General features: G+C 39.8%; 2 protein-coding genes across 3 annotated transcripts; both read left to right on the top strand.

Annotated features, from left to right (window-relative positions):
- The first annotated feature begins 3455 nt into the window (after window positions 1-3455).
- On the top strand, window positions 3456-62988 carry actc2 (actin, alpha, cardiac muscle 2). The gene is made up of 8 exons (XM_067417236.1): window positions 3456-3487; window positions 4121-4265; window positions 4405-4644; window positions 4793-4877; window positions 4964-5125; window positions 5213-5404; window positions 62372-62553; window positions 62639-62988. Exons 2-8 carry the CDS (start codon window positions 4137-4139, stop codon window positions 62780-62782), a joined length of 1134 nt encoding a protein of 377 aa, XP_067273337.1. The 5' UTR covers window positions 3456-3487; window positions 4121-4136; the 3' UTR covers window positions 62783-62988.
- Window positions 62989-64377: 1389 nt separating this feature from the next.
- On the top strand, window positions 64378-68247 carry gjd2b (gap junction protein delta 2b). 2 transcript variants are annotated; one of them, XM_067418542.1, is made up of 2 exons: window positions 64378-64933; window positions 65987-68247. In XM_067418542.1, the coding sequence occupies exons 1-2, from the start codon at window positions 64863-64865 to the stop codon at window positions 66828-66830; spliced, it is 915 nt and encodes a 304-aa protein (XP_067274643.1). In that variant the 5' UTR covers window positions 64378-64862; the 3' UTR covers window positions 66831-68247. The 2 variants fall into 2 exon arrangements, with proteins under 2 accessions (XP_067274643.1, XP_067274644.1); XM_067418543.1 differs by lacking the exon at window positions 64378-64933 and adding an exon at window positions 64953-65307.
- The last annotated feature ends 67878 nt before the right edge of the window (window positions 68248-136125 follow it).

The raw sequence follows: 136125 nt of genomic DNA on the forward strand, positions 1-136125 counted from the left end.
AAAACACATTGTTCAAAACATAGTTCTCAGGCAGAAGTACATTTTAATCTCAAAACAAATTTCATATTTTTCTGTCATTGTCTTGTGATCATAGTAGCTCAAAATTGGTCAGAAATTATTACTACTCTGGTTTGCAATTTTTTGTTCTTACTCTTGCTTGTAGCCCTATTTTTACCAACTCATTCTCATGAAATGCATATACATCACAAATTGTATTTATTGTGCGATTTATACGGCACAATTATTTTTTATGTGCATATGATTTGCATTGTCATCCCATTGGGTAGGTTGAGTTGTTTGGAGTATGTGCACATAACACAATATAAAGTACATATCATATGCACACGAAAACTGCATGCGTAACATATGCACATAAAAACTCATTTTGGCATATAAATCGGACGATAAATACAATTTGTGCTATAGATATGCATTTTCATTAGATTAGGCTGATTTTTACAGTACTGTACTCTGCATCTCACAAACTTGTCCTTTGTTCTTTGTTGATATGAACCTGCAACCAGTCAAAATCTATTAAGCAGTCAGTAGCCTACTGTAAACAACTGGAAAGCAACATGTTCAGGGCAATTTGATTTGTTAATTGTACAGTATACAGCCTACAATGCACTGTACTTATATTGGTTGTGTCTCATTATTTGAAACAGATTAAATCAGTTTTGAGTGGTTGTGTTCAATCAATGACATTGTGTTCTCCATTTGTATGTGATTGTTGCCACTTGTGTTGACCCGTATGGATGACGTGCATTAGAGTGCAGAATGTGTCTTGACAATGAGAATGTGTTTAGATTTTAGCTGAAAAGTCTAAGTGAGATCTGCAAATTGTGTTTTACCATGTGAAATGGTTTAAGGTATTGACAACAGACTGCACAATTAGCTAAATGAGTTCAGACAACTGAGAAATTTGTTCAGCCAATGGGTTTTAGTGTTTTAGCAATTGAGAAAAACTGTAACTGTCTGTTGATTGATCCACTTCTGTGTTCATGTTTCATGTAAAGTAAATGGTTTAGGTAATTGCTGCGTTTTATCTTCCAATTCTGACTTTTTTCTCGCAATTGTTTCTTTTCTGAGAGATATAAATTTGCAGTTGTGAGGAAAATAAGTTAAAAGACGGTTTTCTCAGAATTGTGACTTTAATAATAATAATAATAATAATAATAATAATAATAATAATAATAATAATAATAATAATAATAAAGGTTATTGCTAATTTTTTTTTATTGCTAAAATTATTGCTAATCTCACAGTACTGACTCTACAACATGCAATTGTGTTTAAATATATTGCAATTCTGAGATAAAAATTCTGAATTGTGAGAGAAAAAGTCACAATTACCTGTTTGTTTATATATATATATATATATATATATATATATATATATATATATATATATATATATATATATATATATATATATATATATATATATATATATATATATATATATATATATATATATATATATATAGTGGCGGAAACAAACATCCATAAAACACAATGCAATACGAGCAGGGGGATGAAAACTTTTGAACTGTACATTTTTCTTATTTTGTTTAAAGTTCTTTTTTTTCCATTTAGAATTGCCTTTCAGAAGCTAATAACTACATGTTTCCCAGAAGACAAAATTAATACAATTTAATCTGTTCAAAAGGTTTACACCTCAGATCTTAATCTTACATTATTTTGCCTTCTTGAGCATCTGTATTTTTTTTTTTTTTTTTTTTTCAATGTAAGATTGCCCAAGATTGCTTGAAGAAGTATAGTGAAAAACGTCTTGTTTATATGTAACCCTTGTTGCCCGGGGCATTATGTCAGAACGAACTGACGAATGGGGGTCTTGCCTGAGAGTAATGTTGAGCATGACTGACTGAAAGGGAACTCATGTTGATGTTGTTTAAAAAACATAGGAAAATCAAGTCCTATGCTTGTTAGTCCCTTTGTGTTACATACAGTACCAAAGTATTCTAAAGTATTGTAGAACTTGTGATCTTTTGAATTACATTACAAATTACTTTTTAAAGCATGCATTTTGTTATCTGTGATTTTTTATATGTTTTTATTAACCTTCCCATCCCTGATCATTGCCTTTAAAAGGGAGATGACTATCAAGCCAAATAAAATCTCATTAATTTTCTTTGATTTAACCATGCCAGTTCCATCCACGTAATAAAGCGGGCAGATAACAATACATGAGTTTTGCACTCTGCCTTTTATCTTGCTAAATCTCAAACACTTCAGCTATGATATAAATGGAGACAAATGGCAGGGGAAATGTCAGATGAAAGGGTTGGCCTGAATGGGGGATGGATGACAAAACAGCACAAATGCATTTTGGCATCCTGTCTTGTATTGTGATTTCAGGATTTTACCTAAATTGAATTTGAACAAATGATCATTCTCTCTAAATACATTTCAATTGTCATTCCCCTTTGTATAGATTTACTATTATTCCTCAAATTCCATTCAAAGACTAACATCTGATTCAATTTCAAAGTCAAATCATTCAAGTTATCCTACTGTAGTGATATTAAACTGTGTAATTAGATAGATAGATAGATAGATAGATAGATAGATAGATAGATAGATAGATAGATAGATAGATAGATAGATAGATAGATAGATAGATAGATAGATAGATAGATAGATAGATAGATAGATAGATAGATAGATAGATAGATAGATAGATAGACAGACAACATGAGTATGTATTCACCTTTTTACTATTAGTATAATTTACTATAATTTACATTTATTCTGATATGTAATGATAATTTTACAAGTCAAATACATTATAAAAGTATTTACGCACACGCGCAGACACAAAATGTCATTGCATATAGGCACAGAAAGAAACATTATATATATATATATATATATATATATATATATATATATATATATATATATATATATATAATATTTTGTTATCTATCTAATGTGTTCTTTTTCGTTTATTTCCTTTTGTCCTCTTTTCAAAACTATCGTTTTTCCTCAGAAACTCAGACTCATATGTATAGTATCTGATCGTATCTCCTAAATCATCATTAAGTGCAAACGAGGGATTCTCTGTTGTTTAAAGAGAACAACAGCAGCAGCAACAACAAAATCTTAATGTGTTATCTTTGTTATTTAGCGTGTAACATGCGGATTCTAGGGATGGCATTTTAACAATGTCCACAGTGATTTATACCGACGTGCTAAAAATCGTGGAATACCATCACTCGCCCTCCCGCGACGCCTCCCCGCGTCTCTTCCCATACATGGGCTTAGGACCGAATGCCTCACGGGGGTCTCTCCTCTCCGCGCCCTTCCATTCATGGCCACTCCACTCTCAATGGCGCTCGTGCTACCAAATAAGGAGAGGGAAGTCCAGCGGGCGCCGGGCCATTCGTGGAGTATAAATTGGCTGCGGCTCAAGGCGGTGTCTACCATTCACTCTCCAAGGGAACCAGCTCCTGGTGCTGATCTGGTAAGTAAAGCCGAAGCTTTCAGAAATGTCAGACTTCATTTAATGGGATGATCTTCTGAACGCTAGGATTTAAGCAGTGCCAGTTCTGCTGCAATGTCTCTGGAATTATAATGAAAATAATTGACTCTTGAGCTAAACAAACATTTCAGAGGCTTAAGAGTTGACAGAATACTTTGCTGACATTTGTGTTTCAAAGACGTTATTAATGGTCTTATTTTTAAAACTTTTTCATGAGGATAAGTCATTCAAACAGTTACTGAACTACACCCTTTAAATAAATAGGTTTTCACAGCGATACCATAGAAAAAACATTTGGGGTTCAAAAAAGAACAGTTCAGGGAACATTTGTTTTTCTTTGATTCTGTATTTTAATTAAAATCTAATTTTAATCATCTCAACTTTTTTTTCCCCACTCTTAAGAACTCTGTGTAATCAAAGATTCAATGGATGTTAACGGTTCTTCATGGAACCATCGATGCCAATAAAGAACCTTCATTTATAAGAGTGTATGGAGGAGAATTTTAGATGGGTTGGCGGTCTATTCTGAAGAGAACGCGCGAGCCTGGCAGGAATGCAAACGAAATTACTTGGATGTTAGCAGCTTGTTCAGATATTTATCTGATCCTCATATAGATCCCCAGCTGACACCATGTGTGACGACGATGAGACCACCGCTCTTGTGTGCGACAATGGCTCTGGCCTGGTGAAGGCTGGATTTGCTGGAGATGATGCGCCTCGCGCTGTCTTCCCTTCCATCGTGGGTCGTCCTCGCCATCAGGTACAATCATGATATTTACCTACAAAAAGTAGAGCATGTCACTAGCAATGGCAAGGTCACAGGAATAAAAGCATCTGCCAAATGCATAAATGTAAATATTATACCGTATGTACTGAGCTATTGATATCTTCTCTAACAGGGTGTCATGGTAGGTATGGGACAGAAAGACTCCTACGTGGGTGATGAGGCCCAGAGCAAGAGAGGTATCCTGACGTTAAAGTACCCAATTGAGCATGGTATTATCACCAACTGGGATGATATGGAGAAGATCTGGCACCACACCTTCTACAATGAGCTGCGTGTGGCGCCCGAGGAACATCCCACCCTGCTCACTGAGGCTCCTCTTAATCCCAAGGCCAACAGAGAGAAGATGACACAGGTAAGCTTGCTTGACCATTCCCAAATGGTGCACTTTCGATGACTCCACAAACTTGCAGAAGGACCTATGTTCACCTATAAAAATGACCTCATTTACTTGCCCTGTTTGTTGCAAATATTACAAATGTCTGGCTTCCATTCATTTGCAGATCATGTTTGAGACCTTCAACGTTCCTGCCATGTATGTGGCCATCCAGGCTGTGCTGTCACTGTACGCTTCTGGCCGTACCACTGGTGAGTGTTGTTTGTGAAAACATGCATTGGAATACTTCGCTCAATTAAGGTTTCTCTAGAACCTTAAGCATTTCTGTTGTTTGTAGGTATTGTGCTGGACTCTGGAGATGGTGTCACTCACAATGTCCCCATCTACGAGGGTTACGCTCTGCCCCACGCCATTATGCGTCTAGACCTGGCCGGTCGCGACTTGACCGACTACCTGATGAAGATCCTGACTGAGCGTGGCTACTCTTTTGTGACCACTGGTAGGAATAAACTATGCCGTCACATTAAATGAGCGATCAAAGCATATGTCATAATGTATTGTTAACACTGGAATTTCATTTTCACAGCTGAGCGTGAGATTGTGCGTGACATCAAGGAGAAGTTGTGCTACGTCGCTCTGGACTTTGAGAATGAAATGGCCACCGCTGCTTCCTCCTCTTCTCTGGAGAAGTCCTACGAGTTGCCTGATGGCCAGGTCATCACTATCGGAAATGAACGTTTCCGTTGCCCTGAGACCCTCTTCCAGCCTTCCTTTATTGGTGAGTGATATCACATAAATTTTCCCCCAGTGTCTAAGGGGCCATTTATAACTAAAAATATAAAACGTATGCATTTTGTCCGTTTATTTGCACAACAACAGCGTTTTGGGGGTTTCAAAATGGGTTTCAAAGTACACTTTTTTGGAAATGATACCATCATCTTGAGGTCATGAAAATGTGTATTACATAGGGCTGGGTAAAAAAATATAGATTTGTCTGTAACACTTTACAATACGGATGCACTAATATGCATTAATTCATGCTCAACTAATGCACAAATTAATGTATAACTCATGAAGAACTAAACCATTTATAAATGATTACTGCATCAGCAACTATTGAAGATTCTATATAGATTACATAATATATGAATTCTTATTAATTAAATAGGACATCATGTATGAATTCCCTAATAACATTTTATATTAACCAATAATGTAAATTAATGTATTAATTACCACAATTGGTCGAAATCATGCATTTCATTTTCCATTTGTATGCTTTAATTAAAATTGTTGAGGCGCAACACTATTTATTATTTGATAAGTAATATGTCATTGTGGTTATGGCTTTTGAATTCATTTCGAATTAGTTAATAGTCATCAGTGCCTCAATAAGTAGTCATAACATAATGACCTTTACAAATCATAAGCTAATGATTAATTAAAGCAGACAACTGGAAGTTGAAATGCATGGCTTTGACCAATTGTGGTAATTAGGGGCCAAGCACCGAAGGTGCGGAGGCACCTATTGAAATCGTTAGTGTTCCTATTATTAGGGGCCAAGCACCGAAGGTGCGGAGGCACCTATTGAAACCGTTGTCGCACTTTCTTCTTCCGCCATGGAGGTCTATGGCAGCCCATAGAACCGTTTGCGGGAAAGTTGTAACGATTTGACATTCTGATAGAGGGCAGTCCCAACATTAAATACACCAATTTTGGTGTCTCCAACTCAATCCCTCTAGCGCCACCACCTGTCCAAAGTTGCACTCATGTTTATGCTAATAACTTTTGAACCTTATGGGCTAGAAACAAAATTCTTGTTTCCTCAGATTTCTGAGCTCCTGCCAATCCGAAAGCACCCTATGACGTCATTTCCGACATTATATGTTTCCCGCCATTTTGAATTTCCCCAAAATCCTACTTTTGCGAACTCGTCCTAGACTGTTCGTCTGATTTGCACGAAAATTGAACCAGATCATCTGCAGCCAGTGTCGACAAAAAGTTATGGAATTCAAGTTGATTCGTCAAATCTTTTCCGTTAAACGCGCAAACAAATTTTACGTAGCGCTTGCAAAAACAGACGTATGGCTGTATCTCCGCAACGCTTTATCGTATTCAGACCAAACTTGGTACATGTTGGCACAAGCATGTCTTGAGGCAACCTGCTGCGTTTCGGCGCAGCGCCACCTACTGGCCCGGAGATAGGAAAAATGGCTATTTTTGCTTTTTTTTGCTGAACCGTTTGCCCAAAAATCACAAAAGTGGTCTCGTCAGATTCGAGACGTCATGCCGAGTCAACTGATGTCCAATTTTACCATGTCGGCCATTTTGGCTGTCGGCCATCTTGAATTATGTGCCAAAATGCTGTATTTTATGAACGCATGAACGGATTGTTACGGAACTCGGCATGGGTCATCACCACGATGCCCTGAAGTAGCCTGAGAAGTTTCGAAACAGCGCCACCTAGTTGAGATTTTTTTTAAAAAGTGCTTATAACTTTGGGTGTGGTTGACTTATTTTCACGCGACTCATCTCCTTAGACTCCTGAATCGTTGCAGAGTCCAACCATACCACACTTGCCAGGTTTCGGCGTATGGTTTGTGCACCGTTGTAATTTAGCGCTTTAAGAAAATTAGCCGATATCTTCGAAACCACTGGTCCGATCGAGACGAAACCAGCGTCAGAAGTTCGGAAACATAGGTCGCTAGGCACAGTCGTGAGGCCAAATCTCAAAATTTTGATAGTAAGGGGTAGTAAAATCCAATCAAAGTCAAGCGTCAGGCTGAAACCCTATTGGAACTGTTCATTTCCCCATGATGCATCATTTTCCAGCTAAAACTGCTCGGGCAGACCAAACCGTAAGTCGTAGAGACTTGAAACTTTCAGGGCTGGTAGTACTCACAACCACTGCAGACGTCACCGAAGCCCGCCCCGATCGGCCTGACGGGGGCGCTACAGCGATCAAAAGTGCGAAACGGCGACCAAAAGTACGAAACGGCTCATAACTCCTCAACCGTAAGGCTTAGCCTCGAGTGTCTTATATTGCTGGAATCCTTGGCTCGAGACGGACAAAATGCATGCCCCGGATTGGCTCGGAATAGTGGGAAAAAATTCGGGTATTTCGGGTTTTTTGCAAAACCTACTTTTGCCAACTAGTCCTAGGTTTTTGGCCCAACCGGAACCAAACCAGCGCAGCGAGATTCTCTGGAGTCTAATTGTCAAAAGTCATTTAAAAAAAATGGAAATTTGGATTCCTGGACCCTAAAGGCAGCCAAAACGTTGGAAGGGGGAGTAGCCCCTTTTACTAAATTGGCTAAAACTCGTGAACGGAATGAGGTATTTTCACCAAACTCAGCACGCCTATGTAAGAGCTCATTCTGTGGCCAAGTGAAAAAGGACGTGGGGACCGGCCACTTGGTGGCGCTATAATGGTTAAAAAGGGGTCAAAATGATGTATTTCTATGGAAAATCCCATTAAAGGCCTGAAAGCGGCCCTCTTCCTGCCTGATTGGCATACAGCTTTACGAAATCACGCGTGCGCATGCGTCACGTGACCCTAAAGAGGCTTGCAGACTTTTATGGCCGCCGGGGCGCTTTAACTGTTAAATTGGTGAAAACAAATGCCCTATTATTATCCTATGCAAATTGACATTTAAATGACTAAAAATTGCCTGCTCTGCGCAGAACTTCACCAAATCGGCTGGGCATGTGCACCGCATTATTGTAAAGACGCGTGCAAACTTTGGCGGAGATCGGGCCCTCCAACTGTTAAACTGGTGAAAAACAAATGCCCTATATTATCCTATGCAAAATGACATTTAAATGACTAAAAATTGCCTGCTTTGCGCAGAACTTCACCAAATCGGCTGAGCATGTGCGCCGCATTATTGTAAAGACGCGTGCAAACTTTGGCGGAGATCGGGCCATCAGTAGAGGCATACCAGTTTAAAAGGTAAAAAAATAAATAAATAAAAACACCCCATTTTCATGATAAATGAGCTGAAAATGCAAAAATTGACCTTTGACCTCTGCGATGCACATGTCACCAGGCTTGATAAAGTTTTAGCAACCAGCAGCTCAAAACTCAAGTGCTCAAACCCTATGGTCTATTTTTTATATGCCTTTTTATACCCTTTTTATTGCCTTTTTATTAGGGGCCAAGCACCGAAGGTGCGGAGGCACCTATTGAAACCGTTGTCGCACTTTCTTCTTCCGCCATGGAGGTCTATGGCAGCCCATAGAACCGTTTGCGGGAAAGTTGTAACGATTTGACATTCTGATAGAGGGCAGTCCCAACATTAAATACACCAATTTTGGTGTCTCCAACTCAATCCCTCTAGCGCCACCACCTGTCCAAAGTTGCACTCATGTTTATGCTAATAACTTTTGAACCTTATGGGCTAGAAACAAAATTCTTGTTTCCTCAGATTTCTGAGCTCCTGCCAATCCGAAAGCACCCTATGACGTCATTTCCGACATTATATGTTTCCCGCCATTTTGAATTTCCCCAAAATCCTACTTTTGCGAACTCGTCCTAGACTGTTCGTCTGATTTGCACGAAAATTGAACCAGATCATCTGCAGCCAGTGTCGACAAAAAGTTATGGAATTCAAGTTGATTCGTCAAATCTTTTCCGTTAAACGCGCAAACAAATTTTACGTAGCGCTTGCAAAAACAGACGTATGGCTGTATCTCCGCAACGCTTTATCGTATTCAGACCAAACTTGGTACATGTTGGCACAAGCATGTCTTGAGGCAACCTGCTGCGTTTCGGCGCAGCGCCACCTACTGGCCCGGAGATAGGAAAAATGGCTATTTTTGCTTTTTTTTGCTGAACCGTTTGCCCAAAAATCACAAAAGTGGTCTCGTCAGATTCGAGACGTCATGCCGAGTCAACTGATGTCCAATTTTACCATGTCGGCCATTTTGGCTGTCGGCCATCTTGAATTATGTGCCAAAATGCTGTATTTTATGAACGCATGAACGGATTGTTACGGAACTCGGCATGGGTCATCACCACGATGCCCTGAAGTAGCCTGAGAAGTTTCGAAACAGCGCCACCTAGTTGAGATTTTTTTTAAAAAGTGCTTATAACTTTGGGTGTGGTTGACTTATTTTCACGCGACTCATCTCCTTAGACTCCTGAATCGTTGCAGAGTCCAACCATACCACACTTGCCAGGTTTCGGCGTATGGTTTGTGCACCGTTGTAATTTAGCGCTTTAAGAAAATTAGCCGATATCTTCGAAACCACTGGTCCGATCGAGACGAAACCAGCGTCAGAAGTTCGGAAACATAGGTCGCTAGGCACAATCGTGAGGCCAAATCTCAAAATTTTGATAGTAAGGGGTAGTAAAATCCAATCAAAGTCAAGCGTCAGGCTGAAACCCTATTGGAACTGTTCATTTCCCCATGATGCATCATTTTCCAGCTAAAACTGCTCGGGCAGACCAAACCGTAAGTCGTAGAGACTTGAAACTTTCAGGGCTGGTAGTACTCACAACCACTGCAGACGTCACCGAAGCCCGCCCCGATCGGCCTGACGGGGGCGCTACAGCGATCAAAAGTGCGAAACGGCGACCAAAAGTACGAAACGGCTCATAACTCCTCAACCGTAAGGCTTAGCCTCGAGTGTCTTATATTGCTGGAATCCTTGGCTCGAGACGGACAAAATGCATGCCCCGGATTGGCTCGGAATAGTGGGAAAAAATTCGGGTATTTCGGGTTTTTTGCAAAACCTACTTTTGCCAACTAGTCCTAGGTTTTTGGCCCAACCGGAACCAAACCAGCGCAGCGAGATTCTCTGGAGTCTAATTGTCAAAAGTCATTTAAAAAAAATGGAAATTTGGATTCCTGGACCCTAAAGGCAGCCAAAACGTTGGAAGGGGGAGTAGCCCCTTTTACTAAATTGGCTAAAACTCGTGAACGGAATGAGGTATTTTCACCAAACTCAGCACGCCTATGTAAGAGCTCATTCTGTGGCCAAGTGAAAAAGGACGTGGGGACCGGCCACTTGGTGGCGCTATAATGGTTAAAAAGGGGTCAAAATGATGTATTTCTATGGAAAATCCCATTAAAGGCCTGAAAGCGGCCCTCTTCCTGCCTGATTGGCATACAGCTTTACGAAATCACGCGTGCGCATGCGTCACGTGACCCTAAAGAGGCTTGCAGACTTTTATGGCCGCCGGGGCGCTTTAACTGTTAAATTGGTGAAAACAAATGCCCTATTATTATCCTATGCAAATTGACATTTAAATGACTAAAAATTGCCTGCTCTGCGCAGAACTTCACCAAATCGGCTGGGCATGTGCACCGCATTATTGTAAAGACGCGTGCAAACTTTGGCGGAGATCGGGCCCTCCAACTGTTAAACTGGTGAAAAACAAATGCCCTATATTATCCTATGCAAAATGACATTTAAATGACTAAAAATTGCCTGCTTTGCGCAGAACTTCACCAAATCGGCTGAGCATGTGCGCCGCATTATTGTAAAGACGCGTGCAAACTTTGGCGGAGATCGGGCCATCAGTAGAGGCATACCAGTTTAAAAGGTAAAAAAATAAATAAATAAAAACACCCCATTTTCATGATAAATGAGCTGAAAATGCAAAAATTGACCTTTGACCTCTGCGATGCACATGTCACCAGGCTTGATAAAGTTTTAGCAACCAGCAGCTCAAAACTCAAGTGCTCAAACCCTATGGTCTATTTTTTATATGCCTTTTTATACCCTTTTTATTGCCTTTTTATTAGGGGCCAAGCACCGAAGGTGCGGAGGCACCTATTGAAACCGTTGTCGCACTTTCTTCTTCCGCCATGGAGGTCTATGGCAGCCCATAGAACCGTTTGCGGGAAAGTTGTAACGATTTGACATTCTGATAGAGGGCAGTCCCAACATTAAATACACCAATTTTGGTGTCTCCAACTCAATCCCTCTAGCGCCACCACCTGTCCAAAGTTGCACTCATGTTTATGCTAATAACTTTTGAACCTTATGGGCTAGAAACAAAATTCTTGTTTCCTCAGATTTCTGAGCTCCTGCCAATCCGAAAGCACCCTATGACGTCATTTCCGACATTATATGTTTCCCGCCATTTTGAATTTCCCCAAAATCCTACTTTTGCGAACTCGTCCTAGACTGTTCGTCTGATTTGCACGAAAATTGAACCAGATCATCTGCAGCCAGTGTCGACAAAAAGTTATGGAATTCAAGTTGATTCGTCAAATCTTTTCCGTTAAACGCGCAAACAAATTTTACGTAGCGCTTGCAAAAACAGACGTATGGCTGTATCTCCGCAACGCTTTATCGTATTCAGACCAAACTTGGTACATGTTGGCACAAGCATGTCTTGAGGCAACCTGCTGCGTTTCGGCGCAGCGCCACCTACTGGCCCGGAGATAGGAAAAATGGCTATTTTTGCTTTTTTTTGCTGAACCGTTTGCCCAAAAATCACAAAAGTGGTCTCGTCAGATTCGAGACGTCATGCCGAGTCAACTGATGTCCAATTTTACCATGTCGGCCATTTTGGCTGTCGGCCATCTTGAATTATGTGCCAAAATGCTGTATTTTATGAACGCATGAACGGATTGTTACGGAACTCGGCATGGGTCATCACCACGATGCCCTGAAGTAGCCTGAGAAGTTTCGAAACAGCGCCACCTAGTTGAGATTTTTTTTAAAAAGTGCTTATAACTTTGGGTGTGGTTGACTTATTTTCACGCGACTCATCTCCTTAGACTCCTGAATCGTTGCAGAGTCCAACCATACCACACTTGCCAGGTTTCGGCGTATGGTTTGTGCACCGTTGTAATTTAGCGCTTTAAGAAAATTAGCCGATATCTTCGAAACCACTGGTCCGATCGAGACGAAACCAGCGTCAGAAGTTCGGAAACATAGGTCGCTAGGCACAATCGTGAGGCCAAATCTCAAAATTTTGATAGTAAGGGGTAGTAAAATCCAATCAAAGTCAAGCGTCAGGCTGAAACCCTATTGGAACTGTTCATTTCCCCATGATGCATCATTTTCCAGCTAAAACTGCTCGGGCAGACCAAACCGTAAGTCGTAGAGACTTGAAACTTTCAGGGCTGGTAGTACTCACAACCACTGCAGACGTCACCGAAGCCCGCCCCGATCGGCCTGACGGGGGCGCTACAGCGATCAAAAGTGCGAAACGGCGACCAAAAGTACGAAACGGCTCATAACTCCTCAACCGTAAGGCTTAGCCTCGAGTGTCTTATATTGCTGGAATCCTTGGCTCGAGACGGACAAAATGCATGTCTCGGATTTGCTCGCCCTTCAGGCGCCAATTTCGAGATATTTTAGGTTTTTTGTAAAACCTACTTTTGCAAATTACTCCCAGCTTATTTGACTGATCGGAACCAAACCACTGCAGAAATGTTCTCTGGAGAGAGACTATCAATAATTATCAAAAAAAAAAAACATTTTGATTTATGGTTGCTAAGGGGAGCCAAAATGTTTGATGTGACCGGGACCTTATTTAATAAAATGGCTATAACTTGTGAACAGAACGAGATATTTCCACCAAATTAAGGTCACGTGTGAGTGAGGTCAGTCTGAGATCACATGAAAAAAATCACAACGATTGATCACTTGGTGGCGCTATAACAGGGGAAAAACTCATGAAACTGGCAATATACGCACCCAAACATTAGTCAGATGAAAATGGGCATTCATTGTCTTTATCCTTGGTGCCATGATAGTCTATGAGGACAATGGCGTATCACAAACAAAGCATACTTCATTGGTGCAATGCCCTGAAGGAGCCTGAGAATTTTCAAGCCAGTGTTTTTCACAGTATTCACCTCATTAGACTCCTGAATCCTTGCCGAGTCCAATAATACCAAACATTCCTGGTTTCACCTTATGGTTTGTAAAAAGGTGTACTTTAGCACCTAAAAAACCTTTGCGAATGTAGGAAACAGTTAGTCCAATTAAAACAAAACCACAATAGGAAATTCTGAATACTTACATAGGTCAATAGCTAAACAATAATGACCAAAACAAAGCCAAAATTTTGGAAGAAAAAAAAATCCAATCAATGCAGCCCATGCTCTCAAATATATTTTGCTATAACTTTAAAAGAAAATTAGATATTTACAACAAATTTGACATATATTTATGGACCCCTTTGAGGACACCTAAAAAAGCTATGATATTATATTTTTCCTTAGTTAATTTACCCATGAATGCTCTATCCCATCTATGATCTAAGTTTATTTGTTTATTTGGATCCCCATTAGCCAATACCTAGGCAGTGACTACTCTTCCTGAGGTCCCAAAAAGTAAAAAATACAAAACTACATTGAAGCTGCAAGAGGAATAAAAGGGTCCTCGCAACTGTGCCACCACTACCTTGTGGTTGTAGGAACACAGAGCACGGTGGGCAATATGCATTTAAGTATATAAAAATAGGAGGACTATATCAATCATTTGTATTTGCCACACTTCCTGCTACTGGGCTGTACTCTGATCAGAGGGTGGACCTGTGCCAGGACATGACCAATGCATCCCTGAAATGTCTGAAGAGAGTGTGTCAATTAAACTCTGCCCTGTAAATGCAGACTCGAAAAGACATCCTTATAAACCTGTCTCCGGCACGACAACTCCAATCTATCAAATGATCTTACGAATATCTATTTATCTAATATGACTTCTGAACTGTAATGTTGCCAGTTTAAAAGGTAAAAAATAATCATACACTGTTGTACGCAAAATAATAATCATACACTGTTTGTTCGTCGGCCAGAGGAGAACTGGCACCCCGACTTAGCCTGGTTTCTCCCAAGATTTTTTTATCTCCATCCTGGCCCTGAAGGAATTTTGGTTCCTTGCCACCGTTGCCTTTGGCTTGGCTTGCTCAGTTGGGGACACCTAAATTTCAACTATATTACTGATCTGCCCGCATTGACACTACATGATAATTGAAATTAGCTGGATGACATCACCATTTTCAACAGAGCAGTTGTACAAAATCTGTTGCATTATTTTCCTGTTAAAACTGTGAAGCTGCTTTGAAACTGGACTTGTTAAAAGTGCTATATAAATAAAGGTGACTTGACCAGCTAGTGGCACTATGAATAACTAAAATTTTGCCGAAACATCAGACTTTGTCAGGATACCACGGACATGTTCAACAAAACTCAAGATCTTTGAAATTTAACATCATTAAGTCTATTAACTATTAGACTGACCAAATATGATGTTGTTTTGGTTCAATCTTAATTAGTAGTTAATAACAATTTACTCTTGCCCACAGGTGACAATATAACTGACTAAATATTGACATGTAGACCACCATCAGTGCTCGGGCCCTAATTAAATCCACAACAATAAAATGAAACATACAAATCCCATTAAATGTCCCTTCCTTTTAAAACTCATTTTACTTCTTAAAATATGTAACATCTAATAGTAGTTCATTGTATATTTTCATTCCGATCGAGACGAAACCAGCGCCGGAAGTTCGGAAACATAGGTCGATAGCTATACACTAATTCCCAAATGTCAAAATATTGATAGTAAGGGGTAGTAAAATCCAATCAAAGTCAGGTGTCAGTCATTTTTTACGTGTTTTTTTCATACAACTGTTTATAACTCCAAAACAAAATGAGATATTTTCACCAAACTCGACACACGTATGTATGGGCTCACTCTGAGGACATATAAAAAATGGTGGGATTCTGCCTCTTGGTGGCGCTATAATAGAACAAAACATGAAATTCCCATTGACTTCAATGCAGTATTAGGGTATAAAATGCATATGCTATACTTTACGAATGCATTAGTGTATAATTACAAAACTCAGTATGTGTCTTCCGCTCTATGTCCTGAAGGTACTCAAAAAGTTTTCGGGCAACGCCACCTTGTGTAAAAGTTGTAATAAAGTGTACAAAAATGCTAATAACTTTTGATTAAATTAGCCTATTGCAATGAGACTGGTTATAAATCATTCTATGGCTCATGCCGAGAATATAGATACCAATTTTTCCCATATTTGGCAAACCTCTCTCCCCTCTATCTTGTTATTGGTTAAAAACCTACTTTTTCAAACTCGTCCTAGACCGTTTGTCCAATTTTCACCAAAATTAAATCGTATTGTCTTCAGACCATGTGAACAAATAATTATGGATTTTGTGTTGATAGACAAAACAGTTGTCATATACCACAGCAACGCAGTTGAGCTCTGATGCAAAAATGACTCTTGAGGCTGTATCTCTGCAATGCTTTGACATATTGACACCAAACTTTGCATGTGTCATTGTCTCCTCAATCTGACTACACCACATCAGTTTAGTAACAGTGCCACCTATTGGTCGAAAATGATAAACCATTAAATCATTATTATTGACTGTATTTAAAATTGTACTGCTTTTTTGCCTAAAATCAACTTAATAATTCTTTAATGGCTCATTGTTGCAGTTGGTTTGACACTTCCAGTCATGCTGGCATGTCTTGTCTTCTTCTTTGCGCTTGGCCCCGACAATTGCTGCTTGCAGCTATATTTAGGGGCCAAGCACCGAAGGTGCGGAGGCACCTATTGAAATCGTTAGTGTTCCTATTATTATTCTGCTTCTTCTTCTTCTTCTTTTTCCGCCATAGGAGTCTCTGGCAGCCCATAGAACCGTATGGTAAAAAGTTGTGAAATTTGGCACACTCATAGAGGCCAGTCTGAGCTGTCACTATAGCAAATTTGGTGCCTCTAACTCAATCCCTCTAGCGCCACCACCTGTCCAAAGTTTCACTCATATTTATGCTTATAACTTTTGACCCCTAAGGGCTAGAAACAAAATTCTTTTTTCATCGGATTCCTTGGCTCAAGCCGATTCGATTTCACCCTATGATGTCATTTTCCGGTATGCAAATTTTCCCGCCATTTTGAATTTTCTGAAAAACCTACTTTTTCGAACTCCTCCTAGGCCGTTGCTCCGATTTTCACGAAAATTGAAACAGATCATCTTCAGAGCATGTTGACAAAAAGTTATGGAATTCAAGTTGATTCGTCCAATCGTTTTCAATAAACGCACAAACAAATTTTACGTGGAGGTTGCAAAAACACACTAAAGGCTATATCTCCGCAACGCTTTATCGTATTCAAACCAACCTTGGTACATGTCATCACAAGCATGACTTGAAGCAACATGCAGCGTTTCGGCGCAGCGCCACCTACCTGTCCGGAGATACGAAAAATGCCTATTTTGGCTTATAACTTCTGAACCGTTTATCCAAAAATCATAAAATTGGTCTCATTAGATTCAGGGCGTCATGCCGAGTCGACTGATATCCAATTTTACCATGTCGGCCATTTTGGATGTCGGCCATTTTGAATTATGTGCAAAAATGCTGTATTTTATGAACGCATGAACAGATTGTTATGAAACTTGGTATGGGTCATCACCACGATGCCCTGAAGTAGCCTGAGAAGTTTCGAAACAGCGCCACCTAGTGGAGAATTTTTTTTTTCAAACGCTTATAACTTTGGGTGTGGTTGACATATTTTGATGGGAGTGTGTTTTTTGGTCTCCTGAATCCTTGCCGACTCCAACGATACCAGACTTGCCAGGTTTCGGCATATGGTTTGCGCAGAGTTGTAATTTAGTGCTTAAAAAACATTTGCTGATATCTTCGAAACCGCTAGTCCGATCGAGACGAAACCAGCCTCAGAAGTTCGGAAACATAGGTCGATAGCTATACGCTAATGCCCAAATCTCAAAATATTGATAGTAAGGGGTAGTAAAATCCAATCAAAGTCAGGTGTCAGTCATTTTTTACGTGTTTTTTCATATAAATGTCTATAACTCCAAAACAAAATGAAATATTTTCACCAAACTTGACACACATATGTATGGGCTCACTACGAGGACACATAAAAAAATTGGTGGGATTGTGCCTCTTGGTGGCGCTATAATAAAACAAAACATGAAATTCCCATTGACTTCAATGCAGTATTATGGTTTAAAATGCTAATGCTATAATTTACGAATGCATTAGCGTATCGTTACAAAACTCGGTATGTGTCTTCCGCTCCATGTCCTGAAGATACTCAAAAAGTTTCGGGGTAGCGCCACCTTGTGGTCAAAAGTTGTAATAAAATGTACAGAAATGCGAATAACTTTTGATTAAATTAACCCATTGTAATGAAACTGGTCATAATGCAGTCAATGGCTCATGCCGAGAACATGGATACCAATTGTGCCATATTTTGCAAACCTATCTGTCCTCCGTCTTGTTATTTGTTAAAAACCTACTTTTTCAAACTCATCCTAGACCGTTTGTCCGATTTTCACCAAAATTGAACCGTATCGTCTTCAGACCATGCCGACAAATAGTTATGGATTTCATGTTGATAGACAAAACAGTTTTCATATACCACTGCAACAGAGTTGAGCCATGATGCAAAAATGACTCTTGAGGCTGTATCTCTGCAATGCTTTGACATATTGACACCAAACTTTGCATGTGTCATTGTCATCTCAATCTGACTAAACCACATCAGTTTCGTAACAGTGACACCTATTGGTCGAAAGTGATAAACCATTAAACCATTATTATTGACTGTATTTAAAATTTGACTGCTATTTTGCCTAAAATCAACTTAATAGGTCCTTAATGGCTCATTGTTGCAGTTGGCTTGAGACTTCCAGCCATGCTGGCATGTCTTGTCTTCTTCTTTGCGCTTGGCCCCGATAATGGCTGCTTGTTATTATTCTGCTTCTTCTTCTTCTTCTTCTTCTTTTTCTTCCGCCATAGGAGTCTCTGGCAGCCCATAGAACCGTATGGTAAAAAGTTGTGAAATTTGGCACACTCATAGAGGCCAGTCTGAGCTGTCACTATAGCAAATTTGGTGCCTCTAACTCAATCCCTCTAGCGCCACCACCTGTCCAAAGTTTCACTCATATTTATGCTTATAACTTTTGACCCCTAAGGGCTAGAAACAAAATTCTTTTTTCATCGGATTCCTTGGCTCAAGCCGATTCGATTTCACCCTATGATGTCATTTTCCGGTATGCAAATTTTCCCGCCATTTTGAATTTTCTGAAAAACCTACTTTTTCGAACTCCTCCTAGGCCGTTGCTCCGATTTTCACGAAAATTGAAACAGATCATCTTCAGAGCATGTTGACAAAAAGTTATGGAATTCAAGTTGATTCGTCCAATCGTTTTCAATAAACGCACAAACAAATTTTACGTGGAGGTTGCAAAAACACACTAAAGGCTATATCTCCGCAACGCTTTATCGTATTCAAACCAACCTTGGTACATGTCATCACAAGCATGACTTGAAGCAACATGCAGCGTTTCGGCGCAGCGCCACCTACCTGTCCGGAGATACGAAAAATGCCTATTTTGGCTTATAACTTCTGAACCGTTTATCCAAAAATCATAAAATTGGTCTCATTAGATTCAGGGCGTCATGCCGAGTCGACTGATATCCAATTTTGCCATGTCGGCCATTTTGGATGTCGGCCATTTTGAATTATGTGCAAAAATGCTGTATTTTATGAACGCATGAACAGATTGTTATGAAACTTGGTATGGGTCATCACCACGATGCCCTGAAGTAGCCTGAGAAGTTTCGAAACAGCGCCACCTAGTGGAGAATTTTTTTTTTCAAACGCTTATAACTTTGGGTGTGGTTGACATATTTTGATGGGAGTGTGTTTTTTGGTCTCCTGAATCCTTGCCGACTCCAACGATACCAGACTTGCCAGGTTTCGGCATATGGTTTGCGCAGAGTTGTAATTTAGTGCTTAAAAAACATTTGCTGATATCTTCGAAACCGCTAGTCCGATCGAGACGAAACCAGCCTCAGAAGTTCGGAAACATAGGTCGATAGCTATACGCTAATGCCCAAATCTCAAAATATTGATAGTAAGGGGTAGTAAAATCCAATCAAAGTCAGGTGTCAGTCATTTTTTACGTGTTTTTTCATATAAATGTCTATAACTCCAAAACAAAATGAAATATTTTCACCAAACTTGACACACATATGTATGGGCTCACTACGAGGACACATAAAAAAATTGGTGGGATTGTGCCTCTTGGTGGCGCTATAATAAAACAAAACATGAAATTCCCATTGACTTCAATGCAGTATTACGGTTTAAAATGCTAATGCTATAATTTAAGAATGCACTAGTGTATCATTACAAAACTCGGTATGTGTCTTCCGCTCTATGTCCCGAAGATATTCAAAAAGTTTCGGGGCAGCGCCACCTTGTGGTCAAAAGTTGTAATAAAATGTACAAAAATGCTAATAACTTTTGATTAAATTAGCCTATTGTAATGAGACTGGTCATAATACATTCATTGGCTCATGCCGAGAAGATAGATACCAATTTTGCCATATTTTGCAAACATATCTGTGCTCCATCTTGTTATTTGTTAAAAATCTACTTTTTCAAACTCATCCTAGACCGTTTGTCCGATTTTCACCAAAATGGATCCGTATCGTCTTCAGACCATGCTGACAAATACTTATGGATTTCGGATTGATAGACAAAACAGTTTTCATATACCACTGCAACAGAGTTGAGCCATGATGCAAAAATTACTCTTGAGGCTGTATCTCTGCAATGCTTTGACATATTGACACCAAACTTTGCATGTGTCATTGTCATCTCAATCTGACTAAACCACATCAGTTTCGTAACAGTGACACCTATTGGTCGAAAGTGATAAACCATTAAACCATTATTATTGACTGTATTTAAAATTTGACTGCTATTTTGCCTAAAATCAACTTAATAGGTCCTTAATGGCTCATTGTTGCAGTTGGCTTGAGACTTCCAGCCATGCTGGCATGTCTTGTCTTCTTCTTTGCGCTTGGCCCCGATAATGGCTGCTTGCAGCTATATTTAGGGGCCAAGCACCGAAGGTGCGGAGGCACCTATTGAAATCGTTAGTGTTCCTATTATTATTAGGGGCCAAGCACCGAAGGTGCGGAGGCACCTATTGAAATCGTTAGTGTTCCTATTATTAGGGGCCAAGCACCGAAGGTGCGGAGGCACCTATTGAAATCGTTAGTGTTCCTATTATTAGGGGCCAAGCACCGAAGGTGCGGAGGCACCTATTGAAACCGTTAGCGTTCTTATTATTATTATTATTCTTCTTCCGCTCACAAGTCAATGGCAGCCCATAGAACCGCTCGCGGGAACATGATGAAATCTGGCACACATATAAAGGACAGTCACAACTGTAAATTTATCAAATTTTGGGTCTCTAACTCAATCCCTCTAGCGCCACCAACTGTCCAAAGTTGCGCTCATGTTTATGCTAATAACTCTTGAACTAAAAGGGCTAGAAACAAAATCCAAATTATCTCTGACTCCTTGGCTCAAGCCGATTCGATTGCACCCTATGACGTCGTTTTGCGTCATAAAAATTACCCGCCATTTTTAATTTTCAAAAAAAACTACTTTTTCGAACTCGTCCCAGACGGTTCGTCTGATTTGCACGAAAATTGAACCAGATCATCTTCAGACCATGGTGACAAAAAGTTATGGAATTCAAGTTGATTCTTCAAACCGTTTACGATACATGTGCGAACAAATTTTATGTAGAGGTTGCAAAAGCACACTAAAGGCTATATCTCTGCAACGCTTTATCGTATTCAAACCAAACTTGGTACATGTCATCACAAGCCTGACCTGAGGCAACATGCAGCGTTTCGGCGCAGTGCACCCTACTGGTCCGGAGATACAAAAAAGGGCTATTTTGGCTTATAACTTCTAAACCATTTATCCAAAAATCATAAAATGTATCTCCATAGATACGGGGAGTCATGTCGAGTCAACTGATATCCAAGTTTACTAGGTCTGCCTTTTTGGCTGTCGGCCATTTTGATTTATGTGCTAAAATGCTGTATTTTATGAACGCATGAACGGATTGTTACGAAACTTGGTATGGGTCATCAGCACCATGCCCTGAAGTAGCCTGAAAAGTTTTGAAACAGCGCCACCTAGTGGAGAATTTTTTTCCCCAAATGCTTATAACTTTGGCTGTGGTTGACATATTTGGATGGGAGTAACTTTTTTTGTCTCCTGAATCCTTGCCGAGTCCAATGATACCAGACTTGCCAGGTTTCGGCGAATGGTTTGCGCAGCGTTGTAATTTAGTGCTTATAAAACATTAGCAGATATCTTCAAAACCGCTAGTCCGATCGAGACGAAACTAGCCTCAGAAGTTCGGAAACATAGGTCGATAACTAAACGCTAATGCCCAAATCTCAAAATATTGATAGTAAGGGGTAGTAAAATCCAGTCAAAGTCAGGTGTCAGTCATTTTTTATGTGTTTTTTCATGTAAATGTTTATAACTCCAAAACAAAATTAGGTATTTTCACCAAACTCGACACGTATATGTATGGGCTCATTCTGAGGACAAATTAAAAAAATGGTGCCATTGTGCCTCTTGGTGGGGCTATAATAGAACAAAACATGAAATTCCCATTGACTTCAATGCAGTATTAGGGAATACAATGCAAATGTTACACTTAACGAATGCATTTGTGTATCATTACAAATCTCAGTATGTGTCTTCTGCTCCATGCCCTGAAGGTACTCAAAAAGTTTTCGGGCACCGCCACCTTGTGGTCAAAAGTTGTAATAAGGTGTGCAAAATGCCAATAACTTTTGATTTAATTAGCCTATTGTAATGAGACTGGTCACATTCATTCATTGGCTCCTGCCGAGAACATAGACGCCAATTTTGTCCATATTTGACAAACCTCTCTACCCTTTATCTTGTTATTGGTTAAAAACCTACTTTTTCAAACTCATCCTATACTGTTGTCCAATTTTCACCAAAATTGAATCGTATCGTCTTCAGACCATGAGAACAAATAGTTATGGATTTCGTGTTGATAGACAAACCATTTGTCATACACCACAGCAACGCAGTTGAGCTATGATGCAAAAAATGACTCTTGAGGCTGTATCTCTGCAATGCTTTGACATATTGACACCAAACTTTGCATGTGTCATTGCCACCTCAGTCTGACTACACCACATCAGTTTCATAACAGTGCCACCTATTGGTCGAAAATGATTAACCATTAAATCATTATTATTTACTGTATTAAAAATTGTACTGCTTTTTTGCCTAAAATCAACTTAATAGGTCTTCAATGGTTCATTGTTGCATTTGGTCTTATACTCCTAGCTAGCTATGCTGGCATGTCTTAGGGTCTTCATTTCGCTTGGCCCCGACAATTGCTGCTTGCAGCTATATTTAGGGGCCAAGCACCGAAGGTGCGGAGGCACCTATTGAAATTGTTAGTGTTCCTATTATTATTATTCTGCTTCTTCTTCTTCTTCTTTTTCTTTTTCTTCCGCCATAGGAGTCTCTGGCAGCCCATAGAACCGTATGGTAAAAAGTTGTGAAATTTGGCACACTCATAGAGGCCAGTCTGAGCTGTCACTATAGCAAATTTGGTGCCTCTAACTCAATCCCTCTAGCGCCACCACCTGTCCAAAGTTTCACTCATATTTATGCTTATAACTTTTGACCCCTAAGGGCTAGAAACAAAATTCTTTTTTCATCGGATTCCTTGGCTCAAGCCGATTCGATTTCACCCTATGATGTCATTTTCCGGTATGCAAATTTTCCCGCCATTTTGAATTTTCTGAAAAACCTACTTTTTCGAACTCCTCCTAGGCCGTTGCTCCGATTTTCACGAAAATTGAAACAGATCATCTTCAGAGCATGTTGACAAAAAGTTATGGAATTCAAGTTGATTCGTCCAATCGTTTTCAATAAACGCACAAACAAATTTTACGTGGAGGTTGCAAAAACACACTAAAGGCTATATCTCCGCAACGCTTTATCGTATTCAAACCAAACTTGGTACATGTCATCACAAGCATGACTTGAAGCAACATGCAGCGTTTCGGCGCAGCGCCACCTACCTGTCCGGAGATATGAAAAATGCCTATTTTGGCTTATAACTTCTGAACCGTTTATCCAAAAATCATAAAATTGGTCTCATTAGATTCAGGGCGTCATGCCGAGTCGACTGATATCCAATTTTACCATGTCGGCCATTTTGGATGTCGGCCATTTTGAATTATGTGCAAAAATGCTGTATTTTATGAACGCATGAACAGATTGTTATGAAACTTGGTATGGGTCATCACCACGATGCCCTGAAGTAGCCTGAGAAGTTTCGAAACAGCGCCACCTAGTGGAGAATTTTTTTTTTCAAACGCTTATAACTTTGGGTGTGGTTGACATATTTTGATGGGAGTGTGTTTTTTGGTCTCCTGAATCCTTGCCGACTCCAACGATACCAGACTTGCCAGGTTTCGGCATATGGTTTGCGCAGAGTTGTAATTTAGTGCTTAACCCTTTAACTGTCACCGTCCCACAGGTGGGACGCTTGGCGCTCTTTTTTTGATTGCCTTTTTTTCGTATCATATATTTTAGTAATTATCATAAATTAGGTATCATTCGAAAGCTTACGAACTCAAAATTCATCCTGTGAAAACCGTTTTGAAATCAGACGTTGCGTTACCATGGAAACGGTACTCTAATTTCTTCTAGCGGGTTCCTCCCCTAGTGGGCAGTGTCATGTTTCATATTACGAAATGTATTTTAACTACTTTATAATCAAAATCTTTTCTAATCTTGACAAAACACATATCATTGGAAAGGTCTGAGTCTCAAGGTTCCATATGTGGTGACTGTTTTGTGATGGAAGTGATATTTGGACAGAAATTTACAGGAAAATGCATCAAAAAAACAATCAATGGAAATTGAATGACACCCGGTGGCTATTTTTGGTATAGCGCCTAAACAAAATCTCATGGGGACTTCAATTTTTGTGATATCAACTTCAAATTTGGAACACAACTTGGTTAGACATATGCCTTTGATTTTATAGTAATTTTAGAGTAAAACATTTTTTGTAAAATATATATTTTATATAAAATAAAAAAATATTTAGTACTGTATTTTTCATTTTCAGTAAATTTAAACTTCCATAACTTTTTCATTCTTTCATATTTTGAAATGCTTTCACTTCAGCAATAATCTGCTGATTGTCTTCTTTAAATCAAGACCAAACTTAAGTCTATATTCCAAACCATTCTGGAATTACAGCCTTTTAAGTTTGGATAGTGCATTTTCATGACTATTCTCAAAAACGGGGGTGACAGTTAAAGGGTTAAAAAACATTTGCTGATATCTTCGAAACCGCTAGTCCGATCGAGACGAAACCAGCCTCAGAAGTTCGGAAACATAGGTCGATAGCTATACGCTAATGCCCAAATCTCAAAATATTGATAGTAAGGGGTAGTAAAATCCAATCAAAGTCAGGTGTCAGTCATTTTTTACGTGTTTTTTCATATAAATGTCTATAACTCCAAAACAAAATGAAATATTTTCACCAAACTTGACACACATATGTATGGGCTCACTACGAGGACACATAAAAAAATTGGTGGGATTGTGCCTCTTGGTGGCGCTATAATAAAACAAAACATGAAATTCCCATTGACTTCAATGCAGTATTACGGTTTAAAATGCTAATGCTATAATTTAAGAATGCACTAGTGTATCATTACAAAACTCGGTATGTGTCTTCCGCTCTATGTCCCGAAGATATTCAAAAAGTTTCGGGGCAGCGCCACCTTGTGGTCAAAAGTTGTAATAAAATGTACAAAAATGCTAATAACTTTTGATTAAATTAGCCTATTGTAATGAGACTGGTCATAATACATTCATTGGCTCATGCCGAGAAGATAGATACCAATTTTGCCATATTTTGCAAACATATCTGTGCTCCATCTTGTTATTTGTTAAAAATCTACTTTTTCAAACTCATCCTAGACCGTTTGTCCGATTTTCACCAAAATTGATCCGTATCGTCTTCAGACCATGCTGACAAATAGTTATGGATTTCGGATTGATAGACAAAACAGTTTTCATATACCACTGCAACAGAGTTGAGCCATGATGCAAAAATTACTCTTGAGGCTGTATCTCTGCAATGCTTTGACATATTGACACCAAACTTTGCATGTGTCATTGTCATCTCAATCTGACTAAACCACATCAGTTTCGTAACAGTGACACCTATTGGTCGAAAGTGATAAACCATTAAACCATTATTATTGACTGTATTTAAAATTTGACTGCTATTTTGCCTAAAATCAACTTAATAGGTCCTTAATGGCTCATTGTTGCAGTTGGCTTGAGACTTCCAGCCATGCTGGCATGTCTTGTCTTCTTCTTTGCGCTTGGCCCCGATAATGGCTGCTTGCAGCTATATTTAGGGGCCAAGCACCGAAGGTGCGGAGGCACCTATTGAAACCGTTGTCGCACTTTCTTCTTCCGCCATGGAGGTCTATGGCAGCCCATAGAACCGATTGCGGGAAAGTTGTAACGATTTGACATTCTGATAGAGGGCAGTCCCAACATTAAATACACCAATTTTGGTGTCTCCAACTCAATCCCTCTAGCGCCACCACCTGTCCAAAGTTGCACTCATGTTTATGCTAATAACTTTTGAACCTTAAGGGCTAGAAACAAAATTCTCGTTTCCTCAGATTTCTGAGCTCCTGCCAATCCGAAAGCACCCTATGACGTCATTTCCGACATTATATGTTTCCCGCCATTTTGAATTTCCCCAAAATCCTACTTTTGCGAACTCGTCCTAGACTGTTCGTCCGATTTGCATGAAAATTGAACCAGATCATCTTCAGCCAGTGTCGACAAAAAGTTATGGAATTCAAGTTGATTCGTCAAATCTTTTCCGTTAAACGCGCAAACAAATTTTACGTAGCGCTTGCGAAAACAGACGTATGGCTGTATCTCCGCAACGCTTTATCGTATTCAGACCAAACTTGGTACATGTCGGCACAAGCATGTCTTGAGGCAACCTGCTGCGTTTCGGCGCAGCGCCACCTACTGGCCCGGAGATAGGAAAAATGGCTATTTTTGCTTTTTTTTGCTGAACCGTTTGCCCAAAAATCACAAAAGTGGTCTCGTCAGATTCGAGACGTCATGCCGAGTCGACTGATGTCCAATTTTACCATGTCGGCCATTTTGGCTGTCGGCCATCTTGAATTATGTGCCAAAATGCTGTATTTTATGAACGCATGAACGGATTGTTACGAAACTCGGCATGGGTCATCACCACGATGCCCTGAAGTAGCCTGAGAAGTTTCGAAACAGCGCCACCTAGTTGAGATTTTTTTTAAAAAGTGCTTATAACTTTGGGTGTGGTTGACTTATTTTCACGGGACTCATCTCCTTAGACTCCTGAATCGTTGCCGAGTCCAACGATACCACACTTGCCAGGTTTCTGCGTATGGTTTGTGCACCGTTGTAATTTAGCGCTTTAAGAAAATTAGCCGATATCTTCGAAACCACTGGTCCGATCGAGACGAAACCAGCGTCAGAAGTTCGGAAACATAGGTCGCTAGGCACAGTCGTGAGGCCAAATCTCAAAATTTTGATAGTAAGGGGTAGTAAAATCCAATCAAAGTCAGGCGTCAGGCTGAAACCCTATTGGAACTGTTCATTTCCCCATGATGCATCATTTTCCAGCTAAAACTGCTCGGGCAGACCAAACCGTAAGTCGTAGAGACTTGAAACTTTCAGGGCTGGTAGTACTCACAACCACTGCAGACGTCACCGAAGCCCGCCCCGATCGGCCTGACGGGGGCGCTACAGCGATCAAAAGTACGAAACGGCGACCAAAAGTACGAAACGGCTCATAACTCCTCAGCCGTAAGGCTTAGCCTCGAGTGTCTTATATTGCTGGAATCCTTGGCTCGAGACGGACAAAATGCATGCCCCGGATTGGCTCGGAATAGTGGGAAAAAATTCGGGTATTTCGGGTTTTTTGCAAAACCTACTTTTGCCAACTAGTCCTAGGTTTTTGGCCCAACCGGAACCAAACCAGCACAGCGAGATTCTCTGGAGTCTAATTGTCAAAAGTCATTTAAAAAAAACGGAAATTTGGGTTCCTGGACCCTAAAGGCAGCCAAAACGTTGGAAGGGGGAGTAGCCCCTTTTACTAAATTGGCTAAAACTCGTGAACGGAATGAGGTATTTTCACCAAACTCAGCACGCCTATGTAAGAGCTCATTCTGTGGCCAAGTGAAAAAGGACGTGGGGACCGGCCACTTGGTGGCGCTATAATGGTTAAAAAGGGGTCAAAATGATGTATTTCTATGGAAAATCCCATTAAAGGCCTGAAAGCGGCCCTCTTCCTGCCTGATTGGCATACAGCTTTACGAAATCACGCGTGCGCATGCGTCACGTGACCCTAAAGAGGCTTGAAGACTTTTATGGCCGCCGGGGCGCTTTAACTGTTAAATTGGTGAAAACAAATGCCCTATTATTATCCTATGCAAATTGACATTTAAATGACTAAAAATTGCCTGCTCTGCGCAGAACTTCACCAAATCGGCTGGGCATGTGCGCCGCATTATTGTAAAGACGCGTGCAAACTTTGGCGGAGATCGGGCCCTCCAACTGTTAAACTGGTGAAAAACAAATGCCCTATATTATCCTATGCAAAATGACATTTAAATGACTAAAAATTGCCTGCTTTGTGCAGAACTTCACCAAATCGGCTGAGCATGTGCGCCGCATTATTGTAAAGACGCGTGCAAACTTTGGCGGACATCGGGCCATCAGTAGAGGCATACCAGTTTAAAAGGTAAAAAAATAAATAAATAAAAACACCCCATTTTCATGATAAATGAGCTGAAAATGCAAAAATTGACCTTTGACCTCTGCGATGCACATGTCACCAGGCATGATAAAGTTTTAGCAACCAGCAGCTCAAAACTCAAGTGCTCAAACCCTATGGTCTATTTTTTATAGGCCTTTTTATACCCTTTTTATTGCCTTTTTATTAGGGGCCAAGCACCGAAGGTGCGGAGGCACCTATTGAAACCGTTGTCGCACTTTCTTCTTCCGCCATGGAGGTCTATGGCAGCCCATAGAACCGATTGCGGGAAAGTTGTAACGATTTGACATTCTGATAGAGGGCAGTCCCAACATTAAATACACCAATTTTGGTGTCTCCAACTCAATCCCTCTAGCGCCACCACCTGTCCAAAGTTGCACTCATGTTTATGCTAATAACTTTTGAACCTTAAGGGCTAGAAACAAAATTCTCGTTTCCTCAGATTTCTGAGCTCCTGCCAATCCGAAAGCACCCTATGACGTCATTTCCGACATTATATGTTTCCCGCCATTTTGAATTTCCCCAAAATCCTACTTTTGCGAACTCGTCCTAGACTGTTCGTCCGATTTGCATGAAAATTGAACCAGATCATCTTCAGCCAGTGTCGACACAAAGTTATGGAATTCAAGTTGATTCGTCAAATCTTTTCCGTTAAACGCGCAAACAAATTTTACGTAGCGCTTGCGAAAACAGACGTATGGCTGTATCTCCGCAACGCTTTATCGTATTCAGACCAAACTTGGTACATGTCGGCACAAGCATGTCTTGAGGCAACCTGCTGCGTTTCGGCGCAGCGCCACCTACTGGCCCGGAGATAGGAAAAATGGCTATTTTTGCTTTTTTTTGCTGAACCGTTTGCCCAAAAATCACAAAAGTGGTCTCGTCAGATTCGAGACGTCATGCCGAGTCGACTGATGTCCAATTTTACCATGTCGGCCATTTTGGCTGTCGGCCATCTTGAATTATGTGCCAAAATGCTGTATTTTATGAACGCATGAACGGATTGTTACGAAACTCGGCATGGGTCATCACCACGATGCCCTGAAGTAGCCTGAGAAGTTTCGAAACAGCGCCACCTAGTTGAGATTTTTTTTAAAAAGTGCTTATAACTTTGGGTGTGGTTGACTTATTTTCACGGGACTCATCTCCTTAGACTCCTGAATCGTTGCCGAGTCCAACGATACCACACTTGCCAGGTTTCTGCGTATGGTTTGTGCACCGTTGTAATTTAGCGCTTTAAGAAAATTAGCCGATATCTTCGAAACCACTGGTCCGATCGAGACGAAACCAGCGTCAGAAGTTCGGAAACATAGGTCGCTAGGCACAGTCGTGAGGCCAAATCTCAAAATTTTGATAGTAAGGGGTAGTAAAATCCAATCAAAGTCAGGCGTCAGGCTGAAACCCTATTGGAACTGTTCATTTCCCCATGATGCATCATTTTCCAGCTAAAACTGCTCGGGCAGACCAAACCGTAAGTCGTAGAGACTTGAAACTTTCAGGGCTGGTAGTACTCACAACCACTGCAGACGTCACCGAAGCCCGCCCCGATCGGCCTGACGGGGGCGCTACAGCGATCAAAAGTACGAAACGGCGACCAAAAGTACGAAACGGCTCATAACTCCTCAGCCGTAAGGCTTAGCCTCGAGTGTCTTATATTGCTGGAATCCTTGGCTCGAGACGGACAAAATGCATATCTCGGATTTGCTCGCCCTTCAGGCGCCAATTTCGAGATATTTTAGGTTTTTTGTAAAACCTACTTTTGCAAATTACTCCCAGCTTATTTGACTGATCGGAACCAAACCACTGCAGAAATGTTCTCTGGAGAGAGACTATCAATAATTATAAAAAAAAAAAAAACATTTTGATTTATGGTTGCTAAGGGGAGCCAAAATGTTTGATGTGACAGGGACCTTATTTAATAAAATGGCTATAACTTGTGAACAGAACGAGATATTTCCACCAAATTAAGGTCACGTGTGAGTGAGATCAGTCTGAGATCACATGAAAAAAATCGCAACGATTGATCACTTGGTGGCGCTATAACAGGGGAAAAACTCATGAAACTGGCAATATACGCAGCCAAACATTAGTCAGATGAAAATGGGCATTCATTGTCTTTATCCTTGGTGCCATGATAGTCTATGAGGACAATGGCGTATCACAAACAAAGCATACTTCATTGGCGCAATGCCCTGAAGGAGCCTGAGAATTTTCAAGCCAGTGTTTTTCACAGTATTCACCTCATTAGACTCCTGAATCCTTGCCGAGTCCAATAATACCAAACATTCCTGGTTTCACCTTATGGTTTGTAAAAAGGTGTACTTTAGCACCTAAAAAACCTTTGCGAATGTAGGAAACAGTTAGTCCAATTAAAACAAAACCACAATAGGAAATTCTGAATACTTACATAGGTCAATAGCTAAACAATAATGACCAAAACAAAGCCAAAATTTTGGAAGAAAAATAAAATCCAATCAATGCAGCCCATGCTCTCAAATATATTTTGCTATAACTTTAAAAGAAAGTTAGATATTTACAACAAATTTGACATATATTTATGGACCCCTTTGAGGACACCTAAAAAAGCTATGATATTATATTTTTCCTTAGTTAATTTACCCATGAATGCTCTTTCCCATCTATGATCTAAGTTTATTTGTTTATTTGGATTCCCATTAGCCAATACCTAGGCAGTGACTACTCTTCCTGAGGTCCCAAAAAGTAAAAAATACAAAACTACATTGAAGCTGCAAGAGGAATAAAAGGGTCCTCGCAACTGTGCCACCACTACCTTGTGGTTGTAGGAACACAGAGCACGGTGGGCAATATGCATTTAAGTATATAAAAATAGGAGGACTATATCAATCATTTGTATTTACCACACTTCCTGCTACTGGGCTGTACTCTGATCAGAGGGTGGACCTGTGCCAGGACATGACCAATGCATCCCTGAAATGTCTGAAGAGAGTGTGTCAATTAAACTCTGCCCTGTAAATGCAGACTCGAAAAGACATCCTTATAAACCTGTCTCCGGCACGACAACTCCAATCTATCAAATGATCTTACGAATATCTATTTATCTAATATGACTTCTGAACTGTAATGTTGCCAGTTTAAAAGGTAAAAAATAATCATACACTGTTATACGCAAAATAATAATCATACACTGTTTGTTCGTCGGCCAGAGGAGAACTGGCACCCCGACTTAGCCTGGTTTCTCCCAAGATTTTTTTATCTCCATCCTGGCCCTGAAGGAGTTTTGGTTCCTTGCCACCGTTGCATTTGGGTTGGCTTGCTCAGTTGGGGACACCTAAATTTCAACTATATTACTGATCTGCCCGCATTGACACTACATGATAATTGAAATTAGCTGGATAACATCACCATTTTCAACAGAGCAGTTGTACAAAATCTGTTGCATTATTTTCCTGTTAAAACTGTGAAGCTGCTTTGAAACTGGACTTGTTAAAAGTGCTATATAAATAAAGGCGACTTGACCAGCTAGTGGCACTATGAATAACTAAAATTTTGCCGAAACATCAGACTTTGTCAGGATACCACGGACATGTTCAACAAAACTCAAGATCTTTGAAATTTAACATCATTAAGTCTATTAACTATTAGACTGACCAAATATGATGTTGTTTTGGTTCAATCTTAATAAGTAGTTAATCATAATTTACTCTTGCCCACAGGTGACAATATAACTGACTAAATATTGACATGTAGACCAGCCATCAGTGCTCGGGCCCACAACAATAAAATGAAACATACGAATTCCATTAAATGTCCCTTCCTTTTAAAATTCATTTTACTTCTTAAAATATGTAATATCTAATAGTAGTTCATTCTATATTTTCATTCCGATCGAGACGAAACCAGCGCCGGAAGTTCGGAAACATAGGTCGATAGCTATACACTAATTCCCAAATGTCAAAATATTGATAGTAAGGGGTAGTAAAATCCAATCAAAGTCAGGTGTCAGTCATTTTTTACGTGTTTTTTTCATACAACTGTTTATAACTCCAAAACAAAATGAGATATTTTCACCAAACTCGACACACATATGTATGGGCTCACTCTGAGGACATATAAAAAATGGTGGGATTGTGCCTCTTGGTGGCGCTATAATAGAACCAAACATGAAATTCCCATTGACTTCAATGCAGTATTAGGGTATAAAATGCATATGCTATACTTTACGAATGCATTAGTGTATAATTACAAAACTCAGTATGTGTCTTCCGCTCTATGTCCTGAAGGTACTCAAAAAGTTTTCGGGCAACGCCACCTTGTGGTCAAAAGTTGTAATAAAGTGTACAAAAATGCTAATAACTTTTGATTAAATTAGCCTATTGCAATGAGACTGGTTATAAATCATTCTATGGCTCATGCCGAGAACATAGATACCAATTTTTCCCATATTTGGCAAACCTCTCTCCCCTCTATCTTGTTACTGGTTAAAAACCTACTTTTTCAAACTCATCCTAGACCGTTTCTCCAATTTTCACCAAAATTAAATCGTATCGTCTCCAGACCATGTGAACAAATAATTATGGATTTCGTGTTGATAGACAAAACAGCTGTATCTCTGCAATGCTTTGACATATTGACACCAAACTTTGCATGTGTCATTGTCTCCTCAATCTGACTACACCACATCAGTTTAGTAACAGTGCCACCTATTGGTCGAAAATGATAAACCATTAAATCATTATTATTGACTGTATTTAAAATTGTACTGCTTTTTTGCCTAAAATCAACTTAATAATTCTTTAATGGCTCATTGTTGCAGTTGGTTTGACACTTCCAGCCATGCTGGCATGTCTTGTCTTCTTCTTTGCGCTTGGCCCCGACAATTGCTGCTTGCAGCTATATTTAGGGGCCAAGCACCGAAGGTGCGGAGGCACCTATTGAAACCGTTGTCGCACTTTCTTCTTCCGCCATGGAGGTCTATGGCAGCCCATAGAACCGATTGCGGGAAAGTTGTAACGATTTGACATTCTGATAGAGGGCAGTCCCAACATTAAATACACCAATTTTGGTGTCTCCAACTCAATCCCTCTAGCGCCACCACCTGTCCAAAGTTGCACTCATGTTTATGCTAATAACTTTTGAACCTTAAGGGCTAGAAACAAAATTCTTGTTTCCTCAGATTTCTGAGCTCCTGCCAATCCGAAAGCACCCTATGACGTCATTTCCGACATTATATGTTTCCCGCCATTTTGAATTTCCCCAAAATCCTACTTTTGCGAACTCGTCCTAGACTGTTCGTCCGATTTGCATGAAAATTGAACCAGATCATCTGCAGCCAGTGTCGACAAAAAGTTATGGAATTCAAGTTGATTCGTCAAATCTTTTCCGTTAAACGCGCAAACAAATTTTACGTAGCGCTTGCAAAAACAGACGCATGGCTGTATCTCCGCAACGCTTTATCGTATTCAGACCAAACTTGGTACATGTTGGCACAAGCATGTCTTGAGGCAACCTGCTGCGTTTCAGCGCAGCGCCACCTACTGGCCCGGAGATAGGAAAAATGGCTATTTTTGCTTTTTTTTGCTGAACCGTTTGCCCAAAAATCACAAAAGTGGTCTCGTCAGATTCGAGACGTCATGCCGAGTCGACTGATGTCCAATTTTACCATGTCGGCCATTTTGGCTGTCGGCCATCTTGAATTATGTGCCAAAATGCTGTATTTTATGAACGCATGAACGGATTGTTACGAAACTCGGCATGGGTCATCACCACGATGCCCTGAAGTAGCCTGAGAAGTTTCGAAACAGCGCCACCTAGTTGAGATTTTTTTTAAAAAGTGCTTATAACTTTGGGTGTGGTTGACTTATTTTCACGGGACTCATCTCCTTAGACTCCTGAATCGTTGCCGAGTCCAACGATACCACACTTGCCAGGTTTCTGCGTATGGTTTGTGCACCGTTGTAATTTAGCGCTTTAAGAAAATTAGCCGATATCTTCGAAACCACTGGTCCGATCGAGACGAAACCAGCGTCAGAAGTTCGGAAACATAGGTCGCTAGGCACAGTCGTGAGGCCAAATCTCAAAATTTTGATAGTAAGGGGTAGTAAAATCCAATCAAAGTCAGGCGTCAGGCTGAAACCCTATTGGAACTGTTCATTTCCCCATGATGCATCATTTTCCAGCTAAAACTGCTCGGGCAGACCAAACCGTAAGTCGTAGAGACTTGAAACTTTCAGGGCTGGTAGTACTCACAACCACTGCAGACGTCACCGAAGCCCGCCCCGATCGGCCTGACGGGGGCGCTACAGCGATCAAAAGTACGAAACGGCGACCAAAAGTACGAAACGGCTCATAACTCCTCAACCGTAAGGCTTAGCCTCGAGTGTCTTATATTGCTGGAATCCTTGGCTCGAGACGGACAAAATGCATGCCCCGGATTGGCTCGGAATAGTGGGAAAAAATTCGGGTATTTCGGGTTTTTTGCAAAACCTACTTTTGCCAACTAGTCCTAGGTTTTTGGCCCAACCGGAACCAAACCAGCACAGCGAGATTCTCTGGAGTCTAATTGTCAAAAGTCATTTAAAAAAACCGGAAATTTGGGTTCCTGGACCCTAAAGGCCGCCAAAACGTTGGAAGGGGGAGTAGCCCCTTTTACTAAATTGGCTAAAACTCGTGAACGGAATGAGGTATTTTCACCAAACTCAGCACGCCTATGTAAGAGCTCATTCTGTGGCCAAGTGAAAAAGGACGTGGGGACCGGCCACTTGGTGGCGCTATAATGGTTAAAAAGGGGTCAAAATGATGTATTTCTATGGAAAATCCCATTAAAGGCCTGAAAGCGGCCCTCTTCCTGCCTGATTGGCATACAGCTTTACGAAATCACGCGTGCGCATGCGTCACGTGACCCTAAAGAGGCTTGCAGACTTTTATGGCCGCCGGGGCGCTTTAACTGTTAAATTGGTGAAAACAAATGCCCTATTATTATCCTATGCAAATTGACATTTAAATGACTAAAAATTGCCTGCTCTGCGCAGAACTTCACCAAATCGGCTGGGCATGTGCGCCGCATTATTGTAAAGACGCGTGCAAACTTTGGCGGAGATCGGGCCCTCCAACTGTTAAACTGGTGAAAAACAAATGCCCTATATTATCCTATGCAAAATGACATTTAAATGACTAAAAATTGCCTGCTTTGTGCAGAACTTCACCAAATCGGCTGAGCATGTGCGCCGCATTATTGTAAAGACGCGTGCAAACTTTGGCGGAGATCGGGCCATCAGTAGAGGCATACCAGTTTAAAAGGTATAAAAATAAATAAATAAAAACACCCCATTTTCATGATAAATGAGCTGAAAATGCAAAAATTGACCGTTGACCTCTGCGATGCACATGTCACCAGGCTTGATAAAGTTTTAGCAACCAGCAGCTCAAAACTCAAGTGCTCAAACCCTATGGTCTATTTTTTATAGGCCTTTTTATACCCTTTTTATTGCCTTTTTATTAGGGGCCAAGCACCGAAGGTGCGGAGGCACCTATTGAAACCGTTGTCGCACTTTCTTCTTCCGCCATGGAGGTCTATGGCAGCCCATAGAACCGATTGCGGGAAAGTTGTAACGATTTGACATTCTGATAGAGGGCAGTCCCAACATTAAATACACCAATTTTGGTGTCTCCAACTCAATCCCTCTAGCGCCACCACCTGTCCAAAGTTGCACTCATGTTTATGCTAATAACTTTTGAACCTTAAGGGCTAGAAACAAAATTCTTGTTTCCTCAGATTTCTGAGCTCCTGCCAATCCGAAAGCACCCTATGACGTCATTTCCGACATTATATGTTTCCCGCCATTTTGAATTTCCCCAAAATCCTACTTTTGCGAACTCGTCCTAGACTGTTCGTCCGATTTGCATGAAAATTGAACCAGATCATCTGCAGCCAGTGTCGACAAAAAGTTATGGAATTCAAGTTGATTCGTCAAATCTTTTCCGTTAAACGCGCAAACAAATTTTACGTAGCGCTTGCGAAAACAGACGCATGGCTGTATCTCCGCAACGCTTTATCGTATTCAGACCAAACTTGGTACATGTTGGCACAAGCATGTCTTGAGGCAACCTGCTGCGTTTCAGCGCAGCGCCACCTACTGGCCCGGAGATAGGAAAAATGGCTATTTTTGCTTTTTTTTGCTGAACCGTTTGCCCAAAAATCACAAAAGTGGTCTCGTCAGATTCGAGACGTCATGCCGAGTCGACTGATGTCCAATTTTACCATGTCGGCCATTTTGGCTGTCGGCCATCTTGAATTATGTGCCAAAATGCTGTATTTTATGAACGCATGAACGGATTGTTACGAAACTCGGCATGGGTCATCACCACGATGCCCTGAAGTAGCCTGAGAAGTTTCGAAACAGCGCCACCTAGTTGAGATTTTTTTTAAAAAGTGCTTATAACTTTGGGTGTGGTTGACTTATTTTCACGGGACTCATCTCCTTAGACTCCTGAATCGTTGCCGAGTCCAACGATACCACACTTGCCAGGTTTCTGCGTATGGTTTGTGCACCGTTGTAATTTAGCGCTTTAAGAAAATTAGCCGATATCTTCGAAACCACTGGTCCGATCGAGACGAAACCAGCGTCAGAAGTTCGGAAACATAGGTCGCTAGGCACAGTCGTGAGGCCAAATCTCAAAATTTTGATAGTAAGGGGTAGTAAAATCCAATCAAAGTCAGGCGTCAGGCTGAAACCCTATTGGAACTGTTCATTTCCCCATGATGCATCATTTTCCAGCTAAAACTGCTCGGGCAGACCAAACCGTAAGTCGTAGAGACTTGAAACTTTCAGGGCTGGTAGTACTCACAACCACTGCAGACGTCACAGAAGCCCGCCCCGATCGGCCTGACGGGGGCGCTACAGCGATCAAAAGTACGAAACGGCGACCAAAAGTACGAAACGGCTCATAACTCCTCAACCGTAAGGCTTAGCCTCGAGTGTCTTATATTGCTGGAATCCTTGGCTCGAGACGGACAAAATGCATATCTCGGATTTGCTCGCCCTTCAGGCGCCAATTTCGAGATATTTTAGGTTTTTTGTAAAACCTACTTTTGCAAATTACTCCCAGCTTATTTGACTGATCGGAACCAAACCACTGCAGAAATGTTCTCTGGAGAGAGACTATCAATAATTATCAAAAAAAAAAAACATTTTGATTTATGGTTGCTAAGGGGAGCCAAAATGTTTGATGTGACCGGGACCTTATTTAATAAAATGGCTATAACTTGTGAACAGAACGAGTTATTTCCACCAAATTAAGGTCACGTGTGAGTGAGATCAGTCTGAGATCACATGAAAAAAATCGTAACGATTGATCACTTGGTGGCGCTATAACAGGGGAAAAAGTCATGAAACTGGCAATATACACACCCAAACATTAGTCAGATGAAAATGGGCATTCATTGTCTTTATCCTTGGTGCCATGATAGTCTATGAGGACAATGGCGTATCACAAACAAAGCATACTTCATTGGCGCAATGCCCTGAAGGAGCCTGAGAATTTTCAAGCCAGTGTTTTTCACAGTATTCACCTCATTAGACTCCTGAATCCTTGCCGAGTCCAATAATACCAAACATTCCTGGTTTCACCTTATGGTTTGTAAAAAGATGTACTTTAGCACCTAAAAAACCTTTGCGAATGTAGGAAACAGTTAGTCCAATTAAAACAAAACCACAATAGGAAATTCTGAATACTTACATAGGTCAATAGCTAAACAATAATGACCAAAACAAAGCCAAAATTTTGGAAGAAAAAAAAAATCCAATCAATGCAGCCCATGCTCTCAAATATATTTTGCTATAACTTTAAAAGAAAATTAGATATTTACAACAAATTTGACATATATTTATGGACCCCTTTGAGGACACCTAAAAAAGCTATGATATTATATTTTTCCTTAGTTAATTTACCCATGAATGCTCTTTCCCATCTATGATCTAAGTTTATTTGTTTATTTGGATCCCCATTAGCCAATACCTAGGCAGTGACTACTCTTCCTGAGGTCCCAAAAAGTAAAAAATACAAAACTACATTGAAGCTGCAAGAGGAATAAAAGGGTCCTCGCAACTGTGCCACCACTACCTTGTGGTTGTAGGAACACAGAGCACGGTGGGCAATATGCATTTAAGTATGTAAAAATAGGAGGACTATATCAATCATTTGTATTTGCCACACTTCCTGCTACTGGGCTGTACTCTGATCAGAGGGTGGACCTGTGCCAGGACATGACCAATGCATCCCTGAAATGTCTGAAGAGAGTGTGTCAATTAAACTCTGCCCTGTAAATGCAGACTCGAAAAGTCATCCTTATAAACCTGTCTCCGGCACGACAACTCTAATCTATCAAATGATCTTACGAATATCTATTTATCTAATATGACTTCTAAACTGTAATGTTGCCAGTTTAAAAGGTAAAAAATAATCCTACACTGTTATACGCAAAATAATAATCATACACTGTTTGTTCGTCGGCCAGAGGAGAACTGGCACCCCAACTTAGCCTGGTTTCTCCCAAGATTTTTTTTATCTCCATCCTGGCCCTGAAGGAATTTTGGTTCCTTGCCACCGTTGCCTTTGGCTTGGCTTGCTCAGTTGGGGACACCTAAATTTCAACTATATTACTGATCTGCCCGCATTGACACTACATGATAATTGAAATTAGCTGGATAACATCACCATTTTCAACAGACCAGTTGTACAAAATCTGTTGCATTATTTTCTTGTTAAAACTGTGAAGCTGCTTTGAAACTGGACTTGTTAAAAGTGCTATATAAATAAAGGTGACTTGACCAGCTAGTGGCACTATGAATAACTAAAATTTTGCCGAAACATCAGACTTTGTCAGGATACCACGGACATGTTCAACAAAACTCAAGATCTTTGAAATTTAACATCATTAAGTCTATTAACTATTAGGCTGACCAAATATGATGTTGTTTTGGTTCAATCTTAATTAGTGATTAATCACAATTTACTCTTGCCCACAGGTGATAATATATACTGACTAAATATTGACATGTAGACCACCATCAGTGCTCGGGCTCTAATTAAATCCACAACAATAAAATGAAACATACAAATCCCATTAAATGTCCCTTCCTTTTAAAACTCATTTTACTTCTTAAAATATGTAATATCTAATAGTAGTTCATTCTATATTTTCATTCCGATCGAGACGAAACCAGCATCAGAAGTTCGGAAACATAGGTCGATAGCTATACACTAATTCCCAAATGTCAAAATATTGATAGTAAGGGGTAGTAAAATCCAATCAAAGTCAGGTGTCAGTCATTTTTTACGTGTTTTTTTCATACAACTGTTTATAACTCCAAAACAAAATGAGATATTTTCACCAAACTCGACACACATATGTAGGGGCTCACTCTGAGGACATATAAAAAATGGTGGGATTCTGCCTCTTGGTGGCGCTATAATAGAACAAAACATGAAATTCCCATTGACTTCAATGCAGTATTAGGGTATAAAATGCATATGCTATACTTTTTTTCGAATGCATTAGTGTATAATTACAAAACTCAGTATGTGTCTTCCGCTCTATGTCCTGAAGGTACTCAAAAAGTTTTCGGGCAACGCCACCTTGTGGTCAAAAGTTGTAATAAAGTGTACAAAAATGCTAATAACTTTTGATTAAATTAGCCTATTGCAATGAGACTGGTTATAAATCATTCTATGGCTCATGCCGAGAACATAGATACCAATTTTTCCCATATTTGGAAAACCTCTCTCCCCTCTATCTTGTTATTGGTTAAAAACCTACTTTTTCAAACTCGTCCTAGACCGTTTGTCCAATTTTCACCAAAATTAAATCGTATCGTCTTCAGACCATGTGAACAAATAATTATGGATTTCGTGTTGATAGGCAAAACAGTTGTCATATACTACAGCAACGCAGTTGAGCTCTGATGCAAAAATTACTCTTGAGGCTGTATCTCTGCAATGCTTTGACATATTGACACCAAACTTTGCATGTGTCATTGTCTCCTCAATCTGACTACACCACATCAGTTTAGTAACAGTGCCACCTATTGGTCGAAAATGATAAACCATTAAATCATTATTATTGACTGTATTTAAAATTGTACTGCTTTTTTGCCTAAAATCAACTTAATAATTCTTTAATGGCTCATTGTTGCAGTTGGTTTGACACTTCCAGCCATGCTGGCATGTCTTGTCTTCTTCTTTGCGCTTGGCCCCGACAATTGCTGCTTGCAGCTATATTTATTATTCTGCTTCTTCCGCCATAGGAGTCTCTGGCAGCCCATAGAACCGTATGGTAAAAAGTTGTGAAATTTGGCACACTCATAGAGGCCAGTCTGAGCTGTCACTATAGCAAATTTGGTGCCTCTAACTCAATCCCTCTAGCGCCACCACCTGTCCAAAGTTTTACTCATATTTATGCTTATAACTTTTGACCCCTAAGGGCTAGAAACAAAATTCTTTTTTCATCGGATTCCTTGGCTCAAGCCGATTCGATTTCACCCTATGATGTCATTTTCCGGTATGCAAATTTTCCCGCCATTTTGAATTTTCTGAAAAACCTACTTTTTCGAACTCCTCCTAGGCCGTTGCTCCGATTTTCACGAAAATTGAAACAGATCATCTTCAGAGCATGTTGACAAAAAGTTATGGAATTCAAGTTGATTCGTCCAATCGTTTTCAATAAACGCACAAACAAATTTTACGTGGAGGTTGCAAAAACAAACTAAAGGCTATATCTCCGCAACGCTTTATCGTATTCAAACCAACCTTGGTACATGTCATCACAAGCATGACTTGAAGCAACATGCAGCGTTTCGGCGCAGCGCCACCTACCTGTCCGGAGATACGAAAAATGCCTATTTTGGCTTATAACTTCTGAACCGTTTATCCAAAAATCATAAAATTGGTCTCATTAGATTCAGGGCGTCATGCCGAGTCGACTGATATCCAATTTTACCATGTCGGCCATTTTGGATGTCGGCCATTTTGAATTATGTGCAAAAATGCTGTATTTTATGAACGCATGAACAGATTGTTATGAAACTTGGTATGGGTCATCACCACGATGCCCTGAAGTAGCCTGAGAAGTTTCGAAACAGCGCCACCTAGTGGAGAATTTTTTTTTTCAAACGCTTATAACTTTGGGTGTGGTTGACATATTTTGATGGGAGTGTGTTTTTTGGTCTCCTGAATCCTTGCCGACTCCAACGATACCAGACTTGCCAGGTTTCGGCATATGGTTTGCGCAGAGTTGTAATTTAGTGCTTAAAAAACATTTGCTGATATCTTCGAAACCGCTAGTCCGATCGAGACGAAACCAGCCTCAGAAGTTCGGAAACATAGGTCGATAGCTATACGCTAATGCCCAAATCTCAAAATATTGATAGTAAGGGGTAGTAAAATCCAATCAAAGTCAGGTGTCAGTCCTTTTTTACGTGTTTTTTCATATAAATGTCTATAACTCCAAAACAAAATGAGATATTTTCACCAAACTTGACACACATATGTATGGGCTCACTACGAGGACACATACAAAAATTGGTGGGATTGTGCCTCTTGGTGGCGCTATAATAAAACAAAACATGAAATTCCCATTGACTTCAATGCAGTATTACGGTTTAAAATGCTAATGCTATAATTTAAGAATGCACTAGCGTATCGTTACAAAACTCGGTATGTGTCTTCCGCTCCATGTCCCGAAGATACTCAAAAAGTTTCGGGGCAGCGCCACCTTGTGGTCAAAAGTTGTAATAAAATGTACAGAAATGCGAATAACTTTTGATTAAATTAACCCATTGTAATGAAACTGGTCATAATACAGTCAATGGCTCATGCCGAGAACATGGATACCAATTGTGCCATATTTTGCAAACCTATCTGTCCTCCGTCTTGTTATTTGTTAAAAACCTACTTTTTCAAACTCATCCTAGACCGTTTGTCCGATTTTCACCAAAATTGATCCGTATCGTCTTCAGACCATGCTGACAAATAGTTATGGATTTCGGATTGATAGACAAAACAGTTTTCATATACCACTGCAACAGAGTTGAGCCATGATGCAAAAATTACTCTTGAGGCTGTATCTCTGCAATGCTTTGACATATTGACACCAAACTTTGCATGTGTCATTGTCATCTCAATCTGACTAAACCACATCAGTTTCGTAACAGTGACACCTATTGGTCGAAAGTGATAAACCATTAAACCATTATTATTGACTGTATTTAAAATTTGACTGCTATTTTGCCTAAAATCAACTTAATAGGTCCTTAATGGCTCATTGTTGCAGTTGGCTTGAGACTTCCAGCCATGCTGGCATGTCTTGTCTTCTTCTTTGCGCTTGGCCCCGATAATGGCTGCTTGCAGCTATATTTAGGGGCCAAGCACCGAAGGTGCGGAGGCACCTATTGAAATTGTTAGTGTTCCTATTATTATTCTGCTTCTTCTTTTTCCGCCATAGGAGTCTCTGGCAGCCCATAGAACCGTATGGTAAAAAGTTGTGAAATTTGGCACACTCATAGAGGCCAGTCTGAGCTGTCACTATAGCAAATTTGGTGCCTCTAACTCAATCCCTCTAGCGCCACCACCTGTCCAAAGTTTCACTCATATTTATGCTTATAACTTTTGACCCCTAAGGGCTAGAAACAAAATTCTTTTTTCATCGGATTCCTTGGCTCAAGCCGATTCGATTTCACCCTATGATGTCATTTTCCGGTATGCAAATTTTCCCGCCATTTTGAATTTTCTGAAAAACCTACTTTTTCGAACTCCTCCTAGGCCGTTGCTCCGATTTTCACGAAAATTGAAACAGATCATCTTCAGAGCATGTTGACAAAAAGTTATGGAATTCAAGTTGATTCGTCCAATCGTTTTCAATAAACGCACAAACAAATTTTACGTGGAGGTTGCAAAAACACACTAAAGGCTATATCTCCGCAACGCTTTATCGTATTCAAACCAACCTTGGTACATGTCATCACAAGCATGACTTGAAGCAACATGCAGCGTTTCGGCGCAGCGCCACCTACCTGTCCGGAGATACGAAAAATGCCTATTTTGGCTTATAACTTCTGAACCGTTTATCCAAAAATCATAAAATTGGTCTCATTAGATTCAGGGCGTCATGCCGAGTCGACTGATATCCAATTTTACCATGTCGGCCATTTTGGATGTCGGCCATTTTGAATTATGTGCAAAAATGCTGTATTTTATGAACGCATGAACAGATTGTTATGAAACTTGGTATGGGTCATCACCACGATGCCCTGAAGTAGCCTGAGAAGTTTCGAAACAGCGCCACCTAGTGGAGAATTTTTTTTTTCAAACGCTTATAACTTTGGGTGTGGTTGACATATTTTGATGGGAGTGTGTTTTTTGGTCTCCTGAATCCTTGCCGACTCCAACGATACCAGACTTGCCAGGTTTCGGCATATGGTTTGCGCAGAGTTGTAATTTAGTGCTTAAAAAACATTTGCTGATATCTTCGAAACCGCTAGTCCGATCGAGACGAAACCAGCCTCAGAAGTTCGGAAACATAGGTCGATAGCTATACGCTAATGCCCAAATCTCAAAATATTGATAGTAAGGGGTAGTAAAATCCAATCAAAGTCAGGTGTCAGTCATTTTTTACGTGTTTTTTCATATAAATGTCTATAACTCCAAAACAAAATGAAATATTTTCACCAAACTTGACACACATATGTATGGGCTCACTACGAGGACACATAAAAAAATTGGTGGGATTGTGCCTCTTGGTGGCGCTATAATAAAACAAAACATGAAATTCCCATTGACTTCAATGCAGTATTACGGTTTAAAATGCTAATGCTATAATTTAAGAATGCACTAGTGTATCATTACAAAACTCGGTATGTGTCTTCCGCTCTATGTCCCGAACATATTCAAAAAGTTTCGGGGCAGCGCCACCTTGTGGTCAAAAGTTGTAATAAAATGTACAAAAATGCTAATAACTTTTGATTAAATTAGCCTATTGTAATGAGACTGGTCATAATACATTCATTGGCTCATGCCGAGAAGATAGATACCAATTTTGCCATATTTTGCAAACATATCTGTGCTCCATCTTGTTATTTGTTAAAAATCTACTTTTTCAAACTCATCCTAGACCGTTTGTCCGATTTTCACCAAAATTGATCCGTATCGTCTTCAGACCATGCTGACAAATAGTTATGGATTTCGGATTGATAGACAAAACAGTTTTCATATACCACTGCAACAGAGTTGAGCCATGATGCAAAAATTACTCTTGAGGCTGTATCTCTGCAATGCTTTGACATATTGACACCAAACTTTGCATGTGTCATTGTCATCTCAATCTGACTAAACCACATCAGTTTCGTAACAGTGACACCTATTGGTCGAAAGTGATAAACCATTAAACCATTATTATTGACTGTATTTAAAATTTGACTGCTATTTTGCCTAAAATCAACTTAATAGGTCCTTAATGGCTCATTGTTGCAGTTGGCTTGAGACTTCCAGCCATGCTGGCATGTCTTGTCTTCTTCTTTGCGCTTGGCCCCGATAATGGCTGCTTGCAGCTATATTTATTATTCTGCTTCTTCCGCCATAGGAGTCTCTGGCAGCCCATAGAACCGTATGGTAAAAAGTTGTGAAATTTGGCACACTCATAGAGGCCAGTCTGAGCTGTCACTATAGCAAATTTGGTGCCTCTAACTCAATCCCTCTAGCGCCACCACCTGTCCAAAGTTTCACTCATATTTATGCTTATAACTTTTGACCCCTAAGGGCTAGAAACAAAATTCTTTTTTCATCGGATTCCTTGGCTCAAGCCGATTCGATTTCACCCTATGATGTCATTTTCCGGTATGCAAATTTTCCCGCCATTTTGAATTTTCTGAAAAACCTACTTTTTCGAACTCCTCCTAGGCCGTTGCTCCGATTTTCACGAAAATTGAAACAGATCATCTTCAGAGCATGTTGACAAAAAGTTATGGAATTCAAGTTGATTCGTCCAATCGTTTTCAATAAACGCACAAACAAATTTTACGTGGAGGTTGCAAAAACACACTAAAGGCTATATCTCCGCAACGCTTTATCGTATTCAAACCAACCTTGGTACATGTCATCACAAGCATGACTTGAAGCAACATGCAGCGTTTCGGCGCAGCGCCACCTACCTGTCCGGAGATACGAAAAATGCCTATTTTGGCTTATAACTTCTGAACCGTTTATCCAAAAATCATAAAATTGGTCTCATTAGATTCAGGGCGTCATGCCGAGTCGACTGATATCCAATTTTACCATGTCGGCCATTTTGGATGTCGGCCATTTTGAATTATGTGCAAAAATGCTGTATTTTATGAACGCATGAACAGATTGTTATGAAACTTGGTATGGGTCATCACCACGATGCCCTGAAGTAGCCTGAGAAGTTTCGAAACAGCGCCACCTAGTGGAGAATTTTTTTTTTCAAACGCTTATAACTTTGGGTGTGGTTGACATATTTTGATGGGAGTGTGTTTTTTGGTCTCCTGAATCCTTGCCGACTCCAACGATACCAGACTTGCCAGGTTTCGGCATATGGTTTGCGCAGAGTTGTAATTTAGTGCTTAAAAAACATTTGCTGATATCTTCGAAACCGCTAGTCCGATCGAGACGAAACCAGCCTCAGAAGTTCGGAAACATAGGTCGATAGCTATACGCTAATGCCCAAATCTCAAAATATTGATAGTAAGGGGTAGTAAAATCCAATCAAAGTCAGGTGTCAGTCCTTTTTTACGTGTTTTTTCATATAAATGTCTATAACTCCAAAACAAAATGAAATATTTTCACCAAACTTGACACACATATGTATGGGCTCACTACGAGGACACATAAAAAAATTGGTGGGATTGTGCCTCTTGGTGGCGCTATAATAAAACAAAACATGAAATTCCCATTGACTTCAATGCAGTATTACGGTTTAAAATGCTAATGCTATAATTTACGAATGCACTAGCGTATCGTTACAAAACTCGGTATGTGTCTTCCGCTCCATGTCCCGAAGATACTCAAAAAGTTTCGGGGCAGCGCCACCTTGTGGTCAAAAGTTGTAATAAAATGTACAGAAATGCGAATAACTTTTGATTAAATTAACCCATTGTAATGAAACTGGTCATAATACAGTCAATGGCTCATGCCGAGAACATGGATACCAATTGTGCCATATTTTGCAAACCTATCTGTCCTCCGTCTTGTTATTTGTTAAAAACCTACTTTTTCAAACTCATCCTAGACCGTTTGTCCGATTTTCACCAAAATTGAACCGTATCGTCTTCAGACCATGCTGACAAATAGTTATGGATTTCATGTTGATAGACAAAACAGTTTTCATATACCACTGCAACAGAGTTGAGCCATGATGCAAAAATGACTCTTGAGGCTGTATCTCTGCAATGCTTTGACATATTGACACCAAACTTTGCATGTGTCATTGTCATCTCAATCTGACTAAACCACATCAGTTTCGTAACAGTGACACCTATTGGTCGAAAGTGATAAACCATTAAACCATTATTATTGACTGTATTTAAAATTTGACTGCTATTTTGCCTAAAATCAACTTAATAGGTCCTTAATGGCTCATTGTTGCAGTTGGCTTGAGACTTCCAGCCATGCTGGCATGTCTTGTCTTCTTCTTTGCGCTTGGCCCCGATAATGGCTGCTTGCAGCTATATTTAGGGGCCAAGCACCGAAGGTGCGGAGGCACCTATTGAAATCGTTAGTGTTCCTATTATTATTATTCTGCTTCTTCTTCTTCTTCTTTTTCTTCCGCCATAGGAGTCTCTGGCAGCCCATAGAACCGTATGGTAAAAAGTTGTGAAATTTGGCACACTCATAGAGGCCAGTCTGAGCTGTCACTATAGCAAATTTGGTGCCTCTAACTCAATCCCTCTAGCGCCACCACCTGTCCAAAGTTTCACTCATATTTATGCTTATAACTTTTGACCCCTAAGGGCTAGAAACAAAATTCTTTTTTCATCGGATTCCTTGGCTCAAGCCGATTCGATTTCACCCTATGATGTCATTTTCCGGTATGCAAATTTTCCCGCCATTTTGAATTTTCTGAAAAACCTACTTTTTCGAACTCCTCCTAGGCCGTTGCTCCGATTTTCACGAAAATTGAAACAGATCATCTTCAGAGCATGTTGACAAAAAGTTATGGAATTCAAGTTGATTCGTCCAATCGTTTTCAATAAACGCACAAACAAATTTTACGTGGAGGTTGCAAAAACACACTAAAGGCTATATCTCCGCAACGCTTTATCGTATTCAAACCAACCTTGGTACATGTCATCACAAGCATGACTTGAAGCAACATGCAGCGTTTCGGCGCAGCGCCACCTACCTGTCCGGAGATACGAAAAATGCCTATTTTGGCTTATAACTTCTGAACCGTTTATCCAAAAATCATAAAATTGGTCTCATTAGATTCAGGGCGTCATGCCGAGTCGACTGATATCCAATTTTACCATGTCGGCCATTTTGGATGTCGGCCATTTTGAATTATGTGCAAAAATGCTGTATTTTATGAACGCATGAACAGATTGTTATGAAACTTGGTATGGGTCATCACCACGATGCCCTGAAGTAGCCTGAGAAGTTTCGAAACAGCGCCACCTAGTGGAGAATTTTTTTTTTCAAACGCTTATAACTTTGGGTGTGGTTGACATATTTTGATGGGAGTGTGTTTTTTGGTCTCCTGAATCCTTGCCGACTCCAACGATACCAGACTTGCCAGGTTTCGGCATATGGTTTGCGCAGAGTTGTAATTTAGTGCTTAAAAAACATTTGCTGATATCTTCGAAACCGCTAGTCCGATCGAGACGAAACCAGCCTCAGAAGTTCGGAAACATAGGTCGATAGCTATACGCTAATGCCCAAATCTCAAAATATTGATAGTAAGGGGTAGTAAAATCCAATCAAAGTCAGGTGTCAGTCATTTTTTACGTGTTTTTTCATATAAATGTCTATAACTCCAAAACAAAATGAAATATTTTCACCAAACTTGACACACATATGTATGGGCTCACTACGAGGACACATAAAAAAATTGGTGGGATTGTGCCTCTTGGTGGCGCTATAATAAAACAAAACATGAAATTCCCATTGACTTCAATGCAGTATTACGGTTTAAAATGCTAATGCTATAATTTAAGAATGCACTAGTGTATCATTACAAAACTCGGTATGTGTCTTCCGCTCTATGTCCCGAACATATTCAAAAAGTTTCGGGGCAGCGCCACCTTGTGGTCAAAAGTTGTAATAAAATGTACAAAAATGCTAATAACTTTTGATTAAATTAGCCTATTGTAATGAGACTGGTCATAATACATTCATTGGCTCATGCCGAGAAGATAGATACCAATTTTGCCATATTTTGCAAACATATCTGTGCTCCATCTTGTTATTTGTTAAAAATCTACTTTTTCAAACTCATCCTAGACCGTTTGTCCGATTTTCACCAAAATTGATCCGTATCGTCTTCAGACCATGCTGACAAATAGTTATGGATTTCGGATTGATAGACAAAACAGTTTTCATATACCACTGCAACAGAGTTGAGCCATGATGCAAAAATTACTCTTGAGGCTGTATCTCTGCAATGCTTTGACATATTGACACCAAACTTTGCATGTGTCATTGTCATCTCAATCTGACTAAACCACATCAGTTTCGTAACAGTGACACCTATTGGTCGAAAGTGATAAACCATTAAACCATTATTATTGACTGTATTTAAAATTTGACTGCTATTTTGCCTAAAATCAACTTAATAGGTCCTTAATGGCTCATTGTTGCAGTTGGCTTGAGACTTCCAGCCATGCTGGCATGTCTTGTCTTCTTCTTTGCGCTTGGCCCCGATAATGGCTGCTTGTTAGGGGCCAAGCACCGAAGGTGCGGAGGCACCTATTGAAATCGTTAGTGTTCCTATTTAGGGGCCAAGCACCGAAGGTGCGGAGGCACCTATTGAAATCGTTAGTGTTCCTATTATTATTCTGCTTCTTCTTCTTTTTCCGCCATAGGAGTCTCTGGCAGCCCATAGAACCGTATGGTAAAAAGTTGTGAAATTTGGCACACTCATAGAGGCCAGTCTGAGCTGTCACTATAGCAAATTTGGTGCCTCTAACTCAATCCCTCTAGCGCCACCACCTGTCCAAAGTTTCACTCATATTTATGCTTATAACTTTTGACCCCTAAGGGCTAGAAACAAAATTCTTTTTTCATCGGATTCCTTGGCTCAAGCCGATTCGATTTCACCCTATGATGTCATTTTCCGGTATGCAAATTTTCCCGCCATTTTGAATTTTCTGAAAAACCTACTTTTTCGAACTCCTCCTAGGCCGTTGCTCCGATTTTCACGAAAATTGAAACAGATCATCTTCAGAGCATGTTGACAAAAAGTTATGGAATTCAAGTTGATTCGTCCAATCGTTTTCAATAAACGCACAAACAAATTTTACGTGGAGGTTGCAAAAACACACTAAAGGCTATATCTCCGCAACGCTTTATCGTATTCAAACCAACCTTGGTACATGTCATCACAAGCATGACTTGAAGCAACATGCAGCGTTTCGGCGCAGCGCCACCTACCTGTCCGGAGATACGAAAAATGCCTATTTTGGCTTATAACTTCTGAACCGTTTATCCAAAAATCATAAAATTGGTCTCATTAGATTCAGGGCGTCATGCCGAGTCGACTGATATCCAATTTTACCATGTCGGCCATTTTGGATGTCGGCCATTTTGAATTATGTGCAAAAATGCTGTATTTTATGAACGCATGAACAGATTGTTATGAAACTTGGTATGGGTCATCACCACGATGCCCTGAAGTAGCCTGAGAAGTTTCGAAACAGCGCCACCTAGTGGAGAATTTTTTTTTTCAAACGCTTATAACTTTGGGTGTGGTTGACATATTTTGATGGGAGTGTGTTTTTTGGTCTCCTGAATCCTTGCCGACTCCAACGATACCAGACTTGCCAGGTTTCGGCATATGGTTTGCGCAGAGTTGTAATTTAGTGCTTAAAAAACATTTGCTGATATCTTCGAAACCGCTAGTCCGATCGAGACGAAACCAGCCTCAGAAGTTCGGAAACATAGGTCGATAGCTATACGCTAATGCCCAAATCTCAAAATATTGATAGTAAGGGGTAGTAAAATCCAATCAAAGTCAGGTGTCAGTCATTTTTTACGTGTTTTTTCATATAAATGTCTATAACTCCAAAACAAAATGAAATATTTTCACCAAACTTGACACACATATGTATGGGCTCACTACGAGGACACATAAAAAAATTGGTGGGATTGTGCCTCTTGGTGGCGCTATAATAAAACAAAACATGAAATTCCCATTGACTTCAATGCAGTATTACGGTTTAAAATGCTAATGCTATAATTTAAGAATGCACTAGTGTATCATTACAAAACTCGGTATGTGTCTTCCGCTCTATGTCCCGAAGATATTCAAAAAGTTTCGGGGCAGCGCCACCTTGTGGTCAAAAGTTGTAATAAAATGTACAAAAATGCTAATAACTTTTGATTAAATTAGCCTATTGTAATGAGACTGGTCATAATACATTCATTGGCTCATGCCGAGAAGATAGATACCAATTTTGCCATATTTTGCAAACATATCTGTGCTCCATCTTGTTATTTGTTAAAAATCTACTTTTTCAAACTCATCCTAGACCGTTTGTCCGATTTTCACCAAAATTGATCCGTATCGTCTTCAGACCATGCTGACAAATACTTATGGATTTCGGATTGATAGACAAAACAGTTTTCATATACCACTGCAACAGAGTTGAGCCATGATGCAAAAATTACTCTTGAGGCTGTATCTCTGCAATGCTTTGACATATTGACACCAAACTTTGCATGTGTCATTGTCATCTCAATCTGACTAAACCACATCAGTTTCGTAACAGTGACACCTATTGGTCGAAAGTGATAAACCATTAAACCATTATTATTGACTGTATTTAAAATTTGACTGCTATTTTGCCTAAAATCAACTTAATAGGTCCTTAATGGCTCATTGTTGCAGTTGGCTTGAGACTTCCAGCCATGCTGGCATGTCTTGTCTTCTTCTTTGCGCTTGGCCCCGATAATGGCTGCTTGCAGCTATATTTATTATTCTGCTTCTTCTTCTTCCGCCATAGGAGTCTCTGGCAGCCCATAGAACCGTATGGTAAAAAGTTGTGAAATTTGGCACACTCATAGAGGCCAGTCTGAGCTGTCACTATAGCAAATTTGGTGCCTCTAACTCAATCCCTCTAGCGCCACCACCTGTCCAAAGTTTCACTCATATTTATGCTTATAACTTTTGACCCCTAAGGGCTAGAAACAAAATTCTTTTTTCATCGGATTCCTTGGCTCAAGCCGATTCGATTTCACCCTATGATGTCATTTTCCGGTATGCAAATTTTCCCGCCATTTTGAATTTTCTGAAAAACCTACTTTTTCGAACTCCTCCTAGGCCGTTGCTCCGATTTTCACGAAAATTGAAACAGATCATCTTCAGAGCATGTTGACAAAAAGTTATGGAATTCAAGTTGATTCGTCCAATCGTTTTCAATAAACGCACAAACAAATTTTACATGGAGGTTGCAAAAACACACTAAAGGCTATATCTCCGCAACGCTTTATCGTATTCAAACCAACCTTGGTACATGTCATCACAAGCATGACTTGAAGCAACATGCAGCGTTTCGGCGCAGCGCCACCTACCTGTCCGGAGATACGAAAAATGCCTATTTTGGCTTATAACTTCTGAACCGTTTATCCAAAAATCATAAAATTGGTCTCATTAGATTCAGGGCGTCATGCCGAGTCGACTGATATCCAATTTTACCATGTCGGCCATTTTGGATGTCGGCCATTTTGAATTATGTGCAAAAATGCTGTATTTTATGAACGCATGAACAGATTGTTATGAAACTTGGTATGGGTCATCACCACGATGCCCTGAAGTAGCCTGAGAAGTTTCGAAACAGCGCCACCTAGTGGAGAATTTTTTTTTTCAAACGCTTATAACTTTGGGTGTGGTTGACATATTTTGATGGGAGTGTGTTTTTTGGTCTCCTGAATCCTTGCCGACTCCAACGATACCAGACTTGCCAGGTTTCGGCATATGGTTTGCGCAGAGTTGTAATTTAGTGCTTAAAAAACATTTGCTGATATCTTCGAAACCGCTAGTCCGATCGAGACGAAACCAGCCTCAGAAGTTCGGAAACATAGGTCGATAGCTATACGCTAATGCCCAAATCTCAAAATATTGATAGTAAGGGGTAGTAAAATCCAATCAAAGTCAGGTGTCAGTCATTTTTTTACGTGTTTTTTCATATAAATGTCTATAACTCCAAAACAAAATGAAATATTTTCACCAAACTTGACACACATATGTATGGGCTCACTACGAGGACACATAAAAAAATTGGTGGGATTGTGCCTCTTGGTGGCGCTATAATAAAACAAAACATGAAATTCCCATTGACTTCAATGCAGTATTACGGTTTAAAATGCTAATGCTATAATTTAAGAATGCACTAGTGTATCATTACAAAACTCGGTATGTGTCTTCCGCTCTATGTCCCGAAGATATTCAAAACGTTTCGGGGCAGCGCCACCTTGTGGTCAAAAGTTGTAATAAAATGTACAGAAATGCTAATAACTTTTGATTAAATTAACCCATTGTAATGAAACTGGTCATAATACATTCATTGGCTCATGCCGAGAAGATAGATACCAATTTTGCCATATTTTGCAAACATATCTGTGCTCCATCTTGTTATTTGTTAAAAATCTACTTTTTCAAACTCATCCTAGACCGTTTGTCCGATTTTCACCAAAATTGATCCGTATCGTCTTCAGACCATGCTGACAAATAGTTATGGATTTCGGATTGATAGACAAAACAGTTTTCATATACCACTGCAACAGAGTTGAGCCATGATGCAAAAATTACTCTTGAGGCTGTATCTCTGCAATGCTTTGACATATTGACACCAAACTTTGCATGTGTCATTGTCATCTCAATCTGACTAAACCACATCAGTTTCGTAACAGTGACACCTATTGGTCGAAAGTGATAAACCATTAAACCATTATTATTGACTGTATTTAAAATTTGACTGCTATTTTGCCTAAAATCAACTTAATAGGTCCTTAATGGCTCATTGTTGCAGTTGGCTTGAGACTTCCAGCCATGCTGGCATGTCTTGTCTTCTTCTTTGCGCTTGGCCCCGATAATGGCTGCTTGCAGCTATATTTCTGCTTCTTCTTCTTCTTCTTCCGCCATAGGAGTCTCTGGCAGCCCATAGAACCGTATGGTAAAAAGTTGTGAAATTTGGCACACTCATAGAGGCCAGTCTGAGCTGTCACTATAGCAAATTTGGTGCCTCTAACTCAATCCCTCTAGCGCCACCACCTGTCCAAAGTTTCACTCATATTTATGCTTATAACTTTTGACCCCTAAGGGCTAGAAACAAAATTCTTTTTTCATCGGATTCCTTGGCTCAAGCCGATTCGATTTCACCCTATGATGTCATTTTCCGGTATGCAAATTTTCCCGCCATTTTGAATTTTCTGAAAAACCTACTTTTTCGAACTCCTCCTAGGCCGTTGCTCCGATTTTCACGAAAATTGAAACAGATCATCTTCAGAGCATGTTGACAAAAAGTTATGGAATTCAAGTTGATTCGTCCAATCGTTTTCAATAAACGCACAAACAAATTTTACGTGGAGGTTGCAAAAACACACTAAAGGCTATATCTCCGCAACGCTTTATCGTATTCAAACCAACCTTGGTACATGTCATCACAAGCATGACTTGAAGCAACATGCAGCGTTTCGGCGCAGCGCCACCTACCTGTCCGGAGATACGAAAAATGCCTATTTTGGCTTATAACTTCTGAACCGTTTATCCAAAAATCATAAAATTGGTCTCATTAGATTCAGGGCGTCATGCCGAGTCGACTGATATCCAATTTTACCATGTCGGCCATTTTGGATGTCGGCCATTTTGAATTATGTGCAAAAATGCTGTATTTTATGAACGCATGAACAGATTGTTATGAAACTTGGTATGGGTCATCACCACGATGCCCTGAAGTAGCCTGAGAAGTTTCGAAACAGCGCCACCTAGTGGAGAATTTTTTTTTTCAAACGCTTATAACTTTGGGTGTGGTTGACATATTTTGATGGGAGTGTGTTTTTTGGTCTCCTGAATCCTTGCCGACTCCAACGATACCAGACTTGCCAGGTTTCGGCATATGGTTTGCGCAGAGTTGTAATTTAGTGCTTAAAAAACATTTGCTGATATCTTCGAAACCGCTAGTCCGATCGAGACGAAACCAGCCTCAGAAGTTCGGAAACATAGGTCGATAGCTATACGCTAATGCCCAAATCTCAAAATATTGATAGTAAGGGGTAGTAAAATCCAATCAAAGTCAGGTGTCAGTCATTTTTTACGTGTTTTTTCATATAAATTTCTATAACTCCAAAACAAAATGAAATATTTTCACCAAACTGGACACACATATGTATGGGCTCACTACGAGGACACATAAAAAAATTGGTGGGATTGTGCCTCTTGGTGGCGCTATAATAAAACAAAACATGAAATTCCCATTGACTTCAATGCAGTATTACGGTTTAAAATGCTAATGCTATAATTTAAGAATGCACTAGTGTATCGTTACAAAACTCGGTATGTGTCTTCCGCTCTATGTCCCGAAGATATTCAAAAAGTTTCGGGGCAGCGCCACCTTGTGGTCAAAAGTTGTAATAAAATGTACAAAAATGCTAATAACTTTTGATTAAATTAGCCTATTGTAATGAGACTGGTCATAATACATTCATTGGCTCATGCCGAGAAGATAGATACCAATTTTGCCATATTTTGCAAACATATCTGTGCTCCATCTTGTTATTTGTTAAAAATCTACTTTTTCAAACTCATCCTAGACCGTTTGTCCGATTTTCACCAAAATTGATCCGTATCGTCTTCAGACCATGCTGACAAATACTTATGGATTTCGGATTGATAGACAAAACAGTTTTCATATACCACTGCAACAGAGTTGAGCCATGATGCAAAAATTACTCTTGAGGCTGTATCTCTGCAATGCTTTGACATATTGACACCAAACTTTGCATGTGTCATTGTCATCTCAATCTGACTAAACCACATCAGTTTCGTAACAGTGACACCTATTGGTCGAAAGTGATAAACCATTAAACCATTATTATTGACTGTATTTAAAATTTGACTGCTATTTTGCCTAAAATCAACTTAATAGGTCCTTAATGGCTCATTGTTGCAGTTGGCTTGAGACTTCCAGCCATGCTGGCATGTCTTGTCTTCTTCTTTGCGCTTGGCCCCGATAATGGCTGCTTGTTAGGGGCCAAGCACCGAAGGTGCGGAGGCACCTATTGAAATCGTTAGTGTTCCTATTATTATTCTGCTTCTTCTTCTTCTTCTTCTTCCGCCATAGGAGTCTCTGGCAGCCCATAGAACCGTATGGTAAAAAGTTGTGAAATTTGGCACACTCATAGAGGCCAGTCTGAGCTGTCACTATAGCAAATTTGGTGCCTCTAACTCAATCCCTCTAGCGCCACCACCTGTCCAAAGTTTCACTCATATTTATGCTTATAACTTTTGACCCCTAAGGGCTAGAAACAAAATTCTTTTTTCATCGGATTCCTTGGCTCAAGCCGATTCGATTTCACCCTATGATGTCATTTTCCGGTATGCAAATTTTCCCGCCATTTTGAATTTTCTGAAAAACCTACTTTTTCGAACTCCTCCTAGGCCGTTGCTCCGATTTTCACGAAAATTGAAACAGATCATCTTCAGAGCATGTTGACAAAAAGTTATGGAATTCAAGTTGATTCGTCCAATCGTTTTCAATAAACGCACAAACAAATTTTACGTGGAGGTTGCAAAAACACACTAAAGGCTATATCTCCGCAACGCTTTATCGTATTCAAACCAACCTTGGTACATGTCATCACAAGCATGACTTGAAGCAACATGCAGCGTTTCGGCGCAGCGCCACCTACCTGTCCGGAGATACGAAAAATGCCTATTTTGGCTTATAACTTCTGAACCGTTTATCCAAAAATCATAAAATTGGTCTCATTAGATTCAGGGCGTCATGCCGAGTCGACTGATATCCAATTTTACCATGTCGGCCATTTTGGATGTCGGCCATTTTGAATTATGTGCAAAAATGCTGTATTTTATGAACGCATGAACAGATTGTTATGAAACTTGGTATGGGTCATCACCACGATGCCCTGAAGTAGCCTGAGAAGTTTCGAAACAGCGCCACCTAGTGGAGAATTTTTTTTTCCAAACGCTTATAACTTTGGGTGTGGTTGACATATTTTGATGGGAGTGTGTTTTTTGGTCTCCTGAATCCTTGCCGACTCCAACGATACCAGACTTGCCAGGTTTCGGCATATGGTTTGCGCAGAGTTGTAATTTAGTGCTTAAAAAACATTTGCTGATATCTTCGAAACCGCTAGTCCGATCGAGACGAAACCAGCCTCAGAAGTTCGGAAACATAGGTCGATAGCTATACGCTAATGCCCAAATCTCAAAATATTGATAGTAAGGGGTAGTAAAATCCAATCAAAGTCAGGTGTCAGTCCTTTTTTACGTGTTTTTTCATATAAATGTCTATAACTCCAAAACAAAATGAGATATTTTCACCAAACTTGACACACATATGTATGGGCTCACTATGAGGACACATAAAAAAATTGGTGGGATTGTGCCTCTTGGTGGCGCTATAATAAAACAAAACATGAAATTCCCATTGACTTCAATGCAGTATTATGGTTTAAAATGCTAATGCTATAATTTAAGAATGCATTAGCGTATCGTTACAAAACTCGGTATGTGTCTTCCGCTCCATGTCCTGAAGATACTCAAAAAGTTTCGGGGTAGCGCCACCTTGTGGTCAAAAGTTGTAATAAAATGTACAGAAATGCGAATAACTTTTGATTAAATTAACCCATTGTAATGAAACTGGTCATAATACAGTCAATGGCTCATGCCGAGAACATGGATACCAATTGTGCCATATTTTGCAAACCTATCTGTCCTCCGTCTTGTTATTTGTTAAAAACCTACTTTTTCAAACTCATCCTAGACCGTTTGTCCGATTTTCACCAAAATTGATCCGTATCGTCTTCAGACCATGCTGACAAATAGTTATGGATTTCGGATTGATAGACAAAACAGTTTTCATATACCACTGCAACAGAGTTGAGCCATGATGCAAAAATTACTCTTGAGGCTGTATCTCTGCAATGCTTTGACATATTGACACCAAACTTTGCATGTGTCATTGTCATCTCAATCTGACTAAACCACATCAGTTTCGTAACAGTGATACCTATTGGTCGAAAGTGATAAACCATTAAACCATTATTATTGACTGTATTTAAAATTTGACTGCTATTTTGCCTAAAATCAACTTAATAGGTCCTTAATGGCTCATTGTTGCAGTTGGCTTGAGACTTCCAGCCATGCTGGCATGTCTTGTCTTCTTCTTTGCACTTGGCCCCGATAATGGCTGCTTGCAGCTATATTTATTATTCTGCTTCTTCTTCTTCTTCTTCTTTTTCCGCCATAGGAGTCTCTGGCAGCCCATAGAACCGTATGGTAAAAAGTTGTGAAATTTGGCACACTCATAGAGGCCAGTCTGAGCTGTCACTATAGCAAATTTGGTGCCTCTAACTCAATCCCTCTAGCGCCACCACCTGTCCAAAGTTTCACTCATATTTATGCTTATAACTTTTGACCCCTAAGGGCTAGAAACAAAATTCTTTTTTCATCGGATTCCTTGGCTCAAGCCGATTCGATTTCACCCTATGATGTCATTTTCCGGTATGCAAATTTTCCCGCCATTTTGAATTTTCTGAAAAAACTACTTTTTCGAACTCCTCCTAGGCCGTTGCTCCGATTTTCACGAAAATTGAAACAGATCATCTTCAGAGCATGTTGACAAAAAGTTATGGAATTCAAGTTGATTCGTCCAATCGTTTTCAATAAACGCACAAACAAATTTTACGTGGAGGTTGCAAAAACACACTAAAGGCTATATCTCCGCAACGCTTTATCGTATTCAAACCAACCTTGGTACATGTCATCACAAGCATGACTTGAAGCAACATGCAGCGTTTCGGCGCAGCGCCACCTACCTGTCCGGAGATACGAAAAATGCCTATTTTGGCTTATAACTTCTGAACCGTTTATCCAAAAATCATAAAATTGGTCTCATTAGATTCAGGGCGTCATGCCGAGTCGACTGATATCCAATTTTACCATGTCGGCCATTTTGGATGTCGGCCATTTTGAATTATGTGCAAAAATGCTGTATTTTATGAACGCATGAACAGATTGTTATGAAACTTGGTATGGGTCATCACCACGATGCCCTGAAGTAGCCTGAGAAGTTTCGAAACAGCGCCACCTAGTGGAGAATTTTTTTTTTCAAACGCTTATAACTTTGGGTGTGGTTGACATATTTTGATGGGAGTGTGTTTTTTGGTCTCCTGAATCCTTGCCGACTCCAACGATACCAGACTTGCCAGGTTTCGGCATATGGTTTGCGCAGAGTTGTAATTTAGTGCTTAAAAAACATTTGCTGATATCTTCGAAACCGCTAGTCCGATCGAGACGAAACCAGCCTCAGAAGTTCGGAAACATAGGTCGATAGCTATACGCTAATGCCCAAATCTCAAAATATTGATAGTAAGGGGTAGTAAAATCCAATCAAAGTCAGGTGTCAGTCATTTTTTACGTGTTTTTTCATATAAATGTCTATAACTCCAAAACAAAATGAGATATTTTCACCAAACTTGACACACATATGTATGGGCTCACTATGAGGACACATAAAAAAATTGGTGGGATTGTGCCTCTTGGTGGCGCTATAATAAAACAAAACATGAAATTCCCATTGACTTCAATGCAGTATTATGGTTTAAAATGCTAATGCTATAATTTACGAATGCATTAGCGTATCGTTACAAAACTCGGTATGTGTCTTCCGCTCCATGTCCTGAAGATACTCAAAAAGTTTCGGGGTAGCGCCACCTTGTGGTCAAAAGTTGTAATAAAATGTACAAAAATGCTAATAACTTTTGATTAAATTAGCCTATTGTAATGAGACTGGTCATAATACATTCATTGGCTCATGCCGAGAAGATAGATACCAATTTTGCCATATTTTGCAAACATATCTGTGCTCCATCTTGTTATTTGTTAAAAATCTACTTTTTCAAACTCATCCTAGACCGTTTGTCCGATTTTCACCAAAATTGATCCGTATCGTCTTCAGACCATGCTGACAAATAGTTATGGATTTCGGATTGATAGACAAAACAGTTTTCATATACCACTGCAACAGAGTTGAGCCATGATGCAAAAATGACTCTTGAGGCTGTATCTCTGCAATGCTTTGACATATTGACACCAAACTTTGCATGTGTCATTGTCATCTCAATCTGACTAAACCACATCAGTTTCGTAACAGTGACACCTATTGGTCGAAAGTGATAAACCATTAAACCATTATTATTGACTGTATTTAAAATTTGACTGCTATTTTGCCTAAAATCAACTTAATAGGTCCTTAATGGCTCATTGTTGCAGTTGGCTTGAGACTTCCAGCCATGCTGGCATGTCTTGTCTTCTTCTTTGCGCTTGGCCCCGATAATGGCTGCTTGCAGCTATATTTTACATATGAATTTACACTATTAGTTAATATAATATGTTATTAGTGAATAAATACTTAATTAATAACAATTTAATGATTACTTAATTTAAGAATCATATAGAATCTTCATTAGTTTCTGATACAGTAATCATTAATAAATGGTTCTTAATGAGTCATACATAAAGTCGTGATAATCTGTGCATTAGTTAAGCATGAATTAATGCATATTAGTGCACCTGTATTGTAAAGTTTTACAGATTTCTCGATTTTAATCAATTCTCATTTTTAAAAACCGATATAGATTCTTAAATCCCAAGAATCGATGAGTCTATCCTCTTTTCAGTTCATGAATGAGCAGAAAATTAATGTAGCACACCTCCTATCCAATAAATGCAAAAAGCTTTGTTACTTTCAATATGAAACAAAGTCTCAGATTTCAAATGACATCCATTTTATAACGAAATAAATACCGTTTTGAAACTAGTGTGCCGTGGCAGATCGCAGTAGAACCTGTGAACTGTCAACCCACGTGAACTGATCATCTCATCCTCTTTAATAGCAGTTACAGTGCTAAATAAACATGAATGTACATGTTAAAAAATACCTTAAGATGAAAAAAAGAAAGAACTTACCGAAATATGTTTCACGTCACATGTAACTGCAAAGACGGCAATAAAACAGCATGGAAACAATGTCACATCACATTTACCTCAGAAAAAAAACATATCGAGTGACCATAAACTCGTTAGTCAGCTAGAAAAACGACCTCAAGAGAGGAGAATTTTGATAAATGTATGCACCCATTACATATTCAATATAATTTTTTATGTTCTTCAATATTTAATGCATGTTAGATTAAATCAGTAAAGTTTTTATGAAAGCCACCATTTAAATGTTTATATTTCAAAAGAACAGATTGGAATTGAAATATGATTATGTAATCGTATATCTTGAGTGCAATTTAAGTGTTTGTATACAAATACGTTAGTTTTAACCTTCAATGTTATAGTAATGTAGTACCAACTGACACCCATGTATAGTTTCAGCATTAGTTGAGAGGTTGTTTTTTTTGTCGCAAAAAAATGTGCATGTGCTGTATCCGATATACAGTACATCCAAAATAATTGATATTAGAATCGAAAGCTTGTGAATAGAATTTTTGAATTGTGAAATTTGTGTCAATACCCAGCCCTAGTATTCCGTGTTCGTACAAAGTGGACATTGCTAACTACTGGCCTGGTAGAATAATGCAGTGTTTTTAGTTGCTTTCAGGGAACATTTTGATAACCTTGTACACAGAAAAAACAAAGGGAAAAACGTTTCCGCTTTTAGTACATCATAGCCTAGATGCCAACCAAACTTAGCCCCGCCCACAACATTTGAGCTCGGGTGGTTCGGTCTGGACTCGATCCATAGAGGAGTAATTATACCCGAGCAGAAACTGTTCAGACCAATGAAATCATCAGGGCGGGCTTTAGACGATGATGGACAGATGATATACAGTAAACCACATCAAAGGGGCTTGGATTATATTTGCTCAAATCCTAAATGGAGAGCTTGTTTGTATATGCATTGACCTTCACTTTTTCTCTCTGATATGATGATCATGTCGGTAAGTACTCTGTGTATCCTTAAAATCTTTTTTTTACAACACCGGCAAAGATCGTTTAGTCCAGCATACCTGCAGACAGGGTTGCCAAGTTTTTACAACAAAACGTGCCAACTACTTTCCATAAACAATAGCTTCTCGGAGGGGTTCTCCGGAACAAAAATGTGTTTGGGGATTAAAATGTGTGTTATTTTGGCAAGGTTGCCTGCTAAAATTCACATTCATGGGTCTATATATCACATAATAGTCGCTTCAACAAGCGGACATGGAAAACAACCCGCGGGAAAAAAAACGCGGACTTGGCCACACAGTGCAGATGAGCTCTGTTGACATTTGACAACTAACGTCATGTGTCGCTTCGTTGCTCTGATTGGTTTTAGCTCTATCTAATTGATGTCTTTCCTGGTTCGGTTGAAACACCCCCCATAATCACAGCCCAATGGAGAAGTATCAGACTCATATTCTGACTAGAATTATTCTGACTAGAATTGTTATGACTAGAATTGAGTATGACCACATCAGGCTATCATTGTCGTGTAGTCACATCCAAAGATTTACTAATATCTTAGTTTTATGTTTAGCTTTATTTCAGTAAAGGAAATAAAGGTTTTCACTGCTTCTTTTGCCTACTACAGGTATGGAGTCTGCTGGTATCCATGAGACCACCTACAACAGCATCATGAAGTGTGACATCGACATCCGTAAGGACTTGTATGCCAACAACGTCCTGTCTGGTGGCACCACCATGTACCCAGGTATCGCTGATCGTATGCAGAAGGAGATCACTGCTCTGGCCCCCAGCACCATGAAGATCAAGGTAGAATATTTATTCGGTCATTCAGCTTTCCGGTCTTATTTATCGACGTCTGGTTTATAATCATCGCGTGTCTTCTTGCTCACAGATCATCGCTCCCCCTGAGCGCAAGTACTCCGTCTGGATCGGTGGCTCCATTCTGGCTTCCCTGTCCACCTTTCAGCAAATGTGGATCAGCAAGCAGGAATACGACGAGGCTGGCCCATCCATCGTCCACAGGAAGTGCTTCTAAGCGTCAGGATACCCATATTACACTGCCGATTATGAATGCAAAGAACAGAAATCCTCAACATTACCTCCGCCTGTTACGCATGCAGGCAGATTTTGCCTTTATTTTTCCTTGTACAGTATGTTTACACCAAAGTGCAATTTGTTTGTAGTTCTTTACTGGTTCAGAACAACATTTGTATGTGAATATTTATTGGTTTTTAAATAAACAAGACCAGGAAATTTGTGAAGAAATCTTTCTTCTGCAGGATTTTGAATTAATGTACTACAAGACGTGCATTGTTGGTTGATGCAGCAAATACAGGACTGCATAAAAGCTAGCTGTGATGGATTCATATTTGCGACTTCAATTAGCACCCAGTATAAAAATAGCTGCTGCACTCTAGGAGACAAAGTGAGATCAGAGAACGCAGCTCTTTGTCAAGATGCCCTCTTCAGGCTTATGAGAATATTTATTTTTATCTTACCTATACACTATAAATATATATGCAAACATCGCTTGCAGTGTTGAGTTTTGCAGCCTCAACTCTAGTTAAATTCTAGGAGGGATATCCCATGTTGTCATGAATTGTTTTTTATCTCTCCATCCTTGTGGGTAGTCCTAAAGCGATTACTCACCACTGCAAGTTCACCACAGGTATTGCCACAAATAGATGTTTGATCACCCTTCATCACCTGCAGGAGGGTGCAAGTGAGGGTTAGGAACTGGGATGTGAAAAGTTCAGATTAACCGAATCAATCAGCTGTTACAACAAAAAAGAAAGAAAAAAAAGATTGTGTTTTGCAGTATTGCCATTTATACATTTATAAACAGTGTGTGTAAAAAGACAGTTTAAGGGCAGTCGACTAATTTAAATTTAAATATTTGTTTAAATAAGTAAAGTATAAAGTAATAGACATTTTTAAACTCCTAGGTTTCTTAGAAGCGTACAAGTCATCAGTTGGGTTAACTTTTTATATCGATGAATGAGAGAACAGTAAATATATATTTGTGTGTGCCCATTTGCTCAAATAGCAAAAGAAACCTCCACAATGGTTAATTCCACATTTCAAAATGAGGGACAAAATAAACTGAGATTAATAACGGCAGTGAAAAGACAGAAATATGTTAGTTTTACCATCACTCTTATAGACTGTATTAGAAACACCCTCGTGCAGTGGTAACTTGTTTTTTGTAATTAGGTGCAAAAGTAATATAATACAAAGTATTAGTGTTATAAATGTTCATGCATAAAAATAAAAAAAACAAAAAAAAAACGATCTTTACTATTTTCGATATTGATGACCGTTAAAACGCGTCATCACATTTTCAAAGGTCTCGCGCCACACTGATTTGGCGCCTCTAGCTAAACGTCATCAAAACACCCTTTAAAGTTCTTTTGTGATATGTAAATACATGTATAATAAAGTGATTTATAATTACAATGCTGTCATGTTTTATAAATCGCTATGTAAAGCGCGCGCGGAAACCTCTACTTACCTTTTGACTTTCTTTCTTTGCGCGGTTTCAATCCTTATAATTACCCGCCGCGATTCGCGCCCTGTTTATTATCGCGCGCGCGCGCTCACTAAACTCTAATCTGCTTCGGACTCCCATCCTGTCACGCTAGTGTGTGTGTGTCGCCGGAGAGAGACATCCCCAGTGATTTGAGTTTATCACCAATGATTTTATTACGGATTAATCAGTGCCTCTCTGGCATATTCGGAGAATAATGAAACGGAGAAATCCTGCTGTTCTGATTTCTCCCAAACAACCTGTCTGCGCGTGACGCAGGGGGGAGGAGGAGTGGGCAGTCTACTTAAAGCGGGATTAGCACGAGCCAAACATTATACTCCCCTCCGTTTAGGCTCAGAGCGACCTATCGTCCTGCTCGCGAGAGGGAAAATAGGAGGGCTTTAGACTAATCGGGACCTCAGACGAGCGCGCGCTCCGGAGCGAGGCGTGGACGACAAGGTGGACAGCAGCGACTAATCAATGCATTCGCCCGACACTACACTCGCCTTTAGAGCGATAGACGCGGAACAGTAGCTCGCGTTTGATTTTAAAAGGTTCACTGTGTTATATCGCCTCCGAATGAACAGCCATGGGGGAATGGACAATTCTCGAGCGTCTCCTGGAGGCGGCTGTCCAACAGCACTCTACTATGATCGGGAGGTGAGGGAAAAGTGGAAAATGTTGATTTATTGCTTAGTACGTTAAAACAAAAAAAGGTCATTACGCAGTGACCCTATTGAGTAATGGCCACTGGAACTTAATATGCACAGTGCAAATGTGTCCCAAGAAAGCTTTTGTTGCTGTTGTTAGTGCACATTTTGAAAAAAACTAACAAAAACGAAGCTTTTGTGCCATCGGTGAGATTACTGTTCCGTGTCAGATCTTATTTGCTTTCAAAGAAATGTTGTGCGCGCCCTGGCTGGAAGCGCGCGTTTGCCTATGGAGAGAGTTTCAGCACCGGACAGCTCCCCGCATCAATCTGCACAGCCAATGAATGTAAAACGATACAGTAAAAACCTGTTAACTGGTTAACTGTAAGTTACCATATTATGTACAATAAAAAACAATGGTGGATTTAATAGACGTTACATGTCATTTTACTATAAAATACTAATAATTGTACTATAAAAGTGATGTTTTTAACGGTGACAATCTGTCGACACGATAACCAATGTTTGGAAGGACATTCCCAGAAATCACATTTGCTTATTTTGCATTACAATATGTTTCTTCTTTTTTTCCTAATCCGTCATGTACATTCAGAGTGTTTTATGTTACATTTTATGTTATTTGGTTATTGTACATATCTCATTTCAGTGGCTTGATGATGTGTGGGTAAATGTACACTATATGCTGAATGCGAACTGTTTGTTTCCATTTAATGAAATGTACTGAAATGTTTAACAATGTGTACTAGATATCAGTATACAGCTCTGGAAAAAAAAAAGAAATCAATGTTAAGTGGTCTCTTCATTTTTTTTCCAGAGCTGTATGCAAAGAACAAAGCATTTTACAAATTTGGTTATTGAAAAAAAAAAAAAAAAAAAAGCAGATATCAGCATATCAGTAACATTATCTGTTCATAAAATATGTTTAGGACTGCCAGTTTTTAATAGTAAACAGCATTTTTTTTAGGTTTTTTTTGCCTTTTTGCCGGTTTTGCCTTGAAGCAGTTACACTATGAACTTTAAATGTTTCTTTCCTTGTCTTTAGGATCCTACTGACAGTAGTGGTGATCTTCCGGATTTTAATCGTGGCAATTGTAGGAGAGACCGTGTACGATGATGAGCAGTCCATGTTCGTGTGCAACACTTTACAGCCGGGCTGTAACCAAGCTTGCTATGACAAAGCGTTCCCTATATCTCACATCAGATACTGGGTGTTCCAGATCATCATGGTATGCACCCCCAGTCTGTGCTTCATCACGTACTCTGTGCATCAGTCGGCCAAACAGAAGGAGCGGAGATACTCCATGGTCTACCTGTCCCTCGACAAAGATCCTGATTCGATGAGACGAGACGACAGCAAAAAGATCAAGAACACCATCGTGAACGGAGTTCTCCAGAACACCGAAAACTCCACCAAAGAATCCGAGCCGGACTGTTTGGAAGTGAAAGAGATCCCCAGTTCGGCCATGAGAACTACCAAATCTAAAATGAGAAGACAAGAGGGCATCTCAAGGTTTTACATCATTCAGGTGGTTTTCAGGAACGCGCTGGAGATCGGCTTCTTGGTGGGGCAGTACTTCTTGTACGGATTCAACGTGCCCGCCGTGTACGAGTGCGACCGGTACCCTTGCATCAAAGACGTCGAATGCTACGTTTCGAGACCCACGGAGAAAACCGTGTTCCTCGTCTTCATGTTTGCGGTCAGTGGGATTTGCGTGGTGCTCAACCTGGCCGAACTCAATCACCTGGGCTGGAGGAAAATCAAAACGGCGGTGAGGGGGGTGCAGGCCAGGAGGAAGTCCATATATGAGATCAGAAACAAGGACTTGCCGCGGATGAGCATGCCCAATTTCGGCCGCACCCAGTCGAGTGACTCTGCCTACGTCTAATGCTCTCTTTATGTAGTTCAGCAGAGCAGTGGTGCTCAATCCAGGTCCAGGAAGACCCAAGGTTGCACGTTTTGGATGTTTGAAACACCCGTTTCAAGTCTTGGAGCCTCTACCCAACCCGACAAGGAACATTCTGTCCTCATTTACTCACCCTCATGTCGTTCCAAACAATTATGACTTCCTTTTTTTCTGTGGAACACAAAAGAAGATGTTTTGAAGAATGCTTTGCCCATGCAATGAAAATCAACAACATTGGACCATTCATTTTCATTATGTTTTTTTCAAAATATACTCTTTTGTGTTTCACAGAACGACATCAGGGTAAGTAAATGATGACACATTTTTTGGCTCCCTATGGCATCTAAAATGTGCAAAAACTGAAGAGCCTCTGCATTCGATTATATCCAAGAAACGTTATTGTGAACTCTTCATCTCACCTGTTTCATGGTGGGGTAGATGGATTTTATTTGTCTGTTATGGACAAACAGAGCAAACGGACCAAACGTTTGTTCCTTATCAGTTACTGAAAGGCACTGATGCAACTTTTTTATAGGTCAGAATGGAAAGCTTATGATGATGTTTTCAACATTCATTTATTTCTTCGTTCACATGATCAGCTGAACCCGAAATATGTTTTGCACTAAATATGGATTTAAAGAAGCCAAAACAAACCCGAATCGTGCTGTGAAGGTCTTTTGTTTTATTATATTGTATTCACCATTCTGGTTTTAGATTGCACATATGATAGTTTCAGTTTAACTCACCGCAACTAGTTAGACCGCAGTTCACATATGTTTATCCGCACTATATAAATCATATCTCTCTTTTGGCTTAGATAGATTGGCATCTTTAATGATTTGGTTGCCTGTGCTTGCACCACTGACCTTAACGTAAGTTATCGTTCCATTATATTTAAGCTGACTTGCAGATCGGTAACCAGTGAACTGGCCAATGCTGCATAACGCTTAACTGTCTATCTTTTGTATTTATTTATTTATTTATTTATTTATTTATTTATTACACCAAAGCGCCCATTGCTTTCATTTGTGTGAAAAAGATATATTGCTTTTATGTATTCAAGTGCCATATATGTACATAGATATATACATATTATAGTATATTGTAATCCTTATAGTGAGATATGAATTCCACAAACTCTTTGTGCGGACTGCTTTAAAGGATGTCCTATCCCTTTAATGTGAGATGTTGGGGAATGGAAGAGTGGAAAAAAGAAACTATCCATACATATTTTGCATTCATAATAAGTACGATATTACATTTAAAGTACATAGAAAACACAGTTGATCAGAAATCAGTGAATAAGGGGTTGAGATTAATTTCCCCTGGTGCTTCTATTTCTCAAACAAATGATGTTAGCAACTATGTGAGATGAAGAAAAAAAATCTTATAATAAATGACCGAATTCATGACTAAAAATCTGTGTGATTTGCATTGCTTTATGATTTTGCGGAGTAATTCGGAATTTTAGTCTAATGCACCAGCAAAAAGTGCCATTATCCTAAAGGACCGACGTCCCTGTCATCTTCCCCATAAATCAACTTCCTGTCGGTTGAAATGCTTGCGTGTATTTTTTTTTTCTTTTCTTTTTTTCTTTTGACTGGTTCAGCATCACAGTGCTTAAATTTGATCCGGGCACCATAATTCTACCTGTCCAGCTTCAGTCATGCTGACACAATGACAGCAGCTTCCTCCCGGTCCGGTGCCCTGCATACAACATCGCTATATACAGCAGAGGTCTGGTCCCTGCAGAAGTCACAGTGGCCCCTGTGCCAAGGTCACAGAGAAAGTGCTGAACACTGCAGCCGGTGGCCTCAAACCGGGATTTCTCTCTGCTGACAGACTGGAAGAGACCCGGGACTCACAAAAGTGCCAAGATGGCTCTCCAGCAGAGGGAAGGGGACATGGGGGAGGGAAGGGGGGGGAGCAGGATGCTTGCTAGGCCCAAGCATCCTGACAGATCAATTTGGAATTCAGAAGGGACCTGAGATTCCTCTTTGACACAAACAGCGAAGGGCCAACACAAACAGCAAAGGGCCAACCTGACAGGACATCAGTGGAGGTTACTGCTGTGTGTGTGCGTGTGTGTGTGTGCGTGTGTGTGTGTGTGTGTGTGTGTGTGTGTGTGTGTGTGTGTGTGTGTGTGTGTGTGTGTGTGTGTGTGTGTGTGTGTGTGTGTTGTGCGGTTTCACTTTGTCCCCTCCCACCCTCCAATTAGTTCATTCCCCTCTCTAAAAAGTCCTACAAAACTTATTTGATGCATTAATGGAAATTAGTCCTGCTTTGTAGCAGTTAAAATAATTAAAAATGAGAAAAAAATCTCAAATTACATTGTTTTTAAAGCTTTACTCAGCTAAATAATAATATTTTTATAAAGGCAACTTAAAGAATATTAATACAGATGGAGATGTGAGGGAGAATGTTTCATCCGGGACTTTTTACTGTGCCGAGTCGAAGTACTGTCAGAAGTGCTGTTCCGCCATACATTATAGTTTAATCTGCTTAGAAAAGCGCCACGTTTTATTTTATGACACCATACTAGGTCGGTCAAATATTTGTGTAACTGTATTTAAATAAAATGTTTGGGAAAACGTGGAGAGGTTTGGTTGCTTCTAACTTGATCTCTGTTTGGTACCATAGTGAATGAACTGGGCCTAGTGGGCTAAGCTAAATGCTATCAGAATGTCACTGCGCGTCAGAGAGATTAAGGGCACGCACTGAGATGAGAGAGGTATGAATCAACTCGTCTTAGTTAAGGGAATAACATAGTTTAATATGAAAAAGCTGTGAAGTATCCCTTTAAGTGATTTGGATAACGTACTCAGTGACTAATGTAACCTTTGTTCCCTAAGATAATGTTTATTGCGTTGTATTTGACGTTTTGCGAAAACTCTGAAATACTGATTGAATCATGCAGTGAAACTGAATTAACCTATGGGGCTGCATCCTGCCGAAATGGGGGTGGTTATCCGTCTATATAAGCAGGCAAATCTCGCAAGTCTTCAGAATCTTTCAACAGTAAGCCGAGTTGTGCAGCGTGGTAGCACAGCCAGCTATATCATACTCGTTCCTGTTAACTCAGGGAACAGAGGTTATTAGTACGTTCCCTATCGTATTGCGTATTATTTGACACTTTGGGAACACAATCCAGTAACTCCATGCTATTGGATTTCGTCGCAGAACAACAATCCTTCTATGGCCCTGGCCTAAGGCACTTCTAAAGCCTAGTTCAGACTGCACGATTTTCAAACTCGTCCTCGTGCTTTTTCACACTGACTATCTTTGACTATCTGGGATAGCAATCAGTCAATGCTGTGTTCACACTGTACAATGGATCGGCGACAGTGAGTTTCACACTGCATGACTGTACAAGAGGAAGAATCACAGACAACTCTCTCTCACAGGTGTGCAAACTACGTTTCCCAACATTCCCAACCAAACACATGTGCGATGTGACAAGTAAACAACGCAAGATCAGACGTGCATCAGACCGGAGTTCTCGCGCGAGACTTGGAATTGTTATTAAAAATTATAAACTGCACAAAGTTTGCTCCAAATTGTGTGTGCTTATTTGTGGAGAAAAAGAAAAAAGGATATGGCGGAGGAAATTGTTGGAGAGACAGAGGAAGCAAGGATTGTGTTCTACATAGACAGTTTGAGGTAAATAAATAATTTTGCAATGTGCAAATGTTTGGCTTTGTTTCTGTTTGATAGAATTGTAAATATATCTATTAAAATACTGATATTCTGTCTATAACTCCTCTCTGAACCTCCCACTGCCCTGTATCTCACTCTCTCATTGGCTGTTGGTCATCACCGATGTAATTTTCAGTTAGAACTCATTTTAGGAGTTTGAATCGCAGACAGGTCCAGATATTTAGCATGCCAAATATCTTGCGGGCGTCGGCAACTCATCTGCGATTCTCTCTGTTGACGGCGATTTCGCAAAACCGGACGGCGAGTCAAAATCGGGGCTAAAATCAGGCAGTGTGAATGAAGCATGTCTGTCCCTTGGTTCATTTTTCCCGGCACATGCATTGCTCTCTGTTGTCCAAGCGGACTAAGGCATGGTGCCCTTTCCAGTCTAGTAGGATGGTTTTGAGGGCCAGAAATTATTGTTATTGCGATGTTTCTCCATGCAGGAGTCGGATATCGGCAAGCCCTCGGACAGAACTCACCAACCCATGTTGGAAGCATCTGACAAGACCATCCACCTTCTGGAGACCAATCCCAAGTCTCTGCCGGTCGGGCACTGACGAGGGTCCTTCCAAGGGGCGACTGCAAGGACTGAATATGTAGCAGGCCAGATGGAACTAGCAATGATGCGGTTGCAATTATGCCTAGCAATCTCTGAAAGGCTCTGGGCGGGAGTGAAACCCAGACTCTGAAAGATGAGAGTGAAAGTCCTAGTCCCGCTTGCTGAAAGTCCCAGACATTCCAAATTGCTGAAGAGCAAGGACCTGTGAGTGTTCAATTTCGGCCTCCGACTGGGCCAATACAAGCCAGACGCTGAGGTAATTCAGGATGCTTACTCCCTTCTGTCTCAAAGGGGAGAGGGCCACATCCATACACTTCGTAAAAAAGATCCACTGAGAAGAACTAATCCCCTGGGCAAACCTGTGAGAAGATTTGTTTCAATGTTAGCACATTGAATGGCCGTTTCATCAAAGCTCGGTTCAGATCCCTGAGATTGAGGATGGGCCTGAGGCCGCCATCCTTCTATGGAATGAGAAAGTAGCAGCTGTAAAAGCCTGAGTCGCTGTAAGCTAACGAAATTGTCTCTACAGCTCCTTTCGCCAGTAAATTTGTCACTTCGAAATGGAGGATTTGTGCCACATTGCTCCATACCAATGTGCAGACCACACCCTTGAAGTGTGTGTGAGGGGGTGGGGGGGGTTGTCTTCAAGCAATTTGGGTATGGGTAGTGATAGGAAATGGCTAGCGTTTGGCGTTGCAGGGGCGCTGCCGAGGCTCAGCTTGAGCTGAGCGGTTGAAGGCATGGGCTTTGTGGGTTGCTGAGTCGGCACACTCCTCTGGCGACTTGAAGCAGCTGTAAAACTAGATCGCTTAGGCATGAAGTGGCCCATTGCCTGTGACAACTTCTGTGCTGTGCTGAAGCACTCTGCGAATCCGTCCACAGCGGGGCAGAAGAGGCAAATTTCTCTGTGTCCTTAATCTCTATTAAATTCAGCCACAAATGGTCATGACCCTACCGATCGCCTAGACGGAAGTCCTTGTAGCGTGCAGAGCCAAGTCTGTTGCACATTCAGCCCAGTTCTGGCGTCACTCCGATCTGTATAAAACAAATGAAGTAGTGTCCGTGACGTCACTTGTAGGTTTCTGAAGAGCATTTTTCAAAGTGGGCAGAGCCAGGTGTCTTCATCTTTGCGGGTCACTCCCAGATAACCGAACATGGGCAAAGACGTGGGTGGAGCTGAGGTGCCTACATTTTTTAATTTATCTTACAATTGGTGGTGGACATGGTCCTCATTCTGTTCCATTGCAATGTCTTTTCTTGAGTAATTACAGGCCTATTCCCTACAAATATTTTTGAGGACATTGTCCATTGTCAACAATTAAATGAAATAATTTCAATATAGTCTCTGTTATTAAATGTTACACTATTTATGAAATGCAGGCGTAACATATGACAACGTTTGAGTTTTATAGCTCATCACAGTATGTCGGATTCTGGAGTGTGGTAAAGTTTTAAATAAAATTATAAATAATATATAAACAATTTTAAATAAATTAATACATTTAATTAAATTACAATTTCACTCACAGGAAGTTCAGTCTTCTTGGACGGTCTGTTAGTACAATTAACCACATAACACGTCATATTATGTGATAATTGTAGTTTTGGGACTAGCTGAGGTGACATGACGGCTAACAGAAAGCAGACAAACAGCTATTAGTGACAGCAGCGGCAATCCACCTGTCACTCAAGTGGCATGCCCCCTAATTATGCAGAACTTTAAAGGACAACTCCGGCGAGAAATGAACCTAGGGGTAATTAACAGAAGGTTACTGAGTAGATTGTTCTCTGGGATGCGTTTTCATGAAAATCGAATGTAAAGACATTTATCTCTAAAAACAGATTAGCTTATAACGCTTGTCTATGGGGAAAAGGGTAAGGGAAATTAAATCGCTAGTTAATACCACTAACAAGGTTTAAAATACGAACACTGTAGCATAATGAGGGTCCCTACATGCAAACCGAAACATTGAGAACTTTGCAAGTGTACAAACAGTTTAATAAGAAGATACTTTATAAAGCGTTTATGGTCAGGCGCCATCTTGGAAAACAGTCTCGACTAGTCTTGTCTAGTCTCGACAAGTTTGTGAAATCTAATTACATGGACATTTTTTATTTTTATTTATTTATTTTCTCTGTTGCATTCAGTGTTTTCTTCCGGAAACAACGGCCCATATGAGATTCCAAGTCAAAGTTCATTACTTAGCACAGCGGTCATGGTTTGACTCGTCAAGACTGTTTTACAAGATGGCTCCTATCTGTATACCCTTTTTAAAGTATCTTCTTATTAAACTGTTTGTACACTTACAACTTTCTCAATGCTTCGGTTTGCATGTAGGGACCCTCATTATGCTACAGTGTTAGTGTGAGGCTATTTTGAGCCTTGTTAGTGGTATTAACTAGCGATTTAATTTCACTTACCCTTTGCCCCATAGACAAGCGTTATAAGCTAATCTGTTTTTAGAGATAAAACTCTTTAAATTCAATTTTCATTAAAAAATGCATCCCAGAGAAGGATCTACTCGGCACTTGCAATCTTCCCTAAGCACTTCCCCTCGGGGGAATCCCCGCCGCCATTTTGAAGTGCATTCCACTTTGTGAAGTGGACAAGGGAAGTTTATTTGGACAGACCCTTGCTCCCTCGATTTAGACCGAGGGAGCGAGTCTACTTCATATGTACACTTCAGGCAGCTTCATATACCACAATGCAACACGATTGTGATGTCACCGCATATCACGTTTAATTTACCTCAAACAACTCTATGATATTTTCATTATTTTAAAAAACAACTTCTTAAAGGAAAAAAAAAATCAACTCTATAGTGGATTCCAAGTGATCAAGGGCTTAGGGCTTAGGTTTACGCTTGATATAAATATAAACTGCTTGCCCTATATAGTATTGTGGGTAATTAATATAATATAATATAATATAAACTTTGTGGACATGTTCATATTTAATGTAAAGATCTGTGGTTACTTTGACAAGACACTGGCATGAACTTGACAGGAAGTGATTTCAGCCACTAACCTTTTCCAAGAAAAGAGTTGGAAACCGCTGCAAAATATCATTGCAAACTGGCTAAAAAAAAGCTGTAGCACGATTTGTTTGCAGATGACACTTTATTTGATCATTTGTATCTAAGACAAATAAATGCATAATTTTTAAGGGTGCCTTAAAATATATATATTTTTTTTAGAATTTATGTATTATTTATGAATTATTATTTATGAATTATTTATACATTACTCTGTTACACTATATCATGTCCCAAAACAAATAAATTAGCTACATATTAACATTTCAAATGTGGTGCAAGCAATTCAAAGGAGCGTGTGTTGGTTTATTTTTAGCTCTCAAGTCAGACTTAGTACTGCATGTGCAATGCTTAGAAAGCATTTTGAATAATTCACGCTCAATATACTGGCACAAGCTGTAATTCTCTAAAGCAGGTTAGGGATTGCTGATGCTTAGAACACCCGAAGACCCCTCCACCCCCCAATCTATGAAGCTTACTAAAAGAATAAGTCGAAATAGCGCCAATGCAAACCTTCATAGGAGCAACCTTGAGCATTAGTATTATACTGATGATACTGAGACATGCATGATTACTGTATATCAAAAAATCTACTAACTCGGGCAAAGGTGTCTGTAATTGGTAAAACCAGTCATATGTGTAAACGGTTCTGTGTAGGTGCTGTTAAGGTGCTTCCAAAACAAACCCATTGGACGTCCACTTATGATCCAGGCGCCGTGTCTGGCCATCAGGGTCTCATTAGACTGTCTGTTATGGTATCCTGGTATTATAAGAAAAACATTTCAAGGCATCTGCAATAGAGTTCAAATGTGTCAATGGGCCCAAACCACTGACTGAGGCATCCAAAAGTCTGTCTGGCCTGAGATGCTGTCATCAGCCGCCAGTCACAGGGATTTCCGGCAAAGTCATCGGAATCACAAAGTCACAGTCAGCAAGAACAGCTGCCAAAACACGACAGCGAGAACAACATAGGCACTTTTGTTCATCCAAGACATGTATAAAGTCCCCACAATAAACAATGTGCTCAAAAGAATACACTGTGACACACTTGATACTAAACACAGAGGTAGTTTATTTCCTAAGTGGTGAAAATAGTTCCACTGGGGGTAAGCCACCTCTGGTTAAAGAGCTGGAACCCAAAGGTTGTGGATTCCAAGGCCAGACGGTGCAAATCATAAGCTACCGCCATTGTGTCCTTGAACAGCGCACTTAATCCTAGATTGCCCTAGGTGAAGCCTTATAAGAAAGACTGCTATGTTGTATCTTCTTACTGTGAATACTAACAAGATTTTGACACCTGAAGAAAGAGAGTTATGGTGGGTGCTAGTGTTGCAAAGATGAGGTGTCCAGTCCTGCTGCTGGAGCGTCACTGTCCTGCTGAGTTCTCCAACTCCAATTAAACAAGTCAATCCTTTATCTATATAGCGCTTTATACAATACAGTTTCAAAGCAACAAAATAACAAAGTAAAGAGGAAAATAATATTCAGTTGAGGCTGCATCACAAGTCAGAATCTGATTGTGGATTGGTAGCATTCAAAATATTCCATCCAGTTCTTCCGCTTCAAGATCGATTTATCAAGAACCTTTTTGGTTCTTGTGATCTCTTGTGGATCTGTGTTGATGGCTGTCATGTTGACGAGGCCTTCCCAGGGGATTGTCTCGTTGGCACGGCCACTGCTGACATCCTGGGCCCGTATTTATCAAACATCTTAGAATTACTCACAAGAACACTGCTAAGAATTGACTTAAGAGTAAAAAAATTCTTGGCTCAAAGCTGCGCTTAAAAGTTAGTTAAAGCATCCCAATCATTCTTTAAGTAAAGTGTAGGACTAGATCTTAAGTGCTAGTCTTAGAGTGGATTTACGACACTTTGCTGTGCCACAAATGGAATTTTGGATGATATTATTGGCATGAACCAATCACTGAATAGATGTCCTTATTTAAGAATATAAAGATAAATTCACATTGAATGGTGAAATTCCTAAGAGGAGTTTACATTCAATACACATTTGACAATAAAGAGTTTTCAAGAGAATACCTTATAATATACACATTTTAAATTAAAGATAAACATGTTTTCATCCATGTAATTAATTTTTTTAAACTGGTGTGCTGTGCTGTTAAATTGCCTATATATAGCCTAGATTTTTTTTATATATATAATCAGCCACCATGGATTCCAAAAGAAAACCGACATGGCAGGAGAGAGAAACGATCGCTACTGCTTGCTGAATTACTCGAACAGTGTTTTTTATTTTATTTTATTTTTTTATAAAACCCAACATTAACCAGTGCTGAAAAAGATGATGTCTGCTCTGTCTAAACGATACTGTTTGATGAACTATTTGTCGTCACACATTTCGAACACCCTCTATTGAAAGATTTGCGCACGTCTCTGTCTCCATAGCGCCATCACAAGCCCCTACTGGCAACTCCTAACCACTTGAGAGACCTCTCGAGCTGTCTTAAATAACTGGGAGAGTAAGAGTGATTCTTAGCTTTAAGAAATTTGATAACTTGCTTTTATACTTAAGTTTGAAAGTAGGAGTAAATGTCATGAATTCTCAGCACTTAAGACTAAAATAGCACTTTGAGAAGCTTGATAAATACGGGCCCAGATCTGCGGTGTGGTCATGTCTAGATGAAGGTCCACAAACTGATCTGAATAATGGACCAGATTCTGCTCAATACGTTTATCGCGGGATAAGGATTTTACAGACAGACTAATATTAGCATAGATTACATTCTTCTCACAATGTAACAAGTACATTGTGTTATAGGAAGTGTTCCCGATTCCATTAATGCAGCTTAACAATCTTTAAGAGACGTGAATTATAGTAATATGATAATATGTGTGTCAGGTTAAAGAGATGTGTTTTAGTCTAGATTTCAACGGACAGAGTGTTTCTGCTTCCCGAGCAATGCTAGAAAGGCTGTTCCAGAGTTGTGGTGCTAAATAGGAAAAGGATTGACCACCAGCAGTTGATTTTTAAATTCTAGGTATTATCAACTGGCCAGAATTCACGTGAAGGACAATAATATTTACACCTGTGATGGACAATAATATAAGTACTGAGGAGCTAAACCATTTTGTGCTTTGTAAGTATTTAGCAAGATATTAAAATGTATTCAATGTTCTGAATTTAATTTGTAGTTCCGGTTTGATGACGCAAGACGCACAGCCAAATTATCATGTCCTAGTTTGTTGCTAATGTTGCTAGGTGGTTGCTAAGGTGTTCTGAGCGGTATATAGGGTGCTGTAAGGTGATTTGGTAATTGTAACAGTGTTGCTTAGGGGTTGCTAAGGTGTTCTGGGAGGTTTAAAGGTAGTTTCAAGAGTGCTGTTAGGTGTTGCTTTTGATGTTGTTTTGGGTGTTTGCTAAGCCATTCTGAAATTACAAGCCATTACTTATATGAATAAAACACTTAGCAACACTAAGGTGTTATAAGAGGTTCGCCTGGCATTGCTAGTTGGTCGCTAAGGTGTTCTAAGTGGTTTTTGGAATGTTGTCAAGGTGTTTTGGTCTATGCTATGGTGTTGGTAGGTGGCTGTTAAGGAGATCTGAGTGGTTTCTTGAGTGTCGTTAGGCTGTTCTAATTGCTGCTGTAGTGTTGCTTAGGAGATTCCCAAGGTCTTCTGAAAAGATGTTTTGGTATATGGTGGTTGCAAATTTGTTTTAGAGAGATTGCTATGATGTTGCTAGGGTGCTCTGGTGGTGACTGTGGTGTTTCTAGGTGGTTGCTAAGGTGTTCTGACTGGTTTGGATGTCTCTGGCATTGCTTTGCTTGTTGGTTACTAAGGTCACATATTACTAGAGTGGACGCGACAAAGTGACCGTTACAAATCCATTTGTCCTTCATATGAGACGTATCGAGAGTGCTTGGTGTACCATCAGTTTACTGTCTGGGATTTGTTGTGTCGTTGCATCGTGCCACATCCAGTGTAGACAACATCAGTGATTATAATGGGTTCTATTGTCTTGTGTCGCATCGCTCCACATTTTTTTACAAATTACATACAACAAACTCAACAGAAGGAATAGGACATATGCTGAGGTGACAGTTAAGTGAATCAGACAGCTTTATTTTCCACTCATTAAAAATTGTTTAAATACTCACATCATCTGTTTAAGATCTTTCTCTTTTGTTTTGTTTTTGACATCTGGTTTTTGTTCCAACAAACAGTTGCCAACTCTTCCTAGTGAAATCTCATTAGAATCCCACAAATCTCATTGGAGCACAATGGCTGGGCCTTAAGTCACCTGCCAAAACACTGGTACAAGCCCAAGGGGATTAGAATGTCTTGGAGAAGCTTAAGCCTTGTGGGCCTTTTCCAGTCCACACCATCCTCCAATACCAGGACCTTCATTCAAAGTACATCCTTTAAAGACTCTGTCTTTTCACTGTAGGGTAACATAATCTTCCTGTGTAAGATGTAGGGATCAAAGGCATTACCTTTTTTAGGAGACTTTGAGATGACATTGAAGCTCCCGTCAAGTCCTCGGTTGTGTAAGACGCGATTGGTTAGCGGTTGTTGTTTTGCCAAACCAATCAAAAAGGAAATCCTTGATATTGTTTAGGATTGTGCTCATTAGACAACATGCACCTGAGCCTCTTAAGAGTGCTGAAGATCTCTAGCAAAGCTGGATTTACTGCACAACTGTAAACCAGTTAAATACACCTACTATGTCTCAAAATTGCATAATGTCTTTTAAGGTAAAGATAATCAAGCAAGCACATTTAATGATGAAAAGAAACCAAGTGAAGCTGTGGAATTTTTGAAAAACTCAATTCATTCATTCTTGTGTAATGAATTATCTAGATTAGATAAACCTAAGGCTGCTCTGAGTAAAGGATGGTAGGCAGATTCAGTTATATTATTAAAGTATAATTAATAGTATATTAATATTAATAGTATAATAGTATAATAATATAGTATAATAGTATATTAATATTAATAGTAATTGTAATTTATACAATTATATATCCCAGACAGAGAATAAATTATATATCCCAGACAGAGAATAGATCAGAGTCTGGATCAGAATGTGAACACTTTAGTTTTAAACGTATATTTAATCATATATGTGTGTTTACTATTAATACCATATATATATATATATATATATATATATATATATATATATATATATATATATATATATATATATATATATATATATATATATATATATATATATATATATATATATATATATATATATATATATTACACAAATTATCCCTGAAAAAAAAATCATTAATTATTAGCAACACTTTTAAAAATATATTTTTTATTAAAAAAACTAACTTTTTGTCTTTCAAATAATTGTATTTAAAAAGTAATTAGGTCAATATGTTTGATTCTATGTAGACATTAGATGGCTAAACTGCACTTGTTTACTATATTACATTTGTGCTTGATTGTGACATAAATGTGAAGCTGTTGTCTTTTTTGTGCTAATTTTCCCCTGTAATTTGAACTCTGAATATTGCTTTACCACCCAGCATACACATCACATGAATGTACAACAGAGTTACCGCTCTCGAGAAGCCATTGTGAAAGGCGGGTTAATTTCCATAAAACCTGACAGATTAAATCCCCTCAAGTTTCAGCAAGTCCCTTGTGTAAGCAATTCTCCTTGGAGACTTCCTGTTTTTGTTGTAATTACATTGCAGTGGATAGCTGGAATATCATAGTGACTGAGTGTCTGAACAAATAAACAACTGCACAAATGGAAGCGCAGCTCGCAGAGAACTTCCTTTTGCGCTGTATCTCCCAGCATCTCTAAAGGGAGACCTAGAGGAGCGGTCGTCATTCAGTCCTGCTGCAGCTGTTCAAGCCCGTCTTCCTCCTCTAATCCTCTGCACATGCTGTCATAATACAGCTGGTCACATGATTATCTCTCACTCGGCCTGCTTTATCTGAAATAAAAGGGAATTTAAATGGACTCATCTGCATTAGAACATCATACGCTCATTAAACTCTGCTTATCACACTCCTAATACTATCAGAGGTTTTGTGGTGCTCATTTATTTGTAATTGCTTTAATCAAAATATCTGTAACCATTACCTGAAATATTCATATTGATCAGTTCTTCTGCATGTCTTTATTTAAAGGGATAGTTCACCCTAAAATGGAAATTTAATCTTCTGTGAAAACATAAAATAAGAAAATTGTGTTAATTCATTGATTTGTCCATACAATGAAAGTCTGTATACGATAGGGTCTAAGGTTGTTTTGGATCCTATTGACATACATTGTATGGACAAAAAAAAATTGTGTTAAGAAGAGCATGGCAGTAAATATTTAGGTAAATTATCTATTTAACTTTTTCGCACATACGATCACACCGGTGTGATCAGTCTCGGCTGGTCCCTGGAGTGTACTGAATGGTCAATGCATCATGTGATCAACTGCTAAATTCAAATGTATATTCGTGCGTTGGCTGGCGCTGAGCCAGAAACAGACCCACTTAGCGCTTCTCCAACACAGGAACCATTCAGTGTTTTCAACCACATGATTATTTTAGGTTTCAGACATTTAAATATACATAATTACCAGCAAAGCCATGCATTTACAGTTTGTAAAATACACAGTGATGTATATGGAAGCGACAATAATCCTTTCCATTATAATTACACAACAAGTTATATTCATATCAGATACACATTGTGTAAGTAACTTTAAAGTTTTCTCTATTCTTCTTCCAGTTCACCAGCCACTAACTTTCATGTATTTTGGGAGCAGTGGAGGAATTTTCATGTTGTAAATCCAATAGATCCAGTTCTCTGAACAGCGACACAACTAACGTGATTGCTAAAAAGCTGTTTAAACAGCAAAACACATCAACTCGCCCATATTTGACTATTTGAATATCAGATATTTCATGGTAACAAATTTGTGAATATTTTCATTTGACAAGCAATGACACATCACCATGGAAACAAAAAAAATGTATATGTTCTAAATAGCAGTGTAAAGTGTAAAAGAGTTAAGATTTGTCCTTTTGAGTTCTACATTTGTGTTCAGATTGAGACCTTGTGTTCTACTGTGTTTACAGGGGTTTATAGACTTGTATTTGCTTTCACAAAACTCTTTAAGATAAGAAAACCCTTAATTATAATTATAAACAAATGTCTTAATTTAACCTGATAACCGTCACAAGGACGAGGACGTGCTGAAACTCTCTTTGCTTAAATTAGCTCAAAATTACTATCAGGTGTAAGTAATTACCTTGACAAACTATACATCATTAAAAAGATCTAAGACTAAAGTTTAATTTTTTTACCTCTTTTTTATTCTCAAAGTCTTATAGTGACCGTAATGTGTGTATATGTGCCAGGAGCATTTTCTAAATGTAAAACTACTGAAATGCTTATTTGGACGAAATGCATTCAATAGAGTCTCAGTGAGGGTAAAGTGAGAGGTTTGATTTAGAAATGAGGTTTGAATAGAACAGTTTGAATAGAGAATCGTTAGTAATTATAATGCAGACAAAAGAATAATAATTGGAGCCATAACCAGTCCGCAGAAGTGTGAATGTGTGCCGGGGAGACAAACTGAATGGGGCAGTTTGCACCTCTAAACAATAGAGGCAAAATAGCGAATGAAAGCTGAGAAGATGTGGCAATAAACATCAGTTGATATTTCAGAGATATCTCAAAATAAAATCACATGAAACGATCTTGTAAAACGTTTAATAAAATTCAGAGTTTTAGACTGATCATCTTCAGATCTGAAATATAACATGGTCAGACTTGTGGCTTTAGCTGTAGTGCATTTCTAGATTTCTCCAAGGCCCACTTCAATTTTATTTTCATAAAGATATTTCATACAAATAAATTTCTAATAACTTTACAAAACTTTGAAGCTTATTATAGCTTTTTTTGATTATAAAAAATATTATCATTTTGACTTTACAGTAAACTGCTAGGTGTCTGCTTTCAAATGAGACCATAATTATGCTTTTAGTGCAAAGGATTCACAAACTGTATTTGTTTTAGTCTGAGTATACATTTCTTAGGATTTTTTCAAAATTTGGAAGTCAGCTTTAAGGGATTTTGTGCAACCAGGCTTTGTCCCAGACTATAGATAGAGATGTATGGCAGGAGATCCCAGATAAAGGTCTCCTTTGGTTTCCGCACTGGTGTCTGATTACCATGTTCCTGTGCGCTTCCGTTGTTATCCACTATGACCTTTCTGACCTCTGTACATAGGAGCGAGAGGTTTCATGGTTCAGAAACAATCCTGGCAGAAAAACTATAAAGAAAGCCTTTAGGAAATCAACAAAGAAACAGACCTTAATGACTTACTCAGTGTTGTTGCTGTTATGTTACTCAATCGTATTAGCCCTTGTCTCGTGCCCAAGCACGCTTTACTATCACTGCACCGCCTGGGCATGTGAGGACAGGTAGTCAGTATCTGAGGTGCCAAGAAAAGACTCAGCACGGGTTAATCCCGACTGAGCCGTGCTTCTAAGTGGATTAATAATTAAGACGTCACAACTTGATACGTCACGATTCACTACCATTCACTCGCTCTCACCAGCATGGTTTGCTCTCTCTTAATGTAAGACTACAGACTCGCCAAGATTACCCAGATTAACAGTCATGTAAATATGTTCCACTGCTTTGCGTTTCAATCTTTTTTTTTTTCTTACTATGTAAACATATGCTAGACAGATGTTGTTTTTTTAGTTCCACTGACCAGTGTAAGGGTGGATCGCCTACGGTGGTTCTGACTGCAGGGTTGCCGAACGACTAAAGAAACGTTATCAGCGTGATGGTAGAAAACTGTTAATTTCTTGTCTATAACCACCCACTGCAACTTATACCAACGACGGAAATAAGCGCAGTTACAATAGCAAAATATGTGGGAGAGCGTTGCTTTAATGTGACTATATTGTATTGCAATAGGGAGCACTTCAAAGTCAATACCAAACCAAAACTAGTTAGCAAATCATTTATAATTGAAAGAATTTAATGACAAAATCCGGTTATGGTTACACTTAAAATAGTTACAAAATAGATGAATGAGATGAGAAAACTTATACCATTAATCGTACCCAGCATGTGTAGAATGTTACCTGAGAGATAGAGAGTGATAGAAAGAGAGAAAAAGAGATAAAAAGAGAGAGCAAAGAGAAGAGCCAGAGAAGGCCCTAGAAGAGACAGCCAGAGAAAAAGACAGCGTCAGAGGAAAGAGACCCCCAGAGAAAAAGAGAGAGACCTTCAGAGGAAGAAGACCCCCAGAGAAAAGGAAGACCTCGAGCAACAGTTGCAATCTTCTTTTATACATCCCTTGACCATGTGACTGAAACCCTGAGACATTCAAACTGACCAGTCAGACCAGACTTCCCCCACTGTACTACAGGTGTGGCACCATTTGGCCTACAGGCCCTCAACATCTCTTTGTCTTTAGGAATCCCAAACAGCCCCACTGATAAGAGAGAGGGGGGTGAAACACAGTAAAACAAATGTCTTTTGTTCAAAGAAAAATATCAAAATATCTTTGATTATTTTGGATTCTTTCAGTCCTCCCATGGCATCTTTGGCCACGCTCATAAAGTGTCCAGAGGTGACACAGAACACAAAGACATTCTTCCAGTTGTGTGTAGATGTCATCTTCAGACTTGTCGTCCAGAAATGTTCCAAAAGCAGTTTGCCAGTTCGGTCTTTGTTCTCATTGCAGTCCTGCAAAGGGAAGGCTCCATCAAATGGTGTTGCATCCTTCTTTGATATGCAAAACGTCCATTGAATACCTCACACCTCGAGAGAACAGTCACTGAAGGTTAGAGCAAAAGCTTGTCCCTCTTTCTGAGGACACAGGATGTGGACTTGTCCAGCAGGTATCCTGTGATTAAAAGAACATATAGCACCACAAAGAGCAAAAGCATACATGGCATTTGTCATTGGTCAGAAGTTTGATATGGTCAGATTTAAATGGTCTCTGGCAATAAGCCCTTAAATCGATATACTTAATAAAGTGGTCAAGGTTGAGAATAAAAGAAGATCTCACAAGCTCTTACATTGTTTCTGGAAACATTAAAAATAATTTACATTATAACAAAACAACAATCATTGCTGGTTTTAAACCCTTTTTTCATGAAGAGTATCAACAAAGTATTCAGTGTAACCAAATACAGAGATTCAATTGAATGGATGTCCTAAAACATTGTTCCAAGTCAAATGGACAAAATTCAAATAATCAAAAAAGTTCAAAATCAAAAACATTGTTCCAAGTCAAATGGACAAAATTCAAATGATCAAATAAGTTTCAGAAATGTTTCAAATCAAATTCATTGTTACAATACAATGATAAAATAAATGTTTGCACTTAGGTAAGAATGAGAAATACTAACGTAAATTTTGATATTTAACTTGGTGAGACAAATAACGAACTGAATTAGTAAATCAAAGAAAAACAAAACAAACAATAACTGGAAGAAATTCACAGTTATAATACAGTCTAGATGTAAATAATTTTTATGAGGCAGATGTAGATTTGACTTTGTGTGTGCAGATCAAATCTATGTGACCGCATTTAGCTGTGGCTATGTGTGAATCATGCCCCAAACATGGTGAGGAGGGTTTACAATTGTGATGTAAATTTGGTCCTGTTGAACAGGCAGCCAGCTGAGAATGTGAGTGAGGTGTGGTTGGCTCAACATATCCCCCACCAATGTTTGAGTTAGAGGGCATGATAAAGTGCAGAGTGACTGAATCCTGCTGTGATGAAAACATTTTCATGGTTAATGCAATTGTAAATTACACTGTAGCCAAAATGGCAATTCTATGCTCCTGTACATGGTTTTACTTCAGCTATATGAAAAATAGCAGAGTTTTCCACTTAGGAGACAAACAAATTCAACATAGAAACACATGAAACTTGAAATTGCTTTACAATTCAAGTATTAACGTTATTCCAATTTTCACAAGATACCTGGTCTAGAATGCATAGCATCTACAACCTTTATCCTAAGTGTTTCATACAACACTTACAGTAAAGCAATCATGTGTTTTAAAGAATAAACTTAACCAGTCTATGTGTATTTATTAACACAAACAACTATAATGTGTGTTCAATGCGCACAATGCGTTGGTACAATTACAAATTTGAAAATACAAACAGGATCATTGCAATTTAGATGTTTAACTATTAAACTCACTGCTGCTAGCCCACTAGCCAGTGAGGTCAATAGTTGAAGGCCTTGCATAAACAATGCAGTTAACTCACTGAGAGTTTTACCTGCAAATGAGCGATAATCTTTGCCCTTAGAAAGGAATTTCCTATCTTTCTGAAAGTAAGGCGGAGGTCGACCTCGGCCCAGTGACCAGCATTTTACCTCTGAATGGCCTATTTTCTGACAGGAACTGCAAAACCTGTTCTCTTTGCCATAGGTTTGTCTGCTATGTTCTCCTGGAGTTTGAGGATTTTTATGACTCTCTAATGCTTGAACACGAAGCGTACTGGTACATGACTCTGCGCTATTGCGGTGCTGCATCACCTTAAGAACTGAAATAGGCACACTTCCTTGAGTTGCACATGCATTTTCTGAACTAAACGTTTCAGATTCATTAGATTGAACATGCGTTTTAGTCCCATCGCTGTTAAGCGTTTTGGAGATGGACTTTTTAGCTATTAGCTTAGCCTTGAGATCTGCAATGGTCTCCTTGTGATTTTTACACTTCTCAGTCAGGGCTAACTGATCAGCTAGTAATTTATCTAGCTGTGCTTGAATATATTGAATCTTTGCCTCAGACTTTTCTGCTTCAGCATTTTTAGAATCAATTGCTTTACATTTAGCCTCTAGACTTGATAATAGAAATGGTGTCACAACATTATGTAGCCTTTTACAACTTATGAAGTTTAAAGCCTCAATTATTTCACCATGTTTTGATTTCTTTTGGTGTTTGCCAATTATGTCCCACCAATTAAGCATTTTATCATCTGAACTGTTGATTCCAATATCCTCTTTCTTAAGTTTGGACAAGATAGGCTCAACTTTTTCGCTCCATAAAGCAAACAATATCTCACTTTTATCAAAAATGTTCCCTTCCATCCCGAGGTGATATTCTGAATGTACAGTAATGGGACTATTACAGCTGTTTAAGACCTTCTTCTTGGATAAAGTTCTGTTTCATGCAATTCATAAACAATGAAAACAGACTTACCCAATCCTTAGTCAGAAGGCCAACTTTAATCCAAACACAAGATCAATTGTGGAAAAATGTCCTCATTCTGATGAATTTCAGAAAATTCACTGCAAGGGATCCCGGGTTTCGGCACCATCTGTAAGGGTGGATCGCCTACGGTGGTTCTGACTGCAGGGTTGCCGAACGACTAAAGAAACGTTATCAGCGTGATGGTAGAAAACTGTTAATTTCTTGTCTATAACCACCCACTGCAACTTATACCAACGACGGAAATAAGCGCAGTTACAATAGCAAAATATGTGGGAGAGCGTTGCTTTAATGTGACTATATTGTATTGCAATAGGGAGCACTTCAAAGTCAATACCAAACCAAAACTAGTTAGCAAATCATTTATAATTGAAAGAATTTAATGACAAAATCCGGTTATGGTTACACTTAAAATAGTTACAAAATAGATGAATGAGATGATAAAACTTATACCATTAATCGTACCCAGCATGTGTAGAATGTTACCTGAGAGATAGAGAGTGATAGAAAGAGAGAAAAAGAGATAAAAAGAGAGAGCAAAGAGAAGAGCCAGAGAAGGCCCTAGAAGAGACAGCCAGAGAAAAAGACAGCGTCAGAGGAAAGAGACCCCCAGAGAAAAAGAGAGAGACCTTCAGAGGAAGAAGACCCCCAGAGAAAAGGAAGACCTCGAGCAACAGTTGCAATCTTCTTTTATACATCCCTTGACCATGTGACTGAAACCCTGAGACATTCAAACTGACCAGTCAGACCAGACTTCCCCCACTGTACTACAGGTGTGGCACCATTTGGCCTACAGGCCCTCAACATCTCTTTGTCTTTAGGAATCCCAAACAGCCCCACTGATAAGAGAGAGGGGGGTGAAACACAGTAAAACAAATGTCTTTTGTTCAAAGAAAAATATCAAAATATCTTTGATTATTTTGGATTCTTTCACCTGCATCGCAAGTGTCTAAATGTTAGTTCACCTAAAAATGAAAATTCTGTGATTAATTACCCTCATGTCATCCTTCATCTTCGGAACACAAATTAAGATATTTTTGATGAAATCTGAGAGCTCTCTGACCCCTTCATAGCTATTTAATTAACACTTAATTAACACAAGGCACTGAAAGGTAGTTAAAGTGTTACTTCAGCGGTTAGCTTATCGTCGCTGTCTGATGTAAACCACAAATGTCCATTTTGAGATTTTTCGACGGATTGAATGTCCAGGTTCATTTCCCTATACAGTATGCTTCACATATCTAAATGGGTTATCTAAATATCTAAATGACCAATGAAAAGTTGTGAAATCATGTCATCTGATTTTCACGTATATCCATTTGGTGTCAAAGCTGTCAATCAGGCTGCGTATCTCCCACCCTGTGGAAGCATCTCGCCGGTCTCGTGAAGTTTATTCGTATTGTGAAGATGTTAACGCACGGATTACCGAAGTGAAGTGAAACAATGTTGACTGGGCATAGCGCTATATTTTTTCTGATCTATTTGTCTCCCTTCCTTCAGGATGTCTGTCTCTGTAAAGGAGCTGTGTGAATTGATGAATGTTAACTATGATAGGGCTGTTATCGAGGCGATTGCGAGGGTCAACATTGAGGAGGAAGGTTTGTGGGAAAATAGAATTGAGTCAGCCAAACAATTAAGTCTACATGTATTCATTACTGAAATGTAGGGCTGCTCCGATCAAAAACTTGATCTTACCCATATCCCCCTGAGACAAGAGATTTATGCATTTTATTTCTGGAAAAATTAATCCTGTGACGCAAATATTGTCAATTTGCATCATCTGTAAAAAATTTCGCCAGAGGCTAAAGACTACAGCCAGCAGAGAGAGCCATTTCCATATGTTTTCAACTCACATGGGAAGTGGGATCGCACTCACAGCTCAGCTCGCAGCTGCAGGCATTCATGTAAACGGAGCGGAGCAAAGTAAGTGTTTTAACTCAAATTAATTCCTATTAAAAGTTAAGCTTCCAAAGGCATGAACTGAAAACGCACCAAACTGAACACGTGCTGAGAACTGCTGCGTTTGACTCTCACTCAGTGGCTAAATCAAATTATATTGAACAGACACATTCAGTTTTTGATTGTAGTCTCTGTTCTCTAACTGAACGGATTTTACAAAGATGAACACGGTGGTGGGAAAGTGATTAGTGATTCAGTAGTGGTGGCTTTGGGAGTGGCCTCACAGTGCAGCGAATTATTCTGGGAACTGTTGTCTTTTGTCCCCATGAGACAAAAATAAATTTTCTCTTTTCTGAATATACAAGGCACCAAATTCAAAAATAATTCCACATTTTTACTACATTAATGACCCAGTTTAAATACAGATTCATCTTCCCAGCGCTGAAGTACCCCTTTAAAACATTGTTGAAATAGTCCATGTGACTCCAGTGGTCATTTTTTGAAGTGATGAGAATACAATTATAACAACTTTAACCAACAATTTCTTCAAGCCTATGTCAGACTCTTATGCTATTGACAGTGTAAGAGTTGAACAAAGGTTTTGGGTGAACGAAACCTTTAACTGCGATAAATGCATGGTGCCTTAAAGGGTTAGTTCACCCAAAAATGAAAATTCTCTCATTAATTACTTACCCTAATGTTGTTCAACACCCGTAAGACCTCCGATCATCTTTGGAACACAAGTGAAGATATTTTTGATCTTCCTTAAATAAGTAATTATTAAAAAAATAAATAATAATTGTACACAAAAACTCTTCTTGTCGCTTCATAAAATGATTGTAGAACCACTGTAGTGAGATGGGCTTTGTAACAATGTCTTTAGTGCATTTTATGAGTCTTAAGAGAGGAAAAGACATTGGTGTCGATGGAGGCCTTTCTGAGCCATCCGATTTCCTCAAAAATATCTTAATTTGAGTCCGAAAATGAGTGGAGGTCTTATGGGTGTCAAACGACATTAGGGTAAGTAATTAATGACAGAATTTTCATTTTTGGGTGAGCTAACCCGTTAAGGTCCTCGTGAACAGTCCGTTGCTGTGCGGATGAGCCACAAAAACGCATTTATTTTTTAGCTAATGATCTACTAGAACTTAAAGAATTACTTTAGCTGGACAATAACTTTTTTCTAGAGCCAATGTACTGGCAAAACAATCTGTCTTCCATTATTTTCCTATTATCACTGTAAAGCTGCTTTGAAACCTGCAAAAGCGCTATATAAATGAAGATGACTTGACAACTTGTGACAACTTGACTAAACTCATGAGTGCAGATGCCTTTACATCCGCAGTACAACTGCTTTTTTATACTCTACCATATCTCAGAGGGCAGCACTGACTCTGAGTCCGTTTCATTTACATTTAATTTAATTTTCATTTACATTTCGCTAGATGAAGAGAGGATCCGCTATTGCATGCAACGTTTAGAACAAGAACCAACACAAAACTGATAGAGAAGCATTAGCTGCTTTGTTGACAATTTTTCTTCACGCACTCTTTTTCGACCACTGCACTGTACATCCCAACTGACCATATTGCCACGTAGTGGACTCTACTATCTCAACGTTCACCATGTGCATGTGCTGTTTTACCTGAAATGTCTACATGGTCACACAAATTAAATTAAACTAAATAGATTAAAATTACGTCTTGTGGACTGGCGAAGTATAAGTTGGGCTTTAAGCATGGTCTATAGATGCAATGTAAAAAAATGGATTGATTGATTGATTGATTGATTGATTGATTGATTGGTTGGTTGATTGATTGATTGATTGATTGATTGATTGATTGATTGATTGATTGATTGATTGATTGATTGATTGATTGATTGATTGATTGATTGATTGATTGATTGATTGATTGATTGATTGATTGATTGATGTCACATGTTCACATTTTTAAACATGCGTTATAAAAAATATCTAAAATGGAGCAAGCAAAACTGTTGAACATATTGATGTAGTTGTCAGATCCTCTCCTTCTCTGAGGATGGATAGCTTGGGTTAAAGCAGCCACTGTATATCACATTTTATTGAGTTATGTTTCCAATCCAAGGTGACATTCAATGAGGTGATAGATTTTTATTTATTTTTTCAGCTTAAACAAGAAACGCCTTGTGGTGACAGCTTAAACCCAACAAGTGAACTGAGCAAATATGGCTGTTGCTCTCTGGAGCAGACCTCAGGTAACATCTGGCCTTTCAGAGGGTGGAGGGTCTGCAAACCTTTGAATTACAACACAAGGATTTATGGCTGATTTCTTGATCCCCTTCCTGACCAAGCCCTAATGAAAATAAGCAATCAATAAGATAATAGCCACCGACCAGCACACAAGACTGGATTTATGAAGGTACAGTAACTCCTGTTGAGTCTCTGTGTGACAGCTCACTACAAACAGGAATGTTAGAGACTCCATATTATCAGCATCAAATTCATTTCCTTGTGCTAAAAAGTTAGATAACAGAGCAAACTAATAGTGATAAATATTTTAATTAAGATAAAGTAATACATTTCCCAGAGCCATGATTTTGTTTAATTTCAAGCTTCATTATAAAAGTCAATATATAGTACAAGTACAGATTAATTCAATCAAGTAATACTTAAAATCATACTTAAATTATTTATTTGTGTCTTTGTTTTGTCAGTAAGGTCCTGTGTTGTGTTGTTTTCTATTGTGTTGTTTTGTTTGCCCATACAATAAAAGTCAAAGATCTTGTGTTGTGTTGTTTTGTAATTGTTTTGTTTCATCCATTCAATGAAAGTCAATAAGGTCCTGTGTTGTTTTGTAATTGTTTTGTTTTGTTTTGTTTTGTCCATTCAATAAAAGTCACTAAGGTCATGTGTTGAGTTGTTTCCTTTGCCTATACAATAAAAGTCAGTATAAGGACCTGTGTTGTTTTGTATTGTTTTATTTGTTTTGTTTTCCCATTCAATGAAAGTCAGTAAGGTCCCGTGTTTTGTTTTTGTTTACTCATACGATAAAAGGTCCTGTGTTGCGTTTTGTTGTTTAGTTTTGTTTGCCTATACAGTAAAAGTCAGTAAGGTCCTGTGTTGTCTTGGGTTTTTTTTGTCCAACAATGAAAGTCAGTGAGGTTTTTGTTGTTGTTGTTTACTCATACAATGAAAGTTAGTAAGGCCATGTTGTTTTGTTTTGTTTTACTTTGTTTGCCCAGGCAATAAACTTCACTAAGGTAATGTGTTATGTTGTTTTGTTTGCCTATACAATAAAAGTCAGTAGGACCTGTGTTATGTTGTTTTGTTTTGCTTTGTATTGCTTTATTTGTTGTGTTTGTCGATTGAACAATGAAAGTCAGTAAGGTCCTGTGTTGTGCTGTTTTGTTTTGTTTTGTTTTTTGTTTGCCCATACAATGAAAGTCAGTAAGTCCTGTGTTGTTCTGTTTTATGTACCCATACAATACAATTCACTGAGGTAATATGTTGTTTTGTTTGCCTTTACATTAAAAGTCGTCCTGTGTTGTTTTATTTGTTTTGTTTGCCCAATCAATGAAAGTCAGTTTTGTTTTGTTTTGTTTTGTTTTCCTATAAAATAAAATGAATGTCCTGTATTTATTTATTTCCCTTATAGTGAAAGTCCTGTGTTTTATTGTTTTGCTTTGTTTGCCCATCCAATTTTCATATTCGAGTCATTCGAGTTATTACCTTTTCCATGTTCAGTTGATTATCTTTTTTCATGTACTAAAGTACCCATGAACCTTAAATGAACTTTATATAATAAATGTATTTCAATTAATCATAAAATGGCCCTGATATGTCACTAGACATTAAAGCTGCAGTCCGTAACTTTTTGGGGTTAAAAATTATCCCAAATAAATTTTTGAGCAAGTACATAACTAGCCAGTGTTCAAAACTATTTGCTTACCGTAGCTCGATTTACAGCAGTAAGCTTGTTCTCATATTTTTAATTCCAGTGGTACTGGTGGATTTCCCCAGGAAATTCAAGCATATGTTTGCGTCATTATGTCACATCTGTACACATAAAGAAGGAGTCCCAGTTAGCAGGCTATCGCTTGTGAGGATGTTGGAAGTGGAGATAGCCTTTTCTCACACCACTTGATATAATTAAACTTATCAATTTGATGGCGGATTCAAAAAGGTTCAAACGACAGTCACCAGTGACAACTGGGGATTCGTCCGTTGTTAAATGCAAAAGTCTTCGGACTTCGGAGTGAAAAAAAAGAGACTTCACCCAGGCGATGCGAAAACAGGGATAGGTTGCATGAACTCCATGCTTTGAAGTGTTTTTTCAGCTTTTGTTCTGCTGAACAGGTAAGACATTTCAATGGTTGAATTAGGCTATGTAACAGTAGCACACCTGTTCGCTTAATTCATGCAGTTAAGGAGTTTTCCTTTGTTGTGCCTTTCTCGTTTTGCTATGTGCATTATAGTAACATCAGTTATTTTGGGAGCTTCACCTCTACTCCACATTAATGTGTTGGTATATGACGATTAGAAATTAGACTTCACAGAAATGGAAACTGTACTACAGGTAGTCCTAATACGCATTAAATGTAGTCACGCAATCCTGATTACATTAACAGTTTGAAAAAGTATAATTTGCAGCTTGGCGTGATATGACAAACGATCATTAGATTAATCATCGCGATGTATTGCAATGCTTTTTTCTCCTTAGTTGGTCAAAACAAAAGAGGATGAGCTACTTACTTGTTCAGATGACATTTATATGTCGGTCATACTTTCAAACAGTAAAGTCTGTGATTGTGAATGACAGTATCCACACCGGGGGACTGACAGCGCTTCTCCTGACAGCTGCACATTTGATTTGATTTCGTTGTGCCGACCGGGGCACTACTCACGTAGTTGAGAGTTGATAATTCCGCGAATAACTGCAATTGCAGTTTTCGAACAGTGATGGCGACAAAGAGGAAAAACTACGGACTGCAGCTTTAAGAAATCATGTTAACTTTCAAATACTTATATCACTGACTACAGTAGTCCGGCCAGGATATTGTCATTTAAAAGTTGTTGTTGCAGCCCTCAACTGATGTTGATGTTGACATCTTGTGTTTTGGCCTGAAACTCCACCTATTGACCAAACACAGTCAGTCAGTAGTGTTTCGGCATCCGGGTTGCCAGCTCTGCTCTAGTTACCAAAGCTGCAGCTACAAACGTTTCTGTTGGATCCTGCAGCCTATCTGGCAAAATTCGAGTCAGTGGGGAGGGGGAGAGGGAATACACCGCTCCACAGTAATTTGAAAGTAATTGCAGTACCAGTTTTGGCCACAATCTTACATACACTTCCTTTAAGTAGCAAGTGAGTTTTATTCAGTGCTGTGATGTATTTAAGAGTGAGATGGAATATTGAATAGTGGGCGGGCTTTTACTTCTGCACATCTCCATCTCTCGCTCACAGCAGACTACCAGTTGAATGGGAGTGGTTAAGGATATTCAAACTCAAGCTGTCAAACTGACGTCATCGGAAAAGGAACGCCATTCCAGAATGGAAGTAGCTTTTCAGATTTGAATAAAAGATTACCACAACAAACTATTTGTTTTATTAATTTAGCACAGATTAATTGTTCATGCCTGTAATGTGTGCTGACAAAGTAAACCTCAATTCTCCTCTGTCTTTGTCTCTTGTTAATGTTACGTTCAAGAATAATGCCTGAATTTTCTTTGTTCTCATTAAAAGTTTATACTTTTATATATGGCCTAACTCATGTTAACCAATATTAAAGAGTTTACTCAAATATAATAATGATCACTAATGCAGAGTTAATCTGAGTTGATGTAAGACCATGAATCTGTTATAGTTTTGATGGTACTCAAACACCCAAAGGCTACACTTATGCCAATCAATGTTAGAGAAGCACATCACGTGTGTGTGTGTGTGTGTGTGTGTGTGTGTGTGTGTGTGTGTGTGTGTGTGTGTGTGTGTGTGTGTGTGTGTGCGTGTGTGTGTGTGTGTGTGTGTGTGTGTGTGTGTGTGTGTGTGTGTGTGTGTGTGTGTGTGTGTGTGTCATATGCATCTGTGGCCATGTCGATCATCTCATTCTGTGAGAGGAGAAGAAAGCCAGCGCTGGTTTGTTATGGAGAACTGCTGGACGAGGGGCTCCATCAGCTACCATACATTAAACACACATGCCAGACCCTCCCCCGCTTGTCTGACTGATGCCCAACAGAGACATCAGGGTGACAAGGACTCGCCACTAATGCTGTTACATGTTCCCAAACATAAATGGCCAGAGTCGCGAATGTAAACGGGATTACCAAAGGCCCCCAGAGGCATGGCGTTCTCAGACTGAAACAAGTATCCTATTTTTATTTTTATTTTGCAGCAGATAATCCAATCTTTATGCTGATTTGCTGCTAAATTATTATTAATAATGATTCTTATTATTATCAATGTTTCGCTACTTAAAGGGTTAGTTCACACAAAAACGAAATGTATGTCATTAATGACTCACCCTAATGTCGTTCCACACCCATAAGACCTCCGCTCATCTTCAGAACACAGTTTAAGATATTTTATATTTTAGTCCCAGAGCATATGCAGTCTATATGCCCACTTTACTGTCCATGTCCAGAAAGCTAATAAAAACATCATCAAAGTAGTCCATATGTGACATCTGTGGGTTAATTAGAATCTCTTGAAGCATCGAAAATACATTTTGGTCCAAAAATATCAAAAACTATTACTTTATTCAACATTGTCTTCTCTTCCGTGTTCCTCAAATAAAGATTTAAATGATTATGAATCAGTGCATCGATCAATGGTTCGGATCGACAATGTCACATGATTTCAGCAGTTTGACGCGATCCGAATCCGATTCACTGATTCATAACTGTTTGAATCTTTATTTGAGGAACACGGAAGAGAAGATAATGTTGAATAAAGTCATAGTTTTTGATATTTTTGAACAAAAATGTATTTTCGATGCTTCAAGAGATTCTAATTAACTAACTGATGTCAGATATGGACTACTTTGATGATGTTTTTATTAGCTTTCTGGACATGGACAGTATAGTGTGCATAGACTGCATATGCTCTGGGACTAAAATATAAAATATCTTAAACTGTGTTCCGAAGATGAATGGAGGTCTTACGGGTGTGGAACGACATTAGGGTGAGTCATTAATGACATCATTTTTTTATTTTTGGGTGAACTAACCCTTTAATATTTTTGTGTGAGTCATTATACATTTTTTTCAGAATTCTTGATGAATATAGAGGGGTCAAAATTACAGCATAAAAAAAAAAAAAAAAAAGATTGTTTGAAACATTACAAATGTCTAATGTGTCCTTTCTGAATAACAGTATTAATATTTTTATATTAAAATATTATTTTTGTATAGAATATTAGAATGATTTCTGAAGGGTCATGCGACACAAGACTGGAGTAATGATGCTGAAAATGCTATCAAACAAACAAACAAACAAACAAACAAATAATAAATAAATTATATATACTGCCATTCAATAGTTTGGGATCTGTACATTTGTCTCTTTTGCTCACAAAGGCTGCATCTATTTGATTAAAAATACAAAAAAATGTATATGTAATATTGTGAAATACATATTTTCTATCTGATATCCTGATATTCTCAACATCATTACTCCAGTTTTCAGTGTCACATAATCCTTCAGAAATAATTATAATATGTTGATTTGATGTTGATTTTATGTTTGATGAATGATATTTTATGTTTAACATTTTTCAAGTCATGATATTTCTTTGAGGATCCTTGATTAATAGAAAGGTCAAAATAACAATTATTTTAAACAAAGATCTTTGGAAACATTACAAATATCTAATGTGTCCTTTCTCAAAACAGTATTAATATTTTTATATAATAATTTTTTATAGAATATTAGAATGATTTCTGAAGGGTCATGTGACACTGAAGACTGAATAATAATGCTGAAAATGCAGATTTACTATGGAATACACAAACAAACAAACAAAAATAAATTGTTATTCAGAAGTTTGGGATCATTACACTTTTTAATGTTTCTAAAAGTCTCTTATGCTCAGAGTTATATTTCATCAAGGCTGCATCTATTTGATTATAAATTCGATCAAAAAAATAATATTGTGAAATATTATTACAATATGCTCTACATTTTTTTTCAGGGTTCATTTATGAATAGAAAATTGAAAACAACAGTATTTATTTGAAATATAATATTTTGTAACAGTATAGCCTACACTACACTCACTACACTACTCACATGTGTTCAGTGTGTAATGAAAATATGAAAAATACTTGACATTAAAGTGATTTTTTTTTTGTTTTAGAAATGTCAATGGTATAAAAACATATTTAATACGAAAAGTATATTTCTATGAATTGGCACATGTTCATTTAAAAAAAAAAAAGATTTTCCTATTCTTTATCATTGCCCAATAAATTAATTCAGTTTTAAAGTGGTGGACATAGATGGCCTCAGTGTCTCGCAGGAACAGCAGAACTTTTTTTGTCATTTAGCAGAGGCTTTTCATCCAAAGCCATTTACAGTACACTTTGCAAGAACGGTTCTCCTGGAGCAACCTCACTTTAAGTGCCCCGCTCAAGGGTACGGCGATGACAGCCTTCTCTTAGTAACTCTCAGTCAACATGCCTAACACAGATTAAAGCTGCTACATTTGAACTACCAGCCCAAAGCCTTAACAACCAGCAGCCAATAACCATTCCCAATGGAAATTATCCTGCCGCCGACGACAGGATATCTGAGCTGAAATGCTCTCTTGTCAACCTCGGCTTTGACTGACACATCAATCAAACGATCACACTGTAGACTTCCAGCCTGACCATGGGCTTTATCATCTCTGTGTGCCCTGAAACATTATGATGCAGGCTTTGTCCCCGTCTCCAGACTGCGCTGGTCATGCGGTGTGACACATCTCGTCATGTCCAGCTGACGTCGGCCTTTGGAGGTTGCTGTGTGAAGGGACGTGCTGTCACGACATGAAATATCGGCACTGACGTCCAACAACAGAGATCTGCTGACACCTGAATGTGCCCAAAACTGTTACCCAGCATGCACTGCATTGGGAGGAAGATAACCCTGTCACTGGTTGCTAGGGGGTGAATCCATTCATCCCCTCAATTGTTTGCTCAAAGGCATGGATGTTTTTATTATTTCATGGGATCTGGACATATATAGGTCATATATATATATATATATATATATATATATATATATATATATATATATATATATATATATATATATACATATATATATATACACACACACACACACACACACACACACACACGTAAGGGGTTATTAGGAACACCATACTAATACTGTGTTTGACCCCCTTTCACCTTCAGAACTGCCTTAATTCTACGTGGCACTGATTCAACAAGTTGCTGAAAGCATTCTTTAGAAATGTTGGCCTAATTACATTATCTTTAAAGATGCTTAGTTGGAACTAAGGGGCCTAAAGTGTGCCAAGAAAACATCCCCCACACCATTACACCACCACCAACAGCCTGCACAGTGGTAAACAAGGCATGATGGATCCATGTTCTCATTCTGTTTATGCCAAATTCTGACTCTACCATCTGAATGTCTCAACAGAAATCGAGACTCATCAGACCAGAACATTTTTCCAACTGTCCAATTTTGGTGAGCTTGTGCAAATTGTAGCCTCTTTTTCTTATTTGTAGTGGAGATGAGTGGTACCCGGTGGGGTCTTCTGCGGTTGTAGCCCATCCGCCTCAAGGTTGTGCGTGTTGTGGCTTCACAGATGCTTTGCTGCATACCTCTGTTGTAACGAGTGGTTATTTCAGTCAAAGTTGCTCTTCTATCAGCTTGAATCAGTCGGCCCATTCTCCTCTGACCTCAAGCATCAACAAGGCATTTTTGCCCACAGAACTGCCGCATACTGGATGTTTTTCCCTTTTCACACCATTCTTTGTAAACCCTGGAAATGGTTTTGCGTGAAAATCCCAGTAACTGAGCAGATTGTGAAATACTCAGACCGGCCCATCTGGCACCAACAACCATGCCACGCTCAAAATTGCTTAAATCACATTTCTTTCCCATGTGATTGTGCATTAATGAGAAATTGAACAGGTGTTCCTAATAATCCTTTAGGTGAGTATATATATATATATATAATTTATTTATTTTATTTTATTTTTTCACGTTGCAATTTTTTTTATTCGCATTGAAATTTTGTCTAGATTTTGGTTTCTGTAAAAAAATGCCACACAGATATGCAGGACTAAAAAAAAACACAAATTTGGATTAAGATCTAATACGGATTGGATTACTAAAAATTTGCCTGGGGAGCCTAAAATATAGTCAACCAACTATTATCACTTAGTTTCAGTCGTAGTCCTCAGTTTTCAAAATATAGTACACAGGAATTCTCTCTTCTCCTACCCCCTCTTTCTCTCTCGCTCGCTTGCTCGCTCTGGGATCAGAGAGGCACATATTAATGCAAAGGTCTGTTATTCAGCGTTAAGCTGATTTCTGCTCCACAGAGCGGCACATGCCGGGATTCTTTGTAAGCATAACTCTCAAGGGCAGTAAGACTTATCACCAACATGTCTCTAAGCCTCAAGAATGAAGAGTGCAGAGCTACTAATTCAAAAATATCACCTGACGTGACAGATAAGGCGTCACAGACACTCAGGCTTCAGACTAGCTCCCAAAATAATGAATGCTATCACAGCTTATTTTTGGGGAGATTTAAAGTAAAATGAGAACACAGAGAGAGGATGTCCGCCTTTGAAAATAGAAGATCATTTGACCTCTTTATGACATTGGAAGGTTAGCCCAGAATGTCAAACATCAAAGGGTTTAAAGTTTGGGGTAGATACGACTATTTCATGATCATGAAAGATGTCTCTCATGCTTCCCAAGGCCGCAATTATAATCAAAAACACGATAAAAACAGTAACCTTGTCAAATATTATTACAATTTAAAACAACTGTTACTATTTTAAAATGTAAAGTCTAAAATGTAATTTATTCCTGATTGTAGTCTAACACATAAACTCTGTAAACTTGAATTTTTACACAGTTACACAATTACTCACACAGTAATTTTCCGTTTGGGTGAACTATACACAATGCATCTTGTCACTACCAACGATACATATTTTTGCATTTTTGTATTGCGGTATATTGTGACGCGATATATTGTTACACCTCTAATCCTTGTTAAAGTAAAGCATTCATTTATCATTCATAAAACTCATATAAAGTCATATAAAGATTTTTTTAATGAATTTTGGATATCCTTATTTGTCATTGACCTATATGTTTGTGCAAGTATATGTGTGTCTGGGACCCAGCAATAAACTTTTTTCCACTATAGTGAACGTCACATTTTTGTGACTTACACAGTCTGGATGTCATGTAAAGGGCATTTCAAAGATAGTTTGGAGGTTTCACCATGACAACAACTTCTCATTGGTCTTAAAATTGACTAACAAACTGATCAAATTTAGCACTCTTATGAAAAATTGTAATATTACCGGATGGTTTATTATTTCCGGTCAGAATTCGAAGTGCGGATCGATGCACACTCTAACGGCTGATATTGCCCAAAACCCATTGCGAGTTGGACGAGGATTCGATTAGAACTACAAACGCAGATAAAAGTGTTAAAAAACTAAAATAAATTATGGATGTGCGAGTCAGACGGTTAAGTAGAGTGGTTTGAATGATCATTTATCAGTATTTAACCTGCCGAAAATATATTTATTCAGTGCTATCCACATTATCATTCATCTGCAGTAGCATTGTGAACTTTTGTAATGATACATTTGGCCGTAAACTGCAAACACATGAGGAGAGTTTCTGCATTAAAGACCAATACAAGCCAAATCAACGTGCTACTACATTTCTCTCCCATATGGAAGGAAATTAAACTGAACGTGGAGGATTTTAACTGTGACGAATCTGACGATGATTGACAGGGCAGTTAAACGTGATGGGATGCACGTAACTAAGTGACAGAGTCCGTTATAGATGACAAAGTAGTATGTCCCAAAGCTTGCATACTTTTCTGCTACACACTCAATAGTATACTTCACAAAAAGAGTACATACTTTTAGGATGTAGTATAAGTAGGTGAATTGGGATGCAGCAGTTACAAAACAGGGCATTGATTTCATACATGTTATCCACTGTAGAGGACACCAGGACACACTAATTATTTTTTCATTACATGTTGCCCCAAGAACACATTCATATGCAAAGTAAATACAGTGTATACATTATACTGAATGGGAAAACCCATTTGGCCACTTTACCCAGATATTGCATAAAGTAAAAGGGTAATTCATTCATTGCCTTCATAACATAGTTGAGAATCATCTTTATACAAAGTTTGATTTAAAAATATCCTGAAACCTAAAAGTTGATTGGTGGATTATTTATTTATTAGGGCTGTCAATCGATTAAAATATTTAATTGCGATTATTCACATATTGTCATGAGTTAAATCATGATTAATCACAATTTAATCGCATATTTTTATCAGTTCTAAATATACCTTAAAGCTACACTGTGTAACTTTTTTAGTTTATTCCAAGCTAAAAACACTTAATTCTTTCAAAAATATATGTGCTCATTAATGTATATTTACTTCTTTCACGTAATAATGTATTCTCGTAAGTTTATAATATGCCACTGAAAATACATACGGGTGAGGGGTTCGAATGCCGGTCTCCATGTTGGCCCTCCATCTTGAAAGTAGCCAAAGAGGGACATACCCGTAAAAACAAGCTTCGCCTTTCGCGTTTTAACACTCGATGGCACCGTGTCGAATGTGAAGAGGGGGATTGCCATGTTAATCTTGGACTAAATCGGCCACCGTAGGAGTTAAAACGAAATCGGAATTGAGAGGAACAGAAACTATTATTCACTGGATGGTCATATACCTTTACACCGCTAGATGGGGGAAAATATCACACAGTGTAGCTTTAAATTAATATGTTTCAAGTTTTCAACATGGGTATGCATGCTTTATGCAAATGTATGTTTATTATAAGTGAAACCATACACAGAGCATGAAGACTAGACATGTATTAAAGGATACAGATGTTTTTCAAAGAATTAGTTCATGTCTCTTAAGCCTAAGCTTAAAAATTCAGAATAAGCAGTGATTTCTCTTATTTTAAGAATGTAAATAAAGGGAGTTTTTACACTGGCAGTTTAGTTCACAGTTCGTATAAAAAATAACAGGGCACAGTTCGTATAAAAAAATTGGTCATGTGAAAGCTGTTAGTGTTATTAAAATAAATTTGCGTTAACTCGTTATTAACACGTTAATTTTGACAGCCCTAATTTATTTCTTTGTTTTTTTGTTGTTTGCCTATACATGTAATTTCATGTAATTTTATTTTGAATTAACTAAATCTTGGTGTCCACTACCATAAAATATGAATACAATTATTATTATTATTATTATTATTATTATTATTATTATTATTATTATTATTATTATTATTATTATTATTATTATTATTATTAATTCCTATTATTATTATTTCCTATTATTATTATTATTATTATTATTATTATTATTTCCTATTATTATTATTATTATTATTATTATTATTATTATTATTATTATTATTATTATTATTATTATTAATTCCTATTATTATTATTTCCTATTATTATTATTATTATTATTATTATTATTTCCTATTATTATTATTATTATTAATATTAATATTATTATTATTATTATTATTATTATTATTATTATTATTATTATTATTATTATTATTATTATTATTTTTAGTGCTTTTTCTTGCATTTGTTTCTTATGACATAAACAATGTAATGACATTTAAAAAAATGTCATGTTTTTTTTTTTTTTTCTGGGTATATATACACTTTGACCAGACCAGAATCCACCCAAAAAAATTTTTTTTTTACATTTGTTATCTTGCCAGTCAGCATGTTTCTCATATGCCACAGCATATGAGAATAACTAAAGTGATGTTCAAAGACAAAGCTGCCGGGGTCTGTCCTTCTCTATCCACGCTGAGCAGATTTAGCTCTGCCGAAATGTTTGCTCTAATTTAATTTCTTCAGTTTTTTTGTTTTTTTTCCCCCCTCTCTGCCTCTCTAGTGAGCCCATTAGGAATATTTGGGTTGTGATTGTACATTTAAAGCAGAGTGCATTATTCAGGCTTGGTTTTTTAATCATCCCAGGTTCAGAGTCATGATGGATTATGAGATTTGTGGCCTCTTCCCTCTCCCCATTGTTGTCAGGTGAAGTAGGCCAACAACCGCCATGTAGCCTCACATGAACTCAACTACCCAGAATGCTCTGCCAGAAAAACATCAGAGGGAACATGTAGCAGGGGAAATCAATCTGTGGCTATGTTTGGAATGAAAAAAAAAATAGCTTACTGTTAACTGAATTCTGCATTCTATTTTTAAAATGACACAATGTAACAATATAAATTTCAGTATTATATTAGTAATAATAACAGTGTGCCCTTGCAAAAAATAAGTCTTCAAAGTTCAAAAGTGTATTTATTTAAAAGATTGTACTTTCAGTGTTAATATTAAATACATGAAATGTATTGCTACTTTAGTGTAAAGAGTTCACTTCCATGCATTTAAGTACACTTTTAAAAAGTGCACTATATAAAAATGTTAAGTTAAAAGTTGCTTTATGTAATAAAAAATAATGTTACCTTTTTATTTGAAATGCTCTATTTTATTTGTTTTAGCATTAATGTGAGATATTAAATATATTATGAGTCTATTGTTTGCTTTTTGTGTATTGTATTATTATTTGGATCATTTCAAACTAAACGTTGGATATGTATAATTTTTGGTATGGATAATTTTGCAGGATTTCCTGAAAGCACAACTCTTGTAGAGGGAGGCACCAGAAACAAGTCATCTGCTCTAGGCAGGAATTCTTTCTCATCATGTAGATCAAGGCAGCAGATTGCAGCTGGTTTCCATGGATATCTCTGTTGAATAGAGCTGAGTTTGAAAAGCAGCTCTGCTTTCCTCCACATATGCGTGTGAACATGAGCTTTTTATTGTTGAGCATGTTTAAGATGCACTTAGGGAGTTTTTGTTCCACATGATAGTTTTCCACCTTCTCACTGACCCTTTTACACCCATTAAAGGTAAGATTTTTGTAATAAAATATCCACACAAACAAAAAAAACAAAAAACGTGTGATATATTTCATGCAGTTGTGTACTTGCATTATCCTCAGTTTCCGCTTGTAGAAACCATGGCAACACACGTGGACAAATGTGGACAAGTGGTGGTAATACAGCATCTAGCATCATCATTGATCACGATTATTCATTGGCGAGTACAGAAGATCCCCCCCAAAAAACATACAGGTAGATTAACTGAGGCAATCAGGCTTTGGGACAAACAGAGAAATAAAACAAGGATCAATATCGGCGAGCCGTTTTCGAGATGGAGTGAGTTTTGTGACAAACTTGGAAGTGACAGAGATTTTGCTCTTGCATGTGTTTCAATAGACAGGTAAGCAAATATATATTATTATTGTACAAGTAATAGTCATGTACAGATGATTTTAATATATATGAATGAAGTTACAGATGAAGATACAGATATGATGTGAGAGCTGATACCTACCTATGCATATAGGCAGATTCACTTGAAAAACTATTAAAGGAACACTCCACTTTTTTGCTCATTTTCCAAATCCCTTGAGTTTTACCATTTTTGAATCCATTCAGCTGATCTTTGTATCAGGCGGGAGCACTTTTAGCATACATCACTGAAACGGATTAGACCATTAGCATCGCGCTCAAAAATTATGACCAAAGACTTTCGATAATTGGCTTCCAAATTCCCCAGATCTCAATCCAATCAACATCAGTGGGATGTACTGAACAAACAAGTCCGATCCATGGATGCCCCAACTTGCAACTTTCAGGACTTAAAAGATCTGCTGCTAACATATTTGTGCCAGATACCACAGAACACATTCAGATCTAGTGGAGTCCATGCTTGAATGAGTCAGGGCTGTTTTGGCAGCAAAAGGGGGACCAACACAATATAAGGGCATATTGTTATGCCTGATCGGTTTATATTGCACTTTGTTTGTACTTTAGTAACACTCTTTATCAAGTCTTATTTACTATGTCTGTGGCAGTGAAATTAAATAGAGGATGTGTTGCACAAAGATATTTAGACATTACAAATATGTGGGTTCGTTCAAATTCACTAAGTACAATTATTTTAAACACATAAAACATCTCAGGTTACAACTGAACCCTTGTTCCCTGAGAAGGGAACAAGACACTGCATCGAATGACTCTTTGGGGACCCTTAGTAAAAGGGACTACTAAGTGTAGTGAGTCTGAAGCATGAATAAAATCTCACTCCAATCCTGACTGGTGTTGCTTCATGAAGTAGTATGTGACGGCACATATATGGACGTAGTGTCCGTGACGTCACCCATAGGATTCCGATAAGCTGTTCTGAAACTTAAACTAGGGGTGAGCTGGGCGTTGCCATCTTGCGAGCAAGTCATCACATGTCATTTCGTGATAAGAGAAAATGGGCAAAAAGGCGGGATGTGGGCGGAGCTTAGGTGACGCAATGACTATAGACAGCGGATAAATGGCTATCCACCTGTCATTCAAAGTAACCACGCCCTTAATTATGCAGAACTTTAAGGCTTTATATAACATAAACAAATGAGTTTATTCACCCCCCTCACAGTTGTCATGAAGATCAAAATTAGCCGTATAAGCCAAAACCACAATTTGTACCAGGCTGTAAACAAGTTTTTTTTTCTGCTGTAAAGTTGGGAATTTTAACATGGGGCTCAATGAGATTCAGCTCCCTTCTGGAGCCTGTCCCTAGTGGCGAGTCGATTAATTGCAGTTTACATTACTTCCGTATTGGCTTCAAGAGAGATTGTGGGAGGTTGCCGCATGGACGGCACATACGGAAGCTACAAAAGGACGCCGGCACAGTACACACAGCTCTTTGTAATGAAGCAAGCGTTCCAGGTGTGACAAGGTGTGGCAGTGAGACGCAGTGTTACAGTCGTAACCCAAGATGTTCCCTTTCGAGAGAACTCGCACTGAGTCTGTCGACATTTTGGGGAACGAGGCTCACGTCTGCCCTAGTGTAAAGCTGGAGACCAGGCACACTTAGGATGCAAGCACCCTTGCGCTAGGGGTCAAAGGGAGTTCCAGACTGTAAAATCTGATTAACGTGTGGGGTGGCCCACCCAGCCCCCTCTCAGATCTCCTGAAGCGAGACTACAGAAAGGAGGGTCATCAAGGAAGCCCCGACTCTGGTGGAATGAGCCCTCACGGCTACAGGTGAAGGCATTTCGCGCACTAGCATCTTGGGCGAGCCAAAGCACACCAACAACTGGCCTGATAAAAAAAAATCAAAATAAATAATCAATGCCCTGACAGGGCAGAGCAGATGAAGTCTCCCTGACCGTGTCACACTCGATTGTACCTTAGGCACATAGCCTGGTCTAGGATGAAGGATGGCCTTAACTCTACCCACACTAACTCCAGGCAGGTTGGTGTTATTGCCAAGGCCTGAAGGTCCCCCACTCTCCTCAGAGAAGTGATAGCAAGGAGAAAGGCCACCTTAAGGATCAGGTTCTTTGCCTCAGCCGGCTCGAGCGGCTCGAAGAGAGCCACAGACTGCCCTTCGAGAACCACTGCCAGATCCCAGGTTGGGACTGGAGTGAGTCGCAGGCCTTAACCAGATGGTGCTTCCCCAGGGGCCCATCACTTACAGGAAAGTTGAAAGTCCCAAAGGCAGCCAAGTACACCTTAAGTGTGGATAGGGAAGAGAAATAATTTTGGAGGAACTCCAGCACTGAAGCCAATGAGCAGTTAACTAGATCCACTTCACACTCTCTACACCAAGTGGAAAACACATTACACTTCAGGCTGTACAATCTCCTCATGGAATGAGTCATGGAGCTGAGTAAGGTCTCAAATACACATTCCCATAGGCCAGCCTCTAGGTACCGGGCACCCTCAGGGGCCAGACCCAGAAGTTCCACAACTCTGGCCAGGGGTGAAATATTGGGCTCCCTGTCTGAGACAGCAGGTCCCTCCCCAGAGGGATCTGCCATGGGAGGCTTGCTAGAAGTACTATGATGTCTGAACACCCTACTCAGATCGGTCAACAGGGTGCTACTAGAAGTAGGCTGATTTTGCAGACCTTCTTTGCAGACCTGCTCCAAGACTCCCAGGAGAAGAGCAGTGGGACTGGATGCATGAGAGAAAACCACAGTGGACAGACGTGAATAGATCCACTTCCACTGGGCTGGACTTCTCATACATGGCCTTCACCATCTCTGGGTGGAGTCGCCACTCCCCGGGCCTCTGCCCCTGCCTCGACAGGACGTCTGCTTCATGATTCTGGTTCTAAAGTTAAAAAAACATCACATGACACGACCAAGAGTGCAGTTTTCCTGAATACCATTACGACTGAAAATGTGACACTGATTTCATGACAGTTCCATAAACAGTTAATTAAAATTAGTCACTTAAATTTTAGATGCAATATAAACTGTTTTTGTTCTATTACAGCAGCGAAAATATTTCCAAGATTAGATCAGATCATATTTCCACATCAGAACCACAACGCATCTCCCAGCAATAGTGTTTGAATGATTCAGCGTTTGAATGAATCTGTTGAATCAAAGATTCAATGACCTGTTCATAAACGACTGCCTCATTCATGAACGAATCAGCCGTTTGAACGAACCGACTCAATGACTTACTCGTCAAGACCAGCCGCCACCTACTGGTAGTTTAGTTTCATGTTTCCAACATTTTTTATTTGTATTAAAAATATATATTTAAAACAATCTCATTTAATGCAGTTGTAATTTGTCAGTGTAAATTATTTAATTTAACAACCATATAACATTATCCTAATTTAATTTATTGATCAAATTTAAGAATATAAAAGGAAAGCTGAAGCATATCCTACATTTAAGAATAATCCTCATAAATATGAAGATTTAAATACATCAAAGCTGATGAAAATGTTATTTCTGAATATTGATATTTAACTCTGCAGATCACCCTGATATTGTGAGTCAGAATGTAAACTGGGCAACAGATGTTAAGCACAATTAGCCTACATTAACCCAAAACTTAATTAAAACGCCACAGCCCATACTGTTTTCTTCTTTTAAAATTATTAAAAAATAGACATTAAGATAATAAATTGTTAAAAAAGTACTTTTACTTTTAATACTTAAAGTACATTTAAAATCAAGTACTTATTTACTTTTACTTAAGTAGGGTTATTGTTGTAGTACTTCTACTTTTACTAAAGTAAATTTGGCTCTGGTTATTTGTACTTTTACTTAAGTACTGAGATTTAGTACGGCCTCCACCACTGGCGACGTCTAGCAACTCTCCATAGACTTGTGAGCTGGAAAAACCAAACTCTGGTCAGGCCAAGCACATTATGTATAGAGTCAGCAGGCGGGCTAAACATAATGACGGCTGAGTTGCGGAGGTTCTGCATGCTTCTTGTAAACAAAGAAGCTGGCGAACGGCTGTCTTTCTAATCGGCTTTGGCCGTGACTCTGGAAGACTTAGAGTTAAGAAAGAAAAGAACAAAGAATGTCACGCAACTGAGTTTTGCTGACTGGATAGTGGATACGGAATCAACTAGCTATCAACTAGCTTCGCTTCACATTGCTCAGGTTGGTTGTAGCGCTATCCAAATGTTTGCAGAGGGCATTTGAAAGACAACCCTTTATCCAGCCCCTCGGAATGAGCCCTGTCTATGGTGTTCCCAGACCCAAACTCAAGACTATAATCAAGGAGTTTCAGGGAGTTCAGAAACAGTGCTTACTAATGCAGACAATAACTTCCTACTGAGTGACTATGTGTTTGTATCATTGCAGACCTGTTCATGCTCAAACAGCAACACGTGTTAAAATGTACAAAATGCATGATAGGACCCCTTTAAGACTTAAAGGACCTTCATGATTAATCCCTTTACATGATGGCCTAACCCCATCTAAATTTTTCTAAGTTAAAAAAATGTATATTAGGGATAATTTTAATAATGAGTGAGACAGGACATAAAAAGCTAATAATAATAGCAACAGTTCTGAAGGTGAACTAAAAGTCACACAGGCAGGATTTCAGAGTCATCCGGTAAGCACAATGACTCCTGTTCTGGCCTAAACATACACACACACAGAGTCCTCCATCCTGCTGACTTGCTGCTAGCCGATACCTCCGTCCAGTCAGGTGATCAACAATGCAAAGGTGTCTGATCTGTGCAGGGACGCTTCTTCAATGTAAGACACTGCGTGATATCTGACATAAAATACACACACGTGGACTTTATATGGGTGTTTCTTCAACTGTAGGCACTATTAGTTTTTATTCAAACTGACCAACTAACTTTTTTACAACAACTTGTATAAGGTATTATAAAGTTTGGGGTTGGTAAGATATGGTTTTAGGCTTTCCAAGGCTGCATTTATTTGATCAAAAATATTATTACATTTAAAAAAAACTGTTTTCTATCTAAATATATTTAAACATGAATGTAGAAAAAAGGAAATCCAAGGCACTCTTCTTCAAAATAATTAAAAAGCCTTTATTTTACTGGCTATTTCACAATAGAACATTTAAAAGACATGGGAAAATGGGAAAATGCAAAATAAATTAATAAAAAGTCTTTTAAATTTCTAATATGAAATGGCCAGTAAAATAGAGGCTTTTATATCTCTCCAATATCATCCAACTGCAGCCCCAAATGTGCATTATTGTGTTGGTGGGGGTTACCGTTTTCGTAGACTGGAACGCCCTCTTCTTCTTCTTCGCCTCTTCTGCTAAACTGCTAGCTGTCAGCATCCGGATTAATATGTTCACAATTCGCTAGTTAATTTTTCTCAAACAGAAGCTTCAAAATAAGATCTAGCATCTTGCAACATGACATCATGACTTTGCGTAAACATTTACGCCACTTTCTAAAGCCTTTTGAGCTATCGCGTATATCATTTTGAGCTATCGCGTATATGTCTACGCCATGTGATTCGGTGATTCCGTGTGAATTTCTACACCTAAACGATCCATCATCCCCCCATGTGGTTCTGCTTGTATGTCTATGCCGAAACGAACCATTATGTGTGTGTGTCCCAACAATGTAAATGGATTTATAAACATACTAAATTATGTTTTTTTGAAAATGTAAAAACACAGTCTTGTGATGGGTAGGTTTAGGGATCAGGATTGGGTGTAAGCAATCATTATTGTGATTGACATGGCCAAATGAAATGTTTAGAATCGGTTGCAGGGCATTTTTGCTGAATTGGTTTGGGGGGAAATATCACGCATATGACATCATACCCATGTGCCTTGAGAAACTCATTGCGATTGGTCAATGAGACGCTACCAGGAACGCCCAATAGGTGTTCTTGTTTCATGACGGGAACGTCCAAGCCGTAGCTGGAACCTATCATTTTGAAGAAGTGTGCCTTGGATTTCCTTTTTTCTACATTCATTTGAATTATCGACCCCAAAGAGCACCTTCAAACATCTCACTGAACTCCCTGAGCACCCCAGACTTTTTTTCTTTCCAATATTAAAGCATGAGTTTGAAATGTACATTTTTTTAGTTTAAATGTTTTAGTTTTTCTCTTGAGACCTATTTCCACTTGTGTACATTGTTAGCTACACATCAAATATCGTAAACCAGTGAGAGTGTGAAAAGTGTTTTTATTTTCAATAAGTCCACAGGACACAACCTCAGCCATAAATGCAATCATTTATGCACTAATGCACTCCAGGAATGTTTTTTAAGCCACTAGACCATTTTAGCAGAGATTAGGGTAGTATCCACATCCACATCCTTTACTGGAATTTTACTGGAATTTAAACCTGCACTCAGGATTGAACAGATGTACAGCTCAGGCCATGGTTAAAGCAGGTTTAATGTATAAAATTTAATACAAAGGGTCAATGAAAACACAAATCAGACCATAGTGTGTCCATGTGCCGCACAGAGCATGGCATGAGATTTAGACTAATATGTACTGGATTACTGGCTTCTAAAAATAGACTGGAAGGAAGTACCATACACTCTGACATATGATGGAGTTCATTGTGAGTGCATATGTATGTTTTATGGCTGCACTGGTCCTTTGTTAGCCAGATGTTTGCTTTCTGCACAAAGCAGATATCCAAGAGTAGCTTTAATGACAGTAATGACAGCAAGATTGACGGCCCCTTTATTACAGAACCATTACATTTAGTCACACATGCTATAATCCAAGCATCAGCCTCCCTTTCCATTAATAAATACTGATCAGCTAAATACAGGAGCATATCGAGAAACGGAGAACATACTTTTAGAGGGATGAGTAATCCTGATTGACTGCAACAGTATCATGTATTAATTCTAATTTTAGTAGCAAACCTCCATGAGGAGGCTATAGTCACATGGTTAAATGCTTATATTTGATGTAAACATTTTAATTGTGGATTTCGAGGTCTGTGAGATCCGTTACGGAAGTGAACCAAGGTTTTACAAATAAAACCAAAAAAACATGGTTGTTGTAGTTAAACCATGGTAACCACAAAATAACCATGGTTTTGATACTCTAAACATAGTTTAACATGGTAATTGGGGTAAAACTTGGTTATAAAAATGGTACACTGCAAAAAACACAACTTGTAAAAAGTTGAAATGACTGATTTAGTTGTGTTGGTTCAGCAAAAAAATCACATTGTAAAAAACACAAATTGGAAAAAGTTGAGAAGGCTTTGTTGGTTCAGCAACAATACATACTGTAAAAATCTCGTACAACAAAAAAAAATCTAGTACTAATTTTCCCTAGCTTTTTCTTTTTGACTCAACTTTTGTAAATAACAGTTCCCTTTATCGAGGGAACTCGAGCTGCGTCGAAACGCTACGGGAACGTCTCTGCGTGATTACGTCATGAAGCACTAGTGAAATCAGTCCAATAGCGTGGAGATACGTCATAGGCGGGTGACATCATCGACCAGGAAGCTATAAAGCACACCCGGACCAAACGGTCGTTAGCTTCTGTGTCTTCACAAGCGCTCTATGTGAATATTGTATGTCCATTTCATGTGTTTGTCTGTTAAAAGAGAAAAAAGAGAAATTATGGCGAGCAAACAATTCAAGCAGTGTGTCACTCCCTGCCCACGTTACATCACGGGTGGGGATACACACGATTTGTGTGTTATGTGTTTGGGGCTCGAGCATGCCCAGTCAGCTCTCGAGGGGGTTGGCTGTGAGCATTGCGAGAGACTCCCTATTAGAACATTAAGATCACGCCAGGCACTCTTCGAGGAGGGTGCTTTGGCTCGCGGTCCTCAGGGCTCGGGTCCCCCTGTGGCCGAGGCACAGCGAAGGCTCGCATACTTGGGATCGCAAATGTTTCTAGCGGCATGGTTAGAGACGGGCGATCCCCTATCTCTGCCCTTACCCGCTGGATATCACGCCTCAGTTAATGAGTTGGAAGCACGCTCTGCGGTTTCTTCCGCTCATGCTGAGGCGCAGGCGCAGCAGCATTCCAGTTCCGAGGAACTGGATGTTGTGAGCCTGGATGATGATGATCTAATCATGCCGCCAGCACACACACACATGCTCAAGAGGAGCTGTTGGAGGTTGTGACTCGCGCCATAGCCAGATTAAGTCTAGACTGGCCGGCCGGGCGACAAGAAGCCCGTCAGCAAAGCAAATTAGACAAGCGCTTCTTACCATCTCGTTCACAACCTCCAAAACGGGGCTTACCATTTTTTCCCGGACCTCCACACCGAGGTGTCAAGGTCCTGGGCAAAACCAGCATCATTTAGGGTCTTCAACCCCGCCACGTGCGAGTACTCTAATATCGTTGGGTTGAAGACCCATGGTTATGCGGCGATGCCTCGGGTGGAAGAGACGCTTGTGAGCTATCTCTCCCCCGAGTCTGCATCGTCGCTTAGAGCCCCGCAGCTGCCCACTAAACCGATGAGAACAACTTCAGCTTTAGTGGGCAGGACGTATTCGGCAGCAGGTCAGGCTGTCTACATATGGTGGCTGTCCTGCAGGCATATCAGGCAGACCTGCTGAGGGATATTGAAGATGAGTCTGAAGAAGTGGGGAGGGAAACGATAGCGGAGATAAGGAGAGACGCAGATTTGTCTCTTCGGGCCAACAAGGAGACGGCCAAATCCATCGGCCGCTCTATGTCAGCCCTGGTGGCCACGAAGAGACATCTGTGGCTAAATCTTTCAGTGATAAAAGAGCGTGATAAAAAATATCTGATGGACGCGCCTATCTCCCCGGCCGGCCTCTTCGGCGACTCTGTGAATACGGTCGTCGAGAGATTTCAAGAGGCAAAAAAGCAGGCGGCCGCATTTCAACGTTTCCTTCCCCTCAAATCATATCCCTCTGGGGCTCCTGGGCGGGAGCAGCCTCAGCCCAGTGCATCCTCCTCGTACAGAGCGCAACAGAAAGAGAGCATGGCTGCAAGGGCCCCCCCCCGCAGAGAGACAGCCGGGGGTCTGGGCAGCGCGCTCAGCCGAGGCCTTCCCGAGGTAGGGCAGACTTAAGGTCTGTCATTATTTCTAGGAAGGCCTCGGCTAAGAAGAAGTCCTGACGACAGAAGCGGCTCTCGGTGCCATCGGGGGGCCTGTCTGCCAACCCTGCCACCTATGGTGCTTCAGGGTGCAGCGGTCCCCGGCGAATGTATATCTCCATGTCCGCCCGGAAAAATAGCAGCGTGGGGATGTTCGTGCCCTCTCAGGAGGGCCCTCGGGCGGTCAGTTTGGCTGCTTCCTGCCGGTGCTCCGTTACAGGACACCAGGCTGACCGCCCAGGGAAATCCAGAGGACGGCCTCGAGAGGCTGGTTCCCTTAGTAGACTTTCTGGCAGCGTGGAAACTTCTGCTGAATGTCTCAGAATGGGTCCTGCTTACAATAGAAAAAGGGTACAGAATTCAATTCAGGTCACACCCGCCTGTGTTCAGCGGGGTTACTCCTACAGTAGTAAGCTCCGAGCAGGCTCTGGTCATGGAACAAGAGGTACAGACTCTTCTGCAAAAAGAGGCTATAGAACGGGAGAGAGTCGGAGTTTTACAGCTGATACTTCATAGTTCCAAAGAAGGATGGGGGCTAAGGCCTATTCTAGATCTGCGTCAGTTAAACAGAGCAATAAAGAAATTAAAATTCAGGATGCTCACGCTGAAACAGATTGTGTGCCACATCAGGTCCGAGGACTGGTATGTCACAATGGACCTAAAAGATGCATACTTCCACATCTCCATCCTTCCGCAACACAGAAAATTCCTCAGGTTTGCTTTCGGGGGCGAAGCTTACCAGTATCGAGTGCTGCCATTCGGCCTAGCTTTATCGCCCCGCACTTTCACGAAGTGCGTGGATGCAGCTCTGGCTCCGTTGCAACTCCAGGGCATTCGCGTGCTGAATTACATCGACGATTGGCTGGTATTAGCGCAGTCAGAACAACTGGCGGTTCAGCATCGAGATGCTGTTCTTGCCCATATAAGAGAGTGTTGGGGGCTAAGGTTGAACGGAAAGAAAAGTGTGTTGGCACCTCAGCAGAGCCCTACTTTTCTGGGGGTAGTTTGGGCTCGGCTATCTCCTCCCAGGATAAAAGCAATTCTGGATACCGTTAACCAGATAAAGCTAGGTCAGTCACTCACTGTGAAACACTTTCAGAGAGTGTTAGGGCTGATGGCAGCAGCATCCAACGTGATACATTTTGGCCTGCTGTACATAAGACCTTTACAGTGGTGGCTCAGGACCAAGGGCTTCTCCCCGAGGAGAAATCATTTTTGCTTCATCAAGGTCACGCTGCGCTGCCTACGTGCCTTGGTAAAGTGGAAGGATCCTTAGTTCCAGTCCCAGGGTCCAGTTCTGGGGGTTCCTGGTCGTCGTGTAACGCTAACGACGGATGCCTCCCTAACTGGTTGGGGAGCGGTCATGAGTGGCCGCTCGGCTTGGGGTCTGTGGAGCGGCCATCAGCTTTCGTGGCATATAAACCAGCTGGAGCTGATGGCCGTGTTCCTGTCACTCAGGCACTTTCTCCCAGACCTCAGGGGCCACCATGTGTTAGTACGGTCAGACAACACAGCGGTGGTCTCTTATATAAATCGCCAGGGGGGTCTAAGATTGCGCCGGTTGTGGAAGCTGCCGCATCGAATGTTGGTTTGGGCCCAGGACAAGCTGTTATCTGTCAGAGCAGTATATATTCCGGGGAACCTGAATGTAGTGGCGGACTCCCTGTTGAGGCAGTAGTGCCGAGGGAGTGGAGACTCCACCCCGAGGTGGTGGAGAGCCTCTGGAATCGCTTCGGGCGAGCTCAGGTGGATTTGTTTGCATCTCAAGAGACAACGCACTGTCCCCTATTTTTCTCCCTCACGCATCCAGCCTCACTGTGGCTACGTCTGTACGCCTTTCCCCCTTTGGCGTTGCTCCCAGGTGTGCTGGAGAGAGTCCGCCGGGACGGGGCCCAGCTGCTATTGGTAGCCCTGTTCTGGCCGGGCCGAGTGTGGCTATCGGACATCTTATCTCTCCTCAAGGGTCCCCCTTGGGAAATTCCCGTCAGAAGGGACCTTCTCTCCCAGGCGAGGGGGTCAGTACTGCAACTCCGTCCGGAGCTATGGAAACTGTGGGCTTGGCCTCTGAGGGGGCCCAGCTCGTAGAAAGGGGTCTATCTATCGAGGTAATAGAAACCATGTTGCACTCCAGAGCACCGTCCACGAGGAGACTATATGCCCTCAAATGGAGAGTTTTTGTCGCCTGGTGCACAGGCCATTCCTTAAACCCAGTCCACTGCCCGGTCGGTTCAGTGCTTGAGTTTTTGCAAGAAAATTTCTCTGCAGGGTTATCTCCATCAACTCTAAAGGTGTACGTGGCGGCTATATCGGCCTAGCACACTCCGATAGAGAATGCTTCAGTGGGGAGACACCCAAGGGTTACTTGTTTCCTCCGTGGTACTTTGAGGCTGAGGCCTGCGGCATGCTCGAGGGTGCCTACCTGGGACTTGGCCATAGTATTAGAAGGCCTTATGTTAGCCCCATTTGAGCCAATTGAAGAGGTGTCAGAGAAGTTCCTCACATTAAAAACCGTGTTCCTTCTAGCCATCTCCTCTCTGAAAAGAGTAGGAGATCTACAGGCTCTGTCGGTGGCTCCCACTTGCCTTGAGTTTGCACCTGGAATGGTGAAGGCATTCTTGTTCCCGAGAGAAGGGTATGTGCCTAAGGTCCCGACTAATATAGCGGGTCCGATGATGCTGCAGGCATTTTGTCCGCCTCCATTTCTTGACCAAGACCAAGAGAAGCTAAATCTGCTTTGTCCAGTGAGGGCCCTAGACGCGTATGTCCACAGAGCTGCCCTGTGGCAAAAATCGGAACAACTGTTCGTGTGTTTCGGGTCCCCGAGTAAGGGAAAACCGGCATCAAAGCAGACATTAAGCAAGTGGATATTCGAGGCTATCTCATTAGCGTACGAGTCGGCTGGACAGCCTTCACCGCTAAAAGTCCGAGCCCACTCAACCAGGAGTATGGCGGCCTCTATGGCTCTGATATCGGGAGTTTCGCTTCAAGAGGTGTGTGATGCGGCAGGGTTGTCCTATCCGCACACGTTTGTGAGGTTTTACAGTTTAGATGTAGCCTCTACCCCAGGGTCCCGGGTGTTTATGGGTTGAGTAATTCACATATACAGACATTTGGGACTATGGCGGCGTGGGTATTGAGTTCCCGTAGCGTTTCGACGCAGCTCGAGTTCCCTCGATAAAGGGAACGTCTCAGGTTACGTATGTAACCATGGTTCCCTGAGAGGGAACGAGACGCTGCGTCGCGATGCCATACTCCCGGCATGCCTGTGACCGACTTGTTCGACTCTTTCAGAAGCTAATGACCATTTGGTCCGGGTGTGCTTTATAGCTTCCTGGTCGATGACGTCACCCGCCTATGACGTATCTCCACGCTATTGGACTGATTTCACTAGTGCTTCATGACGCAATCACGCAGAGGCGTTCCCGTAGCGTTTCGTCGCAGCTTCTCGTTCCCTCTCAGGGAACCATGGTTACATACGTAACCTGAGACGTTATACAAACTGAAAATAAGTTGTCTGTGACACTCAAAAAAGATTTGTTTTCTGGAGAGATGCAACTATTCTGTTACAAAGCTTTTGTAGTTGAGCCAATTCAACATGTTGTGTCTATTGGAAACAAAAGTTCTTATTAAGAATGAACAGGTTTAGATGTAGATTTTATTGAAAATGTTTGGTTACCAATTGGTAATGAGCGTTACCTTTAGTCGGGCAGTTAAAGTCTTACGCTGGCTTCACACTACATGCGTAAGCAGGGCATAGGCAGCGCCGAAGCAGCGCGTGTGTAAATCAGTAGCAGAGCACACACTTTTTGCTTTCACATAGGCAGCGTTTGTCGCGGGCAGTTGAACCGCGGGTTGTGTACAGAGTACTTTATAATGGGTAGTTGCATTTGTCTTTAATGTTTTTGAAATGGAAATAAAGCAAAGATTTATCATGAAGCTAATTTTATTTTTAAAAATCATTTAAATAACACTTGTTTCTGATGTTTTTTTATTTCGTTTAGTGCAAGTTTTTGATAGAAGAAAGGCCATCGCACTATATGTCCATGAAAAGCACACTGCTAAAAAGAGAAACTTCAGGAAATTGTCTTGAAATATTGGCTAGGCATCAAATTTAAATGCATTACCCATCATAAACCTCTTAAAGATAATTCATAAATGACTGCAATAACTAAGAGGAAACTTCTTAATGATATATTGTAAGCTAAATGAGCAAATTATCTAAAAACGTTTTTTTTTTAATGACAAAATAACCCACATCATAGTCTATCTACATGTCTATAGTGTATGTGTACTCTATTAATATTCTATTTACCTATATTTAGTTGTTCGTTCGTGAGACAATGAAAGATTGTTAAAAACACTTTAAAATGGCTTTCCATCAGCACCAAGAGCCGCTGCAACTTCCTCCCATGCTTTTTGCTTCACTTGCAAGTCTTTTTAAAGCAAATTGTGTGGATCATAGAGAACTATGTGCTGCTCAACCTCCACGATGAGACGAGTGTCGTCCATTGCCTTTCCAGGTGCACTCTGAAGAATACTGCCTGTGACACCATGTGCTTTAGTTTATTGTTTCTGTTTTTATGCCAGCATATAGTTACAATATATACATAATTTAATTCATATTTAATTTAAGATAAACTGGCATACATTATTTAAAATTAGTTTTGTAGTTCAGGCAGTGACTTCAGTTTCTGTGTAGAACTTTTTTTTTTTCACAGTGCCGGATGTCATATGGTGACTGAGAAACACACGGAACACTTCACTAAATTATTTCATGGTTGAATGTGTTATTTTTCATGTTAACCAGGTTAATTTTGATCGGAACAATGTACTGTGGCTTTAATTCATCGTGAGCAGCGCATCAAAAGTAGACCCGGCGCCGAAACGATCGCGGGCATCCGAGATGTAGGAGTATTTTTTTCCCCAGTAGTTTCAATTTTGATCATTTTAGGTCAAACCGTTCTTGTCTGTGCCTCACATAATGCAGGTATATGGTCACCACCTCAAAGAGCATACCCAGAGAAGTCCAAATTAAACAATCCCCTTACAAACAATCCTTAATCGTAAGTACACACTGATGGCCTAAGACACGAAACGAGCGGTTTGTGTGAGAAAACTAACAGTATTTATATCGTTTTTACCTCTTGTACACCACTACGTCCAACTGATCCGAGGGCACACGTGCATGTTTCCTGTGGTGTACAAGAGGTAAAAATGATATAAATACTGTTCGTTTTCTCACACAAACCGCTCGTTTCGTGTCTTAGGCCATCAATGTGTACTTACGATGGGGGATTCTTTAATTTGGACTTCTCTGTATATGCTCTTTGAGGTGGTGACCCAGACAAGAACAGTTTGACCTAAAATGATCAAAATTGAAACTACTGGGGAAACAAATACTCCTACATCTCGGATGCCCATGAGGTAAGCTAAAACATATCAAAATTTAATTTCAAAGTAAACTATCCCTTTAAGGTTCCTAAGAGCACAGTGGCCTGCATAATCCTTAAATGGAAGACGTTTGGGATGACCAGAACCCTTCCTAGAGCTGGCCGTCTGGCCAAACTGAGCTATCAGGGAGAAGAGTCTTGGTGAGAGAGGTAAAGAAGAACCCAAAGATCACTGTGGCTGAGCTCCAGAGATACAATCGGGAGATGAGAGAAAGTTGTAGAAAGTCAACCATCACTGCAGCCCTCTACCAGTTTGGGCTTTATTGCAGAGTGGCCCAATGGAAGCCTCTCCTCAGTGCAAGACACATGAAAGCCTGCATGAAGTTTGTTAAAAAAAAAACACCTGAAGGACTCCAAGATGGTGAGAAATAAGATTCTCATGGTGCATGGTCATGGCAGCATCATGCTGTGGGGGTGTTTTTCAGCTGAAGGGACAGGACGACTGGTTGCTATCGAGGGAAAGATGAATACGGCCAAGTACAGGGATATCCTGGACGAAAACCTTCTCCAGAGTGCTCAAGACCTCAGACTGGGCCGAAAGTTCACCTTCCAACAAGACAATGACCCTAAGCACACAGCTAAAATAACGAAGGAGTGACTTCACAACAACTCCATGACTGTTCTTGAATGGCCCAGCCAGAGCCCTGACTTAAACCCAATTGAGCATCTCTGGAGAGACCTGAAAATGGCTGTCCACCAATGTTTACCATTCAACCTGATAGTTCTGTAGAGGATACGCAAGGAGGAATGGCAAAGTATCCCCAAATCCCCAGGTGTGAAAAACTTTTTTTCCAAAAAGACTCATGGCTGTATTAGATTAAAATGGTGCTTTCAAATGGTGCATTCAAAGTTACTATGAAACTTTCAATTTAACCAAAATTGGGTTAGACATTCAAGAAGTGGATAAAATCACTACTTACTGCTTGCAGGAATATGGTTGGAATCAGCCCTTTCTTCAGTTTTAGACGCCGAGCAAATGTTGCTTGATATTGTCCCAGTTTAGAAAAACTGTCCGCGGTGAAATTGGCCGAGCAAACAAACAACTTTGAATTAAATGTTGCGGTATCCGATTGTAAATAAACATCAACCATGACTGTTGACATTGTTTATATGTGGGAAGGCTATTAAAAGTCCTCACATCCCCTGCACAGCCTGGAACATGACAAGTAAAGAAAATAATAACCGTTGGCGTAGTGAAAATACCATTACCGAGGTAATAAAACACCAAATTTTGCATGGTGTTTCCTTGGGGTCTATAGTGTAATTCTGGCCTAGGAGCCCTTGGAAAAAAACTTTGTAACATGTCATATTAGAACATGTTACAAATCATATAATCATCATTGAAATATGCTTAAAAACAGTGATTTTCAAGTTCCTGCACAAGATAAAGTGTTTAAATGAATCCCAAATGTAACATTATTTATGTTTATTTGTTTATGAACATTTACATAACTAAAGCTTCCATACATGTCAAAATATTAGCAATATGATCTGTATTGGCCCTGTAATTGATAATTATCAATTTTAAGAGTTGTTACAGTTGCATTTGCAAAGAGGTGAGCAGTCTAGTCTTGCTTTGCCACATTTGCAGGTGGAACAATCCCCCTTACAGAAACATTTGATAAGTTCTCTGCAGGCTATGAGGACTTCTGGAAGTGCCATCCAAACTGTTTCCCAAGGCCCTGCTTCCTTGGTCCATCCAAAGTCCCATGGAGAAGGAATACTTTGCTGAGAGAGTGTGCTGGTCACCCCAATTCCAGTCTGATAAATTGCCCGTCTGATGTGCTGCAGCATAGTATATTGGCAGTTTCTCCATTATCCGACTCCCATGGCAGAAGAGTTATTTCCTCTTCTGAACAATGAAGCTTAAAGGACTGGACTTGTCATACAAGATGACAGTCAGTCTCTCAAGCTTTTGGAACTGCCATGAAGCAGCATCAAATTTTTGGAACGGATTTCTGGCATGGGAAGCAAATACTTCATCAAAGGCTTGCCAGGCCCGCCAAACTGAGTTCTTACCCTTCCCAGTGAAAGCAGATGTATCACACCCTGAATAGGCATGGAACATCAACAGTCCTTGAGACTTGTCCTTACCCAGACATTTCCATATGCTATTGATATGGTAAAATCTGTACTTTTTGTCCATGCCAAAAGCCAGCCAGATGTCAGTAAAAGACTGAATCAAAAGTAAATCATGGAATAAAGCTGTAAGTATCACTATGAAATTGGTGTCCACAATTTGCACATGGACAGTTTTTGCTCCAGGGAATGTGGTGTATAAATTACAATAAGGGTGTCTTCCTCTTAATGACTGCTGGAACCAAAGGAAGAAACAGCTTGCCTTGATGCAATATACAGAGATTTGTCTGGGGACTTGCCAGTTGAAGTCTTCAGTCTTAGATTTCAGAAAGGCAAAAAGTTCTTTGTTTGGCCAGACACATTCCTGCATACAACTTGACCTCTCTTTTGACACATGGACTCCTTCAAATTGAAAAAGCTGTAGCCTATAGCTGCCTTTGCATGGAAAACAATTACTTGCATATTTATTAAATGTGTTCACTGTATAGGTACAGACTGTGGACAATGACCTCTCCATCCAAGTTAAATTCATTTGCAGTTAAAGCTTGAAGGGTGGCTGTGATTGCCCATGGTGCTCAAGACATTAAAGTAAGTCAGACTTTGTGCCTGGCAGGTGAAGCTTTCCAAAGTAAAGGCGGTCATTTAATTTGATCATTGCATCAAATAAGCTGGTACACGGCACAACTGTTTGCACTGCGAGCCGGCTGCGATCACACAAGCTTTCGTGTTAAACACAGACACCGGAGCTTTCAATGTTGCTGCTATTGCTTCAGATACAAAAAATAAAGAAAAAATGTGTGCAAATGATTGGTTGAAAAGCAGAGAACAGTAGACATTCCTTTTAACCGAAACAACCAGAAGGAGAGAGAAGGGTGCGTGTGAGAGAGAGAAAGAGTGTGTGTGTGTGTGAACGCTGTATTTTTGCAGCCACTGAGCTAATAATACTCATAGATTGAGCCTATGTGACGTGCTTGTGCATGATTTGGCAATAGGGGATAGTCATATGCTGGTAAAAATCGGGCCGACTCCCTGAACTTTTTAAACAAGTTTAAAAATTATCGTAAGGTCGGGAGGTGCTCCTAAGGTGCTCGGCTCATCTCGTATTTCCTCTCACATGGTACGAGCCGTGATCATACGAGCATCCACGGTGTCCACGCGATTTCTCCCGAGAAAAAATAATCGTCTGCGAGTTCGTACGACAGCAAAAAACGCAACGTGTACGCCCGCCTTAAGAGAGGGAAGGAGAGAAGGACTGTACTTTATGTGAAAAGAATTCAATAGCAATTAAATCTCCTCCAATCATCCTTAATTCTCTTGTCCTTAAGTTCAGGGATCATCGTTCGGATATTCCTGTCAGTATCAAATGTTGAAAAGCACCTTGATCCATGCCACCCTCACAGAAGAAGCACTTTCCAATATCCAGTCTTTGATATTTCATTGGCTTTCCCCCTCCAGATTCAACAGCATTCCGCGTGTTCTTCTTTGTCGCTTTTATAAGCTTTGAATTGTTAAACTTTAGGTGGCAAGATGTGTGCAAAGAAGCAGAATGTGAAGCAAAATTGCTAGCAGTTTCATCATTCCCAAAATAGAGTTTAGTTTGAAGATTGTCATTTGCCCTGAATTACTTGACATTAGCAAGAAATTATCTATAGGCATCAGATTTATCAACCCTTGTCCAATGTGTCTACAAAGGACATATCAGATGTTTATAGGTGCCATTCTGGCAAATAATACATAGAGCCCAGTTCGGCTACATGTTGAAGTTTCAGAAACTAATGTTATGTAAGCATAAAAGAATGAACGAATCAAGACATTTTGACCTGCATCACATCTAAAATTGGAAACCTAAATATCTGAAAGTGTATCTAGCTATGTACTGTCACACACAAAAAGGATTTAATGTGATGTGATGCAGCCTAACATGAAACTAATGACCAAACTATGAACTAAGTAGATAGCTATATGAATGACCAAGTTGAATTTAAAAATAAAAGAGAAAACCAAGATTTCTTAATATTTAAGCATTTTTACTGCCGTTATAAAAGGTGCCCTAGAATGAGTTAAAACAATATGTTAAATTGTTCTCTGATATCTACATAGAGGGTATGTGGCTTATTTAAGGGGCAACAATTGTCCAGATTTAGTTTTACTGGTCCATTTACAACCCTATAAATTGTCCCTAGGATGTAATGCTTTGTTTTTGCCTTATTTGGAAGAGTCATGAATATTAATGTTGAGCTCTGCTCTGATTGGCTTATTTCAGCAGCTCACAGCAGACAGAAGTTCAGTTGTTCAGTGAAGCGGCTCGTGAATCCTAAGAGAACACAGACCAACTGAATGACACTTTAAGCAGAACATCTCAAATGGATTTCGCTAAAATGCAGCCTACTTGTTTATTGACTGCAGCCATGACTGTTGACATTTTTTATGTGTGGGAAGGGTATGAAAAGTCCTCACATCCCCTGCACGCACAGCCTGGAACATGACATTTGTGTCCATGAGAGCTGCCGTTTTTGCTCCTCGCGTGACGCTTGTTTACCTGCAGTCCCTATGATTCGGCTCCGTCAGTTCCGCCTGACAATGAACATTTTCAGACATATGCAAATGTTGGGGGCGTACATATAAATGATCCCCAGCGATTGCGTCACCGATGGCGTTATGTTGAGAATCACTTATTTTTCTGTGGTGTTTTTCATGCATGAGATTTACATAAGAAGTAGGAGGCAATGGAGTTTGAGACTCACAGTATGTGATGTCCATGTACTGAACTCTTATTATTTCACTATGGCAAGGTTAATTCAATTTTTCATTCTAGGGCACCTTTAATAATAATGTTATGCAGGGCTTTCTGAGGTATAACCTGTATTGGCAATCTATTTTACACTTATAATTTGGAAGATCTATTGGCATGAGCTTAAATTAACAAAATGGAGCTTATTCAGTGCCCTTAAAAGGCCATTACACTAAAAGTTTTACTAGAGGAAAGAAAAAAAAACCTTCATGATTATTATTTTTTAAGTGATTTGACAATAAATATTTCAATATTTCAGCTGGGCTCCTAGGCTTAAATCCTTCAGGAGGTCCTAAAAAAGCTGGAAAATATACATAGGTTATTTAATCCACAATCTTCTATATGCTTTGACAGACTACACTGAAACTGGTAACCTCTGCTGACCAATAGGGCAAACAAACACTGTACACCTTCTCACCTCAAACTGGAAGTCACAACGATACGGTTGAGCAGCAGCGTGTAACTGATCTGACGTCAGTGCCCCTTCATGTCAACCTTGTATAGACGGTCACACTATGAGACGTCAGCACAGTTCTGGGGTCAGTGGGGGATGGGCGCTGACGTTAATGCAGCTGAGCTTCGTCATCCAATACGCCATTGCTTGTGTTCGATGCAATCAGTCTTCATAAACTATCCGCTGTTCTTCTCTGGCTGAAGCATTCAGTAGATGACTTAGATAATAAAGAGGAACATATATTGATCATCTAAAGATATATTTAATGAAGGCTTTAAAATAAATGGTTTTCAGCAACAGCATTTTACTTGAGGTCCATTTCAGTGTATTTAGTGCTGCCATTGTGTCGCCTTGCATGCATGATATCTTTCCACAAACCATGTGCAAATCCTTCTCACAGCTGATTACAACTCAATCACATAGTCACCTGCCAAAAAAGTTCAGTGCTCAGAATCAAAGATTTGACTGCAGCAAACGGTAGAATGTGCTACAAATCTGGTTCCATCATCCTGAATAACAAGAGGTTTAGAGACAATAAAAGTCATCAGCCAAACAAGTAAACTCCTTTACTCACTAGTTAGCTTTCACATTCTCATTGTACTTATAATGTCATTCAAACTATTCAAACTCAAACTTTTAGAGAAAATATTTTTTAATAAAGACTTACAAATTACAAATGAAGAGCATGGAAGCAGCAATATATATATATATATATATATATATATATATATATATATATATATATATATATATATATATATATATTTTTTTTTTTTTTTTTTTTTTTTTTTTTTTTTTTTGTTTCTTTGTTTTTTTTTTGTTTTTGTTTTTTTTTTAATTGTTTTTTTAAGAGAAAAGAGCTAGATTTAATGGGACAAATGTTCACAAAAGGATGCATCTTTAGCGGTTTCCTGAAAATGGTTAGGTTATTCCACCAGTATGGTTTGTGAAAGTGATTTTGTGGCTCTTTGGGATGGCACCACAATGTGATCACCTGATCATCCCAATGCTGTAAAAGGCAAATTTGCAAGATCGGGCAGTTCTAGCAATGTAGACTGTGAGGTTTAACTGATTGATTACAATACAAAGGCAGAGCTGGCTGAAACCACTTACGTCTCAACGAAGTTGAGCTGAAGGTTAAGGTCATCCAGGTGAAGGTCGGAAATTTCCATCAAGCAGGCTGAGATGCGAGCAGCTACCGGTTGATCATCCGCTGGAAGTGTCAGGATAGCAGTGATAGGAAGCGCCATGTTTCTGAATGATTCTAGTTACAATTACAACAAAAATACTGTACAAAACAGCGGAATAAGATGCAAATTTGTTGAATGAGAAGAACAGTGCACTTATTCCTCACCTGCATCTGCTGTAGTCTCCAGTCTTTCCAAATGACCTGAAATCACAAAAAAATACAAAAATACAAATTAAAAATAGGATTACATGAATTCAAACATGCCAGCATGTTTTACTGAGACAATGCACAACCTACTGTGCTCTAAGCAAAACTAAATTTATAGTATTTATAATTAAAGTAAAAGTATATTACTTTGACTTAGTTGCATCATATTGCTATCAAGGGGTGTAACGTTAACGTTAATTGTCCGATCATCTGGATCGACGCAATTTTCATAACCACCTAATGTTATCCAATATTCAAAGACAATTTCCTAAGGGCCTCCAAAAAATGTTTTAATTATTAATTGATTGAAAGAGTATTATATGCATACTGTGCGGTTTTGTAGGCAGATCCGAATATGCATTTTATTATGTTCATATTTTAGTGTTATCTGCTTTCCTGTAACTTAGGCCTACAGTTCATAGTTTCAAAAGAGACTGAGATAATCGCGCTAACGTTTACTACCACATACATTTCAAACTATATGAATAACGTTAGCTAAATTAATCTTTCTTGTTTAAAAGAGATGGGAAATTGAAATAGGCCTGCTGCGATGTTCTGTGTTGTAACTTTACTCTCAATGCCAGAGTAAACTAAACAATGTTTAGCAATGTGACTAAACAACGATTAGAAATGCTAACAATAGCTTTAAAAAAAATAACAACACAAATGTGCAGCCAAACGATATAAATATCATAGAATGAGACTCTTACCTCAGGAGTGATCGGTTGAGATTATGGCCGCTGACTCCTTAAATAAGTCGCTGTAGTGAGACATTCTCGCTGAAATGGCACTTATTTTTTTTTCTCACACAATTCTTAATGTCTACAGTCAATGCTTCTGCTCATGGCTGCTCTTTATGATCAGCAGTTACTGATTAGTTCAGCTTGTTTCTTTATTAGTTAATAGTAGTAGCTGAAGTGTTAATGTAGTGCTACTTATTAGACCTGCATTACTTCCTGTATACACTCTAAAAATGCTGGGTTAAAAACAACCTAAGTTGAGTTGAAAATGGACAAACCCAGAAATTTGGTTGTTTGAATGGGTCCATTCAATGAGTTCAAACAACCCAATTTCGGGGTTTGTCAATTTTCAACCCAACTTAGGTTGTTTTTAACCCAGCATTTTTTAGAGTGTATGCAGTAAGTAATGCAGGTCTAATAAGCAGGTCTATATAATTAGAGTGTAGTTATCTATTAATAACTGTCACACACTCACAGCCATCAGACACTGCCACACCCACTCTGATCACCTGTGCACCATCACCAGTCACCACTACATAAACACTCCTCGCCTTCACACTCACTGTCTGGTCTTGCACCGATCCCACCATAGAAGCCTGTCCTTCCTAGAATCCCTCACCTGTACCATCTTTGTCTTCATCGTCATCGTCATCTTCGTCTTTACCATCATCATCCTTCGTCTGAGTGTCACCATCCATCTAAGTATCACCTGTGTCCATAACCTCTGATTAAACATTGCAATTCCACTAATTCCGCACGCTGGCCTGTATGAGCAGATGGAATGAATCAGCCCTTGTCACCGCCTTTCGCCACGGCCTCCTCGCTGACTTTAAGCAACTTATTGTAGTCTACGAGGACGCCATGGGCTTGGAGGCCCTCATTCAAAAAAACATCGGCGTGTCTCAACGGTTATCTGCCTGTGGCCTCTCCTCACCCGCTGCCGATCCTCCACCCGCTCAAACACCTGTCGCACCTCCAGCACCTGAACCCATGCAGTTCAATTCATACCATCTCACCACCACTGAATGCCAACGCAGGATATCACAACATCTGTGTCTGTATTGTGGGTGGGATGGACATGGCATTACAACCTGCCCCTTGTGACCCACTCGGCCAGCAGTGAGTACCATCCAATTACCTCCTTTAACGGCAAGCCTTACCAAGATGCCAGTATTTGTTTGTAATTCTCACTCATCTGTTGCAACACAAGCCCTCATTGACTCCGGGTCGGCGGGAAACTTCATCAGTCAGCAAACCCTTGAAAAGCTAACCACCCAACATCAGCGATGCCCCGTCTACCTCAGAATCACCACCATTCAGGGAAAACCGCTGGGCCGAGGTCATGTCTGCTATTTCTCCCCCACACTTACACTATGCGTTGGTCATCTGCATGAGGAAACCATCACGTTCATGGTGCTGGAGGAGTCAACCGCGGACATCACCCTGGGATGCCCCTGGTTAATATTACACCAGCCGCATATCCATTGGTCCACCGGAGAGATCCTGCAATGGGGTGATAACTGCTTTGATCGTTGTATTCATCGTCCTCGCCGAAAAGGTCCATCATCATCATCATCAGTTCCTTCCTTATTACCTCGGAGGAGGAGGTGAGCTGAGAGGACGCTGGCGTGTATGTCGCCGCTTCTCATGCTCACAAACAGACTCCAGCTATCCTGTGATTATACTTCTGCTGCTTCAAGCTGCTTCTACATTGGAATTGATACTTTATCTGGACTTCTCACTGCTGATTCCTAAACTGCTAACAGCAGACATCTATGACAATAGCAGTGTTTTACCTCTGGTTATGGCTTGATCCCCCACAGTGTTCTCTGTTGTGGCTTGGACATGTTTCTCGTTCTCTGTTGAGGATCGGACGTGTTTTTTCTGTTGGATGGTCTGTGGCTTGTAAACTAACGCTAGCGGCTAGCTAGCGGTCTCCGTGGGCATCATGGCTTTCCTCAGATACTGTGCTGTGGAACTCAAGAACCTCAATGCTCACATCGTACCGAGTGCCGCTAGCTTTGAGGCGATTAAATCTCTTCATCTTTTACGCCGCCCTCGCTATGTGCACAGGGCTGCTCGACACAAGTTTGTTTACATGGAGACATCCCAGGCTATTCCTGTTCTTCGGTCTCTCACTACTCAGCGACGACGTCATCAGAGCGAGACGCACCCACACCTTTTCAACCTACGGCCCATAGAACGGGCTGTTGATGACGTCATCACTCATTTCAACATTCCTGTTCTGAAGTCTGTTTCATTTATGCTCCAGAACACTCGCTCACTAAATAATAAAGCCCCACTTATTCATGACATTATTACTGACAGGAAACTGGATTTTCTGTGTCTAACTGAGACCTGGCAAAACCAAATGGATTTCCTTGCACTTAACCAAGCTACCCCCCAAGGCTATAGATACATTCATAGGTCTCGTAGTTCTGGACGTGGCGGAGGGCTGGCTTTCATCCATAATGCTGATTTCAAAATAAAAGAATTTCCAGTACATACGATTTCATTTGAATGCATTCACTTTGCTCTGTCTGGGCCTCTGCAGCTACAAGTGGTCCTTATTTATCGCCCGCCTAAGGTTTCTGCTAGCTTCCTGCCTGAGCTCTCTGACCTTCTTGCTTTGATCTGCCCAACATCTCCAGCTACCATCCTACTTGGTGACTTTAACATCCATGTTGACTCCAGTAATGTTCACGCTACAGATTTCTTGTCATTATTGGACTGCTTTAATTTTACACAAAATGTCAGTGGCCCCACACATGCTAAAGGTCATACACTGGACCTGGTGTGCTCCTTGGGCATTACCCCAACCCATCTACAAACTATTGACCTGGTCGTTTCTGATCACCTTGCAGTCATGTTCTCTCTAACTGTGTACAACACACACAGGAAGTGTAAGAAGAAAAGGTCCATTGTATATCGAAACCTTAAAAAAGTATCCATAGAAAGCTTGTCAAATACTCTAGAAGGCCATTTGATCAGCTTTTCTCCAAACTGTACTGTCGATGACTTGGTTAATGACTATAACCTGGCCTTGTCACGTAGTCTGGACTCCGTTGCTCCCCTCATTACTCGATCTGTATCCTTCACCTGTCCTGCTCCATGGTTTACTGCTGAACTCCGCCTCATGAAGGCCACAGGACGGAGGTTGGAGAGGTATTACAAAAAAACTGGTCTTATTGTCCACCGGGAAGCCTATAATGACCATGTTAGGAGCTACAAAGATGCTCTGTCCAAGGCCAAAAATGACTATTACTCTACATACATTGGCAACCTACAGCATCATCCTAAACAGCTCTTTTCCACTATCAATCGTCTGCTCCGCCCACTTGACAACCCTTTGCCATCTGACATTCGTGGATTATGCTCCAGTTTTCAGGATTACTTCCGGGAAAAGGTGGATTCTATTCACCAGCAGCTACAGCAGTCCAGCACCACTCATTCAACATCCCTCCCGCTGCCTGACACAAACTTCACAACTGTCTTCACACCGGAGGACTCCTTTTCCTGTTTCACCATGATCAACACATCACAGGTTCTGGAGCTAGTATCAAAGGCAAAGGCTACGACCTGCAAACAGGATCCAATGCCAACAGTACTGGTTAAGGCTTGCCTTTCAACTCTGGCTCCCACCCTTGTCAACATCATCAACACCTCATTGTCTTCTGGGGTGGTCCCCAACAGCTTTAAAACTGCTGCGGTAATCCCTACAATGAAAAAGCCTGGTTTGAACCATGAAGATCCAAGTCACTACCGCCCTATCTCCAACTTACCATTCATCGCCAAGGCATTGGAAAGGGCTGTGGCTTCGCAACTCACACATCACATGCTACAGCACAACCTCCATGAACCATTCCAATCTGGTTTCAGGACACAGCACAGTACTGAGACTGCCTTAATCAAAATCACAAATGATCTTCTCATGGCAGCTGACTCTGGGCATGTCAGCATCTTAATACTTCTTGACCTCTCTGCTGCCTTTGATACGGTTTCACACGTCATTCTTCTCAATCGCCTCTCAACTCTCATTGGCCTCACTGGCACTGTGTACTCCTGGTTTAAATCCTATCTTACCAACAGGCAACAATACATCACCCTTAAGGACATTTGCTCTGGACTGGCGCCGGTCGTACATGGTGTGCCTCAAGGATCGGTACTTGGCCCGCTACTGTTTAATATCTATTTGTTGCCTCTTGGGATGATCATCCGTAAACATGGTCTACATTTTCACTGCTATGCTGATGATACCCAGCTCTACATCAGTACTAAGCCTTCCACTCCTCTTCCACCACTGCCACTCATCAACTGCCTGAGGGACATAAAACTCTGGCTGGACAGTAACCTCCTTAAACTCAATAAAGACAAAACAGAACTCTTAGTGTTTGCTCCACAGTCACTTCTTAAGAAAGTTGATGACTTCAGACTCGATGTGGATGGCTGTTCAATATCAGCATCTCCTCAAGTACGCAACCTAGGTGTCATCATGGATTCCACTCTGTCTTTCCAGCAACACATTAAGCACACTACTAAAACAGCATTTTACCATCTCAAGAACATCTCTAGACTCCGGCACTGCCTCTCTGACTCTGTAGCCGAGGCCCTAATCCACTCTTTCATCACGTCCCGACTTGATTACTGTAATGGTATCCTGTTTGGTCTGCCTAGCAAAGCTATTGACAGACTCCAGTATGTACAGAACTCTGCAGCTAGGATGCTTACTCACACAAAACTTGGATCTCATATTACTCCAATCCTCAAAAAGCTTCATTGGCTGCCTGTTAAATCAAGGATCAAATATAAATTTCTCCTCCTGACGTACAAATCTCTAAATGGACTTGCACCACAGTATCTGACTGATCTACTCCATCCTTACAACCAAGCCCGGTCCCTGCGGTCCTCAGACAAGGACCTGCTTGCTGTCCCAAAGTCCAGGCTACGGACGTTTGGTGATAGAGCCTTCTGTGTTGGTGCTCCTTCACTCTGGAACAAGCTTCCTCATTCCATCCGCTCTGCATCATCTCTAGCAACCTTTAAAAAACAACTTAAAACACATCTCCTCACTGAGGCCTATGGTCCATAACTGCTTGGTTTTCTCTCCCTCCCCCCTTCCCTTCCCTTGCTGTTTGTTAAGCGTCCTTGGGTTTTGTGAAAGGCGCTATATAAATTAAAGTTATTATTATTATTATTATTATTACCTATCCAGTCCACCTCAGTAGAAAGTCCCGAAACTCAAGTCAACGTGGCCATTACCTCAGCTTACCGGGCATTCCAGGATGTCTTCAGTAAACGGTTGGCTACCAAACTACCACCTCATCGGCCATGGGACTGCGCCATCGACCTCCTTCCTGGGGTTACTCCCGAAGGGCTGCGTCTATCCTCTGTCCATCCCGGAACAGAAGGCCATGGAGGAGTATGTGCACAAAGCGCTACAACAAGGGTTCATCCATCCATCGACCTCCCCTGCCGCTTCAAGCTTTTTCTCCGTGGCCAAGAAGGACGGAGGCTTGCGGCCGTGTATCGACTACCGTCATCTTAATTCTCAGACTGTCAAATTCAGTTATCCTCTTCCTCTGGTCCCATCCGCTCTAGAACAGCTCCGTGGGGCCACCATCTTCTCCAAGCTCAAACTCTGAAGTGCCTACAACCTCATTCGCAAAGGAGACGAGTGGAAGACAGCCTTCATCACTCCCTCAGGTCACTATGAATATCGGGTGATGCCGTATGGGCTGTCCAACTCACCCTCTGTCTTCCAAAATTACATGAATGAGGTATATTTGTGAATTCTTAAACAAGTTTGTCATCATCTATATCGTCGAAATCCTCATCCATTTTAGTGAACTTGAGGGAGCATGAGGAGCATGTCTGTCATGTCCGGCAAAAGCTCCGAGACCATCACCTTTATCTCAAGCTCGAGAAGTGCGAGTTCCACGTCTCCACTGTCCAGTTTCTTGGGTACATCATGAACAACCACGGAGTCAAGATGGAAACCATCTTCGTCTTCATGGTCATTGTCATCTTCGTCTTCACCATCACCGCACTAATCCCTGTGTCCCATATGTGTCTGACAATAACGGACCACTATTATAAAGTGTTACCGAAATTTAACCAGCATAACAAAAAATATGACAAATCCCAGAAACAAATCACCTACTGTCTACCTGCCTTTATTATCTGGTAGCACTTTATTTTGTTGGTTCACCAACAGACATTCTACTGACTATAAATAACTTTGCAACTACATGCCGGAATAAAGTGTAACCCTAAAGTGAGTGCAAAATTCCATCAAGATCAATTACCAATTACAATTACATTCCTTAATCTTCTCTCTCACTCTTCTTCCGTCCTCTCTGAGAGCATCATAGCCTGATCTGATTGCATGAGGACACGTAGGGGGAAAGTTATGCTGAAACAGTGGCTGTATATTGATGCCAACCATCTGCCCAGAGCTCCAGCCGCTTCAACAATGGATTCATGCCCAGACAAACACAGGACACCAGGAACCCTCGGCACTGATTTTACTGCAGATCATATCTTGATGTTTTAGCTCAGTTGATGGCTGTGGGCACAACTAGGCTTTCATGATTAATAAATGACAGTCTGCATTGAACTGACTTGCCATAGACTCTTTTTGGAATGACAGATGATGCCTATTCTGAGCTGATACAGTAGAAGCAAGTCTGCGTCTTTATACTGATGCCACAAAACAGACTATTGGGTTTTATGCAAATAAAACATTTAAACAGATTCACAGTATCTTTAGTTTTAATAATTGTGTAATGGCAGTGCTTTAAATGGAACAGATTTAGAGATGGTTATAGTTTGCTAACCCTAAATGTAAAAAACTTAAATTTAACAACATATGTATGTCATACTTCATCTACTGTTGTAGTATTCTTATTATTACACATTACTGAAGGTCTCTGCTTTTGAAAACTCAATTTTGAAATAACAGTCAGTGTCTCTGAAGCTTTTTTGTTGCCTTTCTCCCCATTACATATTTTAGTAATCATGATTCAAAAACAGTCCAAATTCATCATGTGAAAGCCATTTTGAAATTGTACATTTAGGACAATTCTACAACAAGTTTTGATATTACATTTTTGTATAACATCTTCAAATTTAGAACATAACTTGGTTAGACTTTGATTTTCTAGCAATTGTTTTGTCCAAATTATTTATTAAAATTATGAATTAAGAAATCAACTTTCCCTTGAGCTTTTGATATATAAAAAGGTCATGGTAATATAATAATATCCTGTAAGTTTCAGTGCTGAAAACCTCCTTGTTGCCCATTTTCCAGACGGGCTACCAAAACGTAAGCCTGGCTTCCTTTCTTGGTGTGTGTTGTTCACTCTTTTGACTTGTGTGTGCGTGTGTGTGTGCCTGTTTATATGATTTATGAGGAGACAAATTTGTATAGCTACATGGTAATTACACTGGTATTACAACATTAATGTGGTTTTTGAGGACATTTGAAATGTCCTTGTATTTCCAATAGCTTTAAAATCATACTAAATTATGTTTTTTTTTAAATGTAACAATGTGATGGGTAGGTTTAGGTGTAGGGGCAGTGTAGGGGGATTGAAAATACGGTTTGTACAGTATAAAATCCATTACACCTATGGAGAGTCCCTCTAAACCACATAGACCAACATGTGTGTGGGTATTTATGTGAGATGCACGGTTTACGCTTATATCCACTGATCGGGCAGGCCAAGTTATAAAAAATAATATTCCAATCAATCGCAGGTGAATGAGAGATAAATCATTGTGTTTGTTTGATAAAGATATTTGGCGACCCCTGTGGGCAATTCATTCCTGTTGCTGTTTCTTCACAGACTTTCAAAACAATTCACACATATACTGACGAGGGAGCTGAAGCTCATTAAATATGCAAATCTTATCCAATCCTAGCCGTGGGCGTTTACTTCCAAGTCTTTAGCCCATAAAATCTGAGCGTTCCAGGGGAGAGGCTGGGAACCAGGGTAGAAAATAGCCTATTACTTTTTTTTGTTATGCTGCTTTTGAATGTAGAAACCACACGGGTGTCATAAGTTCACCTCAAACAACAGAATTAAAAATAAAAATGACAGTTCATGACACCTATAATATAAAAATGATTAATAAACAAACTTCTATAACTTTTTTTACACTTTCATTTTGAATTGTTTTCTGTAACAATGTCAATGTAAAAAATATTAAGATGGTCAATCAAATCAAAGTAGGCGGGGGTTTGTGTACGTTCTCTTTTGGCTCGTGCACACAGTCGTCACATCACACACAGACAAGCATGTCAAATATATAGGGTATGCATCGACATCACTTTCCCGCCGGAGCTGAGTGGCAGAAGAGCTGCTGCGTGACTAGAGTTAATAGAGGAAAATGCGAGTAGAGCAAACGATCATCAGTTTAAACTGAAGGTTGGGCTCGATATAGTGGTCCTTACAACTTACTAAAGATTCAGTGATTCATTGATAATGACAAGCAGCTAGGAATCATGTTTTCCTGACATTTTTATGAGCCTGATTTCGACATGAGTATTTATAACTGATCAGTCATCAAATTTTTCGAGTGAATCCCGCCTGTATATCCGGATGGGTCGGTGTATTGAAGCGTGTATGTGGTTGCTTGTCACGAATGGATAATAAAAGTTTTATTCAAATTCTGAAAATATTATAGACGTATTAATAAAAAAGAAACAATAATTATATTGCCCAGACAGCGTGCAAAGAGTGTTCCCTTTACCTTTATCACTAAAAGCTGTCACTCATTCAATAAATGCAATCTCACAGATTTCCACAGTGAAGCTGATATACAATGAATCTCTTATTTTCACAATGTCTGCACTTAAAGAGATGCGCTTGTTAACTGAACTCAATGCCTCAAAGCAAGGAATGCAAGAAGTGCGGCACAGGGTGTAAAATCTTGGTGCTCTTTGGTTGTGTAGGATAATTAAGTCTAGAAGCAAAAGTAGTCCAAGGCACTCGATGGGTGTACTGAAAAAGTTAAGAAGCCATTATTTTTTCATGGCTTAAACATTTAAAAATTGGTGACAGGTACACCTATCTCACCTATCTCTGTGGTGACAGGTACACCACACCGATGTCAATGCCTGTTTATTACAAGGTATTTACAAGCTATTATCAAGTCTGTCTGCAAGCTCGGAACAGCGATGTCCATTGGGTCCGGTTTTTTATTTATTTATTTATTTTTATCTTGGATGCATGTACAGTAAACATATTGTGTTTCACACATCCCTATTGATATGCCTTAAATTATCCAATTTGACAGTCTAATAGTTTGTCGAAGGTAAGGCTCTTACGTCACTTTCAATCCTTTTTAACTGTAAGAAACCGCAAACACATTTTCACAATAGTAAAACTGAGAATATGATGTAGTTCTGGTAATCACATACTAACAAAACCTAAGGAATCATTCACCTATGGTAACAGAGGAGAATGCACTGCACACACTTCGATCAGTGATTAGGGGCGACATCGCCCCCAAGACTTTCTTCAGATAGTAACACTCAACCTGCAATCTGCAAGATACAATCAGAACGAGCAGCATTTTGGGAAGTAAAGGAAGTGCAACCACTGGGAAATGTGGTTTTGTAATGCTCAAATGCTCTGGTCTCCAATTGAAAATGTTCTTGCTCTGCAGTAAATCGTTGAGCCATTTCAAGATCGTCTGATGTTTAGGGCTGTCCTCGACTAAGGATTTAGACAATCGAATCAGAATTGTCGAATCTCTCTATGGTCGTCTGATAGTCGAATCATCTGTGTGTGTGAATGGGTTGGGAGGGGCACGACACTAGTCAGCAGAAGGGTAAAACAATTTTTATTTTCCTTTACACACTGCACACAGCAACAACTTTTAATAAAGCGAACAAAGCTGCCTGCCAACTGACAGACGAACTGACAATGGCTTTCTTATTTAGGTTTAAATAGCCTAAAAGGTAATGTGGCGGCTCATTAATAAACCGTTTTCTCATAACATGTTAAAGCCGCGATCGAAATACAGAACATCACACAAATATATAAAAGAACATTTTGATAAATAAACCTAAAAAAATACTTGCCTAGAGAGGAAAAGAACACTTTGAGTGCGTTTACATGCACGTTCTGAAGCCGATTGTGCCTAAACCGAGTGAAGGACGTACGCGAAGCTCAGCCCCGCGCCTCAGGATCTCACACCGTCACCTGACGCGCACATTATATAAACGCGAGCTCAATTTTGTATTGACTGACAGATGAGCTGCACGAAAGCGCTCTGTGGTGCGGCAGGATTTTAAACAACTTCCTGAGTGGCCGCGGGCAGGCGCTGAATGCTGCCGCCGGTGTGT

Source organism: Pseudorasbora parva, chromosome 15 (genome assembly GCF_024679245.1).
Source record: "Pseudorasbora parva isolate DD20220531a chromosome 15, ASM2467924v1, whole genome shotgun sequence".
NCBI classification, from domain to species: domain Eukaryota; kingdom Metazoa; phylum Chordata; class Actinopteri; order Cypriniformes; family Gobionidae; genus Pseudorasbora; species Pseudorasbora parva.

Excerpts from the sequence above, each read along its gene's own strand:
- actc2 (XM_067417236.1), top strand. The coding sequence starts at position 4,137 with ATGTGTGACGACGATGAGACCACCGCTCTTGTGTGCGACAATGGCTCT. Across the intron at positions 4,266-4,404 it reads TGGGTCGTCCTCGCCATCAG|GGTGTCATGGTAGGTATGGG; the intron begins GTACAATCATGA and ends CTTCTCTAACAG. Across the intron at positions 4,645-4,792 it reads ACAGAGAGAAGATGACACAG|ATCATGTTTGAGACCTTCAA; the intron begins GTAAGCTTGCTT and ends ATTCATTTGCAG.
- gjd2b (XM_067418542.1), top strand. The coding sequence starts at position 64,863 with ATGGGGGAATGGACAATTCTCGAGCGTCTCCTGGAGGCGGCTGTCCAA. Across the intron at positions 64,934-65,986 it reads CACTCTACTATGATCGGGAG|GATCCTACTGACAGTAGTGG; the intron begins GTGAGGGAAAAG and ends CCTTGTCTTTAG.